The sequence below is a fragment of the Drosophila montana genome, unplaced genomic scaffold (assembly GCF_035044405.1).
Source record: "Drosophila montana isolate Dmon_TW-CO22-7 unplaced genomic scaffold, ASM3504440v1 contig_2626_1, whole genome shotgun sequence".
Classification (NCBI taxonomy): domain Eukaryota; kingdom Metazoa; phylum Arthropoda; class Insecta; order Diptera; family Drosophilidae; genus Drosophila; species Drosophila montana.
Window position 1 is genome coordinate 1294481 of NW_026997490.1, and position 142403 is coordinate 1436883.

Below are 142403 nucleotides of genomic sequence, written 5' to 3' on the forward strand. Positions count from 1 at the left end.
TGATTCTTTGGAAGCTCTCAACCCTGACCGCGAGGCCGAAGTCGCTGGAAAAGTGTACAGTAAAGGCTCCTGCTAAGGGAGATGATAAACAAATTGAAACATTGGAAAGAGTATTGGAAGTGAATGCATTGAAAGAGCATTAAAAATAGAGTTGGAATCTAAAAAATTCTTAAGATATTGGCAATACATTGGCCAATCGCTGCGATTGTGGAATGTGAAGTGTGTATATGTACGTGTGTGTGTGTGTGTGTGTGTGTGTGTGTGTGTGTGCAATGTCCACTAGCAGAGAGTCAGTCGGTGTCTAATCTGCCTACCCTACTTTCACTCCAATTCCAGTCATCGGCATCGGCATCTCGCTCAATTCAATTTATTCGAGCCAAACTTTTCTCTAGTCGCATGCCAGTAGCAATAACGACAACAACAACAACAGCAACAACCACAAAAGCAACGAACGCTGCTTCAATGGAGCTGCAAACTGGCGCCGTTGTGGTTGTACATAGTTTGCTGTTGGTGGAGGGGGAGAGGTGGGAGGTTGGGGTGACTGCCGCTGACTAAACTGCAATGAAATTTCGACTGCTTTTGTTGTTGCTGCTGCTGCTGCTGCTGCTGTTGCTGCTGGCTGCTGCTGTGTTGGGGGATTTGCCTTTTTTGGCATTGGAATGCAGCGTGTCTGTTGTTATTGCTGCTGCTAAGCCCATAACAACAATGCAACAAAAAAGCTGCCTTTGAAATGTGTTCTAAATAAATTCCAATGAAATGAAAGAATCGAAGCTGCGCTTAGAGATGGGCGTGTGACCAACTCTTAAAATTACCAAAATACTTAATTGTTATCCAAAGGGGTTTTTATCTTTTCGGTACTTTTCGGACAATGGGATGTTTCATACAAATTCGAATTGCCGCTTACTGTGTTCTAAATAAATTCCAATTAATCGCAACTCTTAAAAATACCAAAATACTTAAATGTCCTTCAAAGGGGGTTTTCTCTCTTATGCATAAGTACTTTTCGGACAATGGCATGTTTCATACAAATTCAAATTACCGCTTTGGTGCATTCCATAGATATCGTGCCTTCGTGTCACGCGGCCGTCGCCAATCGGGTCGGGGGCGCAGATGTACAAGTAACTCACTCGCCAATACAAATTCTGTGCTGCGCAGCGCGATTGCAATCTTTAGCATCGTCATCAGCAGCAGCAGCAGCAGCAGCAGCAACAACAACAACAACGCGGCACGGGACTCGCGTCGCAGTCGCAGCAGCCCCAAAGGCCCAAAAGCGCGTTGGCCGCGGCAGCGACGTCAGCGTCGCGCGTGCGCAGTCTCAGCGGATGTCTGGGCCACTGTTGTTGTTGTTGTTGTTGCTGTTGTTGTTGGTTTGGCAATTTCTTGCTTACCTGTTTGCAGGCTGCAGGCTGTAAACCTCAGCTGCAGCTTTCTTGCGCATTTTCTTGCTCTCCACTCTCTTTCGCGCTCTCTCTCTCGCTCACTCTCGCTGCTGCATTTGCTTGCAAAAATCGACTAAATCAACCAATTGCCGTACAGTAGCTGCCGTTTTTTTTTGTTTTTATTTTTTTGTGTTTTTTTTTCTTTCTTATGCTTTTAATGAGCGTTTATATTGCACAGGCGGCCAAAACGGCAGCCGCAGGATTGGAATTCCAGTGTTTGGGCATATGCTGCGCCCCGCTGCCCCCCTCTGCCCTCAAACTGCGCCTTCCCTTTGCATAACTAAAAAAAATTAATCCGATATTTTCTTTTCACACAAACTATGCGGGAACTGTGGATAGTTTTAGAAACCGCAAACACTTGTATAAATAATCAATACGTTCACAATAAGATTCTCATGATCATGACGATGATGATAACGATGTTGTTGTTGTTGTTGTTAACTAACAAATACATCAACAACAACAACAAAAAGTTCAAGTACTAGACGAAAATGTGTGAAAATTGTTTTAAAACACGTTTATCATATGAAGTCAATGGCAAATGCGCTGAAGATATGAGAGTTGATTTTTATACCCTGTAAACTTGTTAAACACTGGGTATATTGCATATACATATATGTATGTATGTACATAGATATGTATATGATTCATATATGCTGATACCTTAAGAGCTAGAGATGCCAGATTTTACATAAGTTCAGTTTTCCGTAGCTAAAATCGATAAATATCGATATCGATAAACTCCAAGCCACGTTTTCTGTGTTTATAGGTTTAGAGTTTATAGAAGTTATCTGAATAGTATTTAGCCTTATATAATTGCATGAAACTATATACTATATACTTGATAGACATTTTTAGAATATCTTCTTTATAATTCGTCAAACTGTGTTTCACACTTTTCGTCAAATCCACCCTTTCCGGGTATTTCTAACTATTCTAAGGCATTACAAAGTATTTCACGCTTGAATTTGCACACATTTCTTTTGGGTTACGAATCGCAAGAATTATGATATTGCATTAAACTATATTATTTACCATCTGATCGACTTGAAAGACATTTTTAAAAAATATCTTTCTAATAATTCCCCGAAATGTGTTCCACACTTTTCGTCAAATCCACACCTCGCGGGTATTTCCAACTATTCTCTGGCATTTCTAAGTACACATATTTTTTTGGATTGCGAATCGCACGAAAAATTCCGTTTGTATTTTTCCCCGAAAAGCGACCAACTTATTTGCAATCGAAGCCCGAAGCCTTTGCCAAAACATATACCCGTGTTTACGAAAGCTTGTCAATTCTCCAATTTGCGCACATGTGTCTCTGGCCAAATATTTGTGTGTGTGTGGAATTCGTTACGAGTAGAGAGAAAAAATATATATTGCACTTTTATTGCTAGACTAGCGCCAGCTGCGCGTTTCGCCCCGCAAAATCTGGCCAGCTGACAGCTGGGGCCAGCTGATGGGCTGACGGGCTGACGGGCTTTCGGGTTACGTGGAGCTCGTTACGTACGTAGCTGGAGATGTGCTTCATTGCGTCCTCTACGGGGCGTATGATTAATGCCAGCTATGACAAAAATTAGCCAAAAAACAATGTGTGTGTGTGATAAAAGTCAAGTTGCCAATGCTGACGCATTTTGGCCAACTGATAAGCAAAACAAATGCAGCACCAAAAGTTTTGTATACCCTGTAAACGCAATTAGTGTTCAAGCGGGTATGATGGACTTGTGAGAATGTATGTAACGCGCAGAAACAGACGTTTTCGGCTAGGTAGGATATACAAAACTATCATAATACTGTGCTCAAAAAGTAAGCTGAATTTTTGTTTTGAAATAAAAAATGTTTATTTATTCTTCCAAATTGATTCGAGAAATAATCCTCCCCCCCAGCTGCAATACACTTATAGTATATATTTATTTATAATATATCTTTGTCTTTTCCTAACTGATATAGAGATCGATTCATAAATAGAAAAGTTACTGAAGAAATAGTTTTCTCTAAAATAAATAGGTTCGAATTATTGATACTCTACAGTTCTAGAGCTTTTCGATACATCTAAATATTCCCCTATTCTCCAACTCACTTCATAGATACATACTTCTAATATTACAGGGTATTATCCCAGTCGAGCACAGCCTTTTAAGGCCTGTGCCTCTGCGGGAGGATGTCTCCAAAGTCAAGATACAAGCGCCAAGATATCAGATACAAGATACGCGCAACATGTGTATCTTGTCAGTCGAGATAATGAGCCATAAACTTTTTTGCCAAATCTAAACAATTCTGTATTCACAACTCTATTCACAACTTGATTCATATCAGTATTCATATCAGCATTCATATCTCTTGTCTATACTATAACATTCGAAAACGAGCGAAATATTTCTAGAGCCTCTTTTGAAAATTATTCAAATTTTAATTAGCAAGGCGAGCCGTGGGAGCCAAAGCTTAACTTACACACTTTGAGATACAGATACATTTACAGAATATTTGTGGTTCTATGCGTGTGTGCGTATATATGTATGTACTTACTTGGGGCTGATAAATATTTAGCTTTTGCATGCCAGCGCGATGAGTTCAATGTGGACGTCAAACGTTGTCGTCGCTTGCTACGCCCCGAACCCATTGATAATGGGCAAGCACGGGGTATATAGATTTGTTGCGTATGTATGTTAAGGCAAAAGGTATATAGGTTCTTGATCAGGAGGAGCTGACTCGTTCTAGACATGTCCTTCTGTCTAAATGGGTTTAACTTGGCTTCTACAGAAGCTAACTACTTGAGTAGGAAACATCTGCGGGGCCATAAGGTATATAGGTTCTTGATCAGCAGGACGAACTAAGATATAGACATATCCCATTGGTAACTAAAAATGCTAAAGACTTGAAACTTGAAATATGTTTCCTCCTAGACCAAGTCCATAACGAGTTCTTCCATCATTTTCAAAATATCGCTAAAAATCGCTTTTGAGCTACGGTTTTTTAAGCATAGCTCGAGAATTATAAAAGCTAGTTGCGAAAGATTTGGAATGTAGGTCATCGTATAGTATATACAGATTAAAAATAAATCACTTTTTGTAAATATCTTTCCCTTATACCCAAAAAATTGGTAAATAAAACATTTATCAAGTTAGAACTCTGGGACTTGGTATGTACACAGTTTTGTGTATCATATTTAATCCCTGAAAATTTCATAAAGATCGGACTGTAAACAACGAAGTTAAGTAAGGTTGCGAAAGGTATACCACGTGAATTTGGAAGGAAGAGGAAGAAGCAGAGCTGTTCCGTATAGTGCGCAGTTAGTGACCTGTATGTGTGTATGTATGTGTGCATAACTGTGTTCCTTGGGGTATAGAGGATAAAGAGAAATGTTTGTTAAATCATCTCAGCTAAGGAAGGGTATCTCCCAGTCGGTCACTCCCTCGTGCACTCCTACTTGTTGTCGTTTATTGTTGTTGCCGCTCATTTAATTTCCAAACATTTATCAACAAATATTTGGCGCTTATCATTTGTTCGAGCCAAACAGCAGCAGCGCTTGAGACGGCGTCTGAGCAACTAGCTCTTTCCCCTCCCCCGTCCCTCTGTTAGCCGCACCAGATGCTGTTGATCATCGGCGGAACACCTGACAAGCATACCGCCCCTTCCCCCACTCCCACTCCCCCCTATCCCACTTCAACTTCGATTCTGTGTCAAATTTTGCATAACGTTTGCTCAGCAGCTCACAGAATCTTGCTTTAGAATTTTTTATTGCTGTCGCTGCTAATTGCTGTGGGTTTCAGTAGGGGGGGGGGGGGGGGGGGTGGGTTTGAACTCGGAAAAGGAGTGGGGGGAGAGGGGGTCAACATATTGCAAAATGTTCTACTTAGAACTAAGAATGAATATGCCATAAAATTGAATAATATTATAATAGCCATAAAGCTAGGCAAAGAATTTCAGTTTAAATGTTCAACTTCAATCCAATCTCCAATCTTTTTACCAGGGCTGCAAACACAAAAAAAAAACCGAGAAAGTAAGGCTTACTTTGGCACGCCGAAGATTAAATACCCTTGCAGGCAGAGCTTTTTTATAATGCTCTTAGTGCTTTGCCCGTATCTAAGAAGCACTGGGAAAATAGTTTATGCCGAGCCTGGTTAAGATATCTTGAAAAACAAAAAGTTTTCCATACAAGAACATACGACCGATTGTTCCTATATGTTATAGTGGTCTGATTTTGATAAGATTTTGCATCTATATGAAAAACATAGTAAAAGTAATAAATGCCGAGTTTGGTTTAGATATCTTGATAAACAAAAAAGATTTTTATATAAGAACCTACTTTTCGACCGACCGTTCCTATGGCAGTCATATGATATAGTGTGCCGATCCTACCGGTTGCGACATATATACCTAAAGTTCCAAGACGATAGCTTTAAGACTGAGAGATTGATTCGCATAGCAACAGACGGACGGAGAGACGGGCAGACGGACATGGCTTTATCTACTCGGCTGTTGATCCTGATCTGGAATATATACACTCTATGGGATCGGAGATATCTCTCACATATCACAAGGGTATTAAATCTTCGGCATGCCGAAGATATCCTTACTGTCTCGTATATTATAGATTAATAGATAGATGGATTTCTAGATCATATAATTTTATCAAATTTTCTAGCTCTTTCATTTAAGTCTAGCCATAAAATAGCTGAAACTCCAACATTGCTTTTTTTTTTCTTGAGTCAATTCATAAAAGTTAAGGTTAAGTCAAGGCAGAGAACTAGTTCCAAGCATGAACCGAACCATTGAAAATTGTTAAAATAACTATTAAATAATTTAAAAAGTAAACTCTATTCCAAAAAAAAAAGGTTTTCAGCACCAAGAAAAATGGTGAAAAATTCTTTAAAAATATTTAATTTTTTTTTTTTGTAATGAACAACCGAGTCACAATTAATTGAATTTGTTGTGGCCGATTAAAGAGCTGTCATGGCAACCGCAATTCCCGGTAGAGTTGAGCGGAAGCCCAAACGAAAAAAATCGACGGGCCACAACAAGCCAGAAGACGAAAGGATTTCACAAATTAAAAAAACTCATCAAGGGCGAACAAAAAAGAAAAACGAAATAAATAAAAATAAATCAAGGTAGGTACAAATTATGGGCATAGAAAAATTAGAAGGAACGCAGACAAATTAAAAAAATATAAAAAAAAAAAAGCGGGCACAAACAAGCAGAAGGAGCCACCAAAAAGCATTAGCGGCAGGCAGGAAGTGACGGGGGCGGGTGCGGGGTGCGGGGGGGCGAGGGGCGTTGCCAAGGAATGACACGCATCCGGTTTTAAAATTCCAACAGAGACGAGGAGCGAGGAGACGAGGAGCGAGGAGACGAGGAGCAGGCCAGAGAGGAATTCAAACACTTGAAAATTAAGCGAACAGCCTGATGACGCCGACTGCGACGGCAACGCCAACTGCGACTGCGACTGCGACAGCGACGGCGACGGCGACGCTGGCGACACTGGAGCTGGAATATTTCCGTGCCATCTCGCTCTATCGGCGGCGCAGCTACGAGAGATGCGCCGAGGCATGCAACACGCTGCTCCAAGCTGGCCATGAAAACAATGTGCAAATCTTTGCCAAGCCGCCGCCGCAGCAGGCGCAGGGAGGGCAAAGCGGGGAGCAGGAGGAGCAGCAGCAGCAGGAGGAGCAGCAGCGGCAGCGGCAGCTGGCCGAGCACGAGTCGAGCCAGAGTCGATACGGTAGCAATTTGCAGCGCATTGGCCCCAGGCAACGTGGACGTGGCGATGGCCACGATGGAGTCACAGCCGCCGCCTCATCCGCCGCCTCATCCATAATGCCCACTTGGCTGATGGAGGGCGTCTGGCAATTAAAGATGCGCGCCCTGACGCAGCGCGTCTACCTGGACGATCTCGAGGTGGACGATGCCGGCGATGCGGGTGAGTGAGAGCTGAGAACGAATAAGTCTAGAGCTAGAGCTGGGCGCGTGTCGTGACACGACTTAAGGCATATTTCCGAAATCGCAAAAAGATTTATTAGAAAAATGTGTAATGCATAACGGGAGGCATCTCTGACCCCATAAAGTATATATGTATATATTCTTGATCAGTATCAATCGAAGCCCAGAAATAGAGCTGGGCACGTGTCGTGACACGACTTAAGGCATATTTCCGAAATCCCAAAAAGTTAATTTAGAGAAATGTGTAATGCATAACGGGAGGCATCTCCGATCCCACAAAGTATATATATATTCTTGATCAGTATCAATCAAAGCCCAGAAATAGAGCTGGGCGCGTGTCGTGACACGACTTAAGCAAAACAAAGCTGAAAATATTCAATAAGATTAAAATATAATATGCTATATTAAATTTGTAAGAAATTATCTCCGATCCCACAAAGTATATATATATTCTTGATCAGTATTAATATCAGATTCGAAAGTCCGTCCGCCTGTTCCTCTATGTTATCCCCTTGAGCCGGAAAACCACGAAATCCAAATCTAAAAATATATGTCAAAATCTTAAATATATATTATCATTTATCATACGCAAACTAATATATATATTCTTGCAGTTAATCATTTCCTTTCGATATATGTGTCCATTTCCCACATATCGATAAATATCGATTTTGTGATTTACTTTATTTTTGGCCTAGCTCAAAAATGATGATGCCTAGTTACAGTAAAGTTGGAATTTATGCTCTCGTATGCCATAAACAGTTTCAGAATATATCGCTTTTTGGATACCTCCCCCATTTCCACTAAGATTGGAAAAAGGGTTTTAAGTCTTAATAATATATCGATATCAATATATCGATATGTCGTGAAGAGGGTATCTCCTAGTCAGTCATTACCTACCATAGCATAAAAGTCGTGTTAGCGATATGTCGTGCTTAGGGAATCCTTGAGTCGTGCTTAGGATATCTCCTAGTCGGGCAATACCGACAACAGCATAAAAGACCTGTTTGAAACATATCGATATGTCGTGCTTGCAATATATCGATATGTCGTGCTCAAAGAAAACTGTGACACGCGCCCATCTCTAGCTTAAGCGAACCAACAACGACAACCTCACCTACAACTCGCCTTCGATCCACAGCAAACGAGGATGTGGAATTCGAACGGATTGCGACGGCGGCTCGACCCGGCAGTAGCATTAAGACCGCCTTCCAGCCGCGTCCCAGCACCAGCCTGCGACGTGTGGCGACGGGTCTGAGCCGCTCCAGCGACAGCGCACGGCCCGGCTCGGCGCAGACGCGACCCGGCACGGCCGTCAGCCGTCCGGGCTCCGCGCTGGGCGCACGACCCGCCTCGCGCTGCGGCACTGCGTCCCGGGTGCGCGCCACCTCGGCGGCGGCTTTCAATGTGGGCGATGCGACGGCGGCGCTGTACCAGGCGTCGCGTCTCAATCCGACCATCTATGCGGAGCGGGAGGCAATTGTTAAGGCGCTGTTCCAGTTCCTCTACTACCACGAGGCGGACGTACAGAAGGCGCACTCGCTCTGCCAGGCGGTGCTCGACACGCAGCGTCAGCATCGGCCCGGCCATGCCCAGGGCGCAATGGCCACGCCCGCGGATGCCTCGCGCACGGATTGGTGGTGGCAACAGCAGCTGGGACGCTGCCTGCTCGCGCTCCATTATCCGCGACGTGCGGAGCCGGCTCTCCAGCAATCCCTGGCGGCATTTCCGCATCCGGACACATATCTCCTGCTGTCGCGCTTGTATCAGCGCCTGCGTCAGCCGGAACGCGCGCTGCTCCTAATCGGGCAGGCCGTGGAGCGGCAGCCGTTCGACGTGGCCTATCGGCTGGAGCAGGCGCGCATTCATGCGGCCATGCTGCAGCAGGAGGACGCACTGCAGCTCTATCGGCTGGCTGCGAAGCTGCAACCGATCAATGTCGAGGCGCTGGCCAGCATTGCCGTCGGCTACTTCTACGACAACAATCCGGAAATGTCGCTCATGTACTACAGACGCATCCTATCACTCGGCGTCCACACGGCCGAGCTCTACTGCAACATCGCCCTCTGCTGTCTCTATGGCGGCCAGGTTGATCTGGTGCTGCCCTGCTTTCAGCGCGCTCTCCTCATGGCCACGCAGCCGGAGCAGAAGGCCGACGTCTGGTATAATCTCAGCTTTGTGGCCGTGGTCAGTATGTCAAAGATCTTAACCATTCTTCCCATTGAAGCTAGGTTAAAAGAAGGGTATATTGATGCGAAGGATCATTTTGCGACCTTCCTAGGCATATATATTACTGATCAACATCTGTGCGTGACTCTTCTCAAAGTCTATAATGGTAGATCACAAAATACGCACAGCTTAAGTTTTTTTTAAATCGATAACTAGTTGCCCACATTCGAAATCGATAAATATCGAGTTGCAAATTCATAGAGCTTAAGACTGTGGCAATGACAATGAAGGCCATTGAAAGCTCAAACGTATCACGTTTAATTTTAAAACGATAACTTTCTGGTATTTTCTATAAAATCGATAAATATCGACTAGTTAATTTGTAGAGCTATAGACAATAGCTTTCAAATGTAGGCGTCATTTAAGCTCATCACGTTTATTTTCAAAGCGTTAACTTTCTGCCCTTTTTCCTAAAATCGATTAATATCAGCGGTCACTGTTTCCTATTTTCCCCAAATCGATAAATATCGCCATGGAAATTTGTAGAGCTAGAGACAATAGCTTTTAAATGTAGGCTTCTTTTAGGCTCTCCCTTTTTTAAAACGATAACTTTCTTCTCATTTTCCCAAAATCGATAAATATCAGGCTAAATAGCCTCTTTGATATTCATCATATCCTGCAATTTCTTAGAACTTAATACACAAACAATACATGTTTCGTTTTGAAGGCAACCGATCACTGTCGCCTATATTCCCCAAATCGATATATATCGATCATTAATTTAATTTTTTTGATTTATCTTTATCTTAATAATTTTCCAACACTGAATGTAGACCACAGAAGGCACCACAGATCAATTATATTTCAAATACCGATTACTTTTTGACTACTATTCCGATATCGATAAATATCGGTGCTAGCTCCGTTTAATTGCTCCATTTTAATTGGACATATCTTGAACAACGAATTTAATCTTAAATGAAAGCTCACTTAAGGCAAAAACAGATCAAGATCATTTTGTGCCTTCGATAACTTCTCACATTATCCCAAAATCGATTAATATCGATTTGCTGCCTTATATCTTGAGCTTATTTCAAATGACATTTGATACAGCTGATTACAGGGTATCTACTAGTCGAGCAACTTCAACTAAAGCACTCTCTTGTAGTCATTTCTTAACTGAAGCAATCTTTTATGCAGACATCGGGCGACTTCAACCTGGCCAAGCGCTGCCTGCAACTGTGCCTCACCGCCGACGCACGCGATGGAGCTGCTCTCAACAATCTGGCCGTGCTGGCGGCGCACAGCGGCGACATTATGGGCGCCAAGTCCTATCTGAATGCCGCCAAGGATGTGCTGCCCGATGCCAGCGAGGTGAACGCCAATCTGCAGTACATGGATCTCAATTACAAACTCTAGATTGGAACTGTTTCAACGTGCTTTATTTGCAAATATATATGTGCTGTATATAATCCCCTTTAGGGTCTCTGGAGCCATTCGTAGATGCTGTTCAGGCCCACCTTGGTGACGGCGCTGGCCTCCACAATGGTCACCTGTTGTCGTATCTGTTTCTGTAGCTTGGACATTTGCAGCATGAGCAGCGCCTCGTTGCGCATCTGGCGATAGGAGTAGTCCATTTTGGTCAGCACCAAAAGGATTCGCACCTTTTGCAGACGCGGCTCCGTGAGAATCGAATAGAAGAGCACGCCTAAAACTTCAACTATTTAAAATGCGCCTTAACTTTCTGTTGGTTTACTGTACGCACCTGCAGCTGATATCTGACACAGATTGGACGCATCCACCACATAGATGAGCTTCTTGACATCCTCGAAGTACTGGCTCTGGCGCCAGAGCGGCGCCATGCTGCCCCCAATCTCGAGCACTTGTATAAACTTGGCCAGATGCTTGCCGCCACGGGGCGTGGCATCAGCTGTCGGCGGCGGCGGCGGTGGTTTGTGTCTGTCGGCATGTTTTGACTTTTCAGGGAAAAAAATGCGAAAGATGCCGGTGCCAATGGTGGGCATGGAGTAGCTCGTCTCATCTATGGACTCCGGATCCTGCAGCGCCTTGAGCAGATGCGTTTTACCAGCACGCTTGGGTCCAAGGCAGATGCACGACATCGCAAGCTCTATATATCTACTTCTACATCTATATCTATCGATTTAACAACAAATTCGTCTTGGCAACCATTTTTAAAAATGCGTTACAACCCATTGTGGCGCCCTCTATCGATTTAACAACAAATTCGTCTTGGCAACCATTTTTAAAAATGCGTTGCGACCCATTGTGGCGCCCTCTGTTAGCTTAAAATCGAAGCTGCCTCACTTGAAAGAGCAATTGGTTTAGTGCTGCTCGTGTTTTCGAGACGATAGTTTCAGTGTTGGGCAACTCGCACTTGCCGAGAATAAGCGCCGACTCACTCTGTTATCGTTTTGTCCAATGCAAGTGGCAGCTGCTGAAATTCAAATTTGTGTTGTTTCGTTTACTTTTTATTTATTGCGCAAAAATAAAGCACTTTAATACTTGCACAACCCAGCATCCCAGCGAGGCCCTGCTTAACCAGAACAAAGTGTGCCACGCTGTTAAGCAGCAGCTCCGCAACAGTTGTCCCTGGAATCATATGTTTATCGAAACAAACAAAAAAATTATACAAATTTTGCTTTTTGTAGCTTCGAAATGTGCGAGTTTGAAACCAAAAACGATAAATGTGGCTTTGACAAGCAATTTGCAATAGACATAAATGGCATAAGCACGGAGTTTGTGTTCCACAACTTTCAGAACAAATGGGTGCTGCTCGTTACACAGCTGGGCAAAATACCGGCGCTCTTCAATGTGACGTTCGACGTAAAGCACGAGCATCGGGTGCTGCCCTATTTGCACGGCCCCGTGGACGATCCACAGTTCCATGTGTCGGTGCCGGTGACAATTAACTGCTGCATGGGCATCGACTCGGATGAGATACGCGGCGGCATCCAGTTCCTGATCAACAAGACGGCGCTCAACAAGTGCCCCACCGAGCTGCTTATTGGGCTGGGCCTGAAGCAGCTGGACACGGCCGGACTGAGAGCCATAGCGCAAGTGTTGAAAAAGGGCATATTTTGAGCGTATGCAAAACCCAATAAAATACAGAAAAATATTGCAATCAGTTGTAGTTAACATTTTATATTTCCTCGCATCTGTACATTAAAACGTGTACGAAAATTGGGGAAAGTAAAAACTTCACTTCACACACACGACGGATGTTGTTGGCGTTGTATGCTTCTTGCTGCAGTGGCTGGTGATGCTGCTGCTTAGTCGAACAGACCGAAGCCCATGTCGTCGTCGGAGACATCGGACTCCTCCTCCTTCTTCTTTTCCTCTTTCTTGGCCTCGGCGGCGGGCGCATCGGCAGCAGCAGGCGCAGCAGCACCGCCAGCTGGGGCAGCGCCAACACCGGAGCCAATGTTGGTGATCAAGTCCTTGACATTGATGCCCTCCAACGCCTTGGCGAACAGACCGGGCCAGTAGGGCTCGACCTCAACATTAGCGGCCTTCAGAATGGTCGAGATTTTCTCACCCTGCAAAAGGCAACAGACAATAAATATAATTAGTGGGCCGTCCACAATAAATATACAATAAGCAGCATGCATAAATCAACAATAAATCGTTTGGGATTGCCGCAACTTTCGTAGATTCGTTTTAAAACTTCATTTTTTTTAACTTACGGTGACGGCGACATCGTCATCAACCAGGATGAGGGAGGCGTAGACGCATGCGAGCTCAGCTTTTGTCGACATTGTTAAACTGTTTGCTTATTTAATAATTGGTGCAAGTTGCCAAAAATTAATGTTTTATAATAATCGGCCTTAGCTCGAAAGAGAACAAGCACACGGAACAGAATCCTAAACCGGAAAGAACGATGTACGTCAAGTTGGCTGCGTCTAGCATTGTTTTTGTCGCGTCGCTGTGAATGGCAGCGCGTGCGCTTACCAGCACTGCCATAAAACGTAAACAATGTTCGATGCATGCCTATCGATTAAGTAAACAATAAAACCCGCGCGTAAAATGGAAGATATAGAAATTAAGAATGAAAGTGAGGAAAAACCCAATATATTACAGGAAGAAGAGCCCACGGGTGATATCAATAAGATAAGCTCACTGAAGTCACTCGGGCCCTTTATTGCTGCGCGCGAAAACAGCAAAAACACAATTTATTTGAGCGATGTGCCAGAGATCTGCAAGGAGCAGCCCTGCATGCTGGGCGTGGATGAGGCGGGCCGTGGTCCCGTGCTGGGCCCCATGGTATACGGCATCTCCTACTGCCCGCTGGAGAGTAAGAGCGCTCTGATTGAGCTGGGCTGCGCAGATTCCAAACAGTTGACCGAGGAGAAACGGGAGGTCATCTTCAACGATCTGAACACGCTGGAGTATGCGAACAGCTGCATTGGCTGGGCCGTGGAAATCATTTCACCCAATGTAATCAGCAGCAGCATGTACAGACGCACCAAGTGCTCGCTGAATGAGGTCTCCATGGACTCGGCAATGGGTCTGATACAAGAAGCCATCGATGCGGGCGTCAATATAGCCGAGGTTTATGTGGACACCGTGGGCCCGCCGGAGAAGTACCAGGAGAAGCTGCTCAAACGGTTTCCCAATTTCAAAATAACGGTGGCCAAAAAGGCCGATTCCACCTATCCGATTGTCTCGGCGGCCAGTATATGCGCCAAAGTGACCCGCGATCATGCACTCAAAGTTTGGCAGTTTCCCGAGGGCCTGGTCATTAAGGACAATGCATTTGGCAGTGGCTATCCGGGCGATCCTGTCACCAAACGATTCCTCACCGAGAACATTGATTTGGTATTTGGTTTTCCGCGTCTGGTGCGCTTCAGCTGGTCAACGGCGGAGAATGCGCTGGCGGACAAGGCATACGACATAGAATTCGATGAGCCCGATTCGGAGAAGCCAAAATATGCGGGCACAAAGCTGACCAAGTTCTTCAAGGGCACCACCAAAACGGGTGAAGTGAAGCGCGAGGAATGCCGCTTCTTCAAGCAGTGTCACTTGGACAATGTAACCGAATTTTAGACTTTATAACCAACTATTTATACCCTAGAAATGTTTTGAATATATTTTATAACTAAGCGATATAAAAATGATCCAGATTATTGCTTTGCGTGTGAAGAGAGCCAATTAACATGGGCAGCACTGGTTGCTGAAGAAGACAGTGCTGCCAGTTTCGCTTGACTGTGCAGTATCTCCTTAAAGAACCAGTGCTGCCAGCTTGGTTTGGCTGTGCATCACCTGCTTAAGGAACCAGTGCTGCCAGTTTCGCTTGGCTGCACTTGCTGAGCGTATTACCCTTTTTTTTATGATATCAACTCCCATAGGAATAAGCAAAAAAATTATGCAATACCACATTTTAAATGCTATATGCAATCTCCGGCTAACCGGAGAATGCAATTTTTATTGCTTTATTTCAGATTCCCATTCAAAACATTCTGCAATGGTCCCACATTAGCTCTAGCGTGCCTTCGCACCAGAAAAGAAAAGCTCGAGTTCGATTTTGGAGCTTTAATTAATTGTGGCCGCTGTTGACGCCATTCTTTATAATTAGTATCGTTTACACACTACGTTGGGATGCAGTTACACTGTTCGAATGTAAGCGTGAACCGGTTGTTATCCATTTTTAGCTTGGATCCGTTTTCGTCTCCGTTTGCCGGCGACTAACTAATTTTGCATGCACTTTATAATGCTTAGGTCTAACGATAAAAGGTTGCTCGATTAAGACTTAATTGGGCCTAGGCCAGACTGCGCTCATGTATACAAAATAACAATAAAATGCATCAAGTTATATACTAAACGAGTTCTCTGTATAAAAATGAATACTTAGAAACATATGGAGCTTACGGCTAAATTAAAAGCGCGTTTCCCGCGGACTGCCAGCTGGGCGAGATCGCTGCGCGAGGCGTTCTTAAACTCGGTTTGCCACGCCCCACGAGCGACACTTCCAGCACAGACAGAGAAACGTGTCTTGACTCGAAATGAGGGAGGGAAAACTCAGTGAAGGACAGTGGGCAGACAATTGAAGTAAACATTCAAAACAGAAGCGAAAAGCATATTAGAATCCAGGTTTCTTCAATACACATAACCTAAAAGGTGCTGGGAGTTGGCAGATGTATTAATTATTGCTGCTGCGGCTGTTGCGGCTGCTGCGGATCAGAACTTTCTCAGATCGAGCACAAAAACGCTGCCATCGGATGCACTGGCGCCCACTTTGGTGCCCTTGGAATTCCAGCAGACCTCGAAAATGCCGCCCGTACCCTTGTAGCTGTGCACCAGCTGTCCGGTCTGTGTGCTCCAGATGTGCACGCACTTGTCAAAGCTGCCCGAGGCCAGATGCTTGCCATCCGGACTGAAGGCCACGGAATAGACGGGTTCCGTGTGCTTGGTAAGCGTATGTATGCAGCTGCCGCGTTCTACATCCCACAGCCGGACCGTCGAATCGAACGAAGCGGAGGCGAGTATCAGATTCGTGTTGGGATTATTTGTGCCAGGTCCGGTCGGTGACCATTTTATCGTGTAGATCTCTTTGGAGTGCGCCTGTAAGTCGTGGCAGCAACGATCGCGCGTCATACTCCAGATCTTGAGTGTCATATCATCGGAGCAGGAAGCCAGCAGCTGACCCTGCGGACACCATTTGATTGCATTCACCTCGTTCGTGTGGCCGCGGAACGTTTTGATCGGTTCATTCATGCCCAGCCGGCACACATGGATTCGCTGATCTGTGCTGCACGAGGCAAACGATTGATTCGATTGCCAGTCGACGTCCAAGGCGGGCGCACTGTGGAACGCAAACTGTTGCGTGCACTGGCCCGTGGATGCGTCCCAGATGATTGTCGTTTTGTCCACGCCCGCGGACAGAATGTAATTCCCACATTTGTTCCACTTGAGCGCAAAGATGGGACCCTTGTGCTGGCCCAACGTGGAGGCCAGGCGACCATCTGTCTTCCAGATGCGTGCGTAGCCATCGTAGCTGCCCGTGGCCAGAAGCGAGCCGTCGCACTGCAAACAAAAAAAACCGATTAGAATTATTTTCGATATAAACTGAAATTAATTTCAGTGTTGAAAGTCGAACGATTGCTCGTGAGCATCATACGATATCGATAACGATATGTTCGGCATATCAAATATCGATATTTGGCTACTCACGTTCCAGTCCAACGAGGTGACATCCTTATTGCTTGGCACCTCGGCGCCACCTTTCTGTATGCAGTGCCGCAACACCAGCTGACTGGAGTTGGCGTTCGCATCGGACATGTCCCAGATGCGTGCGGTGCTGTCGCCGGAGCCACTGGCGAGCAGATCTCGACTGGGATTCCAGGCGCAGATGAACACTTCGCTCTCGTGGCCGCGCAGCACGCGGGCCTTTGATTCAGGTATCTCTATGCTCTGATCAATGTCCATTGCCTCCACGACGGTGCTGCCGGGCGTGGCTGTGCCGCCTCCGCCGTTGCCGCCCCCGCCTGCTGCTGCTCCTCCTCCTCCTCCTCCTCCACCACCGCCGTTGCCCGGTGTGGTGCTGCTGGGCACTGCGCTTTGAGCCGTCGTCGGGCAGGTGGTCTGCACATTATTGCCCTGAGCGCCCACTCGGGTTGCCGGCGCGCTTGCTGCACCTGTGGCCGCCTTGGCGCCCGTTGCAGCAGCTGCCGCAACCGTTGTACCTGCCTCTGCATTGGCACCGGCTGGCACAGCGGGCGTGCCGCCTGCCGCTGGCTGTTCCACGTTGCTGGAGTTGCTGCTGTTGCCATTTGTGGACGTAGACGAGGCGGCATCATCTGCGCTTGTTGCATTCGGATAGGCCGCCGTACTGCTGGTGGCTCCAGATTCGTTAGCTCCCGCCTTTTTGTTAGCCGTCGCAGCCGCACTGCCAGCGCTGTCCGCATTGCCGCTGGCTGCAGGTGTCGTTGAGTTGGCGGCAGCAGCGCCGGCAGCTGTGCCGCTGGCATTGTTACCATTGCCGGCCGCGGTACTGCTGTTGCTCGATGCCGCATTGCCGCTGGAGTCCACCTCGTTGGTGTCGGCGCCGCTGCTGCCGGTGGGCGTGCTGGTGCCAGTGCTGGCATTGGTGCCCTTGGCGGCAGCGCCTGCAGTCGTATTGCCTGTGCCCGGCTCGATCTTAATTTCCGTTTTCGCATTGCTATTCGAATTGACAGTGGCCGGCGTGCTGGCATCGACGGCCGGTTTGCCCGGCTCTGTTTTGACTGTCGGCTTCAGTGGCTTCACCTCCGGCATGACGGCGTCTATTAGGCTGAGACCCTCGATAGGTCGCGCCATCTCGCCGTCCTCGCCCACGCTCCACTCCACCTCCGTGTAGAGCAGACCCTTCTGCAGTATGGTGAGCAGGGCAGCGGGCGGCACGAGAGCACCATTAATGTTGCTCTGCGAGATGTGAGACTCGATGCCAAAGACATAGGCGGAGTGTAGAAAGCCTGTCGGTGGAAATAAAGACGCACGCATGGGGGAGGGGAGAGTTAGCTTGGGGCGTCTGTCAACGTTCTCCTCCTCCACTCACCTGACTCCTGTAGATATCGGAAAACCAAAAAGTTCACCTCGTCGCTGGAAAAACTCATGTTGGAACGCTTGGCAAACACGCCCACGGCCTTGTTTGCGGCTCTGGATGCTGTTGTTTCCTATTGATTCCGCAATTAATTGCAATTCTCGAGCCACTTTTATGGCGGCTGCGCTGATTCTGATGATAACACGGCGCTGGCAGTACGTAACACATGCGTAATTGCTTGTTAACCGTTCACTTGTGCTTTATAGGCAATCGTTGTGCTCGCCGGGTCGCTTAGTGCACATTTAAATGCGCTAGCATTTTATATTTATTTTCTTGGAGTATAAAAAACGTAGAGTACTACAAATAGTCGACGACCACTCGGCATATGCAACGCTGTAGCGCAAAAAATGGCGGAGTTGTAATGTGGTAGTGCTGGAAAGTGTGCACAGCTATTGGATGTATTGTGCAGCACTTGACGCGAAACGCGCCAGTTGCAGACGTTTAACAGCACTGTGTCCGCTAGATGGCTGTTGCATGGAGAGGAGAGTAGAGGAAAAATCAATAGAAATTTTCAGTTCGTGAAATGCCTGGCTGCTCTGCTTGTTTTGCGTTAGTTTACAATTAATAACAGCAATTGAACGCAATTCAAATTCTTACACGGGTTACATAAAGTGCTGCATCGCCGGCACGCACACACACATCGACACATTCCGCGGCCAACACCCAACACAGAAAACCCAAAAAAAGCAGCAGCAGCCGCAGCCGTGAGAAAGCCAAAACGAAACGACACACAAATTCCAGCAAACTCTCTGCAAAAACATTTTGGCTGCAGCGTTTCAAAAAGTAAGCACCAGCGGCTACCAAATTCGATTCGCATTTGAGTCGCGACTTAAAGCAATTGTGTGTGTGTTATGCCATTAAAAAAAAAAGAAAAACGAAATTTCGGAACGTTTCGTGGTGCTGTTTTTGCGGTCTGTGCAAATAAAACGACTTCGTCATCTTGCGGCCGTTGGCTGTGGTTCATGTGAAGAGAAAGAAAAAAAAGTGACGTCGACTACGACGACTGCGAGACGTGACATGAAAGCAAAATAAGTGCTGGCAACAACAAAGGGCTCCAGCCGGTGGCACTGATCGTGCACTAATAATACATTTATTTACCTAAACAAGTGCAAAATGTGATAAAACATTGCATTAAGGTCATCAAAACCAAAACGTTATCAGGCCTGCAGCAGCCGTTGTTGTTGCTGTTTAAAATACACACACACACGTATATATACTATGTATATATATACATTGCAAGTGCTGCCAACGCGCTTGCCAAATATATAAACGAGTGGGCGGGCTGTGGAGGAGTGTGTGAGGGGGGCGTATGCTTGCTCGCCAAATGTCAAAAGTTCAAATTGCGCCAAATATGCCATTAAGCAATAACTAAACTGTTATCGATATCAATTGATTGTTAAACAAATATATATATATTATTTTCAACAGGTCTTCTGCTGCCGAGAGAGCACCAGCGAGCGAGAGATTGTGAGAGCAGGAGAAAAGAACATTATTTTGTTTTCGCTAGCAAATCAAAATTTGCCATTCATCAGTCTCAGCAACTGACTGCAGCAAGTGGCAACGTCGCACAGTTGTCGCTTCCCGTTTGTTGTTGTTGTTGTGGTTCTTGCGGTTGTTGTTGCTGCCATTTTGCTGTTGTTGTTGTTGCTGTTGTCGTCGTTGGAGCCTGAGCAGCGATAAGAGCGCCGCATCGACTCGAGCGCTCGAGCACAGATTTTTCTTCGCCCCGAGTTTGCATAAAACCAGCGAAAATTAACAAGCTAACTACAATGGCGCCGGTGAGGGGGGATGGCATGAGAGGCCTGGCCGTGTTTATATCGGATATAAGAAATTGTAAGTAAACACATGAGTAGACATATGTAGCTATTGCATACGTAACTCTGTAATAGACTGTTAAATACACTCTGTATTCACTGAAAGTGGGTATATTGATTTTGCATATTGCATATATTCTTGAGCAGCATCAAAATTCGTGTAGATCCATAAGGCTGTACGAGCTAAATGCACTTATGTAAGCTCTCGCAAGATTTTATTTTAAAATTATCATTAATTAAATTTTCTATTAAATTAGATAAATTAGGATCTATACTGAGCCGTAAACTTTGGTATACGCCTACATTTGAATGTCATCTTTTAGCCTAGAGAATTTCAAATCAATCGGATATTGAACACATGGGTTATTAAAGGTTTATTTTACATGCTGTGGGACTTAGGGAAGAGAATGATATGCTTCTGCGTACAGGGTATTTTCTGGTCGAGTGCACTCTTACTTGATTTTATTTTATTTGTAATTTTTAATTCAATTTATCAGCGCTTTTCTTATCCAAATATATTCATAACTCTCATAGGGGCGTCAATGTCGACATTTCTTGTTCAATTACGAGAAGAACGACAGTCGCAAAGCGGGGCGGCTTTCATATCAATCTGAGTCTAAGTGTGTGTGTGTGTGTGTGTGTGTGTGTGTACCGCAAATTGTTTGTACTCTGTAGCCTTAACTTGTCGCTTTGTCCGGCGCTCACTCCCGACGCTCTTCCATTCGTTTATCGTACAGAGACATAACGGCCCATTTGCTGGTTAACTCGCCAGCATATCTATTGCGTGGCCGTTCTCCCGATCCCTCAAATCGGTGACTGGTACTAATTGCCGACCAGAGAGCCAGAGAGCGAGAGAGTGGTTATACTGAGCGGGAGAGTTGTGATTTCCGGCTTGATGAATTCGGCTTAGCTTCCCCCCTGACTCATAGAAAGAGAAAAGCACAACACAAACCTTGACCCACACTTGACTATATCTTATACTGAAAACTTGGGGGAAAAAATTGGAAAAGATTTTCAAACGAGAACTCCAGTTCTAGAAACTATAATGTCTATGTGAATTAATAGTTGAACGATAATAGAATATCGCCCATAAATTGGAAGCATGGTGAAGATCGTAAATTTTAAAGAATTTTTTGAAAATCAGCAAGATAGCTTAGCTGAGATCTTAGTACAGAAAAGGCTACAGGCAGATATATTTGGATAATTTAACTCAGAAGTTGATGCTCACAATCGGTCAGATATATGCATATATATTCCTTTTGTGCTATATACAAAGATGTCTCCTTTAATGCTTGTGGCAAAATTATAATATGCCTTAACTATTGCTAATAGAAACTAAATTCTTTTCTTTTATACTTCCACAAACTCACGTATCTTTCTCTAATTTCACAGGTAAAAGCAAAGAAGCGGAAGTGAAACGCATAAACAAAGAGTTGGCCAACATACGGAGCAAATTTAAAGGCGATAAAACGCTCGATGGCTATCAGAAGAAGAAATATGTGTGCAAGCTGCTGTTCATATTCCTGCTGGGCCATGACATTGACTTTGGCCACATGGAGGCGGTCAATCTGCTGTCCTCCAACAAATACTCAGAGAAGCAGATCGTGAGTAATAGGAACTTAGCTAATTGTTATTGAAATATATTCAAAATGCTTTCCTTTTCGCAGGGATATCTGTTCATTTCGGTGCTGGTGAATACGAACAGCGATCTGATCCGGCTGATCATTCAGTCGATCAAGAATGATTTGCAATCACGGAATCCGGTGCACGTGAATCTAGCGCTGCAGTGCATTGCCAACATTGGTAGCCGTGACATGGCCGAGTCCTTCTCGAACGAGATACCCAAGCTGCTCGTCTCGGGCGATACCATGGATGTGGTCAAGCAGTCGGCGGCCTTGTGCTTGCTGCGTCTGTTTCGCTCCTCGCCGGATATTATACCCGGCGGCGAGTGGACCTCGCGCATCATACACTTGCTCAACGATCAGCATATGGGCGTGGTTACGGCAGCTACATCGCTGATCGATGCCCTGGTCAAGCGCAATCCGGACGAGTATAAGGGCTGCGTTAATCTGGCCGTGTCGCGTCTGTCGCGCATTGTCACCGCCAGCTATACGGATCTGCAGGATTACACGTATTACTTTGTGCCGGCACCGTGGCTATCGGTGAAGCTGTTGCGACTGCTGCAGAACTATAATCCGGTCACCGAGGAGGCCGGCGTGCGGGCACGCCTCAACGAGACGCTGGAGACCATACTGAATAAGGCGCAGGAGCCGCCCAAGAGCAAGAAGGTTCAGCATTCGAATGCCAAAAATGCTGTCCTCTTCGAGGCCATCAATCTGATTATACATAGCGACAGTGAGCCCAATCTGCTCGTGCGCGCCTGCAATCAGCTGGGCCAATTCCTCAGCAATCGGGAAACCAATTTGCGCTATCTGGCGCTGGAGTCCATGTGCCATCTGGCGACGTCGGAGTTCTCGCACGAGGAGGTCAAGAAGCATCAGGAGGTGGTTATACTTTCTATGAAAATGGAAAAGGATGTTTCGGTGCGCCAAATGGCTGTCGATTTGCTTTATGCCATGTGCGATCGCGGCAATGCCGAGGAGATTGTCCAAGAGATGCTCAACTATCTGGAGACGGCCGACTATTCCATACGTGAGGAGATGGTACTCAAGGTGGCCATTCTGGCTGAGAAATACGCCACAGACTACACCTGGTAAGAGTGGACTTCTATTCATGCTCCCCCCTGTTGCTAATTATTCCACCCTTCATTTGTTTTGTAGGTACGTGGATGTCATTCTCAATCTAATACGCATCGCCGGCGATTATGTGTCGGAGGAGGTCTGGTATCGTGTCATACAGATTGTTATCAATCGCGAGGAGGTGCAGGGCTATGCCGCCAAGACCGTGTTCGAGGCATTGCAGGCGCCCGCCTGTCACGAGAACATGGTCAAGGTGGGCGGCTATATATTGGGCGAGTTTGGCAATCTGATTGCGGGCGATTCGCGCTCGGCGCCGCTGGTGCAGTTCAAGCTGCTGCATTCCAAGTATCATTTGTGCTCGCCCATGACGCGCGCCCTGTTGCTCTCCACATACATTAAGTTCATCAATCTGTTTCCCGAGATACGCACCAACATCCAGGAGGTGTTCAGGCAGCACAGCAATTTGCGTTCCGCCGATGCGGAGCTGCAGCAGCGCGCCAGCGAATATCTGCAGCTTAGCATTGTGGCGTCAACAGACGTTCTGGCCACGGTGCTGGAGGAGATGCCCTCATTCCCGGAGCGCGAGAGCTCCATACTGGCGGTGCTTAAGAAGAAGAAGCCCGGCCGCGTGCCCGAGAATGAAATTCGCGAATCGAAGAGCCCAGCGCCCACATCCATCACGCAGAACAATGCGCACGTCAATCATAACAACAAACTGAATAGCAATGCCAATGCCAATGCCGACTTGCTGGGCCTCAGCACGCCGCCCGCTAACAACATCAACAACATGAACAACAGCAACAACTCCACGCTGCTCGATGTGCTGGGCGACATCTATGGAAACAACAATGGCGCTGTCTACAACACCAAGAAATTTCTGTTCAAAAATAACGGTGTGCTCTTCGAGAACGAGATGCTCCAGATTGGCGTCAAGTCCGAGTTCAGACAGAATCTCGGCCGTTTGGGTTTGTTCTATGGCAACAAGACGCAAGTGCCGCTCACGGTGAGTAATGTCCGGATGAATCTATATAGTAATATATATCCAATTCCTTTTGCATTTTAGAATTTTAATCCCGTGCTGCAATGGTCTGCCGAGGACACGCTCAAGTTGAATGTGCAAATGAAGGCCGTGGAGCCAACGCTTGAGGCTGGCGCACAAATCCAGCAGCTGCTGACCGCTGAATGCATCGAAGATTATGCCGACTCACCCACCATTGAGATCAGTTTCCGCTACAATGGCACACAGCAAAAGTTTAGCATCATATTGCCGCTCACCGTGAATAAGTTCTTCGAGCCAACCGAAATGAACGCCGAGTCATTTTTCGCGCGATGGAAGAATCTCAGCGGGTGAGTAACTAAACATTTATCGAGTAAAGGTATATCTAATCCTTTTACTTTGCCGTCCACAGCGAACAGCAGCGGTCGCAAAAGGTGTTCAAGGCTGCACAGCCGCTGGATTTGCCTGGTGCACGCAATAAGCTAATGGGCTTTGGCATGCAGCTGCTCGATCAGGTTGATCCCAACCCAGACAATATGGTATGTGCGGGCATCATACATACGCAATCACAGCAGGTGGGCTGCCTGCTGCGACTTGAGCCCAATAAGCAGGCACAGGTGAGGAGGCATAATTATCTTCATTTATGCATATTCAACATTAATATATTTATTTCTTTTATAGATGTTCCGATTAACCGTACGCGCCAGCAAGGAGACGGTGACACGAGAGATATGCGATCTGTTGTCGGATCAGTTTTAAATCAGGCAGACACTCGTCTAAGTGGGGGATGTGTCTAGGGAGCTACTGCAGCAAACCACATTTACAGAATGCACAATCCTAATCACCTAGAGAATGATATCAAATCAAAGTATATAATGACATGTTTCCTCGAACCTAAATGCGGGCTATGTTTAAGCCGTTAATTGTGCTACGTATTTGTATGCCACGCCCACGATCACGCCTCTTCACATGTTTACCTCCTCTACCAGCACACACACACACACATACACACACACATGCACACACACACCTATTATACTATACTGCAGTGAGTTTTGTTTTCCCATTTTCAGCGCATTCAATTTTTCACATGTTTTATATATTTCTTAACGCGCTAGTTGTTAAAATGCGTCTGATTTTCCATTTTCAATATACTTATTATTATTATTATTATTTTTTGTAATTGCTAACGAGAGAGAATTCTTTGTAAATGTTAAGCTCAAAAAGTTCATTAGTAAAACATAATTAGATTATGTTGTATGACAAGCATTAGCAGTTGGATATTACTATATATATATATATATATATAAAAAACAGATTCATACAAGCATACATGCATATACCTAGTATATATATACATATATATATATATATATATAAACATTGTTGTAATAAAGCAGCAAAAGAAACAAATTATAAACAATTTATAAATGGAATGATATAAATACAAAAATCGTTATGTTATTAACAACAAATTATTACGCATAATGGCATAAAAACCGAAAATAAATTCAATGTTTAGTGTTTTTTGATTGTGAGATTGTGGAGTAAAGTGCGTAGGTCCTTGAGGAATTAGTAGAAGTAGCAGCTGGCGCCGGTAAATCTCATTAAATGATAGACAAATAATTAGATGGTGAAAATCACATACAAATTTTTTCGATAAAACAAACACACAGACACACACAAATTACACATACAAACCTTACATTAAACATTGTTGAACTTGAACAAACTAATATAATAATAAAGTATACTACAAATACTACTACAAGTACATATATATTAAAGGACAACCATTACAAAAAACTTATTATTATAAACGTATAGCAAAAATTCTCGATTGATCCTGAGCATGTACTATGTATTATTTCGTATATGTACCATAGATATGTATGTAAAAAAAAAACAAAAAAAAAAACAAAGTAAAGCAACTATATAGAAACTGTTTGAAATTCAAAATCGAGTTGAAATTTTGTTTGGACATAATCATATTAAGTACATTGATATCAATCAGCAAGTATTAACTATTCCCCCGATGTGCATCTGAAGCGCCATAAAATGTTGCAGACAAGAGACACAAGAACAAATAAGTATAATAAAAAAAACTTGAAAAAATATACACACATTTGAAGCTATTATTTGGCTATTTGGAAATTCATTTTCTAAAGCTGCGATAGTTAAATTGTTAAACGAATTCCACAATAAAAGATAGCAACAACTACAACAAAAAAGAAAAAAAAACAACAACAACAAACTACAGATAGCAAATGCAGGAATTTAACTGTAAACATAAAGAAATATGTATTTAAAATAAATAAAAATCTATGGAAATTTGAAAAGTGTAACTCAAAAACCTATGTATTCAGTTTTTCTAAGTACAAAAGGCGGCGGGAGGCTGAGAAATCTGATTTAAAGAGATAATTTAACAAACATTTTGATACTATCTCACCTATGTATGTGTGTGTGTGTTTGTATGTATGTATGTATGTATGTATGCATGCATGTATGCATATAAGTATGTATGTAAGCATGCATATATGTATATATGTATGCATGCTTATATGCATTTATGTATGTATGTATGAATGTATGTATTTATGTATGTATGTGTGTATCTAAGTATATGTGTTTGTATGTATGTATATGTGCATGTATGTATGTATATGTGTATGTATGTATGTATATATATGTGTATGTATGTATGCATGTGTGTATGTATGTTTGTATATATGTATGTAAATCTATGTATGTCTATGTATGTATGTAGATGTATATGTATATGCGGGTGTGTAAGTACGAACGTCAATATGTATGTATATATGATTTTGTGTGTATCATATACATGCATATTTGTATGTATGTATATAATAATATGTATGTATGAATGTACATATGTGTGTATATAGCAATATATGTATGTATATATTATGTATGCATTTATATATGTAAATGAATGTATGCATGTATTTTGTATGTTTATATGCAAGACCAAGTCTACCTCTAGCTGAGCTGCAATTTTAAAAAAAACGTATTCTTAACTAAGGCCCTTCTACTCGATTCTCATGAATTCAAGTAAGTCGCAGGCTTCAGTTCAAGTAAGGGCGGCGGCGGCTTGGAGGAGACGGCAGCTGGAGCTAAGGAGGAGACGGCAGCTTGAACAATGGAGAGACGGCAGCTTCACCAATAGTGGGGGAGGCGGCCTTAAAATTGCAGGAGACGGCAGCCTAAGCAAAGGAGGAGGAGGCGTCTTTAATATTGGAGGAAACGGCTTCAACTATGTAAGAGACGGCGGCTTCAGCAATGGAGGAGGAGGCGGATTTTATACATTGGCATGGTTTTGGCATGAAAGATGAAAAAAATGGTACGTATTATAAACTTGACTTTAGCTTATTACATTTTAAATAAAAGCTGAGTTTTTAAGCTAATGCAAATGTTCTCTGCTTTTCTGTTCTTTCAGTGTTTTAATATAAGTTCGTCTCACGACTAATGATAGATGACGATCAAATGATATTGTGTGTGAATGACAGGTAAGTACTTTTTACAAATATATATTTTTATATTTAACTCTATATAAAACTGTTTGTCCTGATTAACTGAGAAGTGATCAACGAACAGAGCTGCAAGTTAAGATCGGGTTTCGGGAAATTCCACCCGCATGTGTGGAAAAATCGCGAAAAAAGTTTGTACGAAACATTTTTTTGTTTACCATTCGATCGGCCTCAAACTCATTTCTAAAGATCTTTGAGACAATTTATTTGAAACGTGCCGTGGTCGAAATTTCCCAACCCCATAACTTGGTTAAAACTCAACCGATTTTCATAAAGTTTGACGCTTTGTTCATGGTTTGGCCTCAAGATCCATTTGGCGTCTAAATCTGGCAATATAATTTTGGGTCAAAATTCATGTACACATGGTACCCTAAAATATCCCATATAGATGTAGGTCAAAATTTCCCACCCCCATAACTCGGTCAAATCTTATCAGATTTGCTCGAGGTTTGTCTCTTCGTTCATGGTTTAACCTCTAGATAAATTTGTCATCTAAATCTGGCAACATTATTCTGGGTCAAAATTCATGTAAAAATAAAAAATCCCCCTCAAATATCCATCTTTGTCTTGAACTTAGTTTTTGACACTTAATTTGAATAATTGCCGGAATTCCTAACGGGTTTTTGGTTACATTTGGTAACTTTATTACAAATATATGTAAAGGATAAGTCATAGCGATATTATGTTAAGGTATGCACAACAATTGAATAACTAGATCGAGTCTCAGATGTGAGTCAGCTTGAATCTGGCATTTATGTTGACCGAGCTGAGCTCAGTTACCAGAAACTTGAACGAGAACGGAATTTCGATCATGGAGACGCCGCTGCTGTCGCCGCAGAGGCGACAGGTGTCCGGCATGGAGGACAGGCCGCCCGTCTCGTTGCGCTTGATGATCTGCCGCAGTGGCGCCAGAATGCTGCCGCATTTGTGGCAGACCAGCGTGTGCGTCTTGTCCGAGTTGTGGAAGAGGCGATCCTGCAGCAGGAAGGCGGCACCGTGCGAGATCAGAGCATCGCGCTCCATCTCACCGAAACGCACGCCACCGCCACGTTTTCGGCCCTTGATCGGCTGATTTGTGCGCGCCTCCACGGCGCCCGTGGAGCGCACTTGCCACTTGTCGAAGACCATGTGACGCAGGCGCTGATAGTGCACCACGCCAAAGAATATATCCGCTGTCATTTCGCGTCCATCGACGCCGGAATAGAGGCGCTCCGTGCCGTAATAATTGTAGCCGCCCGCCTCCAGCATTTTGCCAAAGTAATCGATGGCTGTGTTGTCCTCCGAGAAGCGGAACGGCGTCGCATCATAGACACCGCCATGGACCGCAGCGCTTTTGCCCGCCATTGTCTCGATCATCATCGCGATGGTCATACGCGAGGGGAAACCATGGGGATTAAACACAATATCCGGTATGAGACCGGATTCGGTAAAGGGCAAATCCTCAGCGGGATACTTCTGTGAACAGATGCCCTTTTGGCCGGCACGCGAGGCGAACTTATCCCCAATCGTTGCCGGACGGGCCACGCGCAACGTTATGCACACGGTCTTGCGGGGCATCAGCTCGAAGCTGCCCAACTGACGCACGCTGTCCACGACGCAGTCCTCCTTCTCGTCCATTTTGACCACTTTGAATGTGGAGACCTCACCGTCGAAATAGCAGTAGAGAGGCGAACCATAGCTGAGCTTGGTGCCCGGATGCGGCAGCCCGTCCGTGTCCAGATGCTTGATCAGCTCCGGCATGTGCGGATGCCGGGCAAAGTAGCTTTGCTTTTTGGCCAGCTGCACAAACTTGGACTTGTAGATGCTGCCGTAGGCAAATCCACGTTCATAGGCCGACTTATTAATGATCATGGCGTCCTCCATGTCATAGCCCGTATACGAAATGACAGCCACAATGGCATTGGTGCCCATGGCAAAGTCATCCAGCTGTATGTTGTCGTAGTGCACCGGACGGAACAGCGGCGTCGCTGGTGTCTGCAGTCGGTAGAGCTTGTTGGCCGCCTGTTTGGGCCAGTTCAGGCAGGGCGTGCCCATCGTCTGCTTGCCCATCTGGCACTGGTACATGTTACGCGGCGACTGATTGTAGTCCGGCATCGGTATCAGATTGGCCAGATTGCTCATAAAGTGCGTCTTGGAGAGCTCGAGATGTGTGGTGAAATCTGGATACATTTCCTTCTCATCGATGGCTATCTCCATGTACAGCTGCTCCAGTGTGCCAATGTATTCGACGCGCTGCCATTTCAGATTCCACACGGGACGCATCATGCGCGTCGGACCCGTGGATAGAAACAGACCCGGGAACTGGCCATTTTTCTTGTACGGTATAAAACCAATTTCCATCATTTCAGGCACTTGACCCGTGATCTTGGCATAGCGCAAATCCTCGACCATTTTGGTTGCTTCGGTCTGGAAAATGTGGCCCAAGTGTTTGCCATCCAGAAACACGACATATAGCTTGGCATCCGGCTGGCCCTGCTGCGACAAGGGCATCATGCCCATCTCCAACAGCATAGCTGGAATGGCCTGGGAATGTGGAGAATCCGATTAAAGCTAGTCGGGATTAGGGGCTCAAAGGTAACTCACCTGCACCAGCTTGGGAGCCGGCCTCTTGGATATCTCACAGGTCAGGGTCAGATGGTTAAGCAGACCGCAGGGCGTGCCGTCGGGCGTGTGCACCGGGCAAATGAAGCCCCAGGCATCGGGCAGCAGCTGACGCGCCTCCGTCGTACGCATGGTCGTGAAGTAGGAGCCACGATGAATGGCCCGAAAATGGGACATGTAACGCATGCGATTGATGTTCTCCGCCATAATCACTAGACCGCTGCTCTGCATCAGACCGAGGCCAGTGCGCGAGGCCACATTGCCCGTGGCGAGAAAGGATTCCATGGCGCGTCCCACGCCACCCGCCTGTCGCATGCACTGCGTCATGATGCTGCTGCTCGCCAGCGAATCGGGTGCGTTAAGTTTCTTTAGCAGACAGCGGCGCAGCTGCAGCAGCCACATCTCAATGCGTTCGCCCAGATACTTCTGGTAGAGATGTCCGGGCAGCAGCACCTCCTGCATCATGGCCGAGTCGACATTCTCTACCTTGTACTTGCCCTGTGCGCACTGAAATAGCTTTTGCACCATGAAAACAATCAGCTGGAATTTCTCCTCGTTCGTCGCCAGATGGACCATGATGCGCTCGCGCATTATATACTCGGTCACGGCCTCATCCGGCAGCCAGTCGGGCACTTCGGGGAAACGCGATCGGAAGAGGGTGCCAATAAAGGAGCGACACTGGGCGGATGTGTAGACGCCCTCGTTCTGAACGTCGCGCAACATGGTCTGCACACAGGTCAAATAGTATTGATCCGATTCGTAGCCCTGCACCAGGCAATTGTAGATCTGCTCGTCCGTGTAGTCCATCAGGCACTTGAGTATGAGGCAGACGGGCACGTAGGACAGGCGCTTGACATGGGAAAACATAAAGCGAGCGGTGCCATTGTTGAGATAGTGCAGCACATTTGTCAGGGACAGCTCATCGTCTCGCACTGTTTGCACCATGACGCCCAGTTCGCTGAAGTTGTGACCGCGGTCCTTCCACGAGGAGCGCTTCACGCAGATCGGATAATTGCGACGCGTGTTGATGAGCATGCGCACGATCTTCTCGTTGCCGCGTATCACAAAGATGCCGCCCCATTCGCTGTCGTGCTCGCCATGCTTAACCATATCCTGGGGCGTGGCATTGCCCAGATTGCAGGCACGTGAACGCAGCATGACCGGCACTTCACCCAGATCCATATTGATGGCGGGCTTTTCCAGATCGTTGACACTCCAGCCTAGACGCACGGAGCACACACCCGAGTAGGAAGCGTGCAATTGGCGTGCATCTGTTGGATATATTTCACGGGTGCGCACATCAATCACGTCCATCGGCACCTGCGGCTTGGTTATCCAAATGCCCTCAATATTTATGCTAATACGCTCGCCGGCGGGTGTTTGGAATTGCTGCGGCACCATATATCTAGCCACATGCTCCAGGCCCACGCTGAGCATTTCATCGAAAGAGTCCACATGCGGTGCACCCAAATTGGCGAGATGCTGCAAGACACGGTGTTGTTGTATTAAAGGCTATGCTTGGCGGCAGGCAACAGTTTACCTTATTCAATTTTTCGGGTATTTGCTTAAACTCGGGCCGCGAATTTGTTAGCACTGGATACTCTTTCATGTTGTCCATTATTCAAGAATTCCAGTAAGTAAGAACGTAAACAAAGTTAAACGGCACTTCGAGTTGCACGTGCTGTTAAACTTATCGATAACTATCTGGTATTTATCGGCGGCGCTGCCAACCTGTTGCAGGCACTTATTTTGAGTCTTAGAAGGTAGCTTGTCGGTAGCTTTGTGACGTCACGCTGTATACGTTCTGATAGGAAGCAATGTGAACTGCTTATTGGACTTTTATGACGTAATGCAATGAAATGCAAATTGTGCACTGGAGCGTAATCTTCCACTTGCGTTAATTCTTGCGCAGCTGACGCACAGTTTCGCGCCAAAATTGTGTTTTATTTAAATGTGCTGTGTAGTTAACAAGTGTGTTGCAGGTGCAAAGTTTAGATAATGCAGCTGCGCAATTGTGTGTAATGGATGGCAAGGACACATAAGCACGTAAGTCCTGTAACAATTTGTATGTATAAATGCATGGCAACGGAAATGAAGCACAAGTCGGAAGTGTCAACGTGTTGCTGCTTAATGAAGTTGCCTGCTTGTCCCGTTATATCCTTGTTGTTGTTGTTGCTTGGGCAGTGTCAGCCGCAAAATATGCACAAGTTTGTTGCATTAGTTATGTGTGTGAGTGCAGCTCCTGAGCTTGCCTCTTGACAGAACAGCCTAGTCCTGCTCCCTTCATTGTGGTTTGAGTTGTATGAGTGCGAGAGGGAGATAGCGGGCTGGCAATATTTTGGTCAAAGTTACGCTAATTAACCACAGGGGGCGCTGTCGATGCCAGCCTGCCATATGAGCCGGTCGGCATAATGAAGATGCAAAAAGTTTCATTAGTTATTATTAACTTCAGCCAGTCAAAGAATAACTGCTGAAACTTGAGAAAACACGAGAAGCCAAGCGACAGCAACAGCAACAAAAGAAGCTGCAACACAGGCGCTTCGGTTTATTATGCTATTATAATGAACACAATGCACATTTTCTCAAGCGCTCTATCTCACTCCCACCATCTCGCAACCGCCCCCCCCCCCCCCTCTCCACCCCTCTATCCCGCTCGTGACGTCAACTTTTTGCTACTGTACATTTGCCTGGCGCGCAATCTCGCCCAAAGTTGATGAAGGCAACGAGAGGCGGCGGCACAGGGGGGGGGAGGGAGGGATGGGGGCGTGGCTGGTTAGCAAGTTTTTGGCAAACGGGCTTCAAGTTTTAGTCGCTTACATTTTATTTTCCATTCTGTTTTGGCCGGGCTAACAAAGAGGCAACATGGCAAATTGCATTGTTGATTTTCATTTTCAAGCCTGAGCTGCTCGCACAGCTCTCAATGTCTCTTCGAGTGTGTCGCTCCCGCGCCCCCGCGCTTCTTCCTCTCTTGCAGGGCGACACTTAGCAGCAGCAGCAGCAGCAGCAGGAAACCCTTCCGAATGTGTGTGTGTGTGTGTGTGTGTGTGTGTGTCCTAGCCCCAGCCCCGCCTTGCCTCCACGTTCTGCTCATTCAAAGTCATTGCTGCGTGTTTCCCACTTTTTCAAATGCCGTCGACAATGGCCAAGTTAGCCGAAAAAAACAAAAAAAATGGCTAAAATAAAATTGGCGTTGCCAGTGGAAAAATCTGTTGCAAAATGCATTTTCATTTGAAACTTTTGCCAAAAACTTTTTCGGTGGGAGTGCATCTGAAAAAACAAAAAAACAAAAAAAACAATGCAAACACAAATGCTGCGCCATATAAAAATATATACTAGATATGCGCTGCTCCGATTTAAACACATGCATTTGTTTGCTTTCTTAATAAGTTAGATGCTAGGTTTGCCTGAAGATCTCATTAGGGAAAGGTTTTGACCCCCATTTAATAATGATAGCTCATAAGAATAGTTGTTGGTTATCTTTTATTGCGTATAAATGTGAAGTTCTGTTTCCTTAATGAAGTTGAGAAATCTTCCCACATATAGAGCATATTTACTTGAGAATAGTTCTAGCCATGGGCTTAACTATGTGAACTGAGCTCTCAGTAGGGCTAAATGTGGAAAGTTTGCACACATATTGAATTTGGCCTGATCGGACTTCTATATCATATAGCTGCCTTTGGGAACTTTTGGTTGAAAACAGAATTTGTCGCATAAAAACTTGTTTATTGATACTATTTATACATGGAAGGGTCGTCAAATCCAACATTATATTCTATTTATAGATATATTTCGATAGAACTTAAATATAATAAACTTCCCTCCTAGCTTATGAGCAGGATTTTATTTAAAAATGCCATATCATATGGCTACCATATATCGTTTTCATACCCTTGCAGAGATTATTATAATTGTGTCGTAACGCATAGAAGAAGCCATCACCGACCCAATAAAGTATATATTCCTGATCAGTATCAACAGCAGACTCTATATAGCCATGTCCGTCTGTCCGTACGTCCGTCCGTCTGTCCGTCTGTTTCTATGCGAACCAGTTTCTCAGTTTTAAAGCTATCGTCATGAAATTTTGCAGAAGTGCATCTTTCTGTTGCACGCAGTGCAAATGTCGGAACCAGCTGGATCGGACCACTATATCATATAGCTGCCATAGGAACGATCAGTCGCAAAGTAGCTTCTTGTATGAAAAACTTTTTTGTTTATCAAGATATCTAAACCAAACTCGGCATTTATCACTTTTACTATGTTTCTCATATATATGCAAAATCTTATCAATATCGGACCACTATATCATATAGCTGCCATGGGAACAATCGGTCGAAATTTAAGTTCTTGTATGGAAAACTTTTTTGTTTTTCAAGATATTTTAACCATACTGGGCATTAACTATTTTCCCAGTGCTTCTTAGATATGGACAAATCACTATGAGCATTATGAAAAAGTTTGGCATGCAAGGGTATTAAATCTTCGGTGTGCCGAAGATAGCCCTTTATTTTTCTTCGTATTTTTATGATTGTACATAGTCAATATAAATATGATTCCATTTCTTTTTTTAAATAGTATGTATTAAATATAAGCTTTTCGCAAATTAGTTTAAGTTGTAATCATATTTTTCTTTAAATCAAAGTGATTTACATCAAAATTTTATATGAAAATATTCAAACAAGCGCTTTTTTAAATTAATTATGATCATATTTGATTTCGCGTTGCATTCTATTTCTTCTTCAATATTGGATTACAATATCATTAAATTCCCAGGGCACAATCAATTGTAAATTCCCTTAGTTCAGATTATGTGATCGTTATTCCCCTAGGGTATTAAAACTTTCACAAGCCGAGAGGCAAGTTATTCTCTCATGTTTCTACATATTTATGCCAGTTTTGTGCAGATCTTTCAGTGCCAAGGTAATGCTTCGCTACTTATTTTGTTTTGATCAAAAGTGGCAACTGTTTTTTTCTTTTGCTGTCTGTTAGTCATAATGTGGCTTGACGTGTCGCAGCTAAATTTAAAACTTAATCATGTGATAGATTTTAATTAAAATGCATTCGAAAGTATATAAATTAAGGAATTCGGGGAAAATCCTGTCTGATCGCCCGAATGGGAGAGTGGGAGAGTGGAAGAGTGGGAGAGTCTGCCTGCATAGTTTCTATGCAACAAAGCATTTCGGGGAGCAGCCCTGACCGACGAGCACCCAGAGAAAAAGAGAACTTGTTCTTTACTTTTTTTTTTAAAAATAGCCAGCCATTAGATGGCTTTTCTCAGTTTTTCACGAGCTGGCCAAGCGCACAGTGCCTCGCGACGGATAGAAAATCGAAAATTTTCCATACGAATACATACAACAACATATGTATACTAGAGAATTACTTTACGCTTACATATCATATATATATATTTATTATTTTTGTAAAGTTTTTGCTGAACAAAGAAGTGTATATATATTCCGGTAAATATATAGCCAAACAACTTCTATAACTTCTAAGAACATTTATTTTTTTGGTTGCCTTTGAAAGTGAAAGTCAATCAAAAATTGCGAAATCGCGCGTGTGATAGAACTATATATCTATATATCAATATATATATAGAGGTTTTTTGTTCAACTTGAAACGGTTCAACTGATCGGGGATCGGGGCGGCAGCTCTTTGTGTGCGCTTTCATGCTCTTTGGCTAGAAGAAAAGCAGAAAATCAGAAAAGCAGAAAAGTCGCATTAACGTAAATCTTAAGCGAGTGCCACAAAAAGTAAACATACGCAGTAGCTGGCAACAACAAAACGATTGCAATAAATTCGAGTGCATTTGGCATACCAGAAACAGGGCAGACAGCGGATCGTTTCTTTGTTCTTGGCCTGCTGCGCGAAAAATAAAGCACTGCAAGAATGGGCAATGCCGAGTCAACGCAGCCCGAAGCACATGATTCAGATCCGTCCACGGCGAGCGTGGGCGCAACGCTGCCAACGGCGCCCGATGAGCCCTGGTGGCAGCAGATTGAGCACGAGAATTTAATACTGCAGCAGCTGCCTGCCGATACTGCAGCCAAAGTGCAGCTGGAGCCGGAGCAAGCCATAGCCAACATGGAGACCAAACCGGAGTCAACCGTCGCTGAGCGTGAGCCCACGCTGGAGGAGTTCCGGGAGCAGCTGGCCAGCAAGCGACTGGCACGTCAAACGGCCGTCCAGGATATGCGCGAGGAGCTGGTCAGCTTGCGCCAGCAATTGGCCAAGGAGCAGGCGGAAAATCAACGTCTGCGCAGGCAGACACAGGGCGAGGCGGCAGCGGAGGGAACTCACCCAGCGCCAGCTGTGGAGGCGCAGCTGGAGGAGCAACTGGATCCGGATGATGAGAATCCCAGTAGTCGGAGTCGTCATGCCAACATTGAGCTGGCCAATGCACAGCTGGCACTGCAGCTGGCCAATGCGGATAATCTGTCGCTGCGCAGCGAGGTGGATGTGGTGCAGCGCCAGGTGGGCACCCTCAAGGAGGTCATCTGCTGCTGCAAGCAGATGCTCAGCGTCAAGGAGGAGCAGTGTGCACAGGTTCGAGGAGCTAACCGAAAAAGCTTTCCAGGCAGCTTCCGTTTAATCGAAGGTTTTGGTTTCTTTTTGTTGCCCAGCTCAAGATGAAACTGCAGGAGATAGAGAACTCGTTCAGCGAGCGCGAAATGAAGATCATGTCCAATAATCTGCGCCAGGAGTACGAACGTCAGCTCGTGAATATACGACAGCTGCGGCAGCTGTACGAGGAGCGACAACGCGTTGCCGCCGCGGAATATGAGAATTTGCAGCGTCTCATCTCGATTAAAAAGGATGAGCTAATCGCCGAGCAGGAGAAGTAAGTGTGCCAGCCTTGGGGGGACCTTTCCGTGCGCCACTTTCAATTTCCCTTTTCGCAGAACAAAAGGCTTCGAGGAGCGCAATCAAGAGCTGCTCAAGGAGCTGGAAACAGCCAACGAGCAGCTGGCCAAGCTGCGAGACGAATGCGCCGAGCACAAGTACGAGAAGCGCGCGCTCAAGGACCAAGTGGGCGCAGTCAATTTGGTAGGCACAAAAAAAAAACAAAAACAGAAAAAAACTGGTAACATTTTGAAGTGTTTTCGTTCGGCGGCAGCCACGCAAAAACCTGAAGGATTCGGCTAAATATATAAACAAAAATTACACTTGATTCCCCTTTTGAGCTTCCCACGCGCGTTTTTCTGAATTCCAAGCGAAATAGAATAGGATAGCATCTCTTTGGCTAAAGAATATTTTTGCCGAGGAATCCTGCTAAAGGAGAATAACATATTTCCATAGAAAATCTATTTCATTGTCGAAATCCGTATCATGAAACCAGACAAAAAGTTTTATTAATATCGCGAATGTTTTCATTTACGGAAGATATGAACACGATAAGAAAACGATAACTGGGAACGAAATAGGATAGGATAGCATCTTTTTGGCTAATGGAATTTTTTTTGACCAGGAATCTTGTCAGGAGTATTACTTATTTTTTTTGGAAATTAATATTAATTTATATTGTCTAGGCAAAGCACTTCTCCTAAAGGAACTTGAGAAATCCATAGAAAACCTATTTCACTGTCCAAATCGGAGTCATGAAACCAAACAAAAAGTTATATTATTGTCGCGAATGTGTCGTCCTGGCGAAATGAAACCAACACAATTTCTCTTAATGGAAGATAGGAACTCGATAAGAAAACTATATATGGCATGGAACGAAATAGGATTGGATAGGAATCTTGCCAAAGGAAAATAACTTATTCTTGTTGGGAAATAAGAATGCGATATCGCTCGCGTAAATATATATTGCCTAGGCAAAGCACTTCGAAAGGAACTTAAGAAATTTCTCAAAACGTAAGATAAGAAAACGATAGGAAGGCGATATCTGGCATGGAATAAACGTGAAACGCTTTAATTCAATGGAAGATAAGAATGTGAAAGTAAATGTATCCCTTAGAGGTTTTTATTTAGGCAAAGATCTTCCGCTCAATTGACGATAAGAAAGCGATAGAAAAGCGATATCATGAATAGCATGGAATACATAGTGTAAGGATTTACACAGCAGTAGGCCAATTGCATTCGGTGTAGGATAAAAAGGCGATAGAAAAGCGATAGGAAACGGAATCCTAAAAAAAACTCCTCTCCTAGCTTCTGCAATATCAGACGCTGCTCAAGTTAACTCAGCTCTTGATACACACACTTATTGCATTTCTTTCTTGTCGACAGCTCTTTAGCCAGCTGGTAATGGGTTTCAATGGCAAGAATAATCTGGATATTGATCGCTTGACACAAATGCTGGAGGAGAATCGCGACCTGTTGAACGAGATGACCCAGGCGGAGGGCAGCTGCAGCGATGGCGCCACGCTGCCCAAGCTCCTATTCGAGCTGGTCGAGCAGGCGGCCAAATCGGGCGACGACGAGCACGAGAGTGACAAAAGTCGCAGTGCAACGCCCACGCCCACGCCCACGCCAAACCCAGAGCAGGCAGCCGGCAGTGAGGTCAGGGCCTTGAGCGGAGACATCACCGACTGCTCTGTGAGGCCGGAGAGCAGCGGCAGGAAGCATCGCAGGCGCATCGGAGGAGGAGGAGGAGGAGGAGGAGTTGGTGGTGCAACCGCTGCGGCTACGTTAAAAAGCCATGAGCCCGAAATTATGGGAAAAGTTGCTACGGCCCAAGAAATCATTGGCAACTTGCCAAAAGTTTGGAAAGTGTTGATGGAGCTCTTGAGTCACCACAAAATCGAGCGCGTGCAGTTTGAAGAGCAGCCACCAGCACTGGCAGCCACCGAGGATGCCCACAAGACTGCGGCCACAACAACAACAGCACCAACAACAACTCCAACAACAACAACAACAACAGGAACAACAACGGGAACGGGCAAGGCGCCGGAGCTGAGCGTGAGCAAGACCTACATCAAGCTGAAGGTGAGTGCTTGCTGGAGCCGGAGCAGGCGTCGGGTGTCGAGCTGCTGCTCAAGTGCTGCGGACAATCGGGCTTGTTAGCTGTCGCATCCGGTTTGCTGATGAAGTGCAGCAACGTCCCCAAGCCAGCCAGCCCATGTCCATGTCCGTGTCCTTGTCTGTCCTGGAGCTGGTCCTGCTGCTGGTCCTAGGGCTGTTGCAAAGTTTTGCATTATTCACTTAAGCGCTTTATTTAGTAAAGTGCAGGCCAAGCAGGCGTAGCTTCATTATTGCTGACGTCCGGGCAGGGACTAGCTTCGGGTTTTTCGAGTCAGCAAAAAGTGGGTTGGTTGCCAGTTGTTGTGCACATAATTGAATTTATCGGGCGAGCACAAAACATGTTGCATACTTTTTCGGCAGGCGGGAATAGCCGGGGTTCGCCTCCCGGATTAGCAAAGTCAGTGAGCAACAATTTCGGCACTCCATTGAGGAAGACCAGTGAGTGCTCATCAACATGAAGTCTTAAGTTAAACACAGTCCTTTTGAAGTTCACGTCATCTAGTACCTGATATTGATGGGCAGCACAGCAAGTATATTGGGGCTAGCTAGTTGGTTTTGTGTGAATAAAACAAAGTCCAGTCCTGGGGCTGTGGAAGATGCTGCCCAATAGGAAGCTTTTATTGATAGACTTACCAGCTCTGGAGAGTTGGAGACAGTTGGAAATAAACTGAAAACTGCATTCGAAGCTTGCAAAAGTTTCAAAGTGTAACTAAATAAACATGTGAAATAGATTCACACTCGGTTTTCCCTTCAATGAGAATAAAAAGGGGAAAGAGTAGTTGGATGTTATCAATTCAAAAACCACAATAGAAGAGTCTACCGAGGTAAGGCCAGATAAAATCCTTAGTGCACCTAAGGCTCTAGAGCAAAGCCAAAGCCAATAAAAATTAAGTCAGTTGAATTCAATTCGAACTATGGAATGCTGATTAGGCGAAGGTTGTCTTCCAGCAGCCCTCTAATCTCTGAATTCCTAGATATCTTATAGCCTTAGAGAACCCTAAGGCTCTAGACTAGAAGCAGATAAAGAGAAATTAAAGACTTGACCAGTTGGATTTAATCCTAACTATGAAATGTTGATTAGGCCAAGGTTGTCTTCCAGCAGCCCCCTAATCTCCGAATTTCTGGATATCTTATAGCCTAAGGGAACCCCTTAGGTTTAGGACCGTAAGCAGATCAAGAGAAATTACGTCTTTGACAAGTTGGATTCAATCCGAACTATGGAATATTGATTAGGTGAAGGTTGTCTTCAGCTCAGTATTCCTGGATACCTTATAGCCTAAGGGAACCCTAAGGGTTCAATCCGAATTATGGAATTGAATTCCTAGATAACTTATATCTATAGGATTTGCTACGCTTACGACAGCTCCGCAGCACTTGACGCCTTTAAAAGCCACAAAATTAAGCTAAATTTTCTGCTTGACCCGCAATTAGGATCTGATTTTGGAAAAGAAATCGCTGGTTAAGGAAACGAATCGTCTGAAGACCCTCAACTGTCACTTGGACTACAGGCTGAACGAGCAGGAGAAGCGTTTAAGTGCGGTCAGCTTGGAGCTGACGAAAACCTGGCATTTGGTTGGTAAAATGCAGCGTCAGCATCGCCAGCTGCACACACAGGAGCAGATATTGCGCTACCAGCTGCAGCAGAAGCGACGCCTGCTCAGCGAGCTGAAGGACGAGCTGGAATATTGTCGACGCAAATGGGCGGCGGCCCGGGCCAAAAACGACGAAAGCCAGGAACAGTGCAACGATTGGCGCCGCGAATTCGCGCGACGCAAACTCGAGGATGCCAATCACTCGGCGGAAAGTGGTTACAGCGACTCCGGGCCACATTCAGACGAGGATACAGCGCTGGGAGCAGCAGTTGCTGCCGCCGCAGCAGCAGCCGCAGGCGTTGATGAGGCGGAGACAGCACCGCGTCGCAAACACTTGAGGGATCAGTTCGAGCACACGCGCAAAATAAAGCGCATGCAAAGCACATCGCCGGGTCGCCAGGCCGCGGCGGCAGCTGCGACTGCCGAAGCCGAGCAGGAGCAGGATGAGGAGATTATTTTGCGCTGGAATAGCGCGCCGCCCACTTGCGGCTGGCGCGAGGGCAGCGAGTACGAAGAGGACGACATGGATGTGGCTGGATCGTCACGCGGCGCCGTGGCCAAAACCGTGCACAGTTCACGCAGCAGACAGCGCGGCAAATTGGAGCCCGCCGTCAGCTCGCTGTCGCCCTCTCCGACAGCCACAGACGCGGGCACGGCGAGTCGCATACAGAAACTGGAGCAACAGTGCCAGTCACTGATACAGCAGGTGCTGGAAACGAGCGGCAATCGGGAGCGCCTCGAGGTGCAGCTGTGTCGCTTCCAGGACGAGATTGCGCCCGTGCAGCATGCGGTGCCGCTCGATGAGTTCATCAATCGCAAGCGCCTGGAGCGCTTGACGCGCGCCAGCTCCGCTCCAGCCACCGGCGGGGGCGGAGGCAGTCTGACCCCGCGCGAGGAGGAGTACACGCGCAAGCGCTCCGAGCGCCTGGGCCGGCTCGAGGAGGAGTCGCGCCAGCTGCTGTCGCGGATCAAACGCACCACAGATCGTGGACACTATCTGAAGAAGTCGCTGGATCGCATTCGACGGGCGCCCAGTCGCGAGGCGAGCTTCGAGAGCAACACCGAGGAGGAGCCCAAGGAGGAGCCGGTCGGAACTCCCCTAACCGCCGATGAGGAGGCCTACACGACGCGTCGTGCGGCCCGGCTGCAGCGTCTGGAGCAGGAGAGCCAACAGCTGTTGACGCAGCTCTCGCGGAACACGGAGCGCGGCGAGGGTCTGGCCAACAAGCTGGACACGCTGCACGAGCGGCACGATCAGGATCGAGCCACAGTCGAGGAACCTACAACCGCTCTCAGCGTGGCCAGCATCTCGCAGACCGTGGAGCAGCGCCTGGAGGACATTGAGCGCGTGTCTGCGAATCGGGCGGAGCGACTGCGTCGCCTGGAACTGGAGGGCGATGAGCTCATCGCCCGGCTGAGTCACACATCCGAGCGCGGCACCGCGATGATCAATCGCATAGCGAAGCGTGAGGCGACACGGCGCCAGGAGGCGGAGCTGCTGGAGCAAACGCTGCCCGTCGAGGAGCAGGCAACCAGCAGCCTGGACACTGTCCCCATAGCCAGCACAAGCACCGTGGAGGAACCCAGTGAAGCCGCCTGCTGCGTGACGGTCACGACCATCGCCAGCCAGCTGGCCATGCAGCAGTCCACGGGCGCCATACCAAAGAGCCCAACCATACCAAGGAGCCAACCCCAAGCGCAGCTGTGCGCCGCAAAGCGTCATGAGGATGCCCACAAGAAGCAGCGCAGCAAGGAGACAACGGAGCAGGAGAGGGTCAAAGATGTGCCAGCTGCCCAGACGGAGACTTTGGAGGACTTGGTGCAACGTCTGCGAGCATTGCCCTATGCCGCAGACGCTCAAAGCGAAGTGGTGCAGGTCGAAAGTAGAGAGAAAGAGGAGCCCAAATGTGGAGACCAGGAGCAGTCCGAAAGTGGAGAGCAGCAGAAGCCGCAGGAGGAGCCTCAGGACCAGCCGCAGGAGGAGCCTCAGGACCAGCCTCAAGAGCAGCCTCAGGAGCAGCCGCAGGAGCAGCAGCAGGAGCAGCAGCAGGAGGAGGAGCAGGCGCAGGAGAAGGAAGGCAATTGTTAACTTCAAGACTTTCTATCAGGACTCCAGGGAAGTTCGCTTCTGGTAACATTTTCTAATTATAAAAAAAAAATCAATGGGAATATCGAAAACTGGAGTACTTTCTACCTTATCCAATGCATGGTAAAATGATACACTATAAATTTAATTATAAACTACGAATACTCGCTGATTTACTGCTCAGCCCGATTCCTATAGCTATATATGTCATGCATATGTATGTCATGCATAGGTATGTCATGCACATGTATATCATGCACATGTATGTTATGTCATGCATAGGTATGTCATGCATATGTATGTATGTCATGCATAGGTATGTCATGCATATGTATGCCATGCATAGGTATGTCATGCATATGACTGTCATGCTTATGGATGTCATGCATATTATGTCATGCATAGGCATGTCATGGATGTCTATGTCATGCATATGTATGTCATGCATTTGTATGTCATGCATAGGTATGTCATGCATATGTATGTCATGCATTTGTACGTCATGCATATGGACATATGTCATGCATATGTACGTCAATTGTGTGCTTTGGGCCTTTCGATTAAATACGCAAAATAAATAAATGTTTACTATAAACTTCGGGAATGGAATTTTATTTGTCTTAAATATTTAAATTATCTTCCGCTTATACTCGGGGGCTCAAACTCCTGACTTTACACTTTGTGATTGATAAATGAACGAAATGAAAAGAAACATTTTAATTATTATAGTTAATAATAATTTAATTTAATTATTATAGTTTCTTGTTGTTTTCCTAACTTGTAATGCTTTTAAAAATGCTTCTGATTGAGTGAACAAGTGCCCTAAATAGCCTGCTACTAATAAGGATATCGACTCCAAACTAGACGGGGATTTTAAGCTCATCTGAAAACGTGCGGAATGTGGGACAAGAATTCCACTTATTAGAGTCACGCACGCATGACAAGAATTTCGCATAGATTTACTGTGCAGTTGTCTGCTCACTTAGACGCGCAGCCAGCCATCACGCGACGCCACTGTGTCGTGTGTGAGGGGGGTGGCCAGCCCAAAGGGGTTAAGGGGGAGGAGGGTGGGGGGGGGGGTGTCGCATTATCGTCACTGCATATGCAAGTAAAAACTGCTGCCGTCCGCTAACTAGTTAGCGCAGTCCTCTGCTGCTTCTTTATGCAAATGCCACCCCCCTTCAAATATAATGCAAACTGAGTGCGTGTGTGTGTGTGTGGGATAGTTTGCTTCCAGTCAGGCATAAAGAAAACACAGCTTCATATGCTTTTAAAAGCGAACAGACTTTTTACATTCACTTATCCTTAACATGCGCTGTCAACAGTGAACAATTCCACCCAACCCCTCTCTGCTACGCCCCTCCATTACATACATGTTTAAATAGCAGCGACACACAACAGCACTGTTAGAGCTACTTAACATCACTGTTAGAGCTACGTAACAGCACTGTTAGTGCGTTCATTTAGCTGCAGTGCTATTAAGTTTTCCCCTCTTTTCAAAATGAACACTTCCAGTGGCAGCACGCAACTCGCTTGGAGCGGACATGTTGCGTGCCTTAACAGACAGTACTTGTAACAGGTTCCATTGCATACTTTACAGCGTATAAGAGTGGAGGCAGCGCCATCTGCCGACAAATGGCAGCACTGCAGCGCGCATTGTTGAGCGTAAAGCGTAAAGCTTTTTCCCAATTTCGATATCTTATGCGTTGTTGATTTATTTTTTTTTGTTAGTCTTCTGCTGGCCGTTAACGAGGCGGCCCGCGTAATTAGATGAAGCCCGAGCGCATTTTAAATTAAGCTGCGGCCATCAGGCAACGGTTTATGTTAAACGCACAGCGCCCGGCGTCTAATTGCTGTGGGAGTTGCGACACGCCCCCCGCCTCAATGGCCGGCTGGCGGCTGCTGAAAATGTATACAAATTGTTGCAGACGCGGGCAGCGCTGGCAGCGCGGGCAGCGACTGCAACTGGAAACGTCAAATTAATAAACAGCCGGACGTACCACAAGCTGTGAAAAAGTAATCTCTTGGTCTGCGCGTCATTTCCAGTCCAGCTTGGAAATGCGCCAGCGGCCGCTAGAGATGGGCGCGTGACACGTATCGTAAGAAATGCACGAAAATTATTATGGCTTTTGGCTAGAGGTCTGTGTGCCCTGTTCGTAGAGTGAAAACGGGTATATTGGTGCAAGGTGACTTGGGCTAATAATATATAATATTTTATTATTATATATATTATATGTTAATATATATACATATTTTATTTATTTTGGGGATGTCCATCAACAACTATGCATATTCTATATAATTTAATTAATCAAATGGAAAATTGCTGCTGGAATTGAACCGGCTTGTCTTGAGTTGTTACGTTTTCTAGACACGAACACGTCGTGTTGCTCGTGTCACGTATTTAAAGTTAGGAGACGCGTCCAACTCTAGGCCCGAACCATTCAAGATTTATGCAGTTCGTGCGAAGGAAGCGCCGCTGTCGCCGCTGCCGCCTCCGTTATGCGCAGCAAAGTAATCTAATTTATTAAAAGTGCAGCCTCTGGGCCAGCTGGGAGCAGCTGGGAGCAGCAGCAGCTCGGGCTATGTCCACCGTGGAGCGCAGCTCGTTTTGGTTTTGATTTACGCTGAAATAAATTAAAATATCATAAAAAGGAAATTAAAATTCACTCACACAACAAAAGCGAAGAACCGAAGAAGTTTTCGGGCTCCACTTGGACAACTCTCAGCCTCCGTCCGTCCGTCCGTCCGTCCGTCCGTCTGTCCGTCTGTCTCTGTCTCGGTCTCACTGCGGGCTTTTAACTAATTTTTAAACAAGTAAAAATACAAATAAATATTTTAATGTGTGATTTACGACAATGAGACGCACAGGGGGTCGCTCACGGCTCCGTTCGTCTCGGTTCGACTTGGAGCTGGATCTGGTCTTGAGTCTTGGCTGCGGATCGCGGCGATCCGCGTCTTCGGCTGCATTTAAATTGGATTTGTGCGCTTCTGGCGCAACGGCCTGCCCCGCCTGCTGCCCACAATGAAATACAATTTAAGCGCCTTTAATGAACTGCGGGCATTCCGTTAAAAAAAAAAAAAAACACCAATACACATGAAGAAACAAATAAGCAAAATTCAAAGTTTTCATTGAAATTTGAAATTATTTGAATGCCGCACTTAGAATTTATTGGCGCATAAAAGCCGCTTAAAGTTTACGAGCGCAGCGCATTTTTATTAATTGACTGTAATTAATTGGAGATTTATGTGAAACGTTTCAAGCAGCAGATATATATACGGAATCATAAAATGCACATAAAAGAAGCTGATTTAATTAAAAAAAAAATGAATTTAAGGCTTTAGTCGAAATGGCGGCATTTAACTATACTCTGCATTTAATTTATTTATTTTTCATTTTTTTAAAATTTATTTGCTGGAAAGTTATCGAAAAAAAAACCTACAAACAGCAATTTGTTGTCTCTTTCATGTGGATCAATGTTCCAATTTAAGGAACATTTATTGCATTTACAGCTAGCATTCAATGGTAACTTTTGTGCTTTTTGTGAGCTTTTTGGCATACTCATCATTGGCATCATCCGATTTTCCACGCTCGAAGATTTTGTATAGTTTTGAAGCTAATAACTTACGCTTTATCTAATCATTCGATTTTTTTCAGTCTGAGCTTTTAATAAGTTAAAAGCGTTAGTTAAGCTTTTCAAGCTTCAACTAAAAATATTAAATTTTAAATATGCTTTAGCTACTACGAGCTTACTCGTAGCTTTCAGCATTCTACAAATTAACGCCTAAGTTTATTTAGAACTTGCAAAACTACATATTATAGCTTTCAGTTAGCATAGCAATGTTCTGTGTGTCCAAAATAATGTGCTTGGAGCTTTCAAAGTTCCTTTTTCTACCTTTAAGTGGCTTTTGGCGGGCATTTTAATAAATAAAGCTCGAGTATAACTTTCGTATGCTTTCAAAGCTTAAGTGGTTCGCTTAAAAGAAGCTTTGTCAGCATGTCAGAATTTATAATATAATTTGCTTGGAGCTTTAATGTGCTTTAAAATCGCGAGCTTTGTAATTCAAGTGAGCTTTCTAGCCGGTAAATTCCTCAAAGTGGTTGGATTAAAGCTTACAGTCTCTTTTAAAGCTGAATCAATCAGCTTTAGGTGAGCTTTCCCTAAATACAGCTGACCTTGCCTAGTCTTCTACCTATTCTTTCTGCTCTGTCCTATGTAGATGTTCCCTATTGTATGTTTGCAGGGTATGCAAAAAAAAAAGGGAAGCACATTAAAGCAATTGCATGCAATTAATTAAAAAGCCATTGACATTCATAAAAAGTAAATTGCGGCAACAGCAGCGCCAAACTTGGCCCGAAGGTGCTCCGCTCAGGCAGCAGGAACTCAGGAAGTCGTCGGCTCACATAATAATGCATGTGTATTATCCCGATGCCAGCAACAACAGCAACAGCAACAACAACAACAACAATAACAATTTACAGACACCTCTCGCTGGGCTGGATGGCTGGCTGTTTTGGTGAAAATCGAGTACAAGCATTTATTAACAGCCTGAACGATCGATGCCAAAACACCTGCCAGCTAGAGATGCATCTTCCGATGATGCTGACCCAGCCTCTGTCCCAGCCTCTGCCTCTGCCTCTGCTTCGGCCGCTGCCGGCTAACGAGCGCGAAAATAATGCGCGAAATGTGGAGCAGTAGCTGGCCTGGACATGGAACTCGGGCCCAGCTACCAGCTCCACAGAGACTGTGGCCCATCGACGGTGGCGACTGACAGAATTATAATCAATTAGCGTAGCGGCCGGCGTGAGCGCATAAAATTATATACACGGCCGTGTTGAGCTGCACTGTGCTCTGCTCTGCTGTGCTGTGCTGTTGCCTGCTGTGCTGCGGCGATGCGCAATTTGGTTTAAATTAAAATAAATTCAATTACGAAAACATGAAAATCCATTACGCAAATTATTGTCATTAAAAGCGCAATTTTCGTGCTGCATTTATGAACAATTTTTCTTTATTTTTTGTTTTTCGATTAAATTTCTGACGCTTTGCGTTCGCCAGCTGCAAATACAAAAGACTTAGGCAACGAACTTGCCATTGCATGCAGTCGCTCTCTCTCTCTCTCACACTCTCTCGCCTGGCTAATTAATTAATTATAACTCAAGCGATTAGCATAGTTCCCCCCCCAAAAAAATAGATTGTCCAAGCCAGTCGAGCAGCTGCCTCCGCTTTCATCGTCTGTCCGTCCAACTGCCTCTGGGATTAGCTCGCATCACATGCGAGAAGCAGCAAAAAATAAGAAGAACCGCTTTCATTCATAGATAGACGCGACGACTCACAACGGCAAACGGGTTATAAATGTTAAACGATTTGATAGATAAGATATAGCTTGTTTATATACGAATATCCATATGTATATATGAGTGTGTGCTTGTGTACGTGTTGTCTGCCGTTGGGAACACGCTGCCGAGTGTCGCACTTAATTTGTTTAATTTCCTTGACGTTCGCTACTCTCATATCGCAGCCTCATACACTATGTAACAAGTTTGAAGCTGTTCAAAGCGAGAGTCAAGTCGAAAGTATTTTAAGCTTTTGCTCACATTTTAAAAAGCTCACTATATTAAAGGTTCTTGGTGCGTTAATGTGCTTTTTTAGCTCAGACATTCAGTTTTTTGTGAACTTTATTAATGTAAGCACTTGCCATCTAGCGTGCTTGCAACTTTACTGTGCTTTCAAAAGCTTTTGGCTAATAAACGTTTTTAGTATTTAAGTACTTTCAGCGCTTTATTAAAGCTTTTCTTAATGTGCTTTTAGATTTGTTGTGCTTGTGCGAGCTTTCCTGCATTAAGCTTAAATTATTTTCGTTCCTGAAGCTTTCAGGTGCTTTTCACATGGAATTTTTTTGGTTTTAGTTGAGCTTTACCTGATTCTTTCAGGTGCTTTTTATGACTTCTTAGTTTACTTTTCAGCTTGCAGTAAGCTTTATTGTGTTTAGTACATAAAATGGAATGTGATTTTAGCTTCAAGAAGTCAGAATTTTAACTATATTTACCTTATGTGATAGGTGTAAATATAATTAGAATTTCACTCGCAAGTTCAATGAAACATTTTTGCTAACCATCCGCTTAGACTGAAATTGCCTTTCAAAGATCTTTGTAAAGTGTTAATAAAGTAGATTTTCACGCTACCTTGGTGAATTTGGGGATCACAGACTGGACACAAAGAAGGGCTTAAGCTCATTTGCATATATTGAACCAACTTTGGTTGGGTTTCAAGCCTTGAATAGGCGAAGCTTTAAGTTTCGTTCGAACAGCTTGAATGCTTGTTTCAGCGATTTTGAATATTCCACCTGTTGGTGTGAAAAATGCGCGGAATACGTTTGATTGTGCTGTTGAGTTTGCCTTTGTTGTAGCTTTTATTTATATTTGTCTAGCAGTTCGTAAAGCTTATCTACCGATTTTGTTGCCTGGTGTCTCATTGTACTTTTAGCTGCTTGTCCAATTCCAAGTCCAAGTCTAAGTCCGCGTCCGAGTCCGCGTCCGAGTCCCAGCTGCAGTTACGAAAATTGCTAGACCAAACAAAAAAGCAAACTACTTAGCCGCACACTCGCCGGGTAATTGAAAATCGATAATCTCTTTGAACCAGTTTGGCTCTTGGCTGCGAGTGCATCATCCGACAACTGCGCCATGTTGTGTCTTTGTTGCACACACACACACACACACACACGCACACATATACAACCGCAGGTTGAACCGCAAATCGTCTGCAAATTGCAACCGCAAGCTAACTGAGCGAAGGATTCGTGGCCGGGTCGGGGCGCACACACACACACACACACTCGCACACACACCTAGCTGGCGGTGTGCGGGTGTGCGGAGGGGTCGATTGATTTTAGCACGCTTAATGGTTATTGGTTTAGGCTATGCCAGGCAGGTCTCGCCTGGCCCGCTGCCAGTCGTTATTGTTGCTGTTGCTGTTGTTGCTGGCCTGGTAATAACGTCCATTTATTCAACAACTGCCACACCATAAATTACAAATAATTCGATTTACACAAGATTTTCACTCTTAATGGCCGAAAATGGGCAACGAATCAACGGATCAACGATTCAGCGATCCGACCGTGCAAAATAATGATGAAAACAAACAAAGCTTAATAAGATTTCAGCCACGCCGGCAATTTGCTCTCTGATTGAAAAACTGTGAACTGTGAAAGAGACAAAAAAAAAAAAAACAAAATCCCCCTTCGACAGATCTCGAATGGCACCTGAAATTGTTAATTATCAGCTGTTGGGCTATTTCTGTTTAGCTGGGCCAAATTGTGTTTGTGTGTACATTAAGCCATTAACTTGGAACTTTTTAGCGGTTGTGTGTTTTTTTTTTTTTTTTTGGTTTTTGCCATTCGGGCCGTCACAAATGCCGCAAATGCCAGCCTAAATGGCAAATTAGTGAACCGCTCGGCTGCTACTTTTTCGGGCACGCCTAAAAATGTCTCCAAGCGTTCTCAGTGAGCAGCTGCTGGCTGCAACCTATTTTATTTCACATTCTGTTGGTTTTTTTTGCTTCCAGCATACCCTGTAGCCAGATATATTACTGGGTATACATAAAGCTGCTTGTAAGACAGATCTAGTCTGTGTGTATTGAGAAGTCTAGCTGGGAATGTTCCCTTGGCTTTCTGCAATCGGAAACTATCAAACTAGGGCAAACGAAATTCGGTGTAAACATTTATCTATGTGAATTGTAGATGAAAGTTCAGGTATCTATATATATTTCTTTATAATATCAATTTGGGGATCTGGTTAGCTAGCTTCTTATTTTTTTTTTTTACGACTTTTCGGCTTGGCCAAGTTTTAGATCATCGATTTTTGGGCTTTAATTAAAAACACAATTTATCGAAGAAGCAAATAGCTATAATTAAAAACAAATTTGTATCAAAAACATATAAAAACATATTATTACATTTTTACAAAATGATGGCCTAGGAGAAAAAGTCATAAATTATGTTTACAGCCAAAAAAAAAGGATCCCAAATTCTTAAATAACAGATAGCTAAAAAAATCAATTCTTTTAAATGGTTTCCCTGGAGTTATATAAAGAGTTCAAAGGAGTTCAGAGTTCGATCTATTTAATTTGATTCATTTGATAATATGCAAGAAACAAAGTTCAAGGATTCGATTTATTCTATGCTTTTTTTTAACTTGAAAATAGTAGAAATAAATTATGAATCTGCTTGATAATATATTTTCACAGATTTGATATATCAAGATAGATATGAAGGAATTTTTGATATTGCTTCATTTCACACACTTAATATTAATTCTTAACATGGGATAGATACAATCCTAAGAAAACCTAAAAACTATACTTAAAATTGAATAAGAATCGCATGTTTAATTCGAGTTCGCTTGATATTATACTTATGTTGATTTAAAATAATTTTGATATCTCTTGCATTTAAATGAATTTTAATATTTTTGATAGTTTTTCCAAACAGTTTACTTTTTGGAATACGCATATTTGTGCGCATAATTGATTAATATTTAATAATTTATTTAGCAAAAGTTCCTCAAAAATAACTTAAAATGCTTGCTAGTCTAGCTTAAACTGTAGCTACAGGGTATCGCTGAGTCAATCACGTTCAGCTCGTGCATTCGTACATGTTTTATGATGTTGTTCTTGCTTGTCAGATTTTGCGCCGTTTCATATGAGTTGCATGCCACAAATGCTTCCAATGGCAATTTTAATTTGTTGCGAGCAGAAATTATAAATCGCATTTCGATTGCAACGCCGTCGAGTTAATTATCGGCAATTAGTGGCAACTGCTCTCTACTCGAGCAGCGTCTCACAGAGATGGGGCCTACGCCTCGGCATCTGCCCGGCTCATCTCTGCACCTGTGTGCGTGTGTGTGAGTGTGTGTGTTGGCCGGAGCTGCGTTTGATGTTCGTATCCCAAGTTGAGATCTCGCCGCCTGATTAGCCTAATCTAATCTTACACGCTAAACACCTACGCACAAAGCGAGAAACAACAACAACAACAACAAAAAAGTTGTTGGCCAGCTCATTAGCGGCTGCGTAGGGGCTGCGTATGCAAATGACAACAAGTAGGAGTGCTCTAGTGGGGAGTGCCCGACTGGCAGATATCCTCAAGCAATCGTAGCTTCTTCTATTTATATAAAACACATACACATCAATTCTTTCGCCGCGGTAGAACTTCTAAGAGGGAGCCACACTCTACGTACGTTCTTTCATAACTCCTGTTTTAATTTTCCGATCTTTATGACATTTTCAGGCTTTCAATATAGCAGAAGTGTGTATATGTTTAAGTAAAAGGATCTTCCTGTTAAAGTAGCTTACTCCTTTGAATTTTGTGTCGAATGGATGAGATATCTAAAAAGTAAACTATGCTAAATCTGTGTACACTATTCGAGACCCTTAATACCAAGTTTGATGTGAATAGAACTTATGATCTTCTAGTTGTGCATAAAAACCATATCTTAAAATCGATATTTATCGATATTATGCTGATAGGAGAAGGTATCGAATGGAAATGATAAATACGTTATGCGTATGATACAGAAGAAGATATATTTAAAATATCAAGTTTAGTTAGACGGACAGACATGGCTAGCTCGAGTCAGCTCGTCATCCTGATCAAGTAAATATATAATATATAGCTTATGTAATCAACTTTCAGCCTGTTACATATGTTGCCACAAAACCAATATACCCTTTTGCGCCCTAGTCAAGGGGCTCAACAGTTTAGACCCTACGTCTGTCGATAGATAAGCTAAAGAGGCGTAGATAATGCCCTCTAGAGATTTTTATGCTTATTTAATATATTTAATTAGTGCATATTTGATTCAAATTATGCATTCAAGCATTTCAAACATCAGTCGAGGTTCGTAAAAACAGATCTTATCAAAGGCGAACATAGCTTAAATAATAAATTCCAATCTCCCACCTAATGTGGTTAACCATTGACAAAACTAACGCGATTTCGATAAGCTGAAGCTTTTTCGATTTGGTCTTAATTCACGTTTAATTTGGCAATCAAATATTTTTAGATTTGATCAAACACATTTTTCGCTCTCCATTTTGTTTTTATTTAGAGTTTTAAAATACTATTTTTAGCAGCTTGCGAATGTGTAAATCTGTACAAACAGGTAGCAGAAAAACATATTCTGAACTGATTAAAATCTGTAGTCAAATTTCGTGCCAATTATGATAAAAATGTGGACATGTAAACAGTCCAATTGTGTGTTGAAAAACCTTCGTAGGCTTTAAATTCTAAGTTCAGATAAGAATTTCAAAATTGAGATATTTTCGGGTTTTTTACAACAAAGGTTCGGAGATTAGATTTCTTCAGCAGCCGCTAGGCTGAAAAGCTGCAGCAGGGTCCTGACTGATCCGATTACAGAGAGGTGCCTCTAAGGGATAGTCCCGTGCGACCTACCATCTAGTCGAATTATTTAGCCTATTATAATACTATCATTCTAATAAGCTAAGCTCACAACTGCTTCGTTGTAAATATCCTATCATTGTGAACTGCCTGCCAATGTATATACCCTAGAAGCTACATAACCTTGTAAGCTTTCGCTTGGAAGAGATCAAAAGGTACCCATCGATTTTTAAGAAACATGCAGTGCCCATAAATTAACCATGGCTCCAGCTTAGAGAGAGTCTTAACACTATTTCTACTAAAGGCATCAAAAGACACCTTTGAAATTATTTTCTTTGTCGAATAAATTTTTCTAAGCTTACTTTTTGATAATTCATTTATTGATTGTTAAATTAATTCAGTGGTAGCATAAGAGAATAGTTTTATAAACTATTTCCTCTCTTAAAGCTAAGGTATCAAAAGACAACTTTTGGTTGAAATAGTTATAAACAAAACCTTGGTAGAAGTTGTCTAAATATCATGCACTTGAGGCATTCACAATTCTATGCAAAGCTGCATCAAAAATACTTTAAAAGACTTTTCTGCTGGTTTCTGCCTATATAAGTAGAGTTAATTCGTCTTCTTGTTATAGCCTTGCAGAGGGTATTATAATTTTGTAGTGATTTTTAATCGATTTTATTTCTAAAGTTTACAAATTTGAGACAAATTGAGTTCAAATTGGTTCCACTTTTAATAAACGGCTTTTCTATAAATTTCACTGCGTATATTTTCTTACAAAATTCCCAAGAAATAACAAGCCTAGATATCTTGGATATCCCGCAAAGAGCATATTTTCCAAGCCTATCTCTAACAACTAGTCTAGGATCTGGTTTGCAGAAAAGTAGATTAGAATGTAAAGATTCATTTAAAATGATATTATTCCAGCAAAACTGTCATCTATACATACACAGCTTTATGTATAACTAGTGCCTCGCATACTTATTCACATATCCTTTGGTCTCAGAAGAAGATGAAAAAAAACAACACTTTCTACAGCTTGCGTGTTGTTTGTGCCTCGTGTTAAGTTGTTGCCGCTGCTGTTCGGGCTGCCAATTGCAGCAACTGCGGCAACTGGGCCGGATCAGATGAATGTAGCTACAGTAGCTGCTGCTGCTGCTGCTGCAGCTTCTCTTGTCGTCACTTCGCTGACATGTCGATAAGGATCAATGTTTGGCTGGGCTACGTTTTAATATCATGTCCGCAACAGCAGAGCCTCCCCTTCCGGCCCGTTGTCTATCTCAGTCTCTCGCTCTGGCACACGCTGCCATGATTTGGGGCGTTGCCCGGAGCCCAGCAGCCGGGGCAACCATTTGCCTGCCAACTGATGGATGGCAGCTCGGCCTCAAGCCAAGCCAAGCAGCTCAGGAGCTGCTCTCAGCTTACAGGCTTGTCTTCGGCATGGCATGAGTCATTTATATTACGCTTTATTATGTTGTATATATACGAAGTATAATCCGCATATAGCTTGGCTGCTCATTTTTTTTTTATATATACATTGAACAGATTGAAAATGGGCGGAAGGGGTATAATGTTTTTGTGCAAATGTATGTAACGGGGATCAGAAAGTCTAAATATATATTATTGAACGGGTTGATCTTGGTAAAAAAAAGAGCTGGAGATCTAGAGAATTTTAAATATATATTCCTGATAATATATTCCAAACGCCGAAGAGTATCTTTTATACCTCTTCCCATTTTCGTAATATCGATAAATATCGTTTTGGAGGCTTGGTTTTTTTTATTTACCTCGAAGATTATAAGAGATATATACAATATATTTGGTATATAGGTTTTATTATTATTAAGATTAACTACAATAGATTCATATTATAAATAATACTATAATTAATTACAACAAAAGTGCGCTAGCGTCCAGGCCTTCAGCTCTACTTGAAAATAACTAGGTTTTAGATCAAGAGTATTTCACTTTTTGTATACCTTCGATCAAATCGCTCTAATTAGGAAAAATCGGATTTAAAATTGAAAGATCTATGCGCTTTTATATATACACACTTTTATATGCCATTGTTCAGTTCCATAAATTTCATAAGAATCGGACTATAAAAGCCGAAGTTAATCAAGGCTTAAAGTCTTGCAATGGCCTTTTGGCATTGGGCTCATTGGGTATCTACTAGTCGGGCACAGCCGACTAGAACCGTCTTGTTGAATTTTTTTTGGGTGGTTCGAAGAGTGCTTTGACTTTAGCTTGTCAATGCGCGACGTCTTTGATAACTAATTGCTGCGGCGCCAAATGTTTCTCCACTGTCTCGCTGCAACGCGTAGGCTCCCCCTCCCCCTTCGCTCTCCCCGCTCCAAAAAGCCAGCGTTGTCTCGTGCGCATAATAAAAGTCACGTCGTTACCGTTTGGTCGCTTATAAGGGTCAGTCGGTGACTCTCTCTCTCTCTCTCTGAGTGCGGCTCAGCTATTAAGTAAAGTGTGTGTTGAGGTGTGTGTAATGACTTATACAGAAAATTTGTAGCACTCGCCAATGAGCTGTGGCCAGGGTCTGGGTCTGGGTCTGAGCCCTGGTCTCGATGTTGTTGCAGCGTGTCACATGCAACACACAAATGCAAAAGTGAGCAATTATGGCAACAAGTTAATTACGCATACAGCAGCACCAACAACAGCAGCAGCAGCAGGAGAAGGAACAGTCGCAGATGGACAAGCTCCACTTGGGCCACATAGGAGCCCAAGGATTTGACTGCAGCTGCAGCGCCAATTTCAGCTTTAATTTTATTTATGCAGACGCACAAACCAACAAATAACAATAACAACAACAGAAACAGTAACAGCAACTGGTCAAAGAAAAGGCACTTTACATTTTACACAGATTTGATCAAAGACTCCAAACGTGGCACGCTGAAAGTGTGCCAGGTCGCAAAAGGGGGCGTGGCTGTCCATTGGGCGGAATGGGAATTCAGTGGAATATTTAAACACCATGCAAAATGGATACCGCAATGAATAACTGCGAAATGTGTCGCAGGGCAATTACACAGTCATTCTCATTCTCATTTCATTGTACCATCATTCAGAAGGATGCAAAGTTGAAGAAAGCTTATTGTAAAAAAAAAATGCAACGTTTTTATCATGCTAGAAATTTGGCGCTTTATAACAACAGAGACACAAACAGGCAACTCTTGAGTTTAGTTCAGCTTCAGTTCAGCTTAAAGCAGACTGATCACTCTGTGAATTTAATTTATTTGGCGCAGATTTGACCAAGCTTAAAGTACCAATAGAACAATTTTTGATTTGCAATGAACTTGCCAAAAAAAATTAATAATACTAATAACAATTTATAACATTCGTTCACATGTTTTCATTCTATTCCATTCTGAATCAAACTCGAAGCATGATGTACATTTTTATAGAACTAAAAGAACTCCAATAACTAAACAAATGTGCGCTTAACACGTATTCCACTTGCAAAATGTGCACATTCAGTGAATGTGATGCATAAATTTGAATACCCGTGCTCATTTACTAGGCCACTTCCCATCTACTGGCATGAATGTGCCCAAAAGAAGCCACATTCTCAGTCACATTTATATGCTGCAACTGCATCATTTAGAATGTGCTTAACTATTTAAATGATGTTCAGTTGCATGAAGTTTAACATGAGTTATGTTTTAAGCCGCATTACTCTAAGGTTAGAGAAAGATTTATCATTCTAATTGAATTTCATATTTAATTTGATTTACATTCACAATCAATTTTGAGGCTCTTCGTAGAACTCTTTGCTAAGTTAAAACATGCTTCGGCTACAATAAATTCCACCTTCATAAACGACATTCAGCGAATGTGCTGAATGTTCAAATACTAAAACGCAGCTCAGTGGAATGTTCCACTTCAAAAAAGTAGAAAACAAAGAATGTTTTTTCGAACTAAAAACCTCAAAATGTATCTAAATATATTTGTGAATTGAATGATGTCCATTGAGCAACATTCATTGAACATACGAATGTGTCACAAATATATGCTAGCCCGTAAATATGCCCACTTAAATGCACACCATTCAAAAAGAGAGCCGAACTAGATGAATGACAGTGAAATCGAGCAAACGACCAATAGGAAATCCGAATTGGAAATATAAATACATATTTATAAGTGGGTCAGTTAAAGCTGTCTAAATTTAGTTAAACATTTTTAGGATCAATAAATTGACAAGTTTGCCGTAACGCGAGCTGAATGACTAAATAAAAACAAGCGCAGCTTCATATCTGGTTTTCTGCTTTAAACCCAACTTCGTACAAGTCAAGTTCGTTGCCTAAGTCTTTTGTTTTGGGCTGATTGAATTTATTAAATTAAGCTAATGTTGTTTCTCACAATCGCCGATGACGTTGTTGTCGCTGTTGATGTTGATGCTGATGCTGATATGTATTGATACGAGGAATATATATCTGAGGCAATCTGTTAGATAAGCGCACAGCTGGGAATATTCATGGGTATTCGTGAATATACTAAAGATAATTTTCAAATCTGTTTCGTTTGGCTGCCTCGAGAGCTGAGAATTCTTTTATATGTATAAGATATTCTTATATGAAGTATATTTAAAGTGTAATTTCTCATCATCATTTTCGTTGTGGTTTTCTATGCATTCAATTTTGCACACTTTGTTTTTGTTGTTGTTGTTGTTATTCTCCTTGTAAAAAATTGTTCAATTTTGCAAAGTTTAGTCAAAGTGGCGCTAATTAGTTTGAGTCGTTTGGATAATTGCAAATTAAACGCAAACTTAATTGCGCCGACACACGAAACACACATACACACACATTCGCACACTCACATGCAATTACATATTCCAGCGGCAACAACAACATTTGCTCTTACAGAAAAATTACAAAAATAAAATAAACGGCAGCCGTTGCCGTCGTCAAGCTCACGTTTCTTATGGCTTGTTGTTGTTGCAATTGTTGTTGTTGTTGTTGTAGTTCAGTGCTCATTGCTCATGAAGAACAATTAAGCTGTGTTGAAGTTTAATTGAATTAAAAAAACGTTTTAAACGAATGTTTGTGCAAATGAAATGCAACTGCAAATAGAGATGTTAAGCGGGTGGGGGGCACCCCCGCCGCCGCTTAGAAGCAGAGGTAGAAGAGGAAGAAGAACAAAAAGGCAAACGGAAACAATATAAATAAACTAGTCGAGCACAAAAAAAACATGAACACAACTGCAGCGATTGTGTGTGTGTTTGCTTTTTGTTTACAAACACAAGGCAAGCGAGGGAGCGGGGGGTTAGATGGCAGGGGGGGGGGGGGTTGGGTTCTGTTAGGTGATTTGATCGTAATTAAAATGCAGTCTTTTAATGTCAGCGTTAATTAGTCGCCTTAATTAATGATTATTAATATCGGTTGTTGCCCGATATTTTGTATCACATTATTTAGCCCCAGGCTAAATATAACTCCCGCAGCCCCCCCGCCACGCTGCGCCCCAGCCATAAAGCCAGAGACTTGATTATTATGCAAATTAATGGGTAGCTTTTGCATTTGACGAACTCATTGAAATGCATGAAGCGTTGCCAAATCTGAGAAGAAGATAACAACAACAACAACGACAAGCCAGCCGGGAAGGCCCCCGAGGGCCCTGGTTAAACATGATTATCACAGTTCCACCTTTTGATGGCAATTACCATGCAATGTGGCCCGTTTTTCTTCTTCTTCTTTTTGAGGGGCATCTTTCAGCTTTGAGAGAACCAAAAAAAAAAAAAATATCTGGTAATCGAATTAAGCAGCTTCGTGTTTTATAAATGTTATCATAAATATTCCATTTTATTAATTACCACGCATAATTCAAGCCAAAAATATACGAAAAAACAAAAAGAGAACGGAGAAAAAAGTGAACTAGTCGAGAGTGCGCGACTATAACTTACTCTATATCATATCCTAATCGAAATTCTATATTTTTTTAATTCTTCGTGAACATTTCCCGTGCACCAAATATCATGACTTTATCGTTTATTTGTTTATGTAATAGCCATAAAAAATTATCCGAAAGCTATTAAGTTTTCTGGTTTGTGTTATGAGATGCTAATGTATGCGTATACTAATTGTCATGATCATATCTTTGAAATAATTGCGTTAATTAAAATATAATTATTTTTATTCTTAATATTTTCCAATAAAATATTCCGAATGACAAGTTGCTTGCACCAAAAACCAAAAATAACTTCTTTGAAATTCTGTTTGTATTTTAAATGCATGAAAAATCTTACCAGCAAGTTCGTTGCCTCAATCTTTTATTCAAGTTCGCTGCCTAAATCTTTTAGTCAAGTTCGTTGCCTAAGTCTTTTGTTTTTATTTTTTCAAATAAATTTGAAACCTATCTCAAAGTTCACTTCTTGAACAAAGTAAAAATAAGTTATGCTAGACTTAGTGATACCCATTTTTTAGATATTTTACAGGGTATAAAACAAGGGAGAGAAATCGCTAAGCGGCGTTCCTTTTTTTTTTTTCTTGTCTTCGATATTCGTTCGACATTCGTTTGTGATTCGTTTTGAGATGCGTTCGGTACCTACGTTTCGTTTGGGCTGGCTCTCATTAACATACTTAATTTGTTTCTAATTTATTCATAAATTTATATTTGTAGCACCCGCCCGGCTTGTGGTTTTTGTTTTTGGCCAGCGCTGATTTATGTACAGTCCGCTGATTAATGGCAGCCGACCTGCCCGGCTGGTAGCTGTTCCCCGTGTTAGCTTGTCCAACAGCCTGTGAATCAGTTGTTGGCCCTGTTAGCGCTTGCTCCCAACTAGGTGTTGTTACGCACATTAGGGCCAGGCCATTTGTATGGCTCGGCTTAAATGTAATTTGTGGGCATTACGTGATTTCTCGATGCCAGCTAGCAAACTAGAAAACCAAGTTAGGGTGCTCTAGTGGGGCGTAATCGACTAGGAGGTACCCTGTATCCATTTAAGAACTCTTTCTCTATGAAAACTTTAGGGTTTAAGTACGGCACCCAAATATATATATGTTCCCTTCTTCCCTTCTTTATCGGAGATATTTCCTTCTGCCTGTTACATATATTTGCACAAATTATACCATTTCTGCCCATTTTCAATGAGGTTATAAAAGAGAATCATAAAAATGGAGAGGGCATTTTTTTCTGTGTATATCACAAACACTTTGACGTCTGTGCTTGGTTTTATTAATGGAAATTCCGTGAATTCTGTTACATACATAAAATGCAAGGTCCGCTTTCGAATAATTTAGGAGCTTAGGACTACAGTTAACCAATTGGATTGTATGATAGCTGCTTGGCTAGCTGACCACATCGCCGCTGTGGCCATTCTGACGCAGCAGCTCCAGCTTCAGTTCGTGCTCGCGCGCCTTTAGCCGCAGCGCGGCTATCGACGAGGTGCGTCGATCCTCGGGCGGCGTGGCGGCACGTGTTGGCGGCGCCAGCTGCCGTTGCGGCGAATGCCCATGCCCGTGGGCCAAGGTCAAAGCGACGGGCGCCGTCTGTGTGGGCGAGCCGGCCGGCGGCGCCTGATGCGTCAGCGAGATGCCAACTAGCTGCTGTGGCGATAATTGGCCCGGCGGCGGCTGTGGCGCCCCCGGCGCCGACTGCGACAGCTGTGAGCTGGGCGAGTTGGGCGGCGAGGCCATCATATGATTATTAGGCGAATGCAGATCCGGTGAACCGACCAGCATGGGCGGCTTGGCGGCCAGCGAGGGCATGGGCGGCGCCCGGCCATGCGGCACAGCCGTCATATTGGCCAACAGCGATTGAAAGGAGCTCGACGGAGAATACATCGAAGCCATGCCCGGCGGCAGCATGTGCGGCGGTGCACTGCAAAAGGGGCAAACAAACATTTTGCTAAAATACCAAAAGCAAAAATAATCAACTGTCTGTCGCGCTTACCGCTGGAACTGATTGAAGTAGCCGGATGGTAACATTGGTGCCGCCGACAAGTGCGGATAGCGAAAGGCGGCCAAATTGGCGGGCGCATCGAATGGCTTGCGCAGCTGGAAGCCCAAATGGGTAAACGGATTGGGCGGCAGGGCCGAGCCCACCACTTGTTGCATGCTGGCGGCGCCGCTCGGCAGATACGGATTGTATGGATGTGACTGCGGTCCGACCTTCTCCTGCTTGCGCCACTTGGCGCGTCGATTCTGGAACCAGACCTACACGAGAAAAAGGGGAAGAGTTGGGACCGGAGTTGAGTTATGTGTTTAATACAGGCTACTGTGTCCTGCCACTGGCAGCCAATTAATGGGCGTGACTATTGAAAACGCCCATTTAATTAGTTTTTAACATAACAATCTGAATTCGTGTCGAGAACGGTGGCTGATTGCAGCCCCAGTCCAAGATCGAGTCCAAACTGAAGTTGGAAGCTGGAGCCGGAGCCGGAGCCTGAGTCCGTGTCCCTTTGGGGCCTTGACTGGCAATTACCGCTAGAATATGTATGTAAACAAATAATGTTGTTTAGCATGAGCGGTAATTAAAAAAAAAAACCAGATCAAAGCCAGGCCCCAACCGGATCAGCTCATAATGACTGGCACTAAGAAATTGGCAGCAAGATTTCCGCTTGCTCCAATCTATGGGGCTCTGGGCCAATGATGTCTAGAAGCGTTTTCATTAGGGACGACATGCTCCATTATTTTTCAATTTTCAACATTGTTAACTTTTGCTTAAAGCACGCTAATCGGACTGAACCACAATTGCTTGTACGTCGAGGGTGCTGGGCCTTTACCTGAATCCGCGCCTCGGTTAATCCAATTTTCATCGCCAGCTCTTCTCTGTAAAATAGAAGAAAAAAAATAGTTAAGCTTGAGTTGTAGAAAAAAAACTGTAAGGCGATATACCTTTTATACAGAAAAAAGATTGCATTTTTATTGCTGTGCTTGCAGTTAATGATCAAATTAATGAACAAATAATTAATGTATGCAATTATATAGAAATTACATTTTCATGTAAATTAGTTATTTATCGCACCGCAATCAATATTCAATGTTTTTTTCTTCTTCTAATTTACACCATTTCTGTCTAACGCCTCTCTTTGCGATTCTCATTGCAGCTAAACCGTCCGCGGACGCCGCTCTACTAGATTCTCATGTCAATCACTCGAGGTAAGTGTAAACAGAGATACTGTGATTTATTTGCTTAATTAATTGTGAAGCATTTAAACTGGTTGCATTAATGAAATGAAAACTCGACAAGTGCCCACAAAAACTTGCTCTAATTGTTGTTATTACAAATGTTTCGTTGTTGTTGCTTTTGTTGTTGTTGTTGGTTTTTTGTGCAAATCCAATTAGCGGCTGGTTGCAGTCAGTTCTGGTCGTTTGGTCGGTCCGTCAGAGGGGTGTTTCTAATTTATGGCAATTATTAATGCAGTTTTCTATATCTTGTTGCATTTCTGCATGTTAATTGAATTTACTTGTACCCTAGGGGATCTCAATTGACACCGATTTGAAAATCTATTCAGCGTAATTTGAGACTTCATGCTGCTCCAAATAGTTGGAACAGCTCACAGGGGGTCATATCATATCGTATAATTTTATGGCCGGATTTTCTTTCTTTTGCGGCCAGAGACCGACTATTAAATCGATTTATGCAAATTTCGTTTATTTTGTTATTATCTTTTGTCATTCGGTTTCTCACTCACCTCGTAAATACGTCGGGGTAATGGGTGCGCGAGAAGGCCTTCTCCAGCTCCTCCAGCTGAAAGCTGGTAAAGGTCGTTCTATAACGGCGCTGCTTGCGCTTCGGCGCATACTCATCCGCCTCGCAATCGCTGTTGGGATCCGAGATGGGACTGTTCGTGCCGCCGCTGGCGCCGCTGGGCACCGCACCAGTAGCTATGACCGAGGCGGATGCCACACCACGTTCGGCCACGGCATCCGGATGTGGGTGTGCTAGCTTGGCTTCTTGCGGTAGTTCCTCCAGCTTGACCTCCTCCGATATGCCCATAATCCAAGAGGCAGCGATTCGGCCGAGTTACCAGCGGGCAGCTGCTTAGAGGGGCAAACAAAATGCACAGCGAATTAGTCTCGCATTAGAAGCTCGTAATTCAATCATAACTAAACATGCAATTATCGTACACTTTATTACGCCAATTTCTATAATTTTCAATAGCCATGAAGGCTCCGAGTCGGCACTGAGGTTAGCTGTTGCGGTTGCGCTTTGCTTGTAGCTCAATAATTACACAAGACAACAAACAAAACAAATACTTGATATACTCGGAAGTCAGAGATATTTAACCAAGTTTCTATAGAAACTCGAGAGACTACTTGGACAGTCAAAAATCGGTTGAGATAAAAACGGTACAGAGAAAAAAACCTTTTTAGAATCAATTGCTAAAAGCTCTGAAAGTACATTATAGCTTTGAGTAAAATTAATTGCAGTGCGAGAAATTAAACTCTTCCAAAGCATAAAGCTCGACTTTGTTAAGCGCTAAAGCTCACTTAAAACTAAAGCTCGAATGAATAGCTTTGCTTTTAATTATTTTCCATGCAGGCACTTTAAAGCTTTAAGTTTACTTATAATAAATGAGTGAAAAATTGCCTTTTAAGTGATATGCACGACGTGTTTACAAAGCTTGTAAGCTTTAAGCATAACATAATATATTTTTGAAAAAGCTAGTTAGCTTACTTAAAGCTTAAAACGCAAAAGCTCACTGCAGCTTGAGTCAAGAATATATAAAGCCTAACAAGAGCTTAAAGCCAAACGTATGGCTTGCAAATTCGTTTGAAAACCAAAGCAAAGCTTTTATGTCAAAAAATTGTATTTACCAATCAAATTAAAGCTCAATAAATGCAAAAAGTTCGATTTCAAAAAGATGTTTTAAGACAATACTTCTCTCTTTATCAGCATATGTATGAGCTTTGTTATAAAGTTTCGATATTTTACTATCAATATATACATATTAACCTTTTTTGCTCCTAAAGCTTCAAAGCTTAAAGCTAAATGCCTATTTTAAAGCTATTCACTTTTAAATCAACAAGCCATAAAGCACACTTAAAGCTTAAAGCTCGATGGACTATGTAAGCTTTAAGACATCAAATTGCTCTCTCTAAACATGTTATTGAGCTTTTCAAAAAGTCCATCTTTTGTTAACTGTTATATAAGCAACATCTTCCTAAAACCCTGCTGCGCAGTGTTGCGGTCTGGCCGCGTGCCTTATGGCCATGGTCTGGGCCGCAGCAGCAGCTGCAGCTGCAGCGTACTCAATGCAAATCGATGGCATCGGCCATCTGCCTAGAGAGACAGCCGGAGTCGAGGCACAGCTGATCTTTCATCAACACGTTTCCACGAGCTGCGTTTATTTTGCTGGCCATTTCATGTGCAGATCGTTTGGAATTTTAATTAAATTGGGCGGCAACTTCATTTTCATCATCATCAGCGGCTGCAATGTAGCAACCGCAACCGGAGTTGCCCCCCCCCCCCCCTCTTCCCTCTTCCCCTTCCCGCTACCGCTCACCCGTTTCGACCGTGTTGACGTGTTCAGATCAAAACTGTATATTTGGTATCAGGTGCCAGTTGTTTGGGCCTGCTGTCAGTCAGCGAGCAACCTTTTCGGTAATTTTCCAACATTTTTGTTAATTTCATGTTTTGCTAATTAATATACAATGCGCTTTAATGACAATTAAGTAAATGGTTAGCTCCAAAATGTAAGCGTCACAATGCATTCCCTCTGCCAATGTCTCGAAGAAGTACTTCGAACTTGTCGTTTTATATGTTGCCTGCTTTTTGTTGCGATGGGCTGCCCATCGTTGCCATGCCGGGGGCTTCAATGGCTGCTTGATTGATGGCCCCGTCCCTAAGTTGGCGTTGTTGTCGTTGTCGTTGTCGTTGATGCTACCGTTGACATTTCGCCTCGGCCTGGCTGAATACATATATCAAAATTGTCCAAATACCTTGTTAAATGGCAAATTAGTGTGCTTCTGATTGATTTAGTTGCATTCTTGCGCCGAATGAAGTTGCAACCGCTTCTGCAGACGACAACATCATTAATGGGTAGCCGGCAAAGCGAGACAATGATCATCAGGAACTGTGTTGCCATGTCATTGACAGGGTAAAGGTACAAGTAAGGGCATTTTAACTATGTCGACGGCTTTGTTTAAGGCAGTGGAAAATTCTAATGTAGTATCCCAAGTCTCTTAAGTTGTGTTTCTTTTTCACATAATTTCAAAGCTATTGTACTAACTTTCGATTATACATTACTCTTTCGACTGTTTTTCATTAACTTTCAAAACAAAATTACAAAAATTGATATGGCAACACTGTAAAAGCTATCGATAGGCACAAAAGTTATCGAATCATTTGAAAACCGCAGTTTATCAGTTCACAACTTAACTCTTTTAATTATAGAGTGTGATCTTTATATAACAATAAAACCTTTATTTTTCTGCTAATTTTCCCACTTTCAAAAATATTGTACAATTGTATATTATATATGAGCTCTGTAAAACTGCCCATCTTTAACAACTTTGGATAGGCATAAAATCATTGAGCTCAGAGAAAAATAAAACACACAAAACTATATTTACTCTATGTGCCGATTATCGATAAGCACAGGGGTCATAAAAAGTTTTGTAACGCACAATTTATCGCTAGCATATTTGATCGTTTTTCTCAAAGCCATTATAAACTTTTGATATTCTCATTCATTATGAGACACAATTATATTTGTTTTTTACTATATGGCCTATCTAATTGAAGTATCGATAGACAATCGCACTTATCGAATGTTTACATAATTTATCGATAGGCGTTGTATTGTTCCTAATTATTATCGCTTGAGAATAACCTTAGTAAACTTTTGTATAGTCTAACTTGATAACGAATTATCGATAGACAATCGAACTAATCGAATGTTTACTGATTATATATCGATAGCCTATTTATCGTTTCTAATTATTATCGATTCACAATAAGCCTTCTAAACTTTTGAAATGAAACTTTTGAAATGCCTAATTTGATAACTCGTGAATAATAATTCTTTTACTACTGAAAATGTAAACAAGTAACGTTATATCGATAGGTACAGAATTTATCAAACTTAATGAATGTTTAATTCCATGTTTTACGTTTCAATGGCTTCAATTTGTTAGACATATATATATTAAATTAGCCTGCAGTATAATATAGTATATATCGGAATGGTATATGGTAGAGTATATATATCGATATATATCGTATGCTTCTTTAATTTCCCTTGTCATTCACTTTCCACTTCCTTATATTGTTTGAACCTTGTCAGAGCACTCGCTATTCGTTATTGCAATTGACTTTTTTCATGCCCGTAGTTGTTTTATTTGTTTGTTTTTTTTTTACACATCCGTCAGTTCATAACTCATTTCTCATCATTAATAACTTTTATGATGATTCGCACTGTCAGTTTTCAATGTTGTTAACAAATTCCGCGCATTGACAGCTGACAAACTTAATTTGTGTAAGACTCGGCTGCAAATTATTAAATTAGTTGTACGAATTGCAATTATGTTGAGGATGAAGGAGTGCCCCACCTACCCCATCTACCCCGCTGTGTTCCCACCTGTCTAATCTGAGATCATAAAAAAGCGCTGATTAATTCATTGCATGCGAACTGTGCTTCAACTGTGTAGCTACATTGTCCGTGTACAGTAGACACTCCAGCCTGACTGCCGCTCGCTCAAAAAATGCTGAAGTGCTCTCCGGATTCGTTCAGCTATGTGGAGAATGTGTGCCGTTTGACTTTGTTGTCGTACCGCCTTATAATTGTAAACGCGTTACGACTTTATTATTGCCACGGAGCAGGCCAGGAGCAGGAGCAGGAGCGGGAGCAGGAGTCAGTTGAACAAAGTGTTTGGGACTGTGATTGACGGTTGCGTTTGGCGGCGGTAATTAAAAAACTTTTGCAGTCAGCAACTGTCAACCCACTCGAACAACAGCAGGGGCAGCAGCAACAGCTCTTGGCCATGTTTTAAGCTATTTGGCTTTCATGGCTTTATTAACGAGAGCTTGGCCAGAACTAATCAAGTTAGCGCTGCGCTTGCTCTGTCCAATTGCAGATAGTGCGATTTTCCCGCTATGGTCAATTGGTCAGCAGCAGCAGCAACAGCTACCCGCGCTGTGAGGGGTTTGTCAGTAGAGGGGGAGGGGAAAGATCGTCGTGCTCAACTGTTTGACACACTGTGGCGACTGTCTCGCTTAGGGCTCACATGCTAATCAAGTCAAGCGCCAGTCTCAGGAGTCTCTGCAGTCTACAGTCTGCAGTCTTTCAGCCCCATTCACTCAGTCTGTCAGTCAGTCAGTCAGTCAGTCAGTCAGTCAGTCAGTCAGTCAGTCTGCAGCTGGTGCTTCTTCTTCTACGTGCTGGCCAGACTTGTTTGCGGTTGCTTGTTTCGTTTAGAGATAAGCTCCATTAGTGTCTGGAAATTATTTAAGAGCAACTCTTGCTGCCAACATTGTGAGAGCTGCGTGTGGGTTTCCAAGTTTTATATAAGCTGTTCATAAAGTGAAAAGAGCATATTGGTTTTTTGTAGTGCATATCTATATATTCTCTCATATTATACGTGGAACAAGTTTTCCTTTGCTCCAATTTTTATAATATCCATTTAAAGACATCAGCATAAGTTGAAAACTATAAGAGCTAGATATAATATATACAAATGAAGAATGTTTCACATTTTGGATACTTCCTTCCAGTTTCGCACAAAATTGGAAAAAACTGATTTAACCTAAAGCTGAAGCCTTGTTCTTTGCTATACACTAGATACTATATGCCATTATGCCATTATGCTCTATAAAATTCAGATGGGACTTGAAGCACCGAAGTTTCTCAAGAATGCACTTTCCATGAACAGTGCGGGGAGGCAGAGGGAAAAGGAAGAAACACAGGAGCTGCATAAAGTGCTTAGTTAAAAGAGGTAGGTCTTTAGCTTAGGGTATCTGCCAGTCGTGCACTCCCGCCTTGCTATACTTGTATTTGTTATTCTCGCTCCCGACAAGTGCAGAAATTAAGAAATTAATGCCTAATAACAAGCCGCATTATGTGTGTACTCTACAATGATGCGGTACAGCACAGTTGCTTAGGGTTGCCTCCCTCCAAACACTTCTGTCACGTCGATAAGCATCAATGTTTTGCTCTGTCCTTCCTTTAAGGTGACTCCTTTCCCCCTTTCCCCCTTGCTGCCTGCTGTGCTGCGCCATGTCGCTTGGTGTCGTTTTTATGGCTGCACTTTTGTGTTCGACACACGCTCCTCGGACGGCGGACTGCAACCGGGACTCGCATATTTCATTAAATGGAAACGGGCCCGGGCGAGCCGATCGGTTCAGGTAGAGCTGCCCAAACAGAAGCTCATTTCTGGCATTTTGTTAATGCGTCTGCCCGGCCTGGCCCGGCCTGGTCTCAGCTGCTTGGTATCTGCTGCAGCTTATTTATGGGTTTACATTAGGCTAAACCACTTTAGTCACACTTTGATGATCAGGCCAGCGCCCTCTCCCAAGCTTTTTGGGTGGCTCAAAGCAAAGCTCGTGCTCATCATAACGATATTGCTGTGTGGTCCCCCCTTCCACCCTCCCCCCTTCGAAAGTCCTCAATTGCAGTTGATGGATTTGAGCGTGGCATCGAGTGAACCCACCTGCTTTGTTGTCCACTCGATAAAGTCAATTATTAATTTGGTATAAGCGCAGACAAGCGACAATTTCGTGAGTCACCCGAAAAAATAAAAACACAAAATAACATAAAAATGATAGCGAGAGCAGAGACGGAGGCCTGCACCTGAGCTGCTGCTCGTGTTGGCGCCGGCTTTGGACGCGCCAGGTGCGATAAGACAGCATTCTTCTTGTGCCCCAGACGCCGGGCAGAGGGCGAGACTCGCCGTGCTATTTGGTACATTATGGCCCTCTAATGCACACACACACACAAACACACACACAACACACACACAGGCAGACAATTATAATTAGTTTATTCATATCCTGTGTCGAAGTCTCTCGGCAGCCTCATTTGTTGATGGGGCAATCTTAATTCAATTTACTGCCCATCAACGACAATCACAACGACTCACGATTACCCTAACCAAAAGAAACTTTTTGTGGGCAAGATTTTTTTAGCCCTGTTATTGTTTGTATTATTTTTATTTTCATTTATTTTTATTTATTATTCTTATTATTATTTATTATTATTATTAATTATCTATTATTTTATTTTATTTAATTTTTTAAGCCTTTTCCCGAAACTTTGCCCAATTGTCAATATCTGTTATCAGCTATTCTCCAAGGTATTTAAATGCCTACTCAATTATGTAAAAAGTTGCGACTTTTAAGAAGTTGATTTAAGGCATCGGTGTAGACAGACTTTATTTGCAATTCTTGGTCCTCCATGGTCACTTTAAGGGTACTCCACAGAAGACAGAAATCTATTTGCATCGTCTTTTCAGACCTTAGCCTGTCCTTAAGCACTTACTTCCACAAATTTTCATTTTCTGCCAATTAATGTCCTCCATGGTCACTTTAAGCTTGGTTTACTATAATAATATATGTTTTTTCTAATATTATTTCAACAGTTAAGCCTAGACTGAAGCATTCACCTTTCTCAACAGTCACATTCTGCTAATCCCTGTCCTCCATGGTCACTTTAAGCTAACTCAATTGCATTTAGAGAAGTATCTCTTAATACCCTTTCAAAAACATTAGCTAAGAACGCACACAAATCCATTTAATACAACAATTCTCTGTCCTCCATGGTCCCTTAAAGCTAGCTAAACTTTTTACAGAGAGCTGTCTTTTAACATAAGCTAAATTATATACCCAAATCCTCGCTTGGTCACTTTACATCTAAGTTACATTCGTAAAGGGTATTTGCAGTTCGTTGTGGCATTGAAAGGATTTTCTCCTCTTGTTTTTCTTTGCGCCTTGGCCACCCTAATGGCAGAGTTGTCGACGGTAGCCAAAGGTAGTCGCCGTTTCAGGCTCCAGTCACTCTGTGACTCAGGTCCCGGGACGTTCCGGGTAGCTGTTGATGTGGATGATGCGAGGCCAATTACTCATAAAATGCATGTTAAAAACGCTGACCAAGAAGGAGCTGGTGGCGGGAGAAACGGGAGGAGCGGGGGGCGGCGGCGTGAAGCTGTAGTCGAACAACTGTTGCTCGACGCCTGGCGCTGGCCTTCTGCTTTGTTGGCTAAGTTTAGTGAGGCTGGGACAGAGACTGTAGACGGGAGGCTGAGACAGAAAGCGAGAGACTTGGTGCATCCGTGTTTCTGCCCTTTGTCATTGTCTTGTACGCTTTGATAAGCGGACGGAGACGGACGCCGAGCAATTTGGGGACTGTGTCTGTGCTTGATATTTCATGTTCGCATGTTCCATTTGGGCCCGGACTTTTGGCTTTGGCTTTGGCTGGAATTAATGAACCATATGCACAGCTCTCAATGAGCTGGCCGGGTTCGAACCCTGGCGCCAGTTCTTATCGCGGCTCAAAGCTGAGAGCGTGGGTGTTGGGCCTAGTTTCTGCTGTACAGTGTAGTTCTAGTCTCCGTCTCTCTCTCTCTCTCGCTCTCTGACAAATTGGGAAATGTCTCGTGTAGCCAGCACGAAGAGGGAATAGATAACCAGGCATTGTATCTGTTAGATACGAACTGCAGCGAGACGCTATCTGTGGACAAGTTTTAATTGTGTGTTGGCCTAATTGAATTGGGCTGCAAATACCTCAATTGCTATTTTGGCGCGGAACATATTTTAATTTAGCCCCCAAAAAAGAAAGAAAGAACTATCTAATCGGATGCAAAGATCTTTGTGTGCACCCGATGCTACCTCATTGATAGGGCCGACAATTTGCGTCACAGTCTAAACGAAATTGACAAGTCACATGCGCATTATTATTAATTAAATCACAGCAAAATTATCGATTATCGCCAGGAAACCAAAACTCGTCAAATACTCTCCAAAAAAAAAGAAGAAGTAACAAGTAAGAGGTTCTATTCGGGAGCTCCCGACTAGGGGATACCCTGAACCCTCAATTTCAGACAGGTGATAAGTATAAAATCAAAGATACTATATATATATATACTATTCTAGAAGCTACATGTCAAGTTTGGTGGTTTTAGCTCTTATTATTTACCAAAATTGCTCAAAAACAGGATTTCGATATCGATTTGTATCGATTACTTGGAAACGGGGCAAGTTATCGAATATCGGAAACAAGCTCGATCTGCGCGGGCACTAGGAGGACCTACAGCCAATATTTTAAGTCTCTAGCTCATATAGGTTCCGAGATCCTTGCATTCATATATACGGACAGACGGACGGACAGACAGACGGACATGGCTAGATCGACTCGGCTGTTAATGCCGATCAAGAATATATATACTTTATGGGGTCGGAGATGCTTCCTTCTGCTTGTAACATACATTTGCACAAATACATTATACCCTGTTTTTCCATTTTCAATGGGTTGAGGGTATAAAAGCGGAAAGAAACGGAACCCACCCTTGAGCTGACGTTGATATGACTTGACTTATCTAAAACGTATTCGTACTCGTATTACTCGACTGACCCAAGCATATCTCAGCCTTTCGACTAGTTTTTTGACATGATTATCTCGTTGCGATAATTGCGGCCGGTTAATTTCATTTATTTTGTTGTTGGTTGTTGGTGTACGAGTGGAAATTTCATTGCTATTCGATTAGGCAAACATTTTGAAAACATCACAATGACAAAACGTGATTTATTTACCAACGACTCAGACGCTGACAATATTTTTGTACTCTTTAATGGTGTTTAATTAAAGCCAATCAGCGATAAGCCCATCGTCCTATCAGCATGTGGCATAGTCCGTAAATACCCAACTACGGTTAATCAAAATAAAAAAAAAAAACAAAACTGAAGACAAAAACGTATAATAATAATAATAATATTTTGTCGATTGCTTGGGCCAGTTAAGGCCTGTGCTCGTACATGGCGATACGATATGTCCAAGTGAATTAATCAAATTTAATGATATTTAATTTTCGTTTTCTTAGTCAAATTTTTTGGGAACGAAACGATTACCCGATTACTCGACTTGTGCAATATATGTTATATTATCGGATCGTTACGAAAACTAGGTTATTTTGTAAGACAAATATTGAATGTATGATGGTATCATAGCGAGCGAAGGGGAGATAGAGCGAGGGAGAGGGAGAAGGAGAGCATAGACTAAAGTAATTGTGATTATGAGAGATCTCACAGTTCTTATAAGAATATACCTTATTCCGATAACGATATTTCTGCTTAAAAGGAAGATTACAGTTGATTATAATGTGGGTTAAGGCTTTTGTGATATTTATATGTTATTTTCTTTGGAATAAGCGTGAGTTATGTGTATATAAATCAAGTAACCAATATAAGCTACGTATTTCCACAGCTAATAGAACTAAATGTTTATCCACAGCTTCCTTGGGAAATTTAATTACCCTGTTTTGGCAAGCGGGAACAACAAAGCTTCTTACTCCATGAAAAAATCGCTTCTATCATCTTTAAAGTTCTATGCTATACAACAATGAATTCGTCTTTCAACCGAATTGGAAAACTTCACTTGGAAAATGGGCCGGGTAAGTTTGACATTTCATTATCTTGTACTAGATATAAGTAGATGTGGGCTTTCCCGCTCTAGGTAAGCTGTGAATATGCTAATTTTCTATTCCCAAACAAGAAACTTACAACTTCATTTAAAAACTCGTTGGGTGGAAAATGGGTGAAAACTCAAATTAATTTATATACATTTTAATAATATATTGAGTATTATTATATTATATATATATTTTACCTTTGAGATATTGTTATTTTTTAATTTATATTTTTTAAAGTTATTTTCAAACTAATTTTGCGCTTAAAAGCGAATAACTTACCTTCTTCTTCTTCTTGTATTGACTGTAGCTGTAATGTAGAGTTGTGACTATGCTGTGATCTTTACTCGGTTATCGTTATCGTTATCGATATTGTTAGTTTCTTCTGGTTTTTTTTTTCGAGGAACTTTGGCGAAACACTCACAACCTGGAACACCTGCCGACGGTCTTTGCACAGAAGCCCTGTTTCAATTGTTGCCAAGTCAACAGCTACTCGAATAAATTGAATATTGCGCTTAGATCAGCACGTTATTTAGATCTACAATTTTGGTTATAGTTTTAGCACACACACACATATACACACGCACAACTGCGGATAAACGGCACATGAAACAGACTCGAGAGTCGAGCGCGACGACGACGGCTTTTGATGACCGGGCTCCGTCAGTGCCGCAAGCGAACTACACAAAGAGCAGGCGGCGGCTGGCAGCGAGGCCGGTACAAATTTCAAAATTTTCAGGTGGGCCGCAGACGCCAACAACCGGTTGTTTGGTTGTTTAGTTGTTGGAGAAGCTGCCGCCAGCTGCTGCTGCTGGACGGACCGTCAGTGTGCTGAAGCGAGAGAGCTCGATGCGATCGAGGCAGGCACGATCGCAATGAACGGATCGCGTTTGAGGCAGGTGTCGGGCCGGCAGGTGAGCAGCGCTCCGCCTCGCTCGCTCTCACTCTCCCTCTCTCTCTTTCTGTTTTGTTTGCTGCAGTGCGAGCGAGAGAGCGCATGCCGCCGCCAATCAGCATCGACCTATGAGCGCTCGAATAATGGCGGCTAACCGGCCCGCTGCCGGCGCTGTAAAGCTGTAAAGCTCTCTCTCTTTGCAGCCTTGCCTCTCGCTCGCTCTCGCTCTCACTCTCTGTGTATTCGCTCTCACATGTGTGTATGTGTGTGTGTGTGGAGTGGCACGTAATTGAATAAGCCTCGCACAAAGTGCAATAAATTTGATTAGCAAAATGGAAATTTATTTTCCCGACTTTTGTTTGCGTTTTCGCATGCGTTTTCCATCGATGCATTTGCAGCTCTTCAGCCATTTCCCTTTGCTCTGCTGCTGTTGCGGCTCATAAATTAAATAATTTACCTATCACGCATATGCTGAGAATTGTTGTTGTTGTTCTTATTGTTGTTGGATAGTGTTAAGGGCCTCGTAAATGACTTTGTTGGTTTATTGAATCCAACCGCGGGACGACTGTCAAGGGTCTTAATTGCCTGATATGGTCAGAGAAAGCGGCAAGCTGGGCAAAATGGTGTTAAGCTAAACGGGCATTAAGTATAATAACTATGATTATAAAGGTAACTAAGAAAAAAAACCTTTGACATAGCGTGGCTGCAAAATTTACCCTACCTGTAAATAGCCGATATTGATGGCTGATTCTTGGTATAACTAATAAAACATATAATTATCAAGTAAGAGGTTCTAGTCGGGAGCTCCCGACTAGGGGATACCCTAAACCCTCTTCTTGCAACAGGCGATAGGTATAAAATGAAAGATACTTAATATATATATACTATTCTAGTTTGGTGATTTTAGCTCATATTATTTGCCGAAAATGTTCAAAAAACAGTATTTCGATATTGATTTTTATCGATTACTTGGAAACGGGGCAAGTTATCGAATATCGAAAACAAACTCGATCTGCGCGGGGACTAGGAGGACCTACAGCTAAGATCCTTGCGTTAATACATACGGACAGACGGACGGACAGACAGACGGACATGGCTAGATCGACTCGGCTATTGATGCTGATCTAGAATATTTATACTTTATGGGGTCGGAGATGCTTCCTTCTGCCTGTTACATACATTTGCACAAATACATAATACCCCTTTTACCCATTTTCAATGGGTTCAGGGTATAAAAATAAAAAATAAAAAACTAGGCTCATTTGAATATATTATATTACTAGAGCCAACTTGGTTTTTATACCAAAAAAAATTTATTATTTTTTTCCTCTTCTTAAAAGTTTCGAAAAGTTTGCTGCAAACCCAAAAATTTTTGTTCATGCATTAACATTGGAATATATTTTTTTAAATCTTCACTTTTATTTGATTAACATATTTATACATATACCATCATCTGTTTTCATAATATGTACATTAGTTTGACTCAGTTGTCATTCGTTTAGGAGATACTTATATATATATATAGGTTTGATTCAGTTTTGATGGATTTGGGTACAATCGCCATATTTTCGTAGATCTTAAGCTCTCAACTCCCATTTTGATCTCCTTCAAGATAATTCCTGATAAAATTAACCTACTTAACCTTGCTTGAACTAGGCTTAAGATAGTTCCTCTTCCTTTTTGGCTTATCGTTATGTAACCTTAAGCCTTAAATTAAAAAGACTTAACTTACTTAACAAAATTTTACTTAGTCACATATGACTATACGCTTCTGATCTTCTCAAATTTCAGCATTATAATTATAACAGTTTTCGAGTTACAAGCTTGAACTGCATTTAAACCATTTTCTAAGTCATTATCGCGCTGGTTTCCAGACATCACTTCTCCATATGGAAACACTTTGTAGATAGCTTCTTTGTCTAAATTGAATTTAATTCACTTGATATATATGTATATATTTGAATGCCTGCCGCTGGGCTATAACATGATCTCTATGATTATTTTGTTTGCTGACCATTTGTAATCATTCCATGCCAAGCTAACTACTTCATTAAACCTCAACCCGGCACCAAGCACACAGCTCCATTTAGCTGCAACTGCTGCAGTCTCCCTTCCTCCCTTCCTCTCTGTGCGCTTCTCGGCCGGGCAATAAATAAAGTGTTAATGGCAATTGCATACAAATAGTTTGGTGTTGCCATTATATGGACATATTATAGGTATTATACCATTGTCGGGGGCCCATAACAAGAAGTAAACAATGCGACGCTGCAGTCGCTGCACTTGAAGCCAATTTCACGCTTCATTTACAGGCGAAATGCAAACAAAACGGCCGCTCGACCGGGTTCGAACTTGGGTTCGGGCATGGGCACGGGCACGGGCACGGGCTTGGGTTTAGGTTCGGGTTCAATGTACAGCAGGTCGTCTGGGGAAGCTATCTGGTCTGGCCCGGTCTCGTAGCGTCCCCCATGTGGCCGTGTCAATCAGCTCGTCGCGCAAGGTGTGCGCTCTCATTTTGGAGTAGCTGCCCAGACGCTCTAGTCAGTCCTGGTCAGTCCATATGCTCTGCTCTGTCCGAGTCCCAGCTCGACTTCGACTTCCAGTTCGAGTTCGAGTCTGTGTCCGCGTTAGAGTCGCGCATGCGCGCACGTCCTAATGTAATTATTATCTCAACAATTGAATTTCCGGTCTCGGTCTCTCGGTCTCGTCTCTGGGTCCGAGGCTTTGGTCTCTCTACCGTTTCTTCATCGACCTGGGGACAGATGTCGCGCAAAACGTTACAAATGTGCACTTAATTGCGCAATTAAATAATTTTATTTCTGCTGCGCGTTTTCCTTGCCTTTTCCTCAGCTTTCCTCGGCGCGCGCGCGCTCTCGCTCACTTCCAACTGCACATTAAGTGCCAGTTGATGTTGAGAGACCGGGTCCGGGCCAAACAAATTGCAGCTATGTGCATCCATCCATCCTCTCTGTGTGTGTGTGTGTGTGCCTTATCGCCTGTCCGAGGCGTTCTCTTCATTACCAGGCCACGAATGCAACTGCCAGATGGAATGCTGCGAAATAGATCTCTGTGCTGAGCATATGCCATTCTATGCCGCATTTAAGATGAGCATTAGGTTGAATCAAATACTCTTTAAAATCATTCTTCAGAGCAGACTTATTTAAAAGGATTTTGACCAAGTTTTTTAAAGCAAACAAGGCAGGCTAATGAGCTAATGGGAATCCTTGTTGAGGGTGTTGCAGAGAAGAAATCAAGGCACCATGTTCTTATGTCTAGCTAGACTTATATTCGCATCATGTAATTGCGTCTATTTAAGGTTTCGACTTTTATTCCTGTTTCACTTAGGCTATAACATATTTCTCTTCTTCTCAGCGGAAGAGGATTTCCTTTTATCTAGTCGTTAAGTCTAAAGAATTAATCCCATATATACCATACGCACATTTTGATAAGGTACTTTTTCAAGCTTTACATTTATTATTCTTATATCTTTCCTGAGTGACTGGCAGAGTGATTGACTGACTGAATGACTGATTAACTGACTGATTGGTGACAAGAAAGCAAAATAGTCATTTCCAATGATCCTTATGAAAAATTATTTGAGACGTGTTTCACACTTTTGCATAATCGAAGCGTCTATTATTATATATTTATTATATTTGAATATTTTCCATTCGAACTAAAAGGGTCAAATTATTAAATTGTTACAGCAAATATAACTTACTAGCTGTGGAAGTATTCTATAGCCCCTTGCCAAATGTATGTGTGTGTGTGCGTGTGGGCGTAAGTGTGTTAGTGTATGCATGCATGTATGTATGCATTTATGTATATATTTATGCATACATGTTTGTTTTCTAATACTATTGCAGACCAAGCTTATTTGTCGCTGTGCTGCAAATTTCAATAAAACGAATTTCTACCAAGTGCTCTCCTCCTCGATTCTCAAGAATTCAAGTAGGCTCTGCAGTTTTTCATGCTAAGCTAGTAGTGAAGTGTTTATTTTTTATTTATTTACTTTTCTTTTTAGTTTTGTATGTATTTATATATGTATGTATGTATGTATGTATGTATGTATGTATGTATGTATGTATGTATGTATGTATGTATGTATGTATGTATGTATGTATGTATGTATGTATGTATGTATGTATGTATGTATGTATGTATGTATGTATGTATGTATGTATGTATGTATGTATGTATATATGTATGTATGTATGTATGTACATATGTATGTATGTATGTATGTATGTATGTATGTATGTTTGTATGTATGTATGTATGTACATATGTATGTATGTATGTATGTATGTATGTATGTATGTATGTATGTATGTATGTATGTATGCATGCATGTATGTATGTATGTATGCATGTATGCATGTATGTATGTATATATATATGTCTGTATGTATGTGCATAGATATGTATGTATGTACATATCAGATCATTGAAAATGTTTTAGTAGCCGATCGGATGGTAAGCAAAAAACCTTCATACAACTGGTTTTCGCTAATTAACACAGGACACAGAAGGAATTTCCTAAATCGCTGAAACACGTATTCATTAAATTCTTATTTAGAGCTTTTAAATAAGTTTACTGACAGTCTGACCTAGAGTCCAAACCATAAACAAAGAGCCACTCCTCGCGAAAATCTGATGCAATTGGACCGAGTAATGGGGTGGGAAATTGTAATCTATGTCTATATAGGATATTTGAGGGTGCCATTTTCACATGAATTTGGACCAAATATAATGTTACCAGATTTATATGCCAAATGGATATAGAGGTCAAACGATGAACAAAAAACTAAACCTTATGAAAATCGGTTGAGATTTTACCGAGTTAGCGGGATAGGAAATTTTGACCTATGTCCGATCGGATGGTAAGCAAAACAGTTTCATACAAACGTTTTTTGCGATTTTTCCACACAAACAGGTGGAATTCATTATGCAGCAAATAACTCCAACTGCGAATAGGTCTGTCTTGTTTTCAAATCTTTCCATACTTCCCCAAAAAAAAGTATCTTGTTTTAGTTATATCTTATCTGAATTGAGTATGAAAAACTTTCACGCCTGCAATTGCTGCTTTCTTGGGCTCTGTCAATTTCAGGGTGGGTTAATTATGCGAGCGAGCGATGCGTTTGGCATAATCTCGGTATGCCCTACATAGGTAGCCCCGCCTGGCTCCCAACCTGCCGGTGCAGAGGCACGAAACGAAACGCAACTGTAAACGATACCAAATTATATTTAATTACGTGCGATTAGTTAGGGTTACTGGAGTCGCGCGATCAAATGCCAGCGATAAGGCGACATCGCCTGTCATTTGGGCCATAAATAGCAGCCAGCCAAATACAACCAAATAGCCGAACCCGAACCCAAAGCCCGAACCAAAAAAAAAAAGGCAGCTAACATTAATTCAATTACAAATGGCTGCGCTTGCTACAAAATGGGGCAGGCGTGTGACATAATCAACTGCGGGCTAATGATGACCGGGAAGGAGGGGAGAGCGCATAGAGGGGTGTAACTAGTGCCCAGGTGTCCCTCCCCCTCCCCTCCCCGGCCTAGTGCGCCCGCCCACAATTTTTTTTTTGTTGGTAATTTGATACGACGATTTGTCTTGCTTTCGTTACGACACGAATTTTGTTGCTTTTCCAAGTGCATTTTCACTCAATTTTCGTGGCCACCAAATTTGACTTAAGCGGAAGCGCGTTATTAACTGGTTTATGCAAGCCATAATCGCCAGATTCCCAGCCAGCGATAAGGCAGCGGGCGGGGATGAGGGTGCGGGTGCGGGTGCGGGTGCGGGTTACCCACGCTGTCGATTACCCAAACAATTCCAGATATGCCGACTGCCTCGGCTGCCCAATAAGCAGGCAACAATTAAAACGAAAGCGCGGTAATTTCATTTGTTCGTAAATCTAATTGTGGAAAACATGAAAACACAAAAACAACAACAACTCGGAATTGTTTTGTAAAATAAAAAAATGAAAAATACTTTTGGTAATTAGTGCGTGTACCGGCTAAAAAGCCGTGGCTAGCCGGGTAGCGGTGCGCATTTTTTTACTTAATTGCTTTTATTTTTGTTTTCCTTTTGTTTTGCAGTTTCAATTTTTTAGTTTTCATTTTGGCTTTCGTTTTTCGACTTTTTGTTTTTGCAAATTAATGTTTTGTTTGCTTTTTTTCTAGTAAATTTCAGTTTAATGTGCGTCAATTAAAATTATTTAAGCTTGGCTTTTTCATGTCTGTAGTTTTTGGTAAATTAAATATAATTTGTACAATGACTAGTTTGTATCGCATCTGATTTGAATATTTGAATTATATCGCAAAAAGTGGCCTTCAACATTTTGAATACCTCGCACTTTTTGGACATTTTGAACATTTCTACAAAATTGTCAAACTTTTGAGTAGAGAACTTGTGTGTGTTTGGGTTGGTGGTAGAGGAAAGGGAAAAGTTCTGGCATCCCACAAGAAGATCCGACTACATCAGATGAGCCAGACCTTTGTTTTCATAGTCAAATCTACAGAGGGGCAACTGGTTCACTTTCTCAGAACTGCAAGATAGTTGCACAGATGGTCTCGAATGCTTAATTTGGAATTCCCCTTCTCTGCTTGAGTAAATTCCTCTTCAGAGCCGCAGCACAGTGCAAACATTATAAAATCTGGTTCTATTTCAATCTAGCGCTTGTTGATGCGTAGGAGCTCCTCTTCTGTTCATACCATTCCAAATTTATTATAATTGTAATTAATCTATTCTATTAACAAAAAAAGGAGCCTATAATTCCATAAGGTGGACTTCTATGCATTACTAGGTACAAAACTCATCTATATACGACTTTACATACCAAGTTTAGTTTACAAGTTAACCTGCTTGCAGATGACTCTTAATGCTGACCTTATACGCAAACGATATCTTCTCCAATTTTCAAAATATCTGAAAAACTTATTTTGATATATAGCTATAATCTGTCGAGTTGGTAAAGTAGCGAGTGGATGATTATAACATTAGGCATAATCTACCAAGGTTTTTTGGTTTTTGAATCATAGCTGAAAAATAATAAGAGCTGGATAAACCAGGTTTTTGTAAAGCATATACAAATAAAGAACATTTCAATTCTTGAAGACATGCCCAAATCCCCCAAAATGAAACAAAACAACTAACTTATACTTAAATGTAGAGATTTGCGCTTTTGCCATATTTCTGCACTGCAAATTTCACATCGATCGGACTCTGAGCACCGAACCACTGGAGCAAAGAGCAGCGGAAGAAGCACAAGCGCTGGCTTCAGGCGAACATGTGTGTGTTTGTATAAAAGTTAGCAGACTGCCTTTAACTCCTAGTTAAACATTCTTACTTGTTTTCATTAGAGCAGATTACAACATATGAAATATTGTCTTACCTTAGGCAAAAGTTCTGCTCAGATATCGCCCAGTAATGGACATGGAATTGGAAACTGCAGATGCACAGCGTCCACTGCTGAGTGGCTGTCAGCCACAAAGCTGCCCATTCACAAGCAGCTGTTAAGATCAGGTCCCAGGTGTGTGCGCGTGTGTGTGTGTGTGTGTGTGTGTGCCACACAATCTTCGCTTATCCCTTTGGCGCGTCGCGACCCTCGTTTCTCTCATTCTGTGTCTCTCTTGATTCTCCTGCTATCAACGCATCGAATTCGTTTGTTTTATAATTGATTAATTACAGGTCGGCCTGTACAGGCGGAGGGGGGAAATGCCTTTTGGGCTATCGTTAGAATTATAATTGGTCTGCGGCATGTGTTATCCTAAGTAATATACCAATTTGCTATCTGTCTGTCCGTTTGTCTGTCTGTCTGTCTGTCGGCAATTTGTTTGTTTCTTTCCCCTACCAAATTGATTTTATTGACTTGTAAATGCTGCTGAGTGCCCCGCCGATACCCCTTGACCAGGGGCCCAGTTGCTTCCGTTCATATCGTTCATATCCCTATCGATGACCATGTCGATGTCCATGTTCCGTGTCCCGTGTCCATGTGCATGTCCGATGGCTACTGATGTCACCGCTAGCTAAATTTACGACCACATCAGCTGGCAATGGACCTTTGCCGTATGGCTCGCATATTCTTAAAATGCTAGCATATTACTTTGCATACCCTAACTAAGGAAACTTTTTAATATGAAACATTTTACTCCTGCTCTAACTCTCTAAATAAGTCGACTGAGTAGCATGAGGTACAGGGTTCAAGTCCCCGAAATCTGTAGGTCATATATGAAATGCTTTATATCAAGTCTGAAAAATCAGTTGAATACGAAATTCTACAGTTATTATTTGGATTCAATTCAGCTAAACTCCAACTGAAAAGTTTTGTTGACCAAAAAAGCTTTTATTTTTATTGTTTATCTCGTCAGAAATTCCAGAAGCTTAATTTAAGATTGGAACCTATAACTAATTAGGCTATTAAGTAAAAATCTGAAATTATTTGAATTTTACACTTTTTTTTATAAGTGAACTAATCATTAAGGCAATAAAAAAAAGGACGCTGGTTCAAGTCCCCTTTCAAAGACCAAGGCAATTTTAAAGGGATCCAGCTTAAAGCTATATCGAATTATAATTATATGTCTTCAACCTGACCTGACCATATATTAAAGGGTATTAAAACCTCGATCCACTGGAAAGTTAGCCGTCCTTTCTAGTCGCATATTAATTTATTGATTTCACGCCGCCATTGCGAAATGCTTGCGAGTATTTCCAATGGGCTGAGGACCGCCTCCGGCTTGGACGGCCGTTCGGCGCCGTGGCAGCATTAAGAGCTGAGCTCACTATTAATTACATTTTGTAATTAGTTGCAAATTTTTATAGCTGGCCGCATGTGGCAAGCCGATGCGAGCTACCTCTGGCTGCAAGCTTGAAAGTCATAAGTACCTAAAGATGACTGCGAACCGCATTAAGATTGATAACGAGCTAATGAATGTAAATTTTATACCCAAACGTGTCTGTCTGTCAGCCAGCGAGCCTGGGAGTCCATCATTACTAGTATAAGTTGTTGCTGGAGCTTTTCAAAAGGTTTCCCAGAGGCTCGCAAATTGAATTTCGCACTAAGCTCGGCTTCCGTTTTCCACTTGCCCGATACTCGCGCACGGTAGTCCACGTCAACATCTACAGTAAAAATGCGATAAAAACGAACTGCATGCGAGCATCAAATTGCATATGTGTAAGGCAGATACGAGTTAGCTAACTAACGAACCAGCAAGTGAGTTTTCCCAACTGTCTTGTTGAGAATTTACGAACTATCGAATGTGCGAAGCGGCGAATTGAGCGTGTACGGGCAGGGACAACTAGCTGGTGGGCGAAGCGACGTGTGGGCAAGACTAACGAGTTGGTAGATGGTAAGCTAACAAGTTGACGAACTAGCGAGTGTGTGAAGCGGCGAGTGAGCGAGCTAGTGGCCGAATTGACGAGTTGACAAAACTAACGAGTCACTAAGCTAACGAGAGTTGACAAAAATAGCGAGTTATTAAGCTAACGAGTTGAGAAACAAGCGAGTCGGGAAGCTAACGAGTGGACAAACTAGCGAGTCTGTGAAACGGCGAGTTGAGCGATTGCTGGCAAGGTCAACTAGCTAATGTTAGAGTTATTTAATTAACTAGTTATGAAACTAGCAACTAGCATATTGGCAAAACTAACGAGCCGGCAAATTAATGATAAGGAAAACTAAAGATAAAGGAAGATAAGACAATATTTTAACTGGTGAGTTAGCAAACTAACGAGTAGTTGATTTAACGAGTGTAGAGTTGGTAAACTAGCGAGTGGAAGATTTAACGAGTTGGCAAACAAGCGACTGAGCTAATTAGGGATTATCTAGCTTGGTGGAAATGATTAAAAAATAACTATTTCAACTGCGAACTGTGAGCACCTAAGTGATCTTCACTGTAGTTGGTAAACAGTGCGGCCGAGAAGAAGGCGAAGCAGAAGGAGTTTGGGGAGGAGCAAAAGCAATGCAATTATGAGATGCACAAGCTACTTGGTAACAACATATTGATAATTAAAGAGATGGGCCGAGGGCTCATCAAAGCTCTTCCCGTTGGCGAGGCGACGTTGACAAATGAGTTCATCAGCAGCTCCTTTGGTCAAGCGGCAGCAGATGCTAATACAGACAGCGAGACAGAGAGAGAGATAGAGAGAGTGTGAGTGTGAGTGTGAGAGAGGGACGGTGAATTAGTTTTTAAGTGAAAAGCGATTTATTTTCGCCATTTGCGCCGTGAGGTCGTTTAATAAACAATTTAATAGCGCGCATAAATTTCAGACATCATATAATAAACCCATTTGTCTTGGGAGGGGAAGCAACTGTTAAGCCTAAAGACCTTATGCACATGCCAAGACAACGGCTCGAGGTTATTAAATTATGTGGCTCAAGCGTAAAAATAAACCGTAGCAAATGTAGGACGAGCCACAGCGAGAGAGAGAGAGACAGAGGGAGAGAGGGCCTGTTTAACGAGCCCTAATGGAACCCCAAGAGTTCGACCTCATAGCCAAGACGAGCCGCTCCGACTCCACGCGCTCTCGCCGTTGACTTTCTCCCCGAAAAAATTAGACGCGAGTCGGCTTCAATTAATCAGAGATATTCGAATAAATCAAGTGCCATAAAAGTGACACAGCGTGAGATACTCAAGGGAGCTGGAGATGGAGATGGCACCACACCAGGCTGTATGGCCAGGCACAAAAGATGAATATTTAATTAGGAACAAATTAAGAATGCAAATAATGCGGAACTACCGTGGAGAGGGCGTTGCTCGATTGAACTGCGACTCGGCCGGCAACTGAGTCGATATTATTAATCGATAGACCTTATATAATTAAAGGGCATACAACAAAGCACAGCTCCAATCATCTGCCGGCGGGACGTCCCATCTAATTGCTGGGGAATCCGAAAACTTGAATTTTTCTATAAAAAGTTCTGCTTTTTGATCCGTTGAGCGCGTGCTGCCCCCAGACAGCTATCAGATTTGCCACAGTCCCAAGATTACGCTACAGTTTTGTTGTCTTTCGATTCTTATCGGAACTTTTGTCGAACTCGAAATTCCCTTCAAATGTTGCCGCTTTGGAAGCGAAATTGGTATCTAAAATTTTGGGGACACAAATTGGTAACGATGTCATCGGAACTGATCGTTTATATATTTATTTCTAGCGTAAAACAAGTAACCCATTGAATATAATTGAATATGATTGACGTGCGTTTAGTCGGTAATTTTTATAGATTTTCCATAGATAAGCCACAATTAAAAATGTCCCCAACTCAAGTTGTCATGGCTTGGCCCACGATTCGAACCAAGGCTTTCCTTTTGGGTTTGATTCGCGAACCAGGTTTCCACCTCCATGAGCCTTGGGTTTGGTTTGAACCTTAATACGCCTTATTGATTTAAATTTCAATAAAATAATTTAGATTATATTATATATATATTATATTTGCCTATTAGTAGAAATTACCCGGCCTTGTCCGGATCATGCCCATGTTAAGAAAACAGACATTTTCCTATATAAAATATCTTCCATATTCTCGGTTGTACGAATCATTAACTCCTAAAAGCTTTGCTGGGTTTGAACCAGCGTATATCCCCACGTTCCAGGTTCAAACCCGGCTTGCAGCTTTGTCAAAAGCCGCTTTCAAAGCATGACAGCCATGAGATTTTTGTGATTTTAATTGGTCTAAACTTGGCCATAATTTCATAAAATAAATTATCTTCCATATTCTCGATTGTTTCAATAATTAACGCCAAAAGGATTTACTGGGTTTGAGCCGGCGACTTGCCCCAGGTTCCTAGTTCAAACCTTGCTTGTGAACCTATGTGAAAAGCCACTTTCAAAGCATGACAGTCGTGAGATTTTTGTGATTTTAATTGGTCTAAACTTGGCCATAATTTCATTAGATCATTAGCTCCTACGACTTTGGCATTCTACAGTTGCCTTTATGGAGCTGACATTTAGCGGGAAGCAGCCGCAGGTGATGGGGCTTCCTGGGAAGCAAACGCTGAACAACTTAATTAAGAACAGGGCAGGGCATTGGCAGAAGCAAATCAAACAGGAAAGGGGGCGACTTTGTGATTGGAATCGCAGGCATCAAGCAATTTGTATGCGGCCATCAGACAGCAACAAGTCATTTCACACTTTGATCACGCTGCACGCTGATCAACTGCAGCTGCAGCAGCCGGAGCAACAGGACCTATGGCCACATATCCATAAAAGGATGCCACAAACACAACTCTGGAATGTGCCTGGCTGCCTGCCTCATGCCCCATGCCCCATGCCCCATGCATATATTAAGCAACCAGTCGCAACAGTCGAACAGTCGCCCGCGCAACGTTGCAGAACTGCGGTCGCAGTCAGAGTCCGAGTCGGAGTCGGAGTCGTAGGCACCTTCACAGTAATTAACTTGTTTCAATAATTACGCATGCGCATTTGCACATGTTCCAATACCTTGCTCCATGGCCAGTTCGAATGCGCACCATTCGGCTGCCTGTTGCCAGCTCTTAACAAGATTTTTGCATTGCGTGCGCATTCAAAAGTGAACAACAGCCTCCGTTTCTCCAAATGCCCTAACAACGGCTAACTTCCTTTTCCAATTGTATTTGACTGCCCCGTCGAAATCCATTCTATTAACATTCGATCGAGGGTGATCCCAAGGTTTTCAGACCAAGACTAGACGGTTTCAAGGAATATGGATTTAGCATGGTTGTTAACTCGTCCGCTAAGCAAATGCTTAGATTGTGAAATCCATATTATAAATATTCTTGTTTAGCTGTCGTCGCAGTCGACCTTAGAAACGAGGGTGATCCCAAGGTTTCCCGACCAAGACTAGACGGTTTCAAGGAATATGGATTTAGCAAGGTTGTTACCTCGTCCGCTTAGCCAATGCTTACTTTGCCTATGTCAGGCAATGCCACAATTTAGATATCATTATCGAACTTCCAAGAATAATATTACACTGGCTTTTGTTACGTTCGCCTAAAGTTGATATACTCGAGAGCAATGCCGAATTCCGACTGATTCCGTAAGGAATTCTCGATGATAACACTCGATTGACTATATTATTTCCAACACTTGCATGAAATCTTCCTCGATTCTTACAGATTTCCAATAAAATTTTTGATGTAGATATTCAAGAGTCACTTTTCAAAACTTCCTGAGAATCTTTTTAAAGCTTAAGACGACTTTCATAAGGATGGCAAGAGCTTAAAGTTAGCTTCTCAGTATCTACTGACGTCGAATAGAAGAAACCTTCGATTAAATTCAGGAAATTTATTCAATCGACTTTTAATAATTATATTAGGTAACATCTTTAAACATAATTCGTTCAAAGAGAGATTTCTGAAAGGATGCTAGAGCAGAACTAAGTCACGAATAATTTTTAAGTGCTTCTGCAAACCGCAGATTTTCGAGAACACGATTTCTATAAACATTATCTAAACAGGAATTCCAAGGGAATTGATGAGCAACTGTTATTCCATTGGGGATATTAAAAAATTTCTAGGCATATTTCCATAGTTCATGTCATCCGCAGAGCATATAGAGTTCGTTGCTGTCAATTGCATATGGACTTCTCCTGTTTTTGGGTGGAAATTTATGCAGCAGACGCCGCTTATTAAGCAGCCCATGTCCCGGCTCCATCAACTGTCCACATGTCCATGTCGCATGTCCGTTCCGTCCGTCCGTCCGTCCGTCCGTCCGTCCGTCCGCCCGTCCGTGCAGTTGGCCCGTTGTCCGCTGAGGTGGCAGCGGCACTTAATTATTGATAGCATTACAAACGCAGGTTCACTGGGTCACAGCTTGTTGCACGTCCACGTCGAGCCAACCCATGTCCCTTTTGTGTTTTTTTTTTCACCCGGTTGAGATCTCCATTTGGCGCACTGTAAAGAATTTTACTTTATTCGGGCAGCAAATCAACAGGAATTTGGTACACAACCACAAAAGAAAAGACACAAACACACAAAATATAGTAGGGATACGGTTGAGAGAGAGGTGAGGTGAGCTGTATGGTGGGGGGGGGGGGGGGAGTGTTAGGGGACATTCTATAACTGACTGCTGTCGATATCCTGCACAGTGACATCCTCCATGCCGGGTATGCTCTGGACCGCCTGGTTCATCTCCTCGGCCTTACTCATGCCGCCCATGCCCATTCCTCCCATGCCCATTCCGCCCATTCCGCCCATGCCCATGTCGCCCATTCCGCCCATGCCGCCCATGCCGCCCAGCGCAGACAGAGCCTCCATGCCGCCCATGCCGCCTAGATCCAAGTTGCCCAGCGCTTCCTCCAGCGCACCACCGCCGCCATCTGCCAGAGCACCCAAAGCATCATGATTGCGCACCTCTGTGATCACGACCTCGGTGGTGCTCAACAGGGATGCGACGCCCGCGGCATCCTGTATGGCGGTGCGCACCACCTTGGTGGGATCAATGATTCCCTTGTCGAAGAGCCTGCCATATTCGCCCTTCATGGCATCATAGCCAAAGTCGCCCTCGCCGTTGAGCACCCGGGCCACCACGGTGGCCGCATCGACGCCAGCATTTCGGGCAATGGTCATGCAGGGCATGCGCATGGCCGAGCAGACAATGTTGATGCCATGCTTCAAATCCTCGTTGTCCGGCTCCAGGAGCTGCAGGCCGGCTATGCAGCGCAGCAGGGCGGTGCCGCCGCCGGGCACAATGCCCTCCTCGATGGCGGCCCGTGTGGCGTTGAGGGCATCATTGACACGATCCCGCTTCTCGCCGACCTCCACCTCACTTGTGCCGCCGATGTGGATGACAGCGACGCCGTTGGTGAGCACCGAGATGCGCGCCCGAAGGCGTTCCTTCTGCTCGGGCTTGGTGGCCGGATCGCGCAGTTCATCCTCGAGCTCCTGGATGCGACGCTTCAGCAGCTCCGGCTTGCCCTGACTCTGCAGCAGCATGGTCGAGTCCTTGGTGACCACGACCTCGCCCACCTGGCCAAAGTCCTCGATCTTGGCCTCCTCAATCTTGGCATAGTTGATGTCATCCCCAAACACCGTTGCGCCCGTCGCGGCGGCAATGTCGCCCAGCATCGCCTTGCGGTACTCGCCATAGGCGGGCGCCTTGACGGCGCACACCTGCAGACCCACCTTGAGGCGATTGAGCACCAGAGCGTTCAAGGCCTCGCCATCAATGTCCTCGGCAATGATGAGCAGCGGGCGACGTTGGCGCAGCGACTGCTCCAAGCCGCGCACAATTTGCTTGAGGGATTTAATCTTCTTGAGCGTGATCAGCACGTACGCATTGGCATACTCTACCTTGGCTCCTTTGGGCGTGTTCACAAAGAACGGCGAGATGTAGCCCTTGTCGAACTGCAGGCCTTGGAGCACCTCCAGCTCGTCCTTGAGCCGCTTGCCGTCCTTGACGGTAATGGTGCCCGTCCGGCCCACCCGATCCGTTGCGTCCGCAATCAGGCGTCCGATCTCGGCATCGCCATTCGCCGATATTGTGGCCACCTGTTCGATCTCCGCGCGCGTCTTCACCGGACGCGACATTGCCTTCAGCTGCCGTTTGACATGGTCGACGGCCAGCATGACGCCGCGCCGAATCTCGATGGGATTGGCGCCCCGCGTTATATGCTGGAAGCCCTCCTTGGCAATGCAGCGGGCCAGCACCGTGGCCGTTGTGGTGCCATCTCCGGCCGCCTGATTTGTATTATCCGCCACATCCTGGACCAGGCGTGCGCCCAGCTGCATGTGCTGATCCTTTAGCGAAATGGCGCGCGCCACCGAGACGCCATCCTTGGTGATCTTGGGCGATGTCCAGGGTCGCTCCAATATAACGCTGCGTCCCTTGGGCCCCATCGTCACGGCCACCGCATCCGTCAGCATATCGACGCCGCGCAACATTCTCGCCCGAGCCTCGGCACCGAACGCCACATCCTTGGAATAGGCACGGGCAAATGCCCGGCTGGAGCGAAACGCCTCACGTACGTACGAACGGAACATATTTGAATTGGTTTTTTTTATGTGTTTTTGTTTTTTGTTTTTGTTTTTGTGAATCGTTCCAATACTTTTGTGAACGAGCAAAATATATATATATATATATATATGTGTGTATATATATTTATTTTTGAACTTATGCTAGCACCGACTCTCTCTCCTTGAACACGATAACTGAGAATGCGTGCGGGCCCATCTCCACATGGAACATCGGGGACATCCCAGGCTTAGCCTACTTGCAGCAGCTGCTGAAAACTTGGAAAACTTAGGAATACTTGGAAAATGAGAATAGAAACTTACGCACTTTTCCAATTAATTTCATTTCCGTTTCGTAGCTGGTGCCCAGGAACACATGTTCCAATCTTCAAAAGGTAGCGAAAACATAGAATCAATAATTAAGAAATGTCAAACATAAAACGAGAGGCCCGCTCCATACGATAAGGCCGAGCAGCTGTGGCCTGGGCGGGGGGGGGGCGGGCGGGCCAAGGTTGTGCGGGTGTTGTGTTATTTCGTATCGCTAACCTTTTTCTAGTTTTTGTGGAGCTCGCGTGACAAATCATAATTGATTGTTCGCTTAATTGAATTGGAGGCTGATAAGTGCCCGCCCCCCCTTCCCCCTGAAGAGAGAGGGAGAGAGAGAGCCGCATGCCACCCAAATGGAGGCAGACATGACTCACGTGATCCCGTAACTAACTACAAATGGCTGACACAAGTTCGAACACGCTAATAAATTGTTAATGGTTTTATCACAGCTTTGGAGTTTACGATATCACCTAATTCCTACAGTCAACAACAGCAACAACGATCGTCATAAATCGACCAAAAGAACCGAAAAGAACCACACACTCACAAAAACAAACACAAACCTATAATATCTACCGAAACATATGCTGGGGACTAATAGATAAGCGGCGTTTGCCCCCGGCAGGCGCTCTGCGCATTAGTCACACATTAAAGTGCTGACTGGGGAATGGGGCTGGCACTGGCTTTTTCAGCGGTTAGCCAAAAACAGCTGCAAGTACAGTGCTTGCTAGAAAATTAATGCCAGTATAATGTTGACAATAATTCAAATTGTTGTGGGGTTTATTTTCCTAGAAAATTATTGAATAGAAAAGTGTGTGATATTTGCTTAATATTTTTAGGCTCGCAGAGGTTATCATCTTAGAAATAACTCAATTTTCAACCGATTGCGCCTCTGTTCGAGGCTTAAGAGGTTTAAGTCATTTGTTGGCTCGTAATTCTTGAGTCTAAATACGTTATCTTGAATAGAATATAAAGCTTTACCTTTAAGAACTATATTTTTCCCGAATGTTCTCAGGGATGTTAAATGACATTGTTGCTTATAAGATGTTTGATTATAATTTAATACCAAATCTGAGGTATAGTGTTGTAAAACGAAGGATATCAACTAATAATTCAACTATCAATAGTATATATTGCGCTCTATACTCTATGCAAATTCCAAGATAAATATTAGATCATAATCTAATAGAAAATCAAGGGAATAGTGTTGTAAGACTCACAAATTTACAAGAAATCTTATTATTGTTTTCGAAGAACACTCAGGATTAAAAAAATAGAAAAAATAATATTTCACAAAAAAATATCTAAAATGTTTTCAAAGAACACCAAAGATTTTAGTTGAATATTTTTATGCTATCTACATTATATTGTATTGCGATTCTGATTCTGTTCTGATTTAAGTCGTGGTATTTATTGCAGTTAAATAAAGCATGTGTACTAATTTTCAAGAAGAAAGCTTCATTGGGAGCTTAGTTTGCATAGGTAAAAAAAGATATAGCCAAGTATATGGACGCGACTCGTCGTACTACCCAAGAGTATATCGACTTTATCGTATTAATAATTGGTCTATCTGTCGCAATTCGAGAAAAACTGAAAGATTACAAAAATTAAAGAACACCTTTAAGTTTATTGTAGATAGACTTTTATATAACTTTTTTAAATATTTAATCATTCAACTTATTATAATAATTTTTTCAAAAATTATAGAAAAATCCAAATATTCATTGGTTACACTTTGCGAGCGAGCACTGTAGCTGGTTGGGCTCCTGCATAAGGATCGCCTGTCAGCGACAGAATCAACTCATCAACGTTGACAGCGGCAGCGGCAGCGGCCTTAATGGGGACTTGTGGCTGTGGCTACCTAAATAGTTAGTTAGCTGGCGAATGGTCAGCAGTGCAATTGACGCGTGATTGGCATGCAGGCCTGTCATCCATCCGTCGAACCGTTTCCACATGCAGCATCCGAACCAAAAATAGGCACGAAACGAGTTGCCAGCGCGCGTTTCTGTCGAAGAAGAGTTCTCGGTTTTATTAAGGTGTCAGCTACTTGGTATGGATCGTATGCCATGGCAGGGTATATTGTATGCCACGGCATGGCTGGGCATAGCATGGCATGGCATGATATGGTCCGGCAACGTACGGCACTCAATTTAGCGAATGCATATTTTAAATTAATATTATTAACAGTTTGACCAAAACTGAACGCCAAGACTTGCCAACTGTAATTCCTAATTGGCTGCCAGTTGATTTAGTTGATTGCATTGGTTTTCCATTTCGCGCCGTCGGCTTTACCTGGTCGCATCTCTCTCTCAGAGTCGGAGCCCAATCGTATCTAATATCGAATTTCGTATTTGTTTAGTAGCAAATTGCAGTGGCAACACCTGCCGCAATTGCCGCTCTCTTACCTGCAGCCCTATCAAGTTGCGCTCGCTTCCACTCTCTCTCTCTCTCTCTCGCTCGCTCGCTCTGAAGCGCCGCCCACTTTGCGCTGCGCTGTTGGCCAATCAGCGCAACGCTTGCTCAGCGCAGCGAAGAGAGTCGCTTTAAGTGTGTGTGTGTGTGTCTGTGAGTGTGTGTGAGTGTGAGTGTGTGTGTTTGAGCTGTGGTGTTGGTTTGGTGTTGTGTCGTCGACAGGCAATTTACATGAAATCAAAATGAAACGTAATTTTAATGAAGGCAGAAGGTTTAGGGCATATGCGACCTACAAATGCACTGCATGAAAAAAAGTCAGAAAGCGAGAGAGATAGAGAGAGAGAGAGAGAGTAGGAGAGCGAGAGCAAGAGTGCTATTATAGTATTACGAGTACCTTGGTTTATCCGAACATTTCCAATTCAAAAGAAACAATTTATATTTTTATATTTAAAAATATTTATTTATATAAATACAAAAAATACTAAAAAGGGTTTTAGAAACAAAATAATTTTGCGATTCCGCTTTGATTATAATTATATTAATTAGAATTTTCCAGAGATTTGCATCACTTTTGTATAAAATATGAAAACAAATTTGGTTTTCGAATCCCATTTCCGTTAACTATTCATTGTTAGTATAGATATATTCGTTTTACAACACAGGTAGCTAAATTGTTAGTAATATCTTTCGTTTTACAACACTGTACTCGTCATTTCTTATTAGATTATATTCAAAGAATAACTTCAATTTATCTTAGAATTCGCATAGCGTATATAGCGCAAAATTTACTCGATGCGTAAAATTTATTAGATCATAATCAACAATAATATTTATCTTATATTTTTAATTTACTACATATAGTCAAACGGTTAGTTAACTCTTTCGTTTTGCAACACTATATTATATTTCTTATTAGCATCTTATTGAACAACTTTAACTTACAGCTAACTTATAATTCGAATATCCCATCTTTTCCCAGCTGCTTTCTGTTTTCATGAACTCTAGACAAACTCAAGCTGCAGCCAAATATGCTCAGTTTCTGGTTAGTGTAGGTTAGGGCATGGTTGGATAGTGTTGTGCAGTGCCTGGCAGGGCAGGCGCGGACTACACCTTCGAGCGCGCCACTCAAGTTTTGTTTACTTAAACTTTTACCATTTGGGGCTAGTGTAAAGTGGCCAAAAGCGTTCTGTGTGTGTGTGTGGGTGTGCGTGTGAGTGGGTGTGTGTGTGCAGACCAACTGAAACGTAACTGCAAATGCACAGAAGTGCGGAGCTGTCTCTCTGGTAGAGGTCTCGGTCTCTGGTATTTTATGTTGCCATTGATGGTCGGGCGAAAGATTTTTGTTGTTTTTGTTTTTTTTTTGATTGTTTTTTAAATTGTTTTTGCACGCGATTCGTGTTTGGCGGCTTTATTGCTGTAATTGCCATTACCAATTGTTGTTGTTGTTGTTGTTGTTGTTGTTGCAGCTACATAATTTAATTTGAATGCATATGCAAGCCAAAGTGGGTAATTGAATAAGTTTCCTTTTTCTCCAGTTTGCATTTTAGTTCTTCTTCTTGTCACAGTTTTGTATTTTATTTTGTTTGCATTATTTTCTATAAATTTGATTAGTGAGCGCGCGAAATATTTTGCCACGTTGCATTGCATGCTGAAGCGTGGGCGTTTCAGTGGGCGTGGCCCAAGGCAACACCTTCGGCTGCCGCGTGGCAAGTTTTGGGTAATTTATTTGCCAGCTACTACAGTTTTTGTTGTTGTTTGTTTTGTTGTTGTTGTTGTTGGCTTGCACTTTTAATATATGTGCCAACAGGCGAACTATTATTTCTGCTGTTTGTCTAAGACTTTTGAGAAAACGTGAGTGAAGACAGTTCCAGTTCGCAGAGCTTTACCCGGTTTTGTGAGTTAAACATATTCATAGTTCTCACTTATGCTACTCTCTATATTGATTTGGGATTTTTGGATTCGAGCTTTGAAGCATTTAATGAAATCTAATTTATTTACTCTATTTTTTGAGGAAACAGAATATGTATACCCCTCCCTTCTTGCACATTAAAACAAATCTTGTTTATACCCTGAACACATTAAAAATGGGTAAAATGGGCTTATTGTTTTTTTGCAAATGTATGTAACAGGCAGAAGGTAGCATCTCCGACACCATAAAGTGTATTCTAAGTAATCAATAGCCGAGTCTGTCTCTATGGTTTTAATGGCTAGAATTACCAAATTTGAAGCTTATAGAATAGTATATACATTTGGTGTTTGTATGAAAAGGTTCAGGCTATCCCCTAGTCGGGCACTCCCGACCAAATACCTCTCACTTGTTTCAACTTAGTCTCTGTGTAATTAAATAGAAGAATATTTGCAATTCGAAATATAAATGATTATTTCCACATTATATGAATAATATTTATTTAATTGAGCATAAGAAAATAAATATATACAATTTCTTAAATTAATACATACAGTGTCATAAATTTCGTAAAAGTCAAACAATTTTCATGTGAAAAGACTTTTTGCTGATGAGGTTTTACTTCCAAAGAGGTTTGTTCGTTTGTAAGGAAAGCGTTGCCTTTAACTCTTATATATATTTCTTAAACTGAACTGATGTCCATGAAAAATTATTTGCTGATTAGCATTTTGTTTCAGATTGATTTGGTCGAGCGAGCGCTGGCTATACTAATGGAAGGATAGTAGTTCGGGGCTAATCCTGGCGTTGGTTCGACAAATTGCCTTGCAGTTTTGCAAATTGATGCTTTAAATCAACGCCGGGCACGCCCTTGCGCCGCGCCGCGCCGCGCCGCTTAAGCAGCTTTTTCAGTTTTTGATTGTAATTTCTGCGGTTGTGCTGAAAATTCGTTTGTTCAATTTCGCGCAACGAAATGTCTCTCGACACAAATCGATCGAAAGCAATTTGCCTCGGATATCAGAACCGATCACGTATGCAGGCCCAGAAAATTGCGACTAATATGATTAAAAAATCATTCATTTTGCGCATTAACCAAAGTGGTTCGATTCGAATTTTTGAGGGTCAGACATTTGATTAGAGGTTTTTTTCTCTTTACTGTTTTTGGCGATTGTCGCTGTCATTGAACCGCGCGCGAAACGGAAATCAAATCGCAAATTTGTGTCTACAACAATTTTGTTGTACTTTCGAACGAGCTCGCGAGCCGTAATTAACCCATGACCTGTCAATTCGCAAACGAACGAACCTTCAGCCGGGCGTCTATTAATCATTTATCTGATCTGCGAGCTGCGGCTACTTATTAATTAATTTGATAAGCGTTCATTTTTAAATCTGGCGAATTATGAGTTAATTTATGGCTTGAATTCGTTTTTTTTTCCTCTGCTGTTTTTTGGCAATAAAGTTGTGCGTCAGGCAAGTTCGTTGCCTGAGTCTTTCGTTTTCGCTGCCTGCTTTTTGGCCATAATCATAAGCTATGAACATTAGATGTGATCCCCCAACCCCCCCCCCCCCCACACACACACACACACACATATTTAGCTAATCTGCATAATTTTAATTTGTGCCACGCCCACTCTAAGCAGCAGCCCCTGACTTGCTCATTATGTTGCCTCCATCGATGCCTCGATTCGCCGCGTTTAACTGCCGGCTGTGTGGGCCGCCGTTTGTCTAGTTGGAACCCATTCAATAGCAAACATCAAGAAGGTATCATGAATATGCATTTTTGATATATATTAATTGGCTGTTCGGCAGATCGTTAGCTTCTAAAAATATGGCATCATCTGGCGCTGGAGATGCGCGTGTCTTGTTGTTGCCATAAAATTTCATTAATATCATAACACTGTGCAACACATTTCAATTACCATTTAGACTGCTCTTTAAATGGATATTCATTAGCTCTTGTCTTTTATAGAATCTATTTATAATATGCACATAGGTTAGGTGAGGAGGGCGAGAGATGAAGGAGGGGGAGTTACTACTACAAACATCTCACAAACTTGAAGCAGATTTAACAAGTCACTTAACTGAGAAACTAAGGCACATATTATATACCTTTATTTTAATATGTGCATAATAATTTAAAAATAAATAATATATAATAATAATAATAATAATAAGCAATTTCATTTTACATTTTTCGCAGTGGAAGAGTTCTATGAAGTAAATGAGCACAATTCCACCAAGAAGGGTGGAAAATAGAAAATAGGTAGTCTATTTTATGATCTGCTCGACATTATATTCACTTTTAGAGAACTATGTATAAAATGCCCTTTCATTAGATCCATGCTTAATTAATAATAATAATGTAAATAAAGTCGTTTCCACCCCTTGACTGTATTATCGTTCACAATAGTTTTAAATACTCTTTACTGAATCCACTTCGTCGGATGAAAGTTGGGTGGAAAAACGTTCATAAGAATTTTAAGGGAATCTCTTGTTCTAATCTAGGCTGCATTTTATAATATAATAATTATAATACATTTAATACATTTGATAACAAGTAAAAATATAAATATAATAAGTAAACTTCCATCGGGGCTTAAATGGGGCTGTGATGAAAAAACAATATAATAATTATTTTATTGAATTAAATCAAATTCCTGGCAAGCGGCGAATGTGAGTCTAGTATCTAGTAAAACTTGGCCTGTGTAAAGCTGTGTAATAATGAATATAATTCAATTTTTATAAGAGTTAAGCTTAAATCTAAAAGTCTTTAGCTGGTTGGTTAGTGCCATTTGGAACGCTGTTGGATGCGTTGTAAATGCCGCAAAGTTTGTATTAATAACAATCTATAAACATGAAGCAGCTCCTCCACACACACACACACACACACACACACAGCATGTAGAGCGGGTATCCAGTGGGCAACCAGTGCTCCGTCATGCTGGCTCATTTATATGCATGTGCCATGCCGCTCTCACGGGCTGGCTGACGCACGGGTCGCGACTGTCGGAGTCAAACAAATGTTTGCACAACACACAATAATGATGACAGCGCAAATTAGCTACTAATTTTCACATAACAAAGTCTAAGCTATTGTATATATATAGTATCGAAAACACGATGAGAATGAGGGTCAGCGGAGCCGAGCCAGGACCTCACACAGCTGGCGCTGCTGCTGCTGCGCCGGAAGTGAAGTGCCACGTCTCGAGTCGACTGCAAATTGCCATAAATCAGCATTTGATTATCCTGGCTCGCTCTCTGTCCCTCTCTTTCTTACTCCTTCTCTGTGTGTGTGCGGCTAATTTGCTGGGCTCAGGCTCGACTCATGTGCGTGTTACTTTGTTTTTTAATTTATTAATTATTAGGCGGTGTCCGCCGTGCCCCGCAACGCTTCCGCTATTAGCGAAAACTGGCATCCCCGACCGGAGCTCATCTCTTGAGTTATTTTCTTTAGTTTCTCGTTTTTTTTTTTTTTTTTGGTGACTGGCATTTGGCTTCCTCGCAAATGCCAAGCGGCTCGGGTGGCCGCCGAACGTCACTCAAATTGAAGTCTCGCAAATGAGAATTGCTGAGCCACTGGCTCCACTCAGCTCCAGGCGCGCTTAGTTGTTGGATTTTTAATTAAGCCTGGCCTGGCCGGGCTGGGCCTCAGCTGGTACTGGGGCTGGTTGCAGTTGGTAACTGGTCTTGTTAGTAATTTTTAATTTGAGCTCTTCTGACAGCTTGCTGTCATATAAATTTAATTGAATTTACATTTTTATTAATTGCCCAGCGACTCCAGAACTGAAAGAGTCGCTCGGCCTCTCGGCCTCTCGTCGGGCTACCAAGTGCTACCCGCTTCGCACGGAGCGCATGAATGAAGCCGAGCCGAGGCAAAACCTGGCCCAGCACTCGTCGAGCTGTGAGCTCTCTTCAATGAATTTAATTTGAGATGATTTGTTGATGGTTTCGTTGCGCTGATTTCTTGCTGACTAATTTAATGTGATTTTTAAATTGCCACAGTGCGCTGTTTGTGTGGCCAACACAGGCGAGGGGCGGCGGCGGGGCGAGGGGGCGACGGGGCGGGGCAGCGCTGAGTGGAAGATGCTGGGCGAGGAGATTCATCTGTAGATTGATTTGGGGCCGCATTAGTCGAAGATGAACAACATGTATACAAGGTTCATTTAATACCCTACGTATGCAATGAAAAAGTGCTGCAAGCAAATGGGGTATACTAGATTTATGATAAGGTATGTAACAAACTGCGTCTGAACATCGGACTAACAAGCGAAAGGTTGCCGGTTCAAATTCAGGAGCAATGTAAAGCTCTTGGCTAAGTTGCCAGGAGGATAAAATTTGCCATGAGCTTTAGTTTCGTCTTTAGACCGAGTTTAAATATTTTTTAAAAGAATAACTGCTGATTACAGGATATCATGCAGTCGAGCAAGCTGCAACTTATGTAAATCTCAGTTGTCTTCGGTGTTCTGTGCTTGTCGGAATTGTCGAGCGACACGCCCACTTTTGCTTGTGACGCGAACGTGTATGATTTTCGCCCTAACCAAATATATTACCCACCCGCCCGCCCCCCATCGGATGGGCACTGTGTCTGTGCCTCATTATAAACTAATCTAATTTGTGCAGTGATTTAGTCTATTTGACAATTGAGAGCTGCGCCTGAGTCGAAGAGCCACAGCAGCCTGCAGCTTGCAGCATGCCACATCCTCAGCGCGGCCCGTCTTGCTAACGAGCCGCATTTTGCTGGCTTTTATTTTTTTTTTCTGCATTTTTTTGTTGCACGCTGTTTAATTCGCAAATCAAACAACCGGAGGGCAGCCGCGCAAATTCGCGCATACATAAGTAAATTAAAAATAAATTTATGTTTCAGGCCAGAGGCGTACGATGGCCAACCAAAGGGCTGAGAGGGCCAAGAGCTGTGTGTGTGTGTGTGTGTGTGTGGAAACGGGTATCGAGCAGCGAACTGCGAATGCAAATCCAATTAAAATTGCCTAACTCTGGACGGATGCGTCGAGTGAGAGGCAAGAGACAGAGAGAGAGGGAGAGAGAGAGAGAGAGGGAGGGAGAGAGATGCGGATGCTGGCGCTAAGCCGTAAAGCGGCACTGCGCGCTGATTTAAAACACGGCGGGGCGTGCTTATTGATTAAATACAAATTGCATTCATTCATCATCGCGGGGCAACGTTGTGGCTGCTGCTGCTGCTGCTTTTGTTGCTTTTGGCAATTAAATTACACTTTGTTGTTGAGCCCTCGCTCAATTTTGATGCCATAAACTGCAATTAGGCGCAGCATGCACAGCAGCTGTGCACAACAAAACTTCATTTAAACTGCGCGCCAACTTTTTCGAAACAAGCTGGTAGTTCCACTTAAGGTGATTCAGAAAGTGTGGCAGCTCTGTTTCCCTTTCATTAAATGGCAACGCTGTGGCAACAAAAAACCAGCTTGTATTTACAAAAATTTGCTTTTTTAATTCAAATATTATATTAAAATATCCCAAAATGCAATTATGAGCTCTCCTCAGTGTCCTTGTCCAGTGTGACAAATACCAAAAATACCTAAAAAAATACCAAGGCCCAAGTATATTTATTATTGCTAAAGACAATTATCTTTATTAAGACAATGTCTCAAGCATTCATAACTAATATTATTATATTATATTAAATATTTTAATATTAGATTTAAATCTTAAAAACAATCTGTTGTTTATAGAAAAGCTCATATTTAAAACTCGCGGCAAACGCAACAGCGAAAAGCTCACAGTTAAAGCGGCAGGCGTGCGAGTGGGACAGCTAGAGTGACATAGAGCGAGACGCGCATGAACTGAACTTCCAACGGCAACAAAAAAACTGTACCTACGGAACGCTTGCAAAGCGACGCTGCGCGCCTGTTACTATTCCGGTCTAAATCTAAATGATGCTGCTCATTGCTCTAGTTTATTTACTGTTTTCTTTTTTTTCTTCTCTTGGAAGCGCAAGCAAATTGCGCGCAAATTGAATTGACGGGAACGTAGAGGCGACCCATAGCCATCCATGCCCAAGCCCAGCTCCAGCTCCAGAGCCAGTCGGCGGCGCACTCAACTCTGAGTCGCACATGGATTTCAAGCGCCATTAGCGGCTGCACACACACACACACACACACGCAAGTAATTGAACTCTTGAACCGCCGCACCACCCAAATACATAACAATCGCCCATTCCCAAGCCTCCATATTTTTTGTTTTTTTTATTTTCGACATGCGACCGCCGTCATCGTTGCACACAATTTCAATTCATGGACTCTAATGAACAGGCGTTCAGAGTGCGTAGCAGGCAGCTTTGAGAGATTTCTCGCCGTGACATTCACTCGGCGGCCCGTTCGCCGTTTCATTTCGTTGCGTTTAAATGAGTGTGAATTGCCCATGTGTGTGTGCGTGCGTGTGTGTGAGTGTGTGTGTGTGATTGTATAGCGTGTGTGCGCCTGTGTTGGCAGGCAAAAAGTTTGTTTACCAAAAGCTTCGCCGTTGGGAAATGGCGCCAAACGGTGGAGAGTGGCGGTTACACTCGCTAGCAATTTGAGTAGTCAAAGCCACTAAGCTTAAAAATGAGCTTTTCAATATACTCTAACAGAGAGTATTACAATTTTGTAACGAAGTCTATACGAAGTCTATAGACGACTCGGATCAGAACAGTATATTGCTTATGTAGCTGTGATAGGAACGATTGATTTGAAATTATGTTCTTGTATAAAAGCACTCTTATGACACATGCATTAAGTAATAAATATTATCTAATTATTACTCAATGAGACACATGCCATTAGAGGGTATTTAGCATTCGGCATACCGAAAAAGCTGTGTCTTTCGCTGAGTGATATGAAATTTGAGCTTTAGTTTGAGCAAGCTATAAATGGCTTTGACTTTTTTGATTTGAACGTTGCTTGAAATTGAGCTTTGTTTCCGAGCTAAATAAATCACAAGTGCTGTGTGTGTGTGTGTGTATTTAGCTATGTATGTATGTATGTATGCGTGTGCATGTTACTCGTTAAGCGCATTTTTTGTTACTCCTGCCGAGTTAGGGCCACAGGATAGCAGCAAATGTAGCGCACATGCCCGAAATTTCCAAAAATAAAAGATTCCCAACTCATATAACACCCGCCCCAACCCCAGAACCGAGAGGCACTCAAACACGCATGTGCTCGTTCCGCTCATGACTCTTCAAGTCAGCTGCCAAACTGAAGCCATCGACTCATGCACACAAACACACACACACACACGCACACACAGATACGGAGACAGTGAGTGGCATTGGCATGCCTGGAAGCAGGAAAAAATCCTTGAACATATTGATGAACCAGGAGTGCAGTAGCCGGAGCTGGCGTTGCAGTCAATGCCTTCTAAATAACTGGAATGACTGCTATGCTATATAACCAAGGCGACATGAATCCGCTCTGCCTCTGCCCTTATAACATTACCCCTGCCCCTGCCCCTGCCCCATGCCCGCCCTTACCTTTTGAGCAATACATTTGATCTGTTCAGTGTTGAGCAGCGCGCAGGTTCACGGGCCATTAGAAGTGCACTCAAGGCCATGCTTGCATAACCTCAAAGTTGACTGACACTTTCAGCGCCCAAGTGAATACACAGTGGGCCGATAAATATTTGAATTACTTTTATGAATGCACAAATGTAAAAATGTGAAAACAAGTGTTACGAATCATATATTTAAATTAATTTTAAGTGTGTTTAAGGTTTAATTTAGTTACTTTTTTGAAACGTCTCAGACCACTGTGCTTGAAAGTTGCAACAAGAGGTCATTCCCTCAGAAAGTATGAAATTTGAGATTTCAAAAGCAACAAAAACAAGTTGAAGAATGAAGGGCATGGAGGATTTCAACTGGTGGATTTTCAACATGATAGGTTGATTTTTAGAACTTAACAAATATGTAGATGTTATATTCGGTAGTTCGGCTTATGACTCGAACCCATAGAGTAATAAATATACATACATATGTATCTGTTTATTACTCTATGGCCTCTCCTTAAAGTTCGGTTTCATATGTATGTATCTATTAATCCAGTTTTGGATTTGAACCTTGATCGGTTACGTATTTGTCTAGTTTTAAATGCTGCAATAATAATTTATATTTTTCTTAATAAATATTTTTTTAAATTAGCTTAAACTAAATAATAGTTAAAATTTGTTTTCATCAAATCCGTTTTTAAAGAAAGACGCTTCGTTTGATGTTCATTTATGTAGATTCGTTTAAGGGTAATTGAAAAAATAGGGATTCCGGATTGGAACCAGTTTAGTTCCAAATCAGTTCACAGCCTTGTTGGAAACATTATATTTGTTCATCCAATTAGAATATGACAAGTGCATTAAATGTAAATGTAAATGTGGAATTAAAAAAATAATTTATGTACATATGTATGTATTTGAAATTTAAATTTACCTACATACATAGAGATATCTGCGCTTGCCTCCCTGATGAAACAAAAAGGCGGCTCAAAGAAAAAAAATGTCAAAACGAAATAACGAAACAATATACGCGCGTGTGTGTGTGTGTGCCTGTGTGTGTGTTTGTGTGTGAAGAAGGAGACGAGCCGATTAGCGACCAGCGACCCTGGGACCACATTGAATGCAATAAAAAAAAAAGTGCTGTCTGTGTTATGTTCATGTGTATGTGTGTGTGTGTGTGTGTGTGCTGCTGCTCTTGTCTGTCCCAATCGCCCGTATGTCGCTTTGTTGTTGAATTTCGCTTCCTCTTCTTCGCTTTGTGTGGGAAAATTCAGGCCGTGGGAATTACATGTGAAATTTCGATGGTGCGCTCGAACAGGCGACCAGCAACAACAGCAACAGCACAAATCACAAACAGAACCAGCAACAGAAAAGAACAGAACAGAATACGAATACACGTACGTATGTATGTGAGGGACAGCAACATAGCCAGCCGCAGCATTAACATATAAACAAACATACGCTTGCATGTGTGCGTCTGTGTGTGTGTGTGTGTGTATGTCCCTCGCCCTAGCAGCTGGCAGCTGGCATAGCAAAGTGTCGGTTTATGTTGAGCGTCGGACAAGGGACGAGGGACGGGGGGTAGTGCATGTTGGCCTGCAGCAGGCAGAGTTTGTCTTTCGATGCTCGCTGGCAAAGGGCTCGCGTGCGAGCGAGATAGCCATATGCACACATACACAATGGTGCTTGATGCTGCTGCTGCTGTTGCCGCTGCTGCTGTGCAACATTTTGCGGCACTGTCAAAGCAGCGCACAGATTTTAACAGAACAAATTCGAACGGGCGAACAGCATTGATAGGTGGCAATGAATAAGCATGTTGCAGGTTGTGTGTTGCATGTGGCACGCTCACACACACACACACACACCACACAAATAATCATAATTGCGAGCCCTGCACACACATACATATATGGATCACGATACTTTTTTAGCTAACAAAGGGCGTCCCCAACTTAGCGGCCGTAGGCAACATTTGGGTAAAAGGTTTCGATTCGATTAGAAACTGCAACAGGCGAGCAGCAAAGTGCAGCAGGCAACCAGCGCCAGACACTGCCAGGCTGGCAGCCCAGCCCAGGCCCAGGCCCAGGCCCGGGCCCGGGGCCCGACCCCCCAACCCCGCACAATCAAGCGAAAACCGGGTCGCCAGCCCTTTGCTCTCTCTCTTTGTTGCTGCTGCGGCGAGGGACTTTTATTTATAGCCCTGGCATTGGGGCAACATGAGCGCTGGGCAGATGTTCTTTTCACCGGAAGTGAGCACCAATTTTTTCTTTTGTACAAAAACTATTCTTGGATTGTACGAAAATTGAACATGGAATGAATCAAATGGCAGCAAGAAGTTTTGAAGTCTTGTGGCTCAATTTCTAGCAGCGTTGCCAGACTGTTTACGTTTTGTTATTGGTTCAAGAATCAGGACAGTTCCCAATTCTAGCTCAGTTTATAGTTTTCGAACTGGTCGTTTTTCAAATGTTAAACATTTACCATAGTTTTATACTATTACAAATTCAATTTAATGCAATGGGTTTTATTTTTGTTCTTGATCATTTTTCAATAGCTTATTATATTGGTTGCTTATTGGTTTCGATACAAGTTGAAATATAGGAACAAACCCGATTCGTTCGTAATCCGGAAGTGCAAAGTAAGCAAGTAAGAGGTTTTAGTCGGGAGCTCCCGACTAGGTGATACCCTAAACCTTCCAACAGGCGATAGGTATAAAATGAAAGATAATTGATATATGTATATACATATAATATTCTAGAAGCTACATGTCAAGTTTGGTGAGTCTAGCTCATATTATTTAGCGAAATTGCCCAAAAAACAGGATTTCGATATAGTTTTTATCGATAGCTTGGAAACGGGGCAAGTTAACGAATATCGGAAACAAACTCGATCTGCGCGGGGACTAGGAGGACCTACAACCTACAGGGTTGTCGATTTGATTAGGAAAATTCGATGCTTTATTTCGATTTCCCACTGATATATGTATATTTGGATTTCCATACCTCAGCAATCTATTTAGCTTTAAGTCTAACATCAGATCAGACTTTATTTCAGCTCAGAGAGTAGTTTCTTAAACAGAAAATTCAGTAATTTTAAAACAAATTAACACAAACACTGAAAACTCGTATATTCAGATAAACAAAATGGCATTAGATAATTTAAGCAGTGAATCGGATGAGGAATCCATTATAAATCTTGCCGATCATCCAATACCGTTTCCCTTACCAGCGCATGAAGATTCGGCCATCTGTCGCGATCAATTTCTTAACAAGCTACTGAAACCCTATGAACATATTGAAGAATGGGAACAACAGTTTGTAAGAAAGTCATCGGTTCGATATCAGTCTACAACGGCCGAGGGAATGGCTATAATAAAGATGCTGCAAACACGCAAAACGATTAAGATTGAGGACATAATCGAATTCCGACCATTGATTACATGGGAAGAGTTACAGGTGCTATACAAGATCTTCCTCTATCAGTTTCAAAAGGCAGCCATCGAATTCCTCTCGGTTCGGCTGAGAAAGCAAATCGAGACGATCCTTCACATATGGCCAGGTGAAGTCGACAAAATACCGAACAAGCTCTTCCACTGGACGTGCGAGGATTTCGTACAGCGCATCAAAATCAATCAACTGTATCTGGATGTGCTGGTCATGGAGAGGACGCAGCATGATTTGGATTGTACCAAATTTTGTATTGATATTAAGGAAATTATACGACTGCTCGAAGCCATCAAGTTGGACTTCTGTACGGATCAAGATATTTGCAAAAGCTCTATAGAGCTATTGAAGTAAGTACCTTGGCTTGATGGCTGCAAATTCATCAAGAGTGTTCCATATAGATCTATATATGCCGTTTAGATCTAGAAATGTCAGAGATCACATAGACTACAATTTTGTACGTAGGTCAACCTATTCGCCGCCGATTAGGTTTATTCCAAGCTCCGTTTCTGAGAAATCGATATCGATCGATATCGAAATCCTCTTTTTGGGCAAAGCATCAATCTTATTAGAGGTAGAAGCTTGAATTATATTATATGCATATATATTTCACTTTTAAGATAACTCTCCATTTTCCACAAAACTGTGTTGAATCGCATTTTTTTAAGTACGGTCTTGGGCTTTGATAGTTGCATACATTTTAATGCTATATGTACGCCCTGAAAATTGTTTGAAGATCGGACAACAAGTACCGAACTTAATCTCGAACATATTTTCCATTAAATTGTGCTATAGGAAGAGGAAGCACAGGGGCTGCACAAAATGTGTGTATACATAGAAGGAAGTTATAAGATTATAACGGCAACTCAGCACTGGGCTTAGGGTATCCTCTAGTCGGGCAATAATGATTAAATTACTCCTTGTGAGTATTCCGTCTAAAGGTTCTGTTCGAGAAAAAAACTTGCTATGCCGACTTCAAATCGGGTGCGCTTCTTATTGTTACATATATATCATTTCAATTCCATACGAATTTAGAGAATCGAACTATGAGGTGAACTCAATCTGGGTAAAGGAACTCGGAGAGCTGCGCGCTGCCCACAAGGATTTGGTCGTCATTTCTCATGGAAGTGCATGTCGTTTGGATTCGCAGTTCGGTCCCCGAATGGTGGCCGAAAATGACAAGGCTGACGGCAAGTTATGGACGACCATGTTGTAATGGATGAATTGAAAATGACGGAAAATGATATTTGATTATTCTTGCAGCTTTGATGCTGATAGAGATGCGCTATCGCGTCAATTGGCTGCGCAGCTGTGGGGACCAGCATAAGATGTGGCTGCAAAGCAAGGAGAACGTCTATCTGAATGAGATAAGAGAGCTGCTGTATAACATGAAACAGAATAGAGAGACATTTGGGTACGAAGACTTCGTATGCCAATATCAGATAGACAGCTATAGGGCGGCAATTATCGCCTGGCAGGAGCAGCTCGATACGGATATCGAGGCGGCCGAACTGGAGTGCAATATAACGCGTAATCTGTGGGTTAAGGCCAAGGATGATCTCAAATTCTATAATGATCAAGTGGAAATGTTTAAAGTCCGAGTCATGGAGGTACTTGCGCTGGGTAGCGAAGAGGAAGGATCGCGTACTCGTAGATCGCGACGCTCCACAAAATCGGCAAGTCTATGCAACTTTTCATTTAGCATATTATTTCATATTATAATATCTTTTCTATTTCTACCATTAATTAGCTGGGCTCGCGAAAGAGTAAATCACCCAGAACTAGTTCGCCCGGCAAGAACAAGAACAAGAACAAGAAAAAGAAGAAGTAATATTTATTCAAATTTCAAGTCTCTTAGCAATGCCAAGAACAAAAAGCTACCACAAAAAAAAAACCTGTGTTGGCAACCAAAACAAACCCATAACAGGAATAAACTTCAAATTCTCGGGCCGCGGTACCCCCAAAAATAGAATTTCAACACAAATTGCCCGAAAAGGGATGTCGTCGTCGTCGTCGACTCCCCACATCAAAATCAAAGTCAAGCCAAACAACTTTGTGCAAACATTTACCAAATGCATTTGTCAAAACAGCGAAATTGTTGTGCGTGCTGATACCCTGTACTCATTCGATTTGCAGAGGCAGGGTTGTGTAAAATAAAAGCAACTATCGTTATAAAATATTACAAGCAATCGTTAAAATGCGAAATCAGGTTTGCGAAACGTGGAACTACATAATACCCCGTTTTCAGGTAATCGATAATTATCGATTTGCAGCTTAATTTTTCTAAGCATGTTACGGAGAACTAGAGAGAGAGAGAGAGATAGAATTTAGTATGTGGGTAAAGTATACTAAGAACACATATTTCTCACTTATTGAATGTCTCTTCTATTTCCCCACAAATCGAAGAAAACCCTATTTTTTAAGGTAGAACCTTTTGCTTTTGTCTGCCATATTTGAGTTCGAAAAATTTTATACAAATCGGACTTTAATATTGAAGTTATTCAAGTCGGTTGGTATACGCCCGAAAGTTGAAAGATTTTGCAGAATGGAGTTCAAAGTTTTTAGAGGGTATCTGCCAGGCGGGCACTCTTTGTCTACAGCACACCCGCTGTATTAGCTGGAGTGCGCTTAGAAGCGCATAGACTCCACTTGATTCGGGCTGTGCATTGCCCTAGTAACGCCCACGTGTTTAGGGACCCCGCCCATTTTGGGGTCTTATGTATCGTTATTTGTGCGCCTGGCAACTGGTCTTTCGACGATTAGACTGTTGCCAGGCTGTTAGCATTTTTACTGTTTGCAAATAGAGAGAATAGTAGAAATTCTACACGGTCGAAAAGCAGCTAGAAACTCGGGAGTTATTTCGAGCATAGAATATATCTTTAGCTATTATTGTGGTCGTAATGCCGGCAAATCTGCGGCCCGACACGGATGGCAATACGAAAGAGGATTGGCATGTCTTTGAGCTTCTGTGTGAAAAGTCATCGTCTGCGTCCGCCTCATTGCCAATGTCGCCACCAGCTCCAGCTCCAGCTCTAACTTCAACTCCGCTGACAATATTTGCAAGCTCCTGCGCTCTGGTAAGTTCTGGCGATATCCTTGCCTGACTTGGCCATGTTGATTGCCGAAAATCATGTGACAAATTGCCATAATTCCACGAATTTCATGTTCCATAACTGAGTAATAAAACCATCAGATATATAGATGCATATGCATATGCGTTTAATGTAATTTCCTTGTTCGCAGTGCTGCCTTATCAACGAGCAAAACTTTTTGCTACCGCTTTCTATACTCTGTATACAAATTAAGAAGAGTATATTGTTGATTTTCTATATTCGTCTTGAGACTTGAAACTGGAATTATACGCTCTAAAGAAATATTAAAAGAAAATGGTTCAGTTGGAAAAAATATCCATATATTTAAAAATGTTTAAAAATATTTTCTTAAATTGTATATTTTAGGATAATTTTTGCTGAGCAGACAACATTTTTAAATTAAATTTCTAAAATTAAGAAAAGTTTTGCGAAATCTTTACAAAAATTTCGAAAGATTTTCATTTATTGGAAAATTTTTAAGATTCTGAAAAATTATAAGGTTGACAATGTCCATGAATAGACGGAGAAGCTTTGATAAAATACTTAGTCGCTACTCCATAAAAGAGATCGAGAGAACGTAATTTCCTTAAGTCACAGTTTGAAGGAAACTGATTGGGAATTGCAGTCTTAGAGTCCCCAAATCAAATATTCAAGTAGATCTTTTTTCTACGTATTCAATAAACCAATTAATCAAGTAGCTTTTCTGCTACTTTTTAAATAGGTTTTTATACGGAGAACAGCGTATGTAGCAGTCGCTTGCAGCAAATTGTGATGTTTCCACCAGGCTTTTATTTTTGGTTTTCTGTTCATTTGTTGTTTTGGTGTGAAATTTATGCGGTTGTTAGGGCTCAAAAAGTTTTTGTTGTTGTTGTTGTGTTTTGTGCCTGGGCAACTATCGATGATTCAAAGCAATTTGCATAAAATGTAGCTGCACAGTGGTTGAAAATCAATAGAATTTGGTTACCTTTACAAATTAAGGAGAACAGTAAAAGCCAAGAGTTAAAGGATCTGGCGGAAATAAAGAAATCCTGGATAATTAGATAGATAGATAATATGTGTGATATATGGGCAGGATTAAAATTTGGCAGCAATCTCTTATGTTTGACAAAATTCTAAGCTTGGGTCCCAAGTCGGCTTACAAAATGTTTCTTAATTTTTTGATTTGATACATATATTTCGGTTAGGATTGAATCTTATTGTATAGCTTTTTCAGCTTCTTTTGAAAAACATTTGGACTTCCTTGCTTGAGCCGCTTAGCTTGAACCTGGCTTACAAATTGTTTATGATATTATGCTTAAGAGCCTTTAGTTCTATATATTTTATAAATTTATATATCAAATAATTTTCGTTCTTAAGCTTTTACTCAACCTACTGTTCCAGCCAAAACGCAGACAACTTTACAAATTGCAAGTCAAGCCGAAACCTGCACACCTCAGTTTCCGTTTCCGCTTGGAAAAAAGTACCACAAAAAACTTTACAAAGCTAGAACCATTTCACACTGTTCTCTCTCTATATATTTAGGAAGGAACTCTACCGTATCTCAGTTTGCGTGCGTGCGTTGATTCGCTTGAATTGCATTTGCCATGTGAATGACCCAAATAACAGAAAATAAACTGAGAAAAGTTTGGAATGTGCAAAGGCTTTGGTTTGGTGGCCGAGCTCTGAACTCCCTGGATATTTGCCCCTCGCAATGCCATTGAGCTCGTTTTCACTTATGTCGCCACCCTGCCAGCCCAATCCGTTCAACCCGGGCTCGAGCATAAATCACAAGCATTGTAGTTATATAGCTTGTGTGATGTTATGTTGAGGTAAATTCCCAGTTGTTAGGCTGTTGTCAATGCCGCATCGCTTGCACCAGGAAATCCTGCCAGCGGGCTCAGTTGCTGTCGCGCGGTTTCGTTGAACGGTTCGCTTGGATCTTAAAAAAGGGATATTCATTTAGAATTCGTGCTAAATATGCCCAGTGATAATCATCTGCATCACCATCATCTGGGCCTCAGTGGTGGACTGTCTCCGCATCATCATCATTTGGTACGGAACCAGATCGTTATAGTGGCTCAATAAGCGAGTCTTAGCTATTCAGTTGAGAGTGAAGTTTCAATTCCTAATTGTCTATGGACAAAACTGAAGGTCTACTAGGTAGGGAGATTAGCTAAGCTGGACACGATGGGTTCTCCAAGGGATTTAGGTTGAATTTTTAATTTCTACACGGACGGAAGTAGTTGGAATTTAAGATGGCAGAGTCTGCTACCACTGTGTATTAAAATGTATACGAGGCAAAAGCGGAAGAAATGGAAGCACTGGAATAAAAAACAGTTTATTTAACTGGAAACATTCACATGAGTTGTATTAGGAACAAGTCTATGATAAATCTACATATATTCAAATTATTTTAATGGAACTGATTCCCACTTAACAAAAAAAAATAGAAGCGAACATAAGCCTGAAGCTAGCTATTTAGGATTGGGGCTGAAGGTTAAATGAAAGGTGGAAGGTTTTCCCTCAGGTTTATGAATTGAACCTACAGGCGAGGCGCTAGTTCCAACCGCGGACCATGATGCCTTTAATAAGCTTAAAGCTTGGGGCAAATGGAAGGTTTACCTGCAAATTCATGAACTAAACCTAGAGACGAGACACTAGTCCCAGCCGTGAATCATGTAACCTTCTATAGGTTTAAAGCTGGGGCAAATTTTAGGTTTTCCATCAGGTTCAAGAGTCGCGTTACCCTTGTCATTAAGGAGTTAGACTTAAGGTAATAATTGTGGAAAACCAAGCTCCAACCTTGGACGTAAACATTGACAAATCTTATTGTGACTTTTACTTAGGTTTTTCGGTTGAAATCCCAACCGTAAACCCAACCACCGACAAATTCTTGTTGGGCTTGCACCCTTGTTACCTTCTAATCCATCAAGTGTCGGATGGGTATCTGCCAAGTATGATTCAAGCTATGCTCTCTGTCTTTCAGCTGGACAGTTCGTGCGGCAATGCGGGGATCACAGTTACAGAGCATCATCATGGGATCGATTTGACGACGACGCTGCGCAGTGAATTGGCAGCCTTGTCCTACAAAAAGGAGCGTCTCACTGGCGAGGTAAGTTCTAGGATTTAGCAGACGTTAGCATAAAGGTGTCTTTAATCCTATTAACTTCTTTAGCTAGCGGAGACACGCAGCGCCTTGTGTAGTCGCGAGTCGGATGTGGAGAATCTGCGTGCGCAGGCGGCGCGGCAGACGGCATTGATAGCCTCCCTGCAGAGTCGCCTGCAGTCGGCCGAGCAGCGGGAGCAGTCGGTTCAGGCGCGCTGCGATGCCACCATACAGACTGTGCAGCGCGAGAAGCGCAGCTCGGATGAGCGCAACAAGGAGCTGTTGTGCAAGCTGCAGCAGCTGGAGGCGCACGCGGCCAGCGAGGAGTCGCACAAGGAGCAGGCCAAGGCGCAGCTCCACGAGGCTGCTGCGCCGCCTGAGCCTCTGCCTGGGCCTGGATGTGTGCGAGAGCCAGGCGGGACATGCGACGCCCGAGTGCGTAGTGTCCCGAGTGGAGGAGTTGGTGGTCGAACTGCAGCGCGCCAAGGCCAAGGTGCAGTCCACCTGCGACACGCTCAGCTCCTGCGAGAACGAGCTGCTCAATCTGAAGTCCCTCGCGAACATCGAGAAGCAGCGCCTGAGCGCCCAACTGGACGGCGCCGGGAATCACAATCACGAGCTGGAGGGGCGTTGCCGCCAGTACGAACGGGATTTGCAATTGCAGCGGGATCGCCTCACCGAGTCGGAGATCAACGGCGAGAAGCTAAAGGAGGAGCTGCGCGGCTTCGAGTCGCGCTGCCATCGGCTGCAAAACAATTTGGATCGCATCCAGAGCGATCGGCTGCAGTTTCTGCGCGGTCTCAGCCATCTGGTCAACGTGCCCGAGCCCTGCGAGACGCTGATCAAGGACAAGCTGCGCGAGCTACTCGACGAGAATCAGGCCGTGCAGGCGGTGAGTAGCTGTCTGGATCTTGCCTGTCTTCCTCTCTCACTTTCTGGCTGCCTTTCTTCCACAGCAACTGCACTCGCTGCGCGCTCAGCTGAGCAGCGAGCACGAGAAGCTGAAGGAGGCGCACGAGTCCAGCGAGTGCCGTCTGCGCTCTGGCGAGGCACAGAAATGCGAGCTGGCCGAGCGCCTGGAGAAATGCCATGCGGAAATACACACGCTGCGCAAGGATCACATGGGCCTGGCCGACTATCTGCAGCGGCTGGCCACTGCGCTCAACTGGAGTGAGTGCACCGCGCCGCCCGCCCTGGGCGCCGATACCAATCTCATGGCCGATAGTCTGCTGGAACGTGCCGAGCGTCTGGCCGCGCACTGTGAGCACGAGCTGGCTGTGGTTAGCCAGGAGAAGGGCTGTTGCGATCATCATCACCATCAGCATCAGCAGCATCATCATCATCACCATGGACAGGGCAAGCTGCGACGCGAGCGTTCCTGCCATGATCTGCCGATCAAGGAGAGCAGCAGCGTCTACACTCTGCAGCGTCGCGTTCGGGTATTGCGCGAGCAAGTCCAGCGCCGAGATCTGCATCTGGAGCTGCTGCGCCGCAAGCTGGCCATCATCGAGGATGGCGCGCGGGGCAAGTGCATGCTGCAGGGTGAGCGCGATGAGGCCGTTTGCCGTGCCAAAAAGGCAGCCAAGCAGGTCGACAAGCTGAGCGTTCAGCTCGCGGATGCACGCACCCAAATCGCCGAGGTCAAGGCCCAGCTCGCGGAGGCCGTCGAGTATAAGATCACGGCGCTGGAGCGTGCCCGCAAGATCGATGAGTTGAGCACACAAATCTGCGATCTGGAAGATGGGAAGACCAGGCTCTTGTCCCAGCTAAATGCGATGAAGGAGCGCATGAAATCCGCCTGCGAGTCCAATCAAAATCGACGCTGTCGCGACGAGGCGCTAATCAATGTGAGTAGTCCAAGTGACCCCATTATATCTCCCAATCCTTAATATGTTTTCTTCTTATCTTACTTATCTTTCCCTTGCCCCTGCTAGTCCCTGCGTGACGACGTCAGCCGCCTCAGCGCCCAGCTGTCCGACACGAATCAACGCCTCTCGCATTTGCAGTCCTTCCGCACATCGGTGGCTCGCACCTTGCATTTGAGGGATCTGCCCGAAACGGATCTATTGCATCGCCTGCAGGCTCTGTGCTCGGCCCACCAGGAGTTCACGCTGCTGTCCAAACGCTATGAGACTGCCTCGCCCGTCGGCGATCATCCCTGCCCGCGTTATGATGACCCCGTGCCGCCCACCAGTCACTGCCGCCCGCCCCGTGAACTCAGCCCTACCACGGACGGCCATCATCACGGCCATGCCCACGGGCACGCCTACACTCACCAGCAACTTCATGGGCGACATCAGAGGCAGCGCAGCAAAAGCCGCGATAAGCGCCTGCATGACGAGTGCTTCGACTCGGATGTGCATCGTTTGCATCACGGCTGCAAGGATCAGCTACTATCCAATAACTCTGGAGGCAGCTGCGACGAGGACTACGACTTTAAGAGCAAGTACTGCTAGGCCAGATGGGCTCAGTATTCCACATTTTGATCAATCAATCAATCATGGATAAATAAGTCGAATATATCATAAAGATCAAATAAGATAAGAAATTGAAAAATTTGGTTTTCTTAATACTTTTCTAAGGATATCTTAAGATTTTGCAATTTAAATTAACTGTATATAAATTTATTAATATTCCGGGTTTTCCCCTCATATATAAGGTTCACACACCCAAAATCAGTCAATAGACGTCGCCACAGCATAGGCTTGTGTCTGTGCTAAATGCGCAAGCAACAAGTGACTCATGCAGCAGCTGTCAGCTATAACAGTCAGCCGATGCATTTAAAAATTAATTTGTGCTGCAATTTAGCCCAGTTTATCACCCCCGCAGCTGCAACTGCTGCAGCTAGTATGCAATATCCCCTCATATCTTATGTTTACACACCCAAAATCAGTTAATAGATGGCGCTTCAGCTAATGGCCTGTGTCTGTGCTACGTGTCTAAGGAACAAACGACTCATGCAGCAGCTGCCAGCTATGACACTCAGCCGTTGAATTCAAAAATTAATTTGTGCTGCATTTTAGCCAAGTTTCCCACCCCGCAGCTGCTGCTGCTAGGCGTATGCAAATGGGAAACGCATTTTCATTGTCAATTTTCACAGCTGTCAACTGAGAAAATAAATCAACGGCGACGCGTAACCAGTTTTTGGGTTCATCGAGGCGGACAATTGCGATGGCGCTAACAAATCTGCAATTAATCAAAAGTGCAACAAATATGCTTGTTTTTTTATATATTTTTCACATTTCACGAAACGAGCCGCCAATCAAGATGCATAATTTTGCATGTTAAACGACGGAGCTGAACGTTTTGTACAGACGCGACACGTGAGCGCGGAGTGCCGCACAGACATTGCCACCAGACGGCGGTGCAATGAACTTGACGCCCCGCGACGCGCTGTGGCAAGAGATCGACCCGCTTGACTGGCTGCTGGCAGACAGCCAAAGGGCAAGGGGGAACGCCAGATTCAATGCACTCGGTCAGAACCCAGTCGCGGTCGCCGTGCCGGGCAAAAAGCATGCCAGCCCCAGCCTGCCACAAGTCTGGCGGACACATATGTGGGCTCGTTTGCCGATCTTGCCACATACTCGTTGCAGCTCCCATGCACAACACCCCTTCATAACAGGTTTTGCTCTTTGATCTGCGTCTCCTTTTTCCCAAATGCGACTTATGATCTCTCGCACACACACGTATGTGCGTGTGTGTGTGTGTGTGTTGTGTGTGCAACATGCGGAGATTCGCCCATTAGAGCTAAAGGCACTCAGGTGCGGCAAAATTCTTTGGGATAGCTGGCAAACGAGCTCTTGGCTTTGGCTCTTGGCTCTTGACTCTTGCCTGATCTGCTGTGAAATTAGTTTTCTAATGTACAAACAACATATACTTATGCATATAAAAGACTTCTTAAATATTGTTTGGGTATTCTCTCTTTTATTTTTTAGATTTATCAATATATATGGATACTAGCGGGTAAAGTAAATTCTCTCAAAGATTTTTTAAAATGAGTTTAAAACCGATCGGACGGTAAGCCAAACCTCGTGAAAATCAGTTGAGTTTTTACCAATACATATGCATATATACATAAAGATATATATATATATATACATACATACATATACTTCTAAACACCGATAGCTGCTTCTGTTGCCATATATTTATGAATAGTTGTGGAAGTATCTATAGACCGCTTGCCTTACGGCTGGGAGTGTGTGTGTATGTGTGTGGGCGTGTGTGTGTTAGTGTAAGCACGCATATATATATGCATTTATATATATACATATGTATGCATGCATGCTTGTTTTCTAATACCAAACGCAGAGCAAGCTTATTTGTCCACCAAGTGCTCTCCTCCTCGATTCTCAAGAATTCAAATAGGCTCTGCAGTTTTTCATGCTTAACTAGCAGTGTAGTGTTTGTTGTTGATGTTGTTTAATTGTTTGCTTGTTGTTGTATATATGTATGTATGTATGTATGTATGTATGTATGTATGTATGTATGTATGCATGTATGTATGTATGTATGCATGTATGTATGTATGCATGCATGTATGCATGTATGTATGTATGCATGCATGTAAGCATGCATGTGTGCAAGCATGTTTGCATATTTACAAAAAAGAATACATATATATGCAAACATAAAACTACATCAAAAAAACCTTAGAAACGCACTTTCCACCGAGGAAGCTTGGATTCTGCGAAAAGTGTGAAACAAGTCTCAAATGATTTTTCGTATAGATCTTTGGAAATACATTTGAACAAGCAATTTTTCCACACATGCAGATGGAATTTACCGGAACCCTGTCTTAACGTGCGCCTTCATCACATAAGGTAACTACAGTGAAAATTTCAGCTTCCTAGCTCTTAGCAGTTTTATATATTGAGACGATATAGTAGTATGATTTTATATGCTCTTGCAGATATTTTAGTAGAAAATCAAACATATAAACATTAATTGTTCAACCGTAGTAGGAAGTGGATAAGATATTGCTGATGGTTGAACTCATAAAGCATCCGGCCTACCTCGACTTATATATTGTTAAAACAAGAATACGCAACTATGCAAATCGTCATGATGATAGAGCTTCGGAACTTTGAGAATAGTTTGCATAGAAACAGGCAGATTATCTAGCATTCGGCTCATTTCAGCTCCTACTCCTGGCACTCCTCCTCCCATATATTGGCCCTGGAAATTACAATTTTGCGGCTAAACAAACTTAAATAGATTAATTTTGGCAAATCAGTTAATGAAATTAATTGAAAGGCAACTCTCAATAGTTTGTGGATGTTTTGATAGAGCTGCCGTTTGCCCGGAACGGGAATACGGGATTAATTGGCATTGCATGTACGAAAGCTTGTACAACAAGCACACGGATATAACATATATTTTGACAAATATCAGCATATATACAAATAGAAATATGGACACGTTCCGTTTCAGTTCGCCTAATTCCAGTTTAAATGTTGACAGTTTGCATATATCAACATCTGCTCAAACTCAAATGCAATGCAATTCCCAGTTCTCTGTGCTCTGTGCTCTGACCCTTGGCGCCTGTCCCTGGCCAGCCCGGCTGTTGTGCCATGTCCAGGTTGTAGAAGCCATTGAATCACTTTCGAACGTGTCAAAACTGCCTGTTCAGAATGGGGCGTGGCATCTGGGATGTAGGCCAACCGACGTCAGCGTCAAATGGATTTGCCATAGAAATTGATATGTGCGCATGTATGTGAATGCACAGATGCACATACATGTACATACATGCACACACCTCAACATGCACACATGTCCACATATATACATATATACATACATACATAAGGTGCAATACAGGTGTTGAAAAGTTGCGCTCAGGTTTTTTCTTTTTTGACACCTTCCTCTGGTTCTTATACCCTGTAAATTGTGTTCATGTATATTACTTTGTTTTGGGGCAAGTTTAGAAATGTATTCTAAAAGTTGATTATTATTTGACTATGAATATTATCTGATATCAGGTTACTCTCCAACTTCTTGGTAAAAAATTACAATCAAGAAATGTATCTGTATAAAAATGTTTGTTTTGACTGACAGACTGATTGACTGACTGACTGACTGACTGACGGACTGACTGACTGATTGGTGATCCATGCTAGGAACCTAAAAAATTTCAGTGGGAAATTCCCCCCGCAAGTATGATAGAATCGACAAAAAGTTTGTATACAACATTTTTCTTTACCATCCGACCAACCTTAAACTCATTTTCAAAGTTCTTTGCTTTTCGTAAAATGCAAAAATAATGCAAATAAATAGGAAGATGATAGATACTGCGATATTATAAAATGTAATGCCTTTGTATCGCTTCTGCCTCCTGCCTTCCGCCTTGGCGATAATTTAGCGATAGCACAGCCCTTTCTATAGAAAAAAGAACCTTGGTTTTTCAAAACAAAGAGTGCTCGTGCTCAATAAATCAATAGCCCTTATTTATCTTCCAGAGTGATAACATTGTTGTTTTTTAGCATCCAAATAAGGTCAGCTGAAGAAATTATCGTCTCGTGTTGCATTTAATATTAAAAGCCAAATATTCTCCACTATCGCAAAACTATCGCCCAGGCGACTCAAATATGTTTTTGTTATAATTTTACTTTTGCTAACGATTCCCACACTTGAAAATGTTTTCTTTGGTATCTCGACCTTAGCTCCTCTTATCAACGTTTGCTTGTCGAGGACTTGGCAAATATGTGTGTGCACACACAAGTTCACATGTGTGTGTCCGTGTGAGTGTGCTTGTGTGTGCGTGCTGTTGCCTTTGGTGTCACGTCAAATTGTTTACATGCTAAAAAAAAAACTAAAGCACACTCACAGGCGCCTCACCTTGAAAATGGGATATGTTTTCCTTTAGCCTTACTTTCGCTTTGCTTTTGCAGATTTAATGGTTTTCCAAAGAGCCTCCCCCCCTCCCTTTCCCGCAGAGAACCCCGACATTATCATCAGCAATGCGTGTGGGGCGCCTGACTTGCATTTTGATTTCGCAAGACGATGCTGATGAGGCATGCGGCATGCGGCATGCGGCATGCGTCTATTTGGGTGTGGACAGCAGCTTTGACATTTTGCTCGCAGATATTCGGTTACGCGACTCTGCACATATTCACTTACGACTACAAAGCACACACACACACAACACACACACACACACAACACACACACACACCCACACACACACACACACCGCAAGCTTCCGCTTATTGTTTGGAACAACAATTAAGCCGCAGTTTTGCAGCAAGTCAACTAAAATCATGAAAAATGTTTTTGCGGCTTTGTTGGCAGCACACCCACGCACACACTCACACACAGCCACACACACATGGCAAATGCATGCATGCCACATTATGTGGCATCAACTGTAAACCAGATGCCAAACAGTTGGTTGAGTGCTGCAAATGGAAATGGAAATAAATTTGATGCATTTGCAGCTCATCGGCAAATTCAAAGCGAACAAGCGGGCATCGCATTCGGGCTTAACTGCTTGCCTGCCCGTCCCCCCTCCCTCCCCCTCATATTTTGACTCTTGCCGCATTCTGTGGCAAGCACAAAACTGATTTCGAGTGGTGCAGCAGCAATGCAGCACCTGACGAATTATGTTTTTTTTTTTTGGCATTTTCGGTTATCTTCGCTGTCAGAATTTCGATTAAAAGTTGAAATTCGAAATTTTAAGAAGGAAAGTGTGCAAGGTTTTAGAGGGAGATGGAGAATAAGGGAGAGGGAGAGAGAGCGAGAGGAAGAAAAAAGTGGAGAGAGAGGGAGAAAGAGAGTTAGAGATAAGGAGATAGAGACACAGAGAGAGAGAGAGAGAGAGATAGAGATGGAGAGAGACAGAGGGAGAGAAAACGAGAGGGATTAAAAAGGAGAAAGAGAGTGAAGAGCATTTACTTTGTATATATATATATATACATAAGTGCATACCTAACTGATAATACCAGGCTTTGCCCGGCCCATGTGAGAAAACACAGACATGTATGTATGTAATTAAATATATATTTTTAAGAACAGAATTTAGTTACTCGAATTGTGGTCATTTATTCTCAGGTATATAATGTACGATTTGGAAATGATATTGCCTTTATAAACCCGTGTGGTTCAGGACTATCGACTATTGCGAATCGAGAATTGGTTTTATTTTGAGAATTTTCAAACATTAAATGACCAAGTCTAGGGTTTTTAGGTCAAATTTTCGAATGATATACCATATTTGACTCCCATGAATTAATATTATCAAATAATGCCTAATCTTAAATGTAAAGGAAATGTTAAACTTTTGTTTTTGTGATATATCTCGAGTAAATCAAGTCCGAATTCGGAAAGATATACCATTTTATGCTCGTACAAGCTCCTACTTTCGATTGGAATTCAGAAAATCAAATTATAAATTTTGAAAAGTTATTATAAAAATGGCAAGGGGTAACATCACAATATTTGCAAAAATGGACTTGGTTTTGAAATGAAATGTTTTTGATTTCCGTCTGTTCTTCGTAGTTTAACGAGTCTAAGAACCCATATTTTTGCAAAATCGGATTATATTTAACTGAGTTATGAAGTTTTGTTGTTATGAAAAATGAATCTAATTGGAATATCTCGAATATATATTGTCTGATTAAAGATTAACCTCTTTCGATTCGTGGGATCATTGCTATTAATTGCCTTTCAAAACTTTCCAAATTAAATGCTGACTAACTTCGTCAAATCTAGTAAGAGTTTATTTAATATTTTTGATGTCATGCTGTTCTACATAGTTTCATCTTTACAAAATCGCAATTCATTAATTCGAGTTACACTCAGTTAAAGCTCTTCAGCCCATTGATAGAAGCTTAAAATCAATTTACACTTTTTTGTATTATTAACATTTTTTAATGTCTGGCCGCAAGCGCGAACAAATTTTTAATTGCGTTGACATGAAATGTTAAAAATGTTGAAAACATTTAAATTGTTGAAATTGTCGCAACACGAAATATTCGTAATAAATGTGCAGAATAATGGCATTAATAATGGCAATCTACACGAAACCAGCAGCAACAATAAAACGACCATAAAATGCAAGCAGCACATTCATAATGTGGAATACAGCCACAGACACTGTGGCTGACCGCCTCCCCGCTCACCTCCCCTCTCACCTCTCCGCGCCTCTCGTGTCCCTTAGGTCGGTCCGGAGTGCCACTCGATGTGTCTTAATTAGCATAAATGCTCATTGCGGCCTGCCCTGGCACTTACATAACCTCCGTCTATTACCCTCACCCAGCGGGCAATCGCAGCTGCAGCCAACAACTCCCCAACAGCAACAGCAACAGCAGCAGCAACATTTGGCTGTGCTGGTGTCACATGATTTAAATACTTTTATTGCACGTGCGGCAATCAATCAGCAGCAGAAGTAACAGCAGCAGCAGCAACAACAAGAGCAGCAACAATATCAGCAACAGCAGTAGCAACAGCAACAAAAAGAAATAACAACAACAGCAGCAAAAGCAGCAACAGCAACAGTAACAACAATGACAACAGCAACAGGAGTAGCAACAACTACATAACCTGCAGCAGCAACAAGAGTAAAAAGTCACAACAACAGCATCAGCAACAGCAGCAACAACAGCAGCATTAGCAGCAGCGGCAACAAACATATAAAGTAGCAACAACAGCAGCGCCAACCACAGCAACAATATGAGCAACAACAGCAGCAACAGCAGTAGGAACAGCAACAGCAGCAACAACAACAGCAACCATATCAGCAACATCGGCAGCAACAATAAATAGTAACAGAAAAAGCAACAACAACAGTTTTAGCAACACCAACAGGAGCATCAAAATCCACAACAGTAGCAGCAGTAGCAGCAGCAACAGCAACAGCAACAGTAACAGCAACAATAAGAACTAACAACAACAGCAACAGAAGTAGCAACAGAAATAGCAACAACAACAGCATCTGCAGCAGCAACAACAGCAGTAGCAACAACAATAAAAAGTCAACAACAACAGCAGCAACATATCAGCAACAGCCGCAACAACATCAGCAATAGCAGCAGCAACAACCATAAAAAGTAGCAACAACAGCGACACCAACAGCAACAACAACAGCTCCAACAATTTCCATGTCCCTTGATTAATTATGCGGGCACTCTTCAATTTGCTCTCACCCTTTTTTGCTCTCACAATTGTAATTGTAATTGTAACTGTAATTGCTGACACAATTAAAGGGAAATGATTGGGAGCATGTGGGCAATGTGTAACTCAGTTCGCATTATTACCTAGTACAAAGAATTTTTGGAATATATCGTTTATATACTCAATCTGAATATAAGTGAATGCAATTTGTAAATAGTTCTAATTGTTGCTTCCAAAATTGTTAAAGCACTTTAATGTGAAGCCCGCAAAACGTTGACGAATGCGACACAAAGAGGAAAGGCAAAGAGAATGCTCTCTCGAGAGAGTAAATGCAGGAGAACGTATCACACGACATGTTTAAAGTTGAGTTCTTCTAAAGAAGGCAACAATAATTCAATTTCAGGCTGGAAGTGGATCGAAAGCCGTAGAAGCTAGTCATTGCAAACTATATTTGCACTACAATCTAGGCTAACAGAGATAAATATACATATATGGAAGTCTTTATATAGTCGCAGAATTATGATTCACAGTTCCCTTATTCTACGAGGGAAGTTTCATTAAATTTGATAAAATAATGAAAATTGCTTTTAGTGAATGTCTAGTAAAAGTCGACTTCGAAGGAAGGTTTGTTTGATTCAGGTATTTGGATACATTTAAATTTGGCTGATAATTTGTTAAAAGGCTTACCAATAAAAAGAAAAAAGACAATTATTTTGTATTTTTTTTGTTCAGCTTTATTTGATGTTGACATTTGCGTATGCAATTTGACGATTAAGAAATACATAGTTTTGATTTTAGAATGTGTAATGCTTAGAGCTATGTACATACGATCAGTAATAGTCATAGATATATATATTTATGTGTGTACCATATATGTGTTATATATATGTATATGTATTATATGTATGCATATGTAAAACAGTTAGTAAAATTTTAAGTTAAGAAAACAAGCTTGTGGACTTATATGAATTTCTATGCAGCAAATGCAAAATACAAATACTACAAACCATTTATCGTGGTATATATATGAATATATATATATTTTAATTTGCACATTTATTGTGTTTATAGATTATAGATGCTTGTTGACGATATTAGAAAACTTTATAAAACTCGCTTATCGTTCGAATTGTCTTAAGCTAATCGATTTCTCATTAAGTTTATTTTATTTATTTATGTTTTTCGTATTGTAATTTTTTTGTTTGTTTTTATACCCTTGCAGAGGGTATTATAATTTTGTCGTGAAATGTGTAACGCATAGAAGGAGACATCTCCGACCCCATAAAGTATATATATTCTTGATCAGTATCAACAGCCGAGTTGATATAGCCATGTCCGTCTGTCCGTCTGTCCGTCTGTCCGTCTGTCCGTCTGTCTGTTTCTATGCGAACTAGTCTCTCAGTTTTAAAGCTATCTTTATGAAACTTTGCAGAAGTCCCTCTTTCTGTTGCACGCAGTTCATATGTCAAAACCAGCTGGATCGGACCACTATATCATATAGCTGACATAGGAACGATCGGTCGAAAAGTAGGTTCTTGTATGAAAAACATTTTTGTTTACTTTATAAAGTTATCTTAACTGAACTTGGTATTTAATAGTTTTACTACGTTACCCATATATATGCAAAATCCCATTAAGATCGGACAACTACATCATATAGCTGCCATAGGAACGATCGGTCGAAAATTAAGTTTTTGTATGGAAAATTTTTATGTTTTTCAAGATATCTTGACCAAACTCGGTACTTATTAGTTTTACTAAGCTCCTCATATATATGCAAAATCCTATTCAGATCGGGCAACTATATCATATAGCTGCCATAGGAACGATCGGTCGAAAATTAAGTTTTTGTATGGAAAATTTTTATGTGTTACAAGATATCTTGACCAAACTCGGTATTTATTAGTTTTACTACGCTCCCCATATATAAGCAAAATCCTATTAAGATCGGACTACTATATCATATAGCTGCCATAGGAAAGATCGGTCGAAAATTAAGTTTTTGTATGGAAAATTTTTATGTGTTTCAAGATATCTTGACCAAACTCGGTATTTATTAGTTTTACTACGCTCCCCATATATAAGCAAAATCCTATTAAATGACAACTATATCATATAGCTGCCATAGGAACGATCGGTCGAAAATTATGCTGTTGTATGGAATTTTTTTTGTTTTTCAAGATATCTTGACCAAACTCGGCATTTATTAGTTTTACTATGCTCCCTCCACTTATGCAAAATCTTATTCACATCGGGCTACTATATCATATAGCTGCCATAGGAACGATCGGTCGAAAATTAAGTTTTTGTACGGAAACCTGTTTTGTTTTTCATGATATCTTAACCATACTCGGAATTAACTATTTTCCCTGTGCTTCTTAGATACGGGCAAAGCACTATAAGCATTTTGAAAAGGTTGGGTCTGCAAGGGTATTAAATCTTCGGTGTGCCGAAGATAGCACTTCTTTCTCGTTCTGTTTTTTATACGTTTTTTTTTTTTGATTTTGCCAATATTCCGAATGCTAATGTCTAGGAATATAGACGCCTAAATGGTATCACAGATAAATGCGCGATCCACACAGCTGTGCAGCACGCACATTGGCATAACTTAGGCCTATAACAAATATATATATATATTAGATGCAAATAGAACTAGAAACTATACCATTATACATATATATGGGGTGCTTTTTTTTTGGGGGGGGGGGGGGACTGGAGCTTTGTTTTTGTAAATTTGATGGGGGCTTTAATTCTGCCACCAGAGGGCGCTCGTGTTCCAGATCCACGCGCCCGACCCTGATCAACGATGCTGCTGCGGATTGACCGGCCCGAATGCCTGCATGCTGTAGTATCGCTCGCTATCCTCCTTGAGGACACTGGTCACATGATGGAACTGGCACGGATGCGATATCTGTGACTTGGGCGGCAGCGGAGCCGGCTTGACGCGCTTCTGTTTCTTCTGTTTGCGTCCGGGCGCCGACAGTGCAATGTTCTCGGGATCGCTGACCAAGCGCTCCACATGCTGCCAGAGTTCGCGTGCCGCATCCGTCGAATCGAAACTGAAGCCAATCATTTGCTGATGATTGCTCGACAGGCACATGGTGTGAAACGAGGGGCCCGCTATGCGATAATTCGACAGATTATCGACACGATCCGACCACAACGCAAAGCACGACCCGCGCTCGGCCAGCACCAATGTGAGCCTGGGCATGGCTCGCGCCCTAGCATTGCCCTTGTCGTGGAGTATCACGGGTATGCCGGTGAATACCAGACGCCAGTCGCCATCGTTGCCGGTGCCCTCATAAAGATTGGCCAGAGCGCCGCTGACATAGATCTCGGTGCCCAGGCCGGCAAAGAAGCTCTCCACCTGGCCGCGCTCATACTCCGACAGATTCGTATTGCTGCTCGTGTCCGTGCTGATGGTGTCCGCATCGATATCGGATGCATTGTACAGCGATGTGGTGCCATGGGCGCTGCTGCGCTGTGCCGACGATTGCGAGTGTGCCGACCAATCCGGATGCAGTATCAGCTCGTCCCGCTGCTCCGAGGAGGCGGTGCCCTCACTGGACTCCGACGGTGGCGCCGAGTCGCTAACCGAGCCCAAACGGCGACGTGTCTGCTGCAGCTGATGTGACATCTGCAATGACAACGAAAACAAAACACAAAATCCCTAATTAGATTTCGGTGCAAAGTGTAAAAGCTTTTCAATTGTATATGAGATATATTAGGGAAAAGGGGGGCAGGGGGGGGGGGGGGTAGCTTAGAGTAGGTCTGAGTTGGTCACTTGGCACATTGCATGACGCTAATGCAATCGGGTATAAAATACCCTGTTCCCATTGAGAATGTGTCGAAAGGGTATATTGGCATTGTGTGGATGTATGTAACAGGCAGAATGAAACAACTATCCGCCGGAATCTTAAGGATCTAGTTAGTGAAATCGTATTAAATATAATTTCACGTAAATCATAGGCAGAATGAGCTTATCTTTTTTATCGATATCTCACCTAATTTTCTTAGAATCGATTAAAATCCATTTTCAAACAAGATTTCGTAGGCAAGTTCTGTAGAGCTGGAGACACTTAAATTGCTTGGCGGAATTTGGTATTGTTGATATATCCCCCAATCGATATATACAGTCGATAAATATCGATTTAAAATAGTACTTTCTAAGAAAAACTTGGCACTTTGGCACTGTTATAGTATTTTGTGTTCGATATCCGACCCCTCTTTTCCACAATCGTCGATCAATATCGAATAGTTCGGCGATTGTAACAGCCAGAGGGAAAATAAATTGATATATTATATTTCCTTGATTGTCGATAAATATCGATTAGGTCGAGGATTATATTTGCTATAGACACATTATTTAGCAAAGTTGTAGTATTTTGTGATCGATATTCCTTCCCTTCTCCTTAATTGTCGATAAATATCGATTAGCTCGATTAATTTGACAGAGTTGTAATATTTTTCGTTCAATAATTCTGCCCCTGATTTAATGAATTGTCGATAAATATCGATTTTGTCAATCTACATCTTATCGGTGCTTCGCGTAGGGTATCTGCTAGTCGCGCACACACTTACTGCTTGCTGTTGCAGTTGCGCTGCGCTCAAAGTTGGCTAACATAAATTCCCCGGCACGTGTTTTTGGCTTTTTGGCTGCGTTTTCTGCACTTTAGTCACAGCTTTTGCAGTTTGTTTACTTCTGTTTGGGGCTTGCGGTCGCTCATCTGGTTAGCTCAACTGGAAATTATACACAATCAATTTCCGCTTCAAGAGCCGTAAGCAAGCTCTCTGTGAAATGTGCTCGGCAAACAGTTGGCAAAATTATTGAAGCCAATTGAAAATTGATTTATTAATATGTTAGGCAATCAGTGAGAATTTATTTAAGAGCATAAATCGAATTTCTTTGTGCATGAATGTTGTGTAAATTCGTTACATAAGATAATTCGGAATGCCAGACATTTACTTTGCCGGCACAACTCGGCGTATGCGCAATATTATGCACAGCCAAGTCAAAAGCCATAAAAATGCAGCTATCAAGACTTTTGTTATTCAATCGAAACAATTTAAATACTTGTTACACAGAAAAAGCACCCAAGAGATTTTTGAAAAGTACTTTATCAATAAATGCAAGTTAATTTTAGCTGCAAAATGCAAACTGGGAAAAGTCACTTCAAGCTGAAACGAACAATAGTTATACTAAAAATACTTGAATAAATTGGCTTTTTGTTAATTAAAAGTGCAATTTAAATTTCAATTATTGTTGAAAAGTTTCCCTTTTTTTAGTCCGTTTCGGATGTGTAATAAAACCACACTCACTTGAAGAGCAGAGCTTAAATGGAATGAATTAAACAAAAAAATTGGTCTTAATATTAAATGTGTAAGAACTTTTACAATACCCTTAAAGAGGATATTATAGTTTTATTATGAAATGTGTAAGGCATGGAAGGAGACATCTTCGACCCTTATAAAGTATATATATATTCTAGATCAACATCAACAGGCGAATAATATAACTATGTCCGTCTCTTTATCTGTCCATCTGTCTGTTTCTATGTGAACTAGTCTCTCAATTTTAAAGCTATCGAAAAAAGGGGTTCTTTAATGGCCAAATATTCTGTTTACCGAGTTATCATTCATCAAACTCAGCATTTACGAGCTTCACTATTCTCACATATCTGCAAAAGGCAAATGTCTACAAGGGTATTAAATCTTCGGCGTGCTGAAGTAATCCTAACTTTGTCGTTGTTATCTAAAGTTTAATTCAAGTCGACTTTTTAAGAAACTCTTATGGTTAAGGCTGACAAAATATTTATGTCAATAGAACAGTTTTAATTATCATTATTAACACCCAATAAATTGTGATTATTTATTATACATTTTTGCTCTGTGATTAAGAAACTAATAACACTTGCATATAAACTAAAAATTGCTTCGGAGTTTGAACCGGCGACCTAAATCCTTACAATTTTCCTATAAGCTCTCATGCCGTTGTTGTTTTAAGCCCTGCCACAAATTAAACGCCGCTCTATTTCGTTTCAGTTAAATTATTTTACGCACACACATCAGATCAATTTTCAGCTGCAATGCAAACAAGATCGAATGAAATTGAATACCTGATGGCCGCAACAAATTGCCTACACTCAACAGCCGAATTGCTAATGGATGAAAATGTGGAAATTTGCTGCAAATATGCAGCGAACCGAAAATCCCACAAAACCCCGAGACTGAGTGTGGCACGTGGACAGGGGCACGTTTTAATTAACGCCGCAAATTGCTGGTCACGATGTAATTAAATTATTTAAATTGCTAATTTCGCACAGAAAGTGGCAAAAAACAAAACAAAAAATTCATGCGCTAAAAAGGAAAGTGCGAAATAAAGTTGAAAACTTCAAGTTAAAGCCACGCTGAAAGTATAAATAATAATAATAATAATACCACAAATAAATAAACCAAAGAGAAGAAAGAAATGCGCAACATTTCGACACATTTGCACGGAGAACTGGATAAAAGGGCGCCCGGGTAGGGACACGCCGGAAGTTGTGTATCTGGCATCCGGCGTGGCGGCGGAGACAGGGGCAGAGAGAGATGGTGAGAGAGGGGGCGGGGGAGGGAGGACAATCGTAGCTGTGACACACTTTTAGGCCAAGTTTTCGGCAAAGTTTGGGCGTAAAGTTTACACGAGGAGTTGCAACATTAACGCGCTTATCTATAATTTACACGCACAACCAGAAGGAAGCTTTGAAGGGGGAGGGAGAGGGGGAAGGGGGCCTGATTCTTGGATGCACATTGACATTGCCATTACTTGTGTGTGGCAAGTCGAGCTGCTGCCCAGCGTCTGTCCCCAAAAAAAATAAAAACAGGCTACAAAAAAGAAGAGCATACAAAAAAGTCTCCTGCCGTCTAAGATTAATTGGCTCGCTTTGCCGGGCCTCGTTCCAGGCAAATATATTTAGTGCCGAGATTTATGTTGCTTCATTACATCCCCCGCCCCCCCCGCATACGCACCCTTGTGGCAGTGACAGCGCCCCGGGTCGTGTCTAGCTGTGTCTTTGGCCAGTTGTACGAACATTTGGTCTAACAATTAAACAAGTTTTGCCGCCCGGGATGCGAGCCTGACGTTTTTATTGTTGTGGCAGCCAGCGACCAAAATGAATATTTAATGCGCCGCAACAGTGTCTGAGTGCCAGCCCGAACCAGCCCCCCTCCCCCCTCCCATTGGCCTTTGATGGCATCGATATAACGGCAAGTTCAATGTCAAGCCAGCTAATGGCCCAGCCTGGGCCACGCGGCGTATGCGCAATATTTTTGCTGCTCTGATGTCGGCTTTATTTATAGCGCTCGTGCGTAGCCAATAATCGAAATTCAAGAACGATTGTTATTTATGCTCATTAGAACTGAATAGCTGCATATATATAGTTATATATTTCTTGATTAGCTACTCGTTTAGCTGATTAATCAGCAGAGAGTTTGGTAAGCAATGAGTTCTAATTGGAATTTATATAGTGTGTGTTGCCGACTGTTCAAATAACAAAGATATTTCAATTTACAGAATATATAGAAGTTTTTTCATATTCATATCTGATTAATCAACAAGGAGTTTGGTATAAGTAATGAGTTCTCATTGGAATTTACAGAGTATATAGAAGTTTTATTCATATTCATATCTAATTAATCAACAAACAGTTTCGGTGTAAGTAATGAGTTCTCATTGAAATTTACAGGGTATAAAGAAGTTATATTCATATTAAATCTGATTACTCAAGAGAAAAATCTAGTGTGAATAATGAATTCTAATTGGAATTTATTCAGTGTGGCAATTTAAAGGGTATATAGCATTATATTAAAATCTGATTAATCAGCAGTCAGTTTGAGTGAAAGTAATGAGTTCTAATTGGAATTTATATAGTGTGTGTAGGCTGTCATTTTAGCAACAAAGACATGTTTATTTACAGGGTATATGGAAGTTTTGTGCATTTTAAAATCTGCATTCGACGTTCATTTGATTTTTCTCCTAAATCTGACATATAAAAGCACAATTTGGCTTGTGCTCTCGGCAGTGCAATCGGTTTTTGCTTTCTTCTTTGTATCGCATTCGTAAAGGTTTTACGGGCTGTGCTACTTTGCAAGAGTCTACATGGAACATCAAATTATACTTTAAATAAAAAACAAATCTAACATACAAAATGTAATATTATTTTTGTTTTTTTTTATAACAGCATTTAAAGATATTTGACAAAGATTTGAAACAAATTTCGATAACAAAAACCAGCAGCATTTCCATTATTTAGGTCTAACTGTCCACTCGTTGGTTTATCAGCATTTCGAGGAACCGTCAAGATTTCATATTTGATTTGACAAAATGCTTGGAATTGACAGCTCAAGGAGCAGCAACAATGCCAACAATTTAACAACAACGACAAGAGAATCAACAAATTGTGCTGTGAAAAGCAAAAGAGAAATTCTTTTATTTTGATTGTTGTTGTGGCTATTGTGTGTGAGGCAGGTCAGTGAAATGTTGGGCATGTCAGAGCCAGAAAGACAAACAGAAAACAAAAATCAAACAAATTGAGTGGGCAGCACATACACTCGCACGCACACACACACACACACACAACAAACACAATTTCCCAATTAGAAACCGTTGCAAAGGGCGTGTCATAGAAAACGTCATGGAACGTGGGTCAGCTGGACAGTTGGCCTTTATGTTAATTTTTGCTAGCTTTTCATAGCTGCACATTATGAAAAATTGTTCAAGTGCAACAGCAGCAACAACAGCAACAACAACAGCAGCGACAACAACAAAAGTGGCAGCAAAGAGCGTACTTGAAACGTGCCGTGATTTAAATTTTTTGTGACGTTGGCAACGGCCAACTGCCAAAAAGGGAAAAATTCAATTAAAATGCACAAAGCCAACGTCTCGCCGAGTGCACACACCCCCCCCCCCCTTCCCCTACCCCCCTCAACCACCACGCAAATGATTGTGTGCTCACGTATGTGTATCAAAAAATGCTTAAACTTAAATTGAATTTGTTATTAAACCAATTTCATTTGGCCATAAAGCAATTTGCATGCAAAGTTGCAGACGCTTGCTGCACTTGAAGCTGTGTTAGGCAGGCCCCCTTCTCCCCTTCTCCCTACCCCCTCTGACTGTTTGTCTGGCTAACCTAGGTTGACATATCCATATCCATCTCTCTCTCTCTTCGAAATATGCGCTGAGCTGGCAATCACAAATCGCGCAAATTCCACTGACAGCGATGATGCTCAAGTTGCCAGGCTACAAATTTGCCACGTTGCGCATACGACGCGTTGTACGCGCCAACCCTCCCCCCCCCCCCCCTCACAAACCCCTCGCCACATCACCCCCAAACACCTCCTCATCCAATTTCCCCTCTCTCCTCATGACACACTGAACTCTCCGTCAACCGAAAATTTTTCATAACAGTCAAACGCAATGTTATTTCGCATAAACATGCAAATTTCGCACCATTGTCCCAACAGTTACCCAACCACACCCCCACCCGCCCCTCGACCACCTGACTTGCCACCCGCCCCCCTCTCTCTCCCAGCCACAACGCACTGAACTGCACTTGTCCCAATGAGTAATTTGCATGTAAATACTTTTTGCCATTTGCGAATGCTCTTTCTCTGGGCTTGTGAGCAGTTGTGTCGGGCGCAGTTGGAGCGAGCTTTTCATCAGGTAACTCTGTTAAATATCGATGCATATATTTGAAAATAATGAAAAACATATATATATTTATATTGGAGGATTTATTGTGATTTATTATATGTAGGTATATATATGCAATAAGAAGCTAAATATATGTATATATATATTATCTTATAATGCAAAATAGTATATTTGGATATAGTTATCTTTTATTAAACAGAACAATTTACTCTTTAAAGACAAAATACAGAAAACCACTTAAGATTATTCCCGATCCTATAGATCTTTTGTTCAAATTATACCACTCAAGATTGTAACCAGACTGTAAAGTGACCGTCGCTAAGATATGTCATGTTAAAAATAAAATTTAGCAAATGGTAAGAAAAATACGCTAATAAAAAAATAGTTTATGACCGTGGTCTAAACTAAGATACTCTGTTAGTATATATGGCCTGGGATTTGTTAGAATAAAGCAGTATCTATTCAGAACTCAACGCAATTATAATTGTTCACCTTTAAATAAAGATAAGTGAGAATATCTTGGCATATGCAAATGAAGTGATGTGGTCAGAATCATGGCTTAGTCAAATTTTGTTGCTCGACAATATTTCTGCTTAATATTTGGAAATATATTTTTATTTATCTATACTGATTTAAAGGCAATAACAAATAAATATTACGAATTTTATAGCAGATTTTGCAGAAAGAATATTATGCTACAACATTTAACTTTCAAAAACCTTTTACGAATAAATAATTTTGAAATATTGTTTAAGATACACAGAAAATAAGACTTTAGATCATTTAATTCCAGAAAATATAAATAGCAGCTGTTGCTACTATTTGATATCTATGTGAACTTATTTAAAGTTCTATAAATTGTTTAATAAAGTTTCTTGTAAGATTCTGATCTGATTAAGTTCAAGATCTTTAAAAATCCAAGCCATAGTTTGTAAAGAAAAAGCCTCTCCCATTGGTAAAGAGATCTTTAAAATGGAATATCTTTTATTAGGAACCATCTGTGGATGCGAAAGGGAAACGTGAATAGAATTTATTGAACTTTATATTATAAAGAATATATCATAAAAAAATCTAGCACGGAATTATATATACATATGTATTACAGACTTTAAAAAAGCCTACATTTAATATTTAGGGTATCTATGCTTTGTCCTTTCTATATCTATCATATTTCATAGTTTTTCATATTTTTGTTTTCATTTTGATGTTTTTGTTTTTTTCTGCTCAGTTTCTGTTCATGAACTTCACAAACAAAAATTGTACACAAAGCGTCGGCATTGTTGAAGATGTTGACGCTGATGACGAGGCTGAAAGTAAGGGGGCTGACGGTCGGGTAACTGGGGGGTATCTGTTGGCTGAGAGGGGGAAGGGGAAGGGCGGATGGTTAGAAACGTGGCTGTCAAGTAGCTGAGTAATATTTTTGTTAACTTGCAAATTGCTGGCAACCGAGTGGAACTCTCAGTTGCCGAACAGCAGTCATTCATTCAGCGGTCGCCGCTCAAATTGCATTCGAGCCTGTGCCACGTTCTGGTTTATGACAACATTTCTAAAAGCGATATTTTAACGACATTTTCAAGTTTACGTAAGGCAATTCTTGAGAAACAGAACTTGCAAAAAATTATAAACAAAATGACAAAGACATGTAAGACTTTTCTCTGGCCCGACTAGGCGATACCCTGTGCAACAGGGCACAACTTTAATAGGAAATTGTTGTAGCTTTAGCTTATATAAATCTCGAACTATACGGATGAAATACATTGCTAAAATCGATATTTATCGATAAGTTCCAAATGGGAGGCATAGGAGAATGCATATAGGATATGTATAGCTCTAGCCTATTTATATCTTTAGCTATGCTCAATTAATCATGTATCAAGATCGATATGTATCGATAATTTGTAAATAGGAGTTATTGGAGAAATGAATATATCATATGTATAGCTCCAGCCATTAGAATCCTGAATCTAAGTTAACAAAACCAATTATCAAAATCGATAATTATCGATAATTTGTGAACGGAAAGCAAAGGATTTTAAGACAGAATTAAACATGCCCTTCTTAGCCCGTCACATACGTTTGCACAAAACCATCATATCATTTTTTAAGAATTTGCAAAGGTAACAGGGTATAACAAGCACATGTCGTGGTCTCTGGGAAATTTCCCAGTGTAATTATTAACTTTGCATTTTGTATTTAGCATTTGTGAGAAATCGAACAGAACGCGCTGAAATTGAATTTGAATGGAAATATTAAATGGGACGTGCCTTGAATATTGAATGCAAAACACACACAATAATCAGTTGTGGGTGTCTATGAATCATTTCGAGTGTTTCATTAATTTCATTTCTCATGATATAATCTAGACTGTCAGCTGTTACGAGCTCTGGATAAACAACATTTAAGCTCAGCTGCCGAGAATTTTAGGCAAACTATTTAGTAATTTAGTAATAGTACTATTAAGTAATATTAAGTAATATGCGCAATTTGAATACTGATAAAAGAGATTTGTTTTTAATTAATTTGATTGTAACGCAATATGCGCAATCCATAAGACGCACAACTTCGCAGTGATAAGTCGCACAGCTGCTGTTTACTTAGCAAGGACTAACAAAAAACTGAACTACATGTAAATAATATAAATCATTCATGTTCAAGAATTCACAATTTATCAAATTTATTTTTAGTTCTTTTTTTTATTTTTAATTATTATTAATATCTCGGGTAAATAACGTCTGATTTTGAAATGTTATACCTTTTTGAATTCGTAGGGATCCCTATTATCAATCTGCATTCAAACATTTTAAAAATCGATGGGGTAAAAAATGTGGTTGACCAAAAACCGATTAGTTTGTAAAGTCAACCTTTTTTGATGATTTTTTTGAATATCTCGGCCAAATAGTGTTCGATTTGGGAATTTTATACCATTTTCGACTCGTAAGGATGAGTACTATCGATTGGCATCAAAAAAATAAAAATCTAAATTTTGACCAAAATCATCAAAATGGCAAGGGGTTACATCACGTTTTTTCTCAAATTCGAGGTCGGTTCGAAAATCGAAACTTTTTTGATGATTTTTATTGAATATCTCTGGTAAATGCTGTCCGATTTTGAAATGTTATACCTTTTTGAATTCGTAGGGATCCCTACTATTAATCTGCATTCAAACATTTTAAAAATCGATGGGTTAATAAATGTGGTTGACCAAAAACCGATTCGTTTGTAAAGTCAACCTTTTTTGATGATTTTTTTGAATATCTCGGCCAAATAGTGTTCGATTTGGGAATTTTATACCATTTTCGACTCGTAAGGATGAGTACTATCGATTGGCATCAAAAAAATAAAAATCTAAGTTTTGACCAAAATCATCAAAATGGCAAGGGGTTACATCACGTTTTTTCTCAAATTCGGGGTCGGTTCGAAAATTGAAACTTTTTTGATGATTTTTATTGAATATCTCGGGTAAATGCTGTCCGATTTTGAAATGTTATACCTTTTTGAATTTGTAGGGATCCCTACTATTAATCTGCATTCAAACATTTTCAAAATCGATGGGTTAAAAAATGTGGTTGACCAAAAACCGATTCGTTTGTAAAGTCAACCTTTTTTGATGATTTTTTTGAATATCTCGGCCAAATAGTGTTCGATTTGGGAATTTTATACCATTTTCGACTCGTAAGGATGAGTACTATCGATTGGCATCAAAAAAATAAAAATCTAAATTTTGACCAAAATCATCAAAATCATCACGTTTTTTCTCAAATTCGAGGTCGGTTCGAAAATCGAAACTTTTTTGATGATTTTTATTGAATATCTCTGGTAAATGTTGTCCGATTTTGAAATGTTATACCTTTTTGAATTTGTAGGGATCCCTACTATCAATCTGCATTCAAACATTTTAAAAATCGATGGGTTAAAAAATGTGGTTGACCAAAAACCGATTCGTTTGTAAAGTCAACCTTTTTTGATGATTTTTTTGAATATCTCGGCCAAATAGTGTTCGATTTGGGAATTTTATACCATTTTCGACTCGTAAGGATGAGTACTATCGATTGGCATCAAAAAAATAAAAATCTAAATTTTGACCAAAATCATCAAAATGGCAAGGGGTTACATCACGTTTTTTCTCAAATTCGAGGTCGGTTCGAAAATCGAAACTTTTTTGATGATTTTTATTGAATATCTCTGGTAAATGTTGTCCGATTTTGAAATGTTATACCTTTTTGAATTTGTAGGGATCCCTACTATCAATCTGCATTCAAACATTTTAAAAATCGATGGGTTAAAAAATGTGGTTGACCAAAAACCGATTCGTTTGTAAAGTCAACCTTTTTTGATGATTTTTTTGAATATCTCGGCCAAATAGTGTTCGATTTGGGAATTTTATACCATTTTCGACTCGTAAGGATGAGTACTATCGATTGGCATCAAAAAAATAAAAATCTAAATTTTGACCAAAATCATCAAACGTTTTTTCTCAAATTCGAGGTCGGTTCGAAAATCGAAACTTTTTTGATGATTTTTATTGAATATCTCTGGTAAATGCTGTCCGATTTTGAAATGTTATACCTTTTTGAATTTGTAGGGATCCCTACTATCAATCTGCATTCAAACATTTTAAAAATCGATGGGTTAAAAAATGTGGTTGACCAAAAACCGATTCGTTTGTAAAGTCAACCTTTTTTGATGATTTTTTTGAATATCTCGGCCAAATAGTGTTCGATTTGGGAATTTTATACCATTTTCGACTCGTAAGGATGAGTACTATCGATTGGCATCAAAAAAATAAAAATCTAAATTTTGACCAAAATCATCAAACGTTTTTTCTCAAATTCGAGGTCGGTTCGAAAATCTAAACTTTTTTGATGATTTTTATTGAATATCTCGGGTAAATGCTGTCCGATTTTGAAATGTTATACCTTTTTGAATTTGTAGGGATCCCTACTATCAATCTGCATTCAAACATTTTAAAAATCGATGGGTTAAAAAATGTGGTTGACCAAAAACCGATTCGTTTGTAAAGTCAACCATTTTTGATGATTTTTTTGAATATCTCGGCCAAATAGTGTTCGATTTGGAAATTTTATACCATTTTCGACTCGTAAGGATGAGTACTATCGATTGGCATCAAAAAAATAAAAATCTAAATTTTGACCAAAATCATCAAAATGGCAAGGGGTTACATCACGTTTTTTCTCAAATTCGAGGTCGGTTCGAAAATCGAAACTTTTTTGATGATTTTTATTGAATATCTCGGGTAAATGTTGTCCGATTTTGAAATGTTATACCTTTTTGAATTTGTAGGGATCCCTACTATTAATCTGCATTCAAACATTTTAAAAATCGATGGGTTAAAAAATGTGGTTGACCAAAAACCGATTCGTTTGTAAAGTCAACCTTTTTTGATGATTTTTTTGAATATCTCGGCCAAATAGTGTTCGATTTGGGAATTTTATACCATTTTCGACTCGTAAGGATGAGTACTATCGATTGGCATCAAAAAAATAAAAATCTAAATTTTGACCAAAATCATCAAAATGGCAAGGGGTTACATCACGTTTTTTCTCAAATTCGAGGTCGGTTCGAAAATCGAAACTTTTTTGATGATTTTTATTGAATATCTCGGGTAAATGCTGTCCGATTTTGAAATGTTATACCTTTTTGAATTTGTAGGGATCCCTACTATTAATCTGCATTCAAACATTTTAAAAATCGATGGGTTAAAAAATGTGGTTGACCAAAAACCGATTCGTTTGTAAAGTCAACCTTTTTTGATGATTTTTTTGAATATCTCGGCCAAATAGTGTTCGATTTGGGAATTTTATACCATTTTCGACTCGTAAGGATGAGTACTATCGATTGGCATCAAAAAAATAAAAATCTAAATTTTGACCAAAATCATCAAAATGGCAAGGGGTTACATCACGTTTTTTCTCAAATTCGAGGTCGGTTCGAAAATCGAAACTTTTTTGATGATTTTTATTGAATATCTCGGGTAAATGCTGTCCGATTTTGAAATGTTATACCTTTTTGAATTCGTAGGGATCCCTACTATTAATCTGCATTCAAACATTTTAAAAATCGATGGGTTAAAAAATGTGGTTGACCAAAAACCGATTCGTTTGTAAAGTCAACCTTTTTTGATGATTTTTTTGAATATCTCGGCCAAATAGTGTTCGATTTGGGAATTTTATACCATTTTCGACTCGTAAGGATGAGTACTATCGATTGGCATCAAAAAAATAAAAATCTAAATTTTGACCAAAATCATCAAAATGGCAAGGGGTTACATCACGTTTTTTCTCAAATTCGGGGTCGGTTCGAAAATCGAAACTTTTTTGATGATTTTTATTGAATATCTCGTGTAAATGCTGTCCGATTTTGAAATGTTATACCTTTTTGAATTCGTAGGGATCCCTACTATTAATCTGCATTCAAACATTTTAAAAATCGATGGGTTAAAAAATGTGGTTGACCAAAAACCGATTCGTTTGTAAAGTCAACCTTTTTTGATGATTTTTTTGAATATCTCGGCCAAATAGTGTTCGATTTGGGAATTTTATACCATTTTCGACTCGTAAGGATGAGTACTATCGATTGGCATCAAAAAAATAAAAATCTAAATTTTGACCAAAATCATCAAAATGGCAAGGGGTTACATCACGTTTTTTCTCAAATTCGGGGTCGGTTCGAAAATCGAAACTTTTTTGATGATTTTTATTGAATATCTCGGGTAAATGCTGTCCGATTTTGAAATGTTATACCTTTTTGAATTCGTAGGGATCCCTACTATTAATCTGCATTCAAACATTTTAAAAATCGATGGGTTAAAAAATGTGGTTGACCAAAAACCGATTCGTTTGTAAAGTCAACCTTTTTTGATGATTTTTTTGAATATCTCGGCCAAATAGTGTTCGATTTGGGAATTTTATACCATTTTCGACTCGTAAGGATGAGTACTATCGATTGGCATCAAAAAAATAAAAATCTAAATTTTGACCAAAATCATCAAAATGGCAAGGGGTTACATCACGTTTTTTCTCAAATTCGAGGTCGGTTCGAAAATCGAAACTTTTTTGATGATTTTTATTGAATATCTCGGGTAAATGCTGTCCGATTTTGAAATGTTATACCTTTTTGAATTTGTAGGGATCCCTACTATTAATCTGCATTCAAACATTTTAAAAATCGATGGGTTAAAAAATGTGGTTGACCAAAAACCGATTCGTTTGTAAAGTCAACCTTTTTTGATGATTTTTTTGAATATCTCGGCCAAATAGTGTTCGATTTGGGAATTTTATACCATTTTCGACTCGTAAGGATGAGTACTATCGATTGGCATCAAAAAAATAAAAATCTAAATTTTGACCAAAATCATCAAAATGGCAAGGGGTTACATCACGTTTTTTCTCAAATTCGGGGTCGGTTCGAAAATCGAAACTTTTTTGATGATTTTTATTGAATATCTCGGGTAAATGCTGTCCGATTTTGAAATGTTATACCTTTTTGAATTTGTAGGGATCCCTACTATCAATCTGCATTCAAACATTTTAAAAATCGATGGGTTAAAAAATGCAAAAACCGATTCGTTTGTAAAGTCAACCTTTTTTGATGATTTTTTTGAATATCTCGGCCAAATAGTGTTCGATTTGGGAATTTTATACCATTTTCGACTCGTAAGGATGAGTACTATCGATTGGCATCAAAAAAATAAAAATCTAAATTTTGACCAAAATCATCAAAATGGCAAGGGGTTACATCACGTTTTTTCTCAAATTCGAGGTCGGTTCGAAAATCGAAACTTTTTTGATGATTTTTATTGAATATCTCTGGTAAATGCTGTCCGATTTTGAAATGTTATACCTTTTTGAATTTGTAGGGATCCCTACTATCAATCTGCATTCAAACATTTTAAAAATCGATGGGTTAAAAGTGGTTGACCAAAACCGATTCGTTTGTAAAGTCAACCTTTTTTGATGATTTTTTTGAATATCTCGGCCAAATAGTGTTCGATTTGGGAATTTTATACCATTTTCGACTCGTAAGGATGAGTACTATCGATTGGCATCAAAAAAATAAAAATCTAAATTTTGACCAAATCAAAATGAACACACGTTTTTTCTAAATTCGGGTCGGTTCGAAAATCAACTTTTTTGATGATTTTTATTGAATATCTCTGGTAAATGTTGTCCGATTTTGAAATGTTATACCTTTTTGAATTTGTAGGGATCCCTACTATCAATCTGCATTCAAACATTTTAAAAATCGATGGGGTAAAAACGTGGTTGACCAAAAACCGATTCGTTTGTAAAGTCAACCTTTTTTGATGATTTTTTTGAATATCTCGGCCAAATAGTGTTCGATTTGGGAATTTTATACCATTTTTGACTCGTAAGGATCAGTACTATCGATTGGCATCAAAAAAATAAAAATCTAAATTTTGACCAAAATCATCAAAATGGCAAGGGGTTACATCACGTTTTTTCTCAAATTCGGAGTCGGTTCGAAAATCGAAACTTTTTTGATGATTTTTATTGAATATCTCTGGTAAATGTGTCCGATTTTGAAATGTTATACCTTTTTGAATTTGTAGGGATCCCTACTATAATTGCATTACATTTTAAAATCGATGGGAAAAAAGTGGTTGACCAAAAACCGATTCGTTTGTAAAGTCAACCTTTTTTGATGATTTTTTGAATATCTCGGCCAAATAGTGTTCGATTTGGGAATTTTATACCATTTTCGACTCGTAAGGATGAGTACTATCGATTGGCATCAAAAAAATAAAAATCTAAATTTTGACCAAAATCATCAAAATGGCAAGGGGTTACATCACGTTTTTTCTCAAATTCGAGGTCGGTTCGAAAATCGAAACTTTTTTGATGATTTTTATTGAATATCTCGGGTAAATGCTGTCCGATTTTGAAATGTTATACCTTTTTGAATTTGTAGGGATCCCTACTATCAATCTGCATTCAAACATTTTAAAAATCGATGGGTTAAAAAATGTGGTTGACCAAAAACCGATTCGTTTGTAAAGTCAACCTTTTTTGATGATTTTTTTGAATATCTCGGCCAAATAGTGTTCGATTTGGGAATTTTATACCATTTTCGACTCGTAAGGATGAGTACTATCGATTGGCATCAAAAAAATAAAAATCTAAATTTTGACCAAAATCATCAAAATGGCAAGGGGTTACATCACGTTTTTTCTCAAATTCGGGGTCGGTTCGAAAATCGAAACTTTTTTGATGATTTTTATTGAATATCTCGGGTAAATGCTGTCCGATTTTGAAATGTTATACCTTTTTGAATTCGTAGGGATCCCTACTATCAATCTGCATTCAAACATTTTAAAAATCGATGGGTTAAAAAATGTGGTTGACCAAAAACCGATTCGTTTGTAAAGTCAACCTTTTTTGATGATTTTTTTGAATATCTCGGCCAAATAGTGTTCGATTTGGGAATTTTATACCATTTTCGACTCGTAAGGATGAGTACTATCGATTGGCATCAAAAAAATAAAAATCTAAATTTTGACCAAAATCATCAAAATGGCAAGGGGTTACATCACGTTTTTTCTCAAATTCGGGGTCGGTTCGAAAATCGAAACTTTTTTGATGATTTTTATTGAATATCTCGGGTAAATGCTGTCCGATTTTGAAATGTTATACCTTTTTGAATTCGTAGGGATCCCTACTATAATCTGCATTCAAACATTTTCAAAATCGATGGAGTGGTAACGAAATATGTGAGTATCTGGCCAAACAGTGTCGATTTGGGAATTTTATACCATTTTCGACTCGTAAGGATCAGTACTATCGATTGGCATCAAAAAAATAAAATCTAAATTTTGACCAAAATCATCAAAATGGCAAGGGGTTACATCACGTTTTTTCTCAAATTCGGGGTCGGTTCGAAAATCGAAACTTTTTTGATGATTTTTATTGAATATCTCTGGTAAATGCTGTCCGATTTTGAAATGTTATACCTTTTTGAATTCGTAGGGATCCCTACTATTAATCTGCATTCAAACATTTTAAAAATCGATGGGTTAAAAAATGTGGTTGACCAAAAACCGATTCGTTTGTAAAGTCAACCTTTTTTGATGATTTTTTTGAATATCTCGGCCAAATAGTGTTCGATTTGGGAATTTTATACCATTTTCGACTCGTAAGGATGAGTACTATCGATTGGCATCAAAAAAATAAAAATCTAAATTTTGACCAAAATCATCAAAATGGCAAGGGGTTACATCACGTTTTTTCTCAAATTCGGGTCGGTTCGAAAATCGAAACTTTTTTGATGATTTTTATTGAATATCTCGGGTAAATGCTGTCCGATTTTGAAATGTTATACCTTTTTGAATTCGTAGGGATCCCTACTATCAATCTGCATTCAAACATTTTAAAAATCGATGGGTTAAAAAATGTGGTTGACCAAAAACCGATTCGTTTGTAAAGTCAACCTTTTTTGATGATTTTTTTAATATCTCGGCCAAATAGTGTTCGATTTGGAAATTTTATACCATTTTCGACTCGTAAGGATGAGTACTATCGATTGGCATCAAAAAAATAAAAATCTAAATTTTGACCAAAATCATCAAAATGGCAAGGGGTTACATCACGTTTTTTCTCAAATTCGGGGTCGGTTCGAAAATCGAAACTTTTTTGATGATTTTTATTGAATATCTCGGGTAAATGCTGTCCGATTTTGAAATGTTATACCTTTTTGAATTCGTAGGGATCCCTACTATCAATCTGCATTCAAACATTTTAAAAATCGATGGGTTAAAAAATGTGGTTGACCAAAAACCGATTCGTTTGTAAAGTCAACCTTTTTTGATGATTTTTTTGAATATCTCGGCCAAATAGTGTTCGATTTGGGAATTTTATACCATTTTCGACTCGTAAGGATGAGTACTATCGATTGGCATCAAAAAAATAAAAATCTAAATTTTGACCAAAATCATCAAAATGGCAAGGGGTTACATCACGTTTTTTCTCAAATTCGGAGGTCGGTTCGAAAATCGAAACTTTTTTGATGATTTTTATTGAATATCTCGGGTAAATGCTGTCCGATTTTGAAATGTTATACCTTTTTGAATTTGTAGGGATCCCTACTATCAATCTGCATTCAAACATTTTAAAAATCGATGGGTTAAAAAATGTGGTTGACCAAAAACCGATTCGTTTGTAAAGTCAACCATTTTTGATGATTTTTTTGAATATCTCGGCCAAATAGTGTTCGATTTGGGAATTTTATACCATTTTCGACTCGTAAGGATGAGTACTATCGATTGGCATCAAAAAAATAAAAATCTAAATTTTGACCAAAATCATCAAAATGGCAAGGGGTTACATCACGTTTTTTCTCAAATTCGGAGGTCGGTTCGAAAATCGAAACTTTTTTGATGATTTTTATTGAATATCTCGGGTAAATGCTGTCCGATTTTGAAATGTTATACCTTTTTGAATTCGTAGGGATCCCTACTATCAATCTGCATTCAAACATTTTAAAAATCGATGGGTGAAAAAAAGTGGTTGACCAAAAACCGATTCGTTTGTAAAGTCAACCTTTTTTGATGATTTTTTTGAATATCTCGGCCAAATAGTGTTCGATTTGGGAATTTTATACCATTTTCGACTCGTAAGGATG

The 142403-nt window shown here is 41.8% G+C and overlaps 14 protein-coding genes across 15 annotated transcripts; 7 read left to right on the forward strand and 7 right to left on the reverse strand.

Moving 5' to 3' along the window:
* Nucleotides 1–6714: 6714 nt before the first annotated feature.
* Nucleotides 6715–11014, forward strand: BBS8 (tetratricopeptide repeat protein 8). The gene is made up of 3 exons (XM_064683485.1): nucleotides 6715–7356; nucleotides 8518–9563; nucleotides 10746–11014. The coding sequence occupies exons 1-3, from the start codon at nucleotides 6843–6845 to the stop codon at nucleotides 10962–10964; spliced, it is 1779 nt and encodes a 592-aa protein (XP_064539555.1). The 5' UTR covers nucleotides 6715–6842; the 3' UTR covers nucleotides 10965–11014.
* LOC135429226 (uncharacterized) lies at nucleotides 10988–12364 on the reverse strand. Its single transcript, XM_064683487.1, has 2 exons — nucleotides 11311–12364; nucleotides 10988–11253 (listed from the first exon to the last, which is right to left on the reverse strand). The coding sequence occupies exons 1-2, from the start codon at nucleotides 11663–11665 to the stop codon at nucleotides 11024–11026; spliced, it is 585 nt and encodes a 194-aa protein (XP_064539557.1). The 5' UTR covers nucleotides 11666–12364; the 3' UTR covers nucleotides 10988–11023.
* LOC135429227 (uncharacterized) lies at nucleotides 11964–12687 on the forward strand. The gene has a single exon (XM_064683488.1). It carries the CDS (start codon nucleotides 12222–12224, stop codon nucleotides 12645–12647), a length of 426 nt encoding a protein of 141 aa, XP_064539558.1. The 5' UTR covers nucleotides 11964–12221; the 3' UTR covers nucleotides 12648–12687.
* Nucleotides 12688–13448, reverse strand: RpLP1 (Ribosomal protein LP1). Its single transcript, XM_064683490.1, has 2 exons — nucleotides 13250–13448; nucleotides 12688–13102 (listed from the first exon to the last, which is right to left on the reverse strand). Exons 1-2 carry the CDS (start codon nucleotides 13319–13321, stop codon nucleotides 12836–12838), a joined length of 339 nt encoding a protein of 112 aa, XP_064539560.1. The 5' UTR covers nucleotides 13322–13448; the 3' UTR covers nucleotides 12688–12835.
* An 84-nt stretch (nucleotides 13449–13532) lies between these two features.
* On the forward strand, nucleotides 13533–14651 carry LOC135429225 (ribonuclease H2 subunit A). The gene has a single exon (XM_064683486.1). It carries the CDS (start codon nucleotides 13590–13592, stop codon nucleotides 14607–14609), a length of 1020 nt encoding a protein of 339 aa, XP_064539556.1. The 5' UTR covers nucleotides 13533–13589; the 3' UTR covers nucleotides 14610–14651.
* A 429-nt stretch (nucleotides 14652–15080) lies between these two features.
* On the reverse strand, nucleotides 15081–18491 carry ebi. Its single transcript, XM_064683583.1, has 3 exons — nucleotides 18097–18491; nucleotides 16734–18013; nucleotides 15081–16586 (listed from the first exon to the last, which is right to left on the reverse strand). Exons 1-3 carry the CDS (start codon nucleotides 18152–18154, stop codon nucleotides 15741–15743), a joined length of 2184 nt encoding a protein of 727 aa, XP_064539653.1. The 5' UTR covers nucleotides 18155–18491; the 3' UTR covers nucleotides 15081–15740.
* A 107-nt stretch (nucleotides 18492–18598) lies between these two features.
* On the forward strand, nucleotides 18599–25573 carry AP-2alpha (adaptor protein complex 2, subunit alpha). Its single transcript, XM_064683582.1, has 8 exons — nucleotides 18599–18924; nucleotides 19570–19974; nucleotides 21348–21559; nucleotides 21623–22668; nucleotides 22736–23657; nucleotides 23718–24001; nucleotides 24064–24268; nucleotides 24333–25573. Exons 2-8 carry the CDS (start codon nucleotides 19911–19913, stop codon nucleotides 24408–24410), a joined length of 2811 nt encoding a protein of 936 aa, XP_064539652.1. The 5' UTR covers nucleotides 18599–18924; nucleotides 19570–19910; the 3' UTR covers nucleotides 24411–25573.
* Nucleotides 25574–27812: 2239 nt separating this feature from the next.
* Nucleotides 27813–31489, reverse strand: RpI135 (RNA polymerase I subunit Rpl135). The gene is made up of 3 exons (XM_064683504.1): nucleotides 31341–31489; nucleotides 29783–31282; nucleotides 27813–29722 (listed from the first exon to the last, which is right to left on the reverse strand). Exons 1-3 carry the CDS (start codon nucleotides 31416–31418, stop codon nucleotides 27923–27925), a joined length of 3378 nt encoding a protein of 1125 aa, XP_064539574.1. The 5' UTR covers nucleotides 31419–31489; the 3' UTR covers nucleotides 27813–27922.
* Nucleotides 31490–35613: 4124 nt separating this feature from the next.
* On the forward strand, nucleotides 35614–43034 carry LOC135429253 (uncharacterized). Its single transcript, XM_064683518.1, has 5 exons — nucleotides 35614–36343; nucleotides 36421–36638; nucleotides 36700–36844; nucleotides 38027–38725; nucleotides 40193–43034. The coding sequence occupies exons 1-5, from the start codon at nucleotides 35687–35689 to the stop codon at nucleotides 42440–42442; spliced, it is 3969 nt and encodes a 1322-aa protein (XP_064539588.1). The 5' UTR covers nucleotides 35614–35686; the 3' UTR covers nucleotides 42443–43034.
* A 16924-nt stretch (nucleotides 43035–59958) lies between these two features.
* Nucleotides 59959–72805, reverse strand: al (aristaless). Of its 2 annotated transcripts, none has more exons than XM_064683552.1 (5): nucleotides 72670–72805; nucleotides 62463–62811; nucleotides 61551–61596; nucleotides 60719–60981; nucleotides 59959–60646 (listed from the first exon to the last, which is right to left on the reverse strand). In XM_064683552.1, exons 2-5 carry the CDS (start codon nucleotides 62765–62767, stop codon nucleotides 60115–60117), a joined length of 1146 nt encoding a protein of 381 aa, XP_064539622.1. In that variant the 5' UTR covers nucleotides 62768–62811; nucleotides 72670–72805; the 3' UTR covers nucleotides 59959–60114. The 2 variants fall into 2 exon arrangements, with proteins under 2 accessions (XP_064539622.1, XP_064539621.1); XM_064683551.1 differs by lacking the exon at nucleotides 72670–72805 and adding an exon at nucleotides 62899–63056 and having other exon boundaries at nucleotides 62463–62808.
* LOC135429287 (coiled-coil domain-containing protein 170) lies at nucleotides 72300–113403 on the forward strand. The gene is given in 6 exon segments (XM_064683553.1): nucleotides 72300–72372; nucleotides 110828–110953; nucleotides 111017–111310; nucleotides 111312–111839; nucleotides 111904–112794; nucleotides 112882–113403. Coding segments are annotated over 6 exon segments (2370 nt in total). The 5' UTR covers nucleotides 72300–72363.
* Nucleotides 87304–89397, reverse strand: Hsp60B (Heat shock protein 60B). Its single transcript, XM_064683510.1, has one exon. The coding sequence runs from the start codon at nucleotides 89231–89233 to the stop codon at nucleotides 87308–87310; it is 1926 nt and encodes a 641-aa protein (XP_064539580.1). The 5' UTR covers nucleotides 89234–89397; the 3' UTR covers nucleotides 87304–87307.
* LOC135429206 (uncharacterized) lies at nucleotides 104360–106947 on the forward strand. The gene is made up of 4 exons (XM_064683464.1): nucleotides 104360–105120; nucleotides 105806–105960; nucleotides 106034–106446; nucleotides 106521–106947. The coding sequence occupies exons 1-4, from the start codon at nucleotides 104471–104473 to the stop codon at nucleotides 106599–106601; spliced, it is 1299 nt and encodes a 432-aa protein (XP_064539534.1). The 5' UTR covers nucleotides 104360–104470; the 3' UTR covers nucleotides 106602–106947.
* Nucleotides 113404–123767: 10364 nt separating the features above from the next.
* On the reverse strand, nucleotides 123768–124709 carry MESR3 (misexpression suppressor of ras 3). Its single transcript, XM_064683459.1, has one exon. It carries the CDS (start codon nucleotides 124692–124694, stop codon nucleotides 123858–123860), a length of 837 nt encoding a protein of 278 aa, XP_064539529.1. The 5' UTR covers nucleotides 124695–124709; the 3' UTR covers nucleotides 123768–123857.
* Nucleotides 124710–142403: the final 17694 nt, after the last annotated feature.

Coding starts and splice junctions, on each gene's coding strand:
- LOC135429227 (XM_064683488.1), top strand. CDS start 12,222: ATGTGCGAGTTTGAAACCAAAAACGATAAATGTGGCTTTGACAAGCAA.
- al (XM_064683552.1), bottom strand. CDS start 62,767: ATGGGCATATCGGAGGAGGTCAAGCTGGAGGAACTACCGCAAGAAGCC. Junction 61,597..62,462: donor TACCCCGACGTATTTACGAG/GTGAGTGAGAAA, acceptor TCTATTTTACAG/AGAAGAGCTGGCGATGAAAA. Junction 60,647..60,718: donor TACTTCAATCAGTTCCAGCG/GTAAGCGCGACA, acceptor CCCCTTTTGCAG/TGCACCGCCGCACATGCTGC.
- MESR3 (XM_064683459.1), bottom strand. CDS start 124,694: ATGTCACATCAGCTGCAGCAGACACGTCGCCGTTTGGGCTCGGTTAGC.
- Hsp60B (XM_064683510.1), bottom strand. CDS start 89,233: ATGTTCCGTTCGTACGTACGTGAGGCGTTTCGCTCCAGCCGGGCATTT.
- AP-2alpha (XM_064683582.1), top strand. CDS start 19,911: ATGGCGCCGGTGAGGGGGGATGGCATGAGAGGCCTGGCCGTGTTTATA. Junction 24,002..24,063: donor CGATGGAAGAATCTCAGCGG/GTGAGTAACTAA, acceptor TGCCGTCCACAG/CGAACAGCAGCGGTCGCAAA. Junction 24,269..24,332: donor AGCCCAATAAGCAGGCACAG/GTGAGGAGGCAT, acceptor TTTCTTTTATAG/ATGTTCCGATTAACCGTACG.
- LOC135429206 (XM_064683464.1), top strand. CDS start 104,471: ATGGCATTAGATAATTTAAGCAGTGAATCGGATGAGGAATCCATTATA. Junction 105,961..106,033: donor CGAAAATGACAAGGCTGACG/GCAAGTTATGGA, acceptor TTATTCTTGCAG/CTTTGATGCTGATAGAGATG. Junction 106,447..106,520: donor CGCGACGCTCCACAAAATCG/GCAAGTCTATGC, acceptor ACCATTAATTAG/CTGGGCTCGCGAAAGAGTAA.
- ebi (XM_064683583.1), bottom strand. CDS start 18,154: ATGAGTTTTTCCAGCGACGAGGTGAACTTTTTGGTTTTCCGATATCTA. Junction 18,014..18,096: donor CCGATATCTACAGGAGTCAG/GTGAGTGGAGGA, acceptor TTCCACCGACAG/GCTTTCTACACTCCGCCTAT. Junction 16,587..16,733: donor TCACCTCGTTGGACTGGAAC/GTGAGTAGCCAA, acceptor TTTTGTTTGCAG/TGCGACGGCTCGCTTCTGGC.
- BBS8 (XM_064683485.1), top strand. CDS start 6,843: ATGACGCCGACTGCGACGGCAACGCCAACTGCGACTGCGACTGCGACA. Junction 7,357..8,517: donor GGACGATGCCGGCGATGCGG/GTGAGTGAGAGC, acceptor TTCGATCCACAG/CAAACGAGGATGTGGAATTC. Junction 9,564..10,745: donor ATCTCAGCTTTGTGGCCGTG/GTCAGTATGTCA, acceptor TCTTTTATGCAG/ACATCGGGCGACTTCAACCT.
- LOC135429225 (XM_064683486.1), top strand. CDS start 13,590: ATGGAAGATATAGAAATTAAGAATGAAAGTGAGGAAAAACCCAATATA.
- LOC135429253 (XM_064683518.1), top strand. CDS start 35,687: ATGGGCAATGCCGAGTCAACGCAGCCCGAAGCACATGATTCAGATCCG. Junction 36,845..38,026: donor AAGTGGGCGCAGTCAATTTG/GTAGGCACAAAA, acceptor TCTTGTCGACAG/CTCTTTAGCCAGCTGGTAAT. Junction 38,726..40,192: donor AGACCTACATCAAGCTGAAG/GTGAGTGCTTGC, acceptor ACCCGCAATTAG/GATCTGATTTTGGAAAAGAA.
- RpLP1 (XM_064683490.1), bottom strand. CDS start 13,321: ATGTCGACAAAAGCTGAGCTCGCATGCGTCTACGCCTCCCTCATCCTG. Junction 13,103..13,249: donor ATGACGATGTCGCCGTCACC/GTAAGTTAAAAA, acceptor TGCCTTTTGCAG/GGTGAGAAAATCTCGACCAT.
- LOC135429226 (XM_064683487.1), bottom strand. CDS start 11,665: ATGTCGTGCATCTGCCTTGGACCCAAGCGTGCTGGTAAAACGCATCTG. Junction 11,254..11,310: donor GTGTCAGATATCAGCTGCAG/GTGCGTACAGTA, acceptor TTGAAGTTTTAG/GCGTGCTCTTCTATTCGATT.
- RpI135 (XM_064683504.1), bottom strand. CDS start 31,418: ATGGACAACATGAAAGAGTATCCAGTGCTAACAAATTCGCGGCCCGAG. Junction 31,283..31,340: donor TACCCGAAAAATTGAATAAG/GTAAACTGTTGC, acceptor CGTGTCTTGCAG/CATCTCGCCAATTTGGGTGC. Junction 29,723..29,782: donor CGGCTCCCAAGCTGGTGCAG/GTGAGTTACCTT, acceptor CCACATTCCCAG/GCCATTCCAGCTATGCTGTT.